The sequence below is a fragment of the Castor canadensis genome, chromosome 7 (genome assembly GCF_047511655.1).
Source record: "Castor canadensis chromosome 7, mCasCan1.hap1v2, whole genome shotgun sequence".
NCBI classification, from domain to species: Eukaryota; Metazoa; Chordata; class Mammalia; order Rodentia; family Castoridae; genus Castor; species Castor canadensis.
In genome coordinates this window covers 107,608,447-107,722,501 of record NC_133392.1, presented here as the reverse complement: position 1 = coordinate 107,722,501, position 114,055 = coordinate 107,608,447, and the positions used below count along the sequence as shown (strand labels likewise).

The window sequence follows — 114,055 nt, the reverse complement described above, 5'->3', positions numbered from 1 at the left end:
AACCACACTAAGATTCCACCTCACCCCTGTTAGAATAGCTATTATCAAAAACATCACCAACAACAGGTGTTGGTGAGGATGTGGGAAAAAAGGAACCCTAATCCACTGCTGATGGGAATGCAAATTGGTGCAACCACTCTGGAAAAAAATGTGGAGACTTCTTAAAAATCTAAACATAGACCTGCCATCTGATTCAGCCATCCCACTCCTGGGGATATACCCAAAGAAATGCAACACACATTACTCCAGAGGCACCTGCACACCCATGTTTATTGCAGCGCTATTCACAATAGCCAAGTTATGGAAACAGCCAAGATGCCCCACCACTGATGAATGGATTAAGAAAATGTGGTATTTGTACACAATGGAATCTTACTCAGCCATGAAGAAAAATGAAATCTTATCATTTGCAGGTAAATGGATGCAACTGGAGAACATCATTCTGAGCGAGGTCAGCCAGGCTTAGAAGACCAAAAATCATATGTTCTCCCTCATATGTGGACTTTAGATCTAGGGCAAATGCAGCAATGTGGTTGGACTTGCATCACATGATAAGGGGAGAGCACATACGGGAGATATAGGAATAGGTAGAAAACCCAAAACATGAAAGCATTTGATGTCCCCACTCCAGAGGAACAAATATAGAAACCTTAAAACAACAGAGGTTATCATGAGTAGGGGATCAGGAACCAACGTAAAGATCAGTTAGAGTTGAATCAACATGGGTCATAACACATGTGTACACGAAAGCAATAGTAGGAATCTCTCTATATAGCTATCCTCAACTCAACTAGCAAAAATGCTTTGTCTTCCTTATTATGCTTATGTCTTTTCTTCAACAAAATCAGTGATAAGGGCAGAACGGGACCAGCCTGGAACTGAGGGGGAGGAGGGGGGAAGGTGGGGGAGGGGGGCAGGGTGGAGAAATTACCCAAACAATGTATACACATGTGAATAAATGAACAACAACAACAAAAAGAATCCTCAACCATGGTCAACCATCACTCCAGGACAATGGTGGAGCAGGATGTTTGACAAAATGTACCTGGATATGGTGCTGTACCTGCTCTCTGGCTCCTTTATAAATTTTCCCTTTCTACCTGTCTACCCTCTTTCACTACCAGCTGAGCCCAGACTATGTTAAACTGAGTTCTAAATTCTTTTCCAGTTTGACCCCAGCAAACCTGTGGTACACAAAGTGACAACCTTCTCAAGTGATGGAGATTTTTTTCAATGTTCCTGGCTTTTCATATCTCTATATCTCTTCATGCTGTTCCCTTAGCACAGGTACTTCAAAGAACTTTTTTGAGCCCTTGGCTCCAAAGATGTAGTATGTTGTCTGTGTTAGCTCAATGATACCACAAGCCACAACCACAGAGACTGGCTCAGGGAGAGGCAGATGGCTCAGATGAGGCCAGTTATGGCTCAGTAAATTCAATTCAGCAAGTTGGATCCTTTGGGGAAGAAGACTTTTCTTCTCCTAGTCTCTGAGTTGTGATAATTTGTGCCTCCAGCTGTGGGGCCACCATGAAGAGCCTGAGAATAGAGCCAGTCCAGAGGCACACACTGAGAGTGGGTTTTGGTGGCATCTCTGTGCCCAGAGCCAAGCTACTAATGAAGCCAGAACTACTTCTAGACCTTTTCAGTTAATGGGATTGAATAGTTTGTCTTTGTGCATAAACCAGCTTGGTTTTTCCACTTTCTACAGAGAAAACCCTTGAAAACAGATACCATGTTCCATGAATATTTGTCAAATAAATGGAAACCATAAAATGGGTAGATTAACTGTCTCAGAGGGCTGGTCTGAAAACTAAGTGACTTACCAACCAGAGTGCCAACAGTGCTTAGAAGCAGATACTTGAGATATCATTGGCTCTGTGCTCCTAGACCTCTCCCTGTCCTCACATACTTCATGGAGCAGAACTCAAAAAGTGCTACCTGAGCTTGATTTAGAGTAGCTGAAAACACATATTTCAAACATTGAGTATCTTAGGTTTTTCCCCCATAAGTCCTTTGTCCCATTAAAGACCACAACTGTAATCATATTCCTTTGTATAGCATCTTAAAATGATTTACTTAAATTTGCTTACACACAAATATGCAATATTTGAAGGTTGTTATTTCTGGCTTCATTAATACTTGAAATTTCTGCATGTCAAAAAATTATAACAAGTTTTTTTGGGAAACTGCTCAACATGAGTATCTAAAAATCTTACAAATCATTAAGTAAGGGACAAACCCCATAATGGGAAAAAGAATGTATGTTGAATGTAAATGATTTATGAAATAACACCTATAAACAATCCTTAATTGTGTTTTTAATATTCAGCAAAATAAGGAAAGATGTGTGCATTACACCAACAAAATATTACTTTTCTCTTTCATTTGCAAGTAAAGGAAAAGAATGAAGAAAAATACACATCTATATTCTACTGGTAGAAGTGTAAATTGTTAGGGTAGTAATTTATAGTTTATATAGAACTTCAAGAAATATATTAGCCTTGTACTTCCACTTCCAAGAATTTATATTTAGAAATTAATCATAGAAATGCACAAAGTTAGGAACAATGATGTTAATTTAGCACTTTTCATCATGGTGAAAAATTAAAAGATATGGCATCCATCTGTTTTCTTCTTCCTCATTTATTGAATTTCTCATGTGTCAACTGATAGACTGAGCTTCACATACATTGTCTCATTGAATGTTTACTTTGTAGATTAGAAAAATGGATTCTGAGATGTCAGATGTCCTCCCCAAGATTGTAAAACCAGTAAATGCCAGATCCAGAATTCAATCCCAGTTGTATTTGCTTCTAAAAGCCATGATTTTAACTACTATTTTTAGATTTTGTTATCAAAATTTTTGTCTAGTCATGGGATTATATATACATATTTTTTTTTGCAATACTGGAACTTGAACTCAGGGCCTTCACCTTGAACCACTCCACCAGCCCGATTTTTGTGAAGGGCTTTTTTCAAGATAGGGTCTTGCTAACTATTTGCCCAGGCTGGCTTCAAACCATGACCTTCCTGATCTCTGCCTCTTCAGTAGCTAGGATTACAAGCATGAGCCACCAGCACCCAGTTTAGGATTATATTTTTTATTGAGACAGGGTCTTACTATGTCACTCAGGCTAGCCTTGAACTCACTATGTGACCAAGGCTGGCTTCAAACGCTCCATCCTCCTGCCTCTGCCTCTGAGTGCCAGGATTGTAGGTGGGCACAACCATTCCCAGCACGGGATATATTTATTTATTTATTTTGGTAGGACTGGGGTTTGAACTCAGGGCTTTGCACTTGAGAAGTAGGTGCTCTACCTCTTGAGTCACACCTTCAGTCCAGAATATTTATGATGCAGTTCTTACAAGTATAATAAAGAACTACTTAATGATGTAGGGAAATTTTTTTGACATTGTATTAATTGAAAAAAATCATGATTATAAGACTTTTGATATTGAATTTTTTTCAGACAAATAAAATATGGTTTTCTGTTCACAAGAAACAGTCTATAATAAAGCACCCTGGGAAGGATGGGTTCTCAGAAATACTTTCCTACTTGGTATTCTTTCATATTTTCAACTGCACAAGCACTGCTTCATAGTGAGGATTACTAACATATTATTTTTGCAGCCAACAAATTACTAAAATACTTCAATATGGCCCAAAGATATTTTTTCTTCTTGTGAGATTTGAAAAGTCCAGAGACTCTTCAAAAACGGTTTTGAAATTTCTTTCCATTTATCACTCAAAAAAGGTTTTATAAAACACATAAAGCTACCTTGCATTCAGGAGGCTGAGGCAAGAGGATTGTGAGTTCAAGGCCAGACTGTGCTACATAGCAATATCCTGCCTCAAAACAATTTTAAAAATTACATAAAGCTAAAGATTAAAAAAATTATTGATTTTAAATAACCATTTAGTGATTTTAAAAGTAAAGTAAACCAATAAAAAGAGTTTTTAAAGTGAGTGGACAAAAGGAAAAATTTTGAATGATTTGATAAAAATTTTTAAACCTTTTAAAAAATGCTTTTATTCTCTGTTCTGATTTTGAGACACTCACTTTCACTGGTACTGGAGCAAGAGCCTCTACATTTTTTTTTTTTTTTTTTTTGGCAATACTGGAGTTTGAACTCAGGGCCTCACACTTGGTAGGCAAGTCCTCTATCACTTGAGCCACTTCACCAGCCCTTTTTTTCTACTGGGTATTTTTAAGGTAGGGTCTTGCAAACTATTTGCCAGGGGCTGTCTTTGAACTATGATACTCCTGATCTCTGCCTCCTGAATAGCGAGGATTATAGGCGTGAGCCACCAATGCCCAGCTCCTCTGTTCTTAAGAACAAATAAATTATTTATTTACAAATAAGAGAAAATTATTCTGAAGCATTTCTTGCACCAAAGAAGGAGATGTCCAAGAGAGTTATTTTGTCTTTTTTTGGGGGAGGGTCCTATTTCAAGAACAAAGGTTAAAATTTTAAGAGATCGAGGCGGGTAGAAAGAACTGAGACACTTGTGAGGTATAGAATAGATGTTTTATCTATGTTATTTCATTAAAGAACAAGCCAGCTTAAATTGGACTGTGTGTTCAGGGCATAGCTTCACTTAGTCTCCCCCTGGGCTAAATTAGAGGGTGTAATTACGACCATTTCACAAATGTGAAGACGAACACTGTGCAGTTGCTTCATGGAAGAAATGCTATGGCTCAACACAAAGTTTGCAGTTGACTAAACTTGTTTGAAGATAGTGGAATGACTATTAAAAGTACAGAGCACGGTTGTCTTATCTGGGTTCTCCCACATGTTGAGCAAGCAAAACCAAGGATTCTTGGTTCATGTTGTTTATTTGGGAGATGATTCTAAGAGTGTGACCTCAGGAAGAAATGGAGCAAAGAAAGAGAATCGCACCTGCATGAGCAGGTACTGCTGTGGGAATCCTGGGCCCAGCTCCCCTGGGCAGCCTCTAAGAGCTGATAGGCTCCATGCAGTGCACACTGCAGAAATGTCCTGCAATGGGGAACAAGGCTAGGGTACTAACCACCTCCTCCCATCTCGCTAGGTAATTATGCCTAGGTACTTCTGATCTGCTTTACCAATATTCTGACCACACTTCTGGCAGAGAAAGTCCCCAGGTAGAGAGACACAGGTGCTTGGTGACATGCCACCTCATGTGAAAGGATTTTCTGCAAAGCTGCAGCCTTCAGTGTGGACTGAGGGGTGGAGGCAGGGCATGCAGAATTTGCCACGGGAACCAGTAGTACATAACTGCGTGTGTGTATGAGTGTGGAATAAAACGCACTTTCAGAAGAATAAAATGCAGAGGACAATATAGAGCCTCCTGCCACTTGGTGGCAGCATATCAAAGTTTAAATGTTTTCAATTTTAAGAACTGATAATGACTTGAAATGACACCAAGCATTTCATGATCATCGCTGCAAAACAACGTCTCTACAGTGTGCTGGTTTCCAGTTGGGAGTTCAGCTCCTGGTTTTATCTTGTAGGTTTTCAGAAGTATTCTTTCTTGGGCTGATGGGTGAGCTCAGGGCGGGTGCTCGCCTAGCCTGCTGCAGGGCTGTGTCCCAGCTCCCCCGCTGTCAACAAAAGCAATCTTCCTATGATCCAAACACTTTGCTTCTTCCCAACTCCTGCCTATCTTTACTCCTGTTATGAATTCATGAAATTACTACACAGCAGTGGTGATGACAGAATTAATCCTTACTATGTCTCTCTTTTTTTTTCCTTTGGTGGGCATGGAGTTTGAACTCAGAGCTCCATGCCTGCAAAGCAGGTGCTCTATCACTTGAGTCACACTTCCAGTCCATTCTGGCCTGTTTATCTTGGAGATGGGTGGTCTCATGAACTATTTGCCAAGACTGGCCTCCAACCACAGTCCTCTCAATCTCAGCCTCCCAAGTAGCTAAGATTACAGATGTGAACCACCAGTGCCCAGCATGTGTAACTGTAATTTTTCCACCTGTGAGGTCTGCTTTGCATCTTTTTACATTGGCATTTTTTACATGAATGGGAAAACTTTTCTTTTAGTAAGAGAGTTGTTTTCCTAACTCAAATGCTGACAAAAAGTGATTATAAATGCAAATAACCATAATCACTCTTCAGTGTTCACTTCTTGTAATATACTCATATTTGTTTTTAAACTACTTATAATTGTTTATTTTTAAACCCTATTAACTAAGCCTAATTAGAAGTTAATTTCAAATTCCATTATCTTTGAATTAAAAGCAAAATAAAACATTATTAATTATGAGATGATTAATAATCTCCCAAATTCCCCTTCTACTTCTGTTTTCCCTCTGCTGGTTGGGTTGTACCTATATGGACTCTCCTTTCTTCTCTCATGGTTTAAATGTTGGGATTCTCCAGGTGTCTGTCTTTAAGCTTCTGTTTTTCCTCAACCTATTCACTTCCCGTAGACAATTTCACCTGCACCCAAAGTTCAAGGTGATTCCTGGATTTAGCCTGCCAGCCCCCATCTGTCTCTAGTTCCATTTTGTGACTGCCTATAAATGTTTCCGCAGAAGGCCTCACAGACACAGCAAAGTCAAGGCTCCTGCCGGTTCATTATACTGCTTCCTAAGGGAGAGTGAAACACTGGCATCAACATAATAAGAAAAACATTTGCATAAAACAGGGGCTGGTGGAGTGACTCAAATGGTAGACCGCCTGTCTAGCAAGCATGAGGCCCTGAGTTCAAACCCCAGAACCACAAAAATAAAGTACAAAATGGGAATTGAGTGCCTACCACACCGGAGGCACTCAGTATTTTTATGCACATTAGCCTATTTATTACTCAAAAGGTAAGGACTTCTGTTAATATCATTTTACTAGCCCTACGTGGCCAGTAAGTGAGGAGCTGAGTCGAACTGGGCAGTGTGTTACAGAGTCTATATCGTTAATCTGCGTTGTCACCTAGCTATGTTTCTAGACACTTTCTCACCTCCCTTGCAATTAGGGTGGGAGTGTCCACCTAGTTCTAGACAATGAAGTGGGAGTGGGAGAGATTAACGTGTGCCTCTCCATCCTAAGTTCATAGTTGGGACAGATCCCTGCAACAAAGGACAGATCAGCAAGAGAAGAACAAGCAAGTGTGTCAACGTGTGCAGTGCCCATTACACAGGACGACCCGTGTGATAGTAACTCAAAAGCATGGCCTTACAAAGTATCTTCAAGCAGGAAAAGTAAACTTTTAGAGAAATGACAAGACAAAAGAAAGCAAATTTTAGTCCTCTCCAGGAGGAACACCATGCCCAGGTAAATTTATGGGGATAAAGTAATGAAGTGTGGTTTGCTTGCAGGTGCCACCTCTGAGCTGGTCAGAGTTGTCTCTAGTCAACTTCTGCTCCTCCTGGTAGACACAGGAGGAGGGAACAGCTTTACAAACCTATGTTCTGCTTTGAGGAAAATAGAGAGGGGGCAGAGAGCCTTTCTGCTCAAAAGTATTGTGTGAAAGAGGCACATTTTGGGGTGAATATTCTGGTTTCCTGCAGTGGCAGCCTTAGAGGCCGTGAATATCAGGTGGCACAAGCTGCAGAGCAGAGGCAACCCTGCACTAGTGAGAGCATTTCTATGAGGGTTTCTGGAGAGTTCAGGTTTTCTTGTGAGCATAGGGTAGCTTATCCTATCCTAATACAAGCTCCATGCCAAAAAGTCCTCCTCCTTCTCTGTCCACACCCAACAGATCATCAAATCTTCTCATTTCTCCTTAATTCTTTTCCCCTCTGCCATTCTCACAGTACCTTAGCCCAACCCCTCGCCATCACACTAACTGAGCCCTCTACCAAAATCACCTAAACAGCTGAACTTCTAAATCTCCACCTCCAATCCGTCACAGTGCCGCTTGAGTGGCCCTTCTAAAGCACTGTTATGTTGTTTTTGTTTATTTTTTTTTTGAGATAGTCTCATTATGTAGTTCAGGCTGGCCTTGAACTCGTGCTCCTCCTTCCTCAGTCTCTGAAGTACCACCATGCCCAGCTTAATGTTCTGTTCTTATGTAAAAGTTTTAAATGGTTTCCCATTTCCTCCCAGATAAACTCGTTCATGGGCTACAAATTCCTTGATGAGCTTGCTAACACCTACCTCAGTGGCCGCTCTCCCCAACCCTATATCCGTTCCCGTCAGGCCCCTAAGTGCATGTTCTTACACGTTCTAGTGTTCGGCTCCTTCTGTGAGTACCTCTTCTTGCTTTAGGTCCTGGTGAATACACTTACACATCTTTTGAAGCTCAAATTAGCAGTTGCCTTTTAGGAAAATTTTTCTCTGACTCTCGGTTCCATCTCCACTTTGGTGTGCTTCCATGCCCCCAATTTCTTTTCTGGCCCTGACACCACTGCATCATAGCTGTGGGTTCCTGTGTCTGTGTCCATTTCAATGGCATGTCATGTTTATTTTAACATTTCTGTTACCACGATCAGTGTCTGGCACACATTAGATAAATATTTGTTGAATGACTTAATGAATACATAAATAAGTAAATAGTATTTTCTGCTTTAATGTGTTTCCTAGATAACATATTAGGAACACAGAACCCATTAAAATAATCAAAAAACTACATTCTCTGACTGGGATAGGTGTTTTACAACGACGTCTCCCAATGAGCCATGCCTCTTAGTACTTGGGTCCTTGGATAAATGCTGAATCAGGTCTCAGGTCACTACAGAAGCTGTTGTCATGAATGCTACTGAGCTCTTGATCTTTGGGGTTCCACAGAAATCATGGAGAAGTAGCCTTTCATATGTAGTCATTTTTTTTATTGCACTGTTTTCTCTTTGGATCTCAGATGTGACCCCATGGAGGATGTGCCAATAAATAACCTGAGTGACAGAAGCAGTGCTACATCTGTACTCATCACTCCTCCTCTAGCCTGGCTTATTATCCTGAAGGCACACTTGGTGCCATGGCATGCTTTTCCCTTGAATTGAGGTCTTTAGGGAGGATCCCAGCTCCTTCATGTAAACAGATCCTAAAATCTGCAACATGCTCGAATCCTAGAAGATCTGAGTCTAGAGAGACCTGCCGTTTCTATCAGTGTAAATGCTCCCCTCTCCACCTTCACCTGCTAACAGCTATCCCCTCTCTTTGGGTCATTGTCCTCTCCCTTTCTAGATCGTTGTGGTTGGAAGGTTGCTTGTAGCATATCACCCCACCCTGGTCCACAGGGATGGGGACAGGACCTTGTTCTTCAATCATAGTACTTCATCTCTCTACAGAAAGGCCTAGAACAGTCATTCTAAAGGGTGAGAGCAGGCCACAAGACAGAGCTTTCAGAGTCCTTCTCTGAGATATTTTCGGGAAGGAGCTCATTCTTGAGGCATAGGATGAGAAGGATTGTAACCCAGGGCTTCCATGGGGAAAAAGCACTTGGAGGAGACAACAAAGACCAGAAGAGCCAAGCAGATGAGATACGAATGCGTGAGAGAGTGAGTCCTGGTCGTGTAAGTCTGAAGTTTCTCTCCTGAGATACCCCGAGATGCCTGCTCCCCACGCAATTCCCGTCAACTCCACCTGGGCCCCATTCTTTCATTGATCCCCACTTTTTACTTAGCTACTTTGAGTTGTATTTCTGTTAGATACAATTTTAAAAATCCTGACTATTACAAAAACAAGCACACCAAAATGATGAAAATATTTGTTCTTTCTTTTGCTTGTAAGCCTCAATATTCATAATGGGAAAATGATGAAATAAAAAAGATCTGAGTTGCAGTATTTATAAAGAGTTATCTAGTAAGCAATCGCCATGCTATATATAACTTGTGGTTATTGTGAACTGATGAGGTTAAGAAATTGTTCAAGAAACGGAAATTAGAATTTCAGAGTTTTTTTTAATGGGATAAATTCATGAAAAGTATATGTTTTGTTGAGGTAAAAATGATTTTTAAAAAAGTCTCAGCTTTGTTTTCTCTTCCAAGCTCAGTTTGAAATTTTTAATTTAAATAAAAAGAATCTCCCTATCATTTTACCAGCAGAAAAGAAAAGATATGAAGTAATAGGAACACTCTGAGAATTCCTTACTAGTGAATAATAGATAGCACAGGACTTCTTGTGCTCTTGATTTAATGATGTCTCTTGTTTTTCAGGGTGAAACATGAACAGAGGTTTAAATCACATTGAATCATTCTTTTATTCAGTAACTGATTTGTATGAAGGAGAAAGCTTGTCTTCTGAACAAGGCTTGAGCAGGGGCCATGCAGGAAGTGTGTTAAAATATAAAGAGGTTCAAAGGAGGAGAATGAAATTCGTCATCCAAGACTTCCTCTGTCAAATGAGAAAGTAGTCATTTGACAGCCTAATTTATGCTTAGAATTGTCTTTTCACATGTTCACAAATGAGAATGTTTTGATCCCAATAATTTGAGGGAAATGGAGCACGTGGAGTACTCTGCAAGAGAGAGTCAGCTGCTGCCTGTGAGGTTGATGTGTCTCCTGAATTAACATAACTGAGTCAGGCTTACAAACTGAGTGGTGACACATGCACTCCGCTCCTCACGGTTTAAGCTGCTGTATCCTAACAGAATTTAATGGGAATATATGTGAGCTTCTCCACTCTCTGAAACATGAGCTGGACTCTCACACCAGATAGAAGATTCTCCAGAGTTGACAGAAAAACAACTCTTTTTTTTTTCAGTAGAATTTTGGTCTCAGGTCTGAAGCTGAAGACCTCAATGTCTTGCTCCTTTTCTCTGTATAAACTTGTTCTTCACCTCACTCCAGTTTTCCCTCCCTGTTGTGGTATTGGATCTTCAGGGTAGAAGGAAGCAGAGCATTGAACTCAGTGCAGGGATTTGCCTTGTTTCGTTTTTGTGTCCACACCGAGAAATTAGCATTGGGAACTCATGTGACAGGCACTGGGATGCACATTTAATAAGCATTCTGTCATGTAATTCACTTACCTGTGTGGAATCTGCGCACCCACGGTTTACACAGAACGTTGGTGTGAAAGGACTGGTGACTTGCCTACAGTCATTCAGCGAATAAGTAGCCAAACTAGAATTGAAACTCGGGTCTTCCTGGCTACAGAATGTTTCTTTTTCTCATGGTTCAAAGTCACTGCTAATGGCTTTATTTCACAGATCAAAATATTAAAAGTTGAAGACTTGACCTACTCTGTTCTTGGATACAGTTATTTACGTTTAATATTCTCTTCAATAGTGGTTCTCTCCATATCTATCTAGACATAGATAGATATGTTCATTTTGGCTTTCTGAGACAGGGTCTCACTATGTAACCCAAGCTGGCTTTGAACTCAAGATCCTCCTGCCTTAGCCTCCTGAGTGCTGGGATTACAGGCAAGTGCTGCCATGTCTAGCAACCTACTCTAAAAGAAGCAACACATGGGGCACAGAGGATGCATGATTCTCCTGCCATAGCCTCCAGAGTGCTGGGATTACAGGTGTGTACCACTGTGCCAATGAATTTGTTTAAGCAACCTATTCTTTGGCATTTTGTTATGCCAACCCTGACAATCTAATATACACATACATCCCATAGTCCTATGAATCTTTTAAATATAGTAAATCAGATTAGAGTGTATTTGTTACCACTTGCTTAAAAATCTGCAATGACTTTGACCTCCCATCTGGTTAAAATCTAAACTTCTTACCATGACTTACCTGGTCTTATGCAATTTGGACTTTTTTTTTCAAGGCTGGGGATCAACCCTAGGGCACTCTGAACTATATCCCAAGACTTTGGAATTTTTGCAACAGGGTCTTGCTGTGTTATTCAGGTTGACCTTGAACTTTCTATGTAGCCCAGACTGCCTCAGAACTCCATCTTCCCACCTCCTAAGCACTGGGATTGCATGTTTGCCACCATACCAGCTAGGATTTGGTCTTTAAGTCAGGCATGGTGGCACATGACTGTGGTCCCAGCTACTCAGGAGGGTGAGGTGGGAGAATCACTTAACTCCAGAAAGTTAAGACTAGCCTAAGGACTAGCCTTTTTTATCCAAGATAAAAAAGAAAAAAAAAAAAGTAGCAATTGGAAAGGCCACTGGAAGCCTTTAGGAACAGTCTGTGAAATCTAACAGAGTTCGTGGGCCAAATGGTTTTGCTTGGAGTTAACAATAGCTTTTATTGCTCTTTTGAGATGAAACCTGTAACATTCCTCGTACAGTGCTTGTTGCAATGTACGAGATAACTAGTACACAGGGAGTCTCTGCCGATGACTCCCTACTTCAGCGTTCGGGGACTGATGAAGTTTACCAACTCCTTCATTTTGCCACATTTGTGTTTGTGTGGCAATGCCACTGTGGACACCTGGCATCTTGCTTCCAGAATGCTGCCATCTTTTTCCCACAAGCATGTCTCACATTTGCTCCCTGGGATATTTGAAGTGATTGTCACCATCCTTTCCCCTTCCCTGCCTCCCACTCTGACTGTAGCTGCGCTGTGGGAAGAAAGTATTTCTCCGCCCCTTGACTTATACTTAACCATGTGACTTGCTATGACCATTGGCATGTGCTCAGGAGTGACAGTGTTAGGATAGTTCTGGATGTTCCCTGGCCTGCTCCCTGGTCCCAGGAGTATGACTAACGTGTGGAATACAGCCAACTGACAGATCTTTGTCAAAACAGTGGCTTGCTGTTCTTTGTCATAGAACATTATAATTGCAGTAGCTAATTGCCCACCCAGCCCAATCACAGGGTTCTCACAGGCTTCCCACAGGGGCTGGTTCTCGTATGATCAGATCCTCTTCCTGTTGTCAGTTAGGCCAGAGCCTGCCTGGGCCACTTAAAATTCTTCTCAATATGTTGATCTTAGAGGGAGAATATCAAGCAGGCTTTCCTAGGGCAGAAAGTCTAAAGTGTGAGGCCTGGGATTTGAGTTGTGTTGGCCACTGTGGAGGAAGCCATTTGCAGCCAGAAGGACCAGTCAGGAAACAGAGGGCGACACCCAGTGGCTTCTTAGGGTTCCTACTTGCAGCTTTTCTTACCACTCCCACCACATCCTTTTCTCTTCTTCCTCTTCCTCCTTCTCCTCCTTCTTTTTACTGGGGTTTCAACTCAGGGCCTACACCTTGAGCCACTCCACCAGTCCTTTTTTGTGAAGGGCTTTTTGAGATAGAGTCTTGTGAACTATTTCCCCAGGCTGGCTTTGAATGGGGATCCTCCTGATCTCTGCCTCCTGAGTAGCTAGGATTATAGGTGTGAGCCACCAGCGCCCAGCTATGTTAAATATTTTTAAGTGCTAACTTTATGTGCATTGTTGCATAATGGATCTCTAGAACTTCTTCCATTGCAAAACTGAAATTTGCAATTGAACAACTCCCTTCCACTTCCTTTTCCTCCCTTCCATTGGCAACTGCCATCCTAAGTGTTTGATTACTTTAAATACTTCATATGAGTGCAATCAGGCAGTATTTGTCTTTTGTGACCAGCTTATTTCACTCAGCACTCAGCAGTATGTTTTTCTTTCTCTTTCTTTTTTTTTTAGCAGTATTGGGATTGGGCTCAGGTCTCATGCTTGCTAAGCAGATAAGCGGACACGCTTCCACTTGAGCCACTCCATTTAGCCCCAGCGTGATGTTTTCAAGTTGCATCTGCGTTATTCCATAGGATAGAATTTCATTTATGTATTTTTTAGCTGAGGTTGTTGGGACCCTTGCCCTGCATGTCTTGGCAGCTCCCAGGAGCACTTCAGCAACCATGGCCTGCAGTTTCTTGTCTCTGGCCTTTCACAGCCTTCTGTCGTCCTTCAGTCTTGGCTCGGCCAAGACTTCTCTACAGTTCTGCTGATCCTTACTGACTTTGTCTTATCTGCTCCCGATCATTTTGGCCGTTGGTCACCCCCTGGAACTCTACAGCTGCCCTCTTGCTGCTACTGCCACTGCTGCTACTGCCACCAGGGTAGTAGTGGTGGTTACGGCTACTGCTAGTCCACTGCCACTGTCAGTCTACTACCAATCTTCTTCAAGTTATCACCTCAGCCAGCTCTACCTGTGATAAAAATCAGAAGTGAGCTGAGCAAAGACAATTTGGTAGAAGCCTTTTATTGAACCTGATACTGCAACACCGGTGGGCAAGACAGGAGTATATCTCCTGACTGACTTGAAAAGTGAACGGCTATTTAGGTAGTCAGAAAGGAGGTGTGGCAAGTGCATTTGCACCAATCACTGCAGTCCTTCATGCAAGTAAAGAACTGTTTTTGTATCAACCACAGACCTTCTGCTGGACCACTAGGAGAACTGCTCCCCCTCTGGCCTGGGTGAAAATGGCTGCTAGAGTTCATTGCCAAACTCTAGCATTGCATTGCATTGGCCAAAAGGTCCTGTGCAAGCTGTTTGAAACCCTTGTGGCTGGGATAGTGCCTTCTGGAACCAGAGTTATGCTTTGGCAGCCAGGAGCTGTGGTGGTAGTACAGCTTCTTCAAAGAATCCGTGGAGTGTTCAAATCAGGCAGGCTGGCGTGAGCACAGTCTGGCCAGCAGCTTGGCTGATAGTCCTCTGCTGAAGGTAGCTGAGGCACCACGCAAGACTAACAGCTGTCAATCAGGGGTCCAAATTGCCCCGCCCCCAACATCTTAGTTTATTTTAAAGAAACATAAACATTAAAGGGGTGCTTACAATAGATACCAATCATTAGTGTAGCAGGGAGGAGGGCCAGAAAAGAAATAGACAGGTTGTGTTCTGATAAAGTAGTAGTGGGGGAAGGGATAGCATGACAGAGAGATAAAACTTAAAAATCTAAAACATAAAGAAGGTCATATAGCACTGGGGGTAAAATAGCTAATAGAGTTACACATATGGGTTAAGCTTTGCTTTTTGCTTCTGTAACCTGCTTGCAAGGGTATATAAGGTGAAACCCCTTTGTTCTCAGTGCTCAGCCTTTGGACACAAGTCTGCTGAGTATGTGCCAGCACAATAAAGTGTTGCTTCCTCACCTCAGAGTCACGTGTCTCTGTTTGAGCCTCCTATAACATTTCTTGGGGGCTCATTGCCGGGATTGAGGAGACTGATTTTTTTTTCCACCTCCCTTGTCACTGGGATGCATTCCCAGATTTTCTGGGAGAAGATCCCCCCAGGCACCAATGGACAATTTGATCCAGAGGAGGGATTTATCCTCCTGGCCCAGCAAGGGGTGGGGAGCACTGCTCATCAGACTGGTAAGAACCCGGGTTTGAATTCAGGCCTGCCTCAGGAGGCAGAAGGAGAGACTGATCATCTCCCAGAGACTCCCGAGTAATCCTGTCTGGGGTGAAACGGGGTCTCTCAGGTTTAGGGAGTAGGGCAAAAGTATGTGAGACTTCCAGGAGTTAGGGAGGTTGAGCTTTTCCTGGTAAATAGCCAAAACTGAGGTTAAGGCATAGATAACAAAAATTCGGTTCCAAAGAGTGAGACTCACAAAACAATGGATGCATCATCCACCATTCCACTGGATAGCCCTCTGGGTATAATTTAAGTTTTTTGTTTTTTTTGAGAGTGCACTCTAAGTGTGTGAATGTGTCAATTTGTCTAAAGCATTGGACAAAATTTAATTTGCTTCTGAAATTCCAGCTCACCTTATGCATGCTTAAGGTGACATTTTTTTCTGGCATGCTTAATTTATAAAACGTGTGTGTGTGTGTGTGTGTGTAAGCATCTTCAGAATGGTCCTTAAACTGCTGTGATAAGGTTAATGTGCTATTCAAGGTAACAAAAAAACCAGGGTGTTTATTTTAAAGATCTCTGTTATAAACTGCTTAAGCTTTTTTACACATGAATATACAAACATCTTGAGGATGGTTCTTATTATAAAGTAAATGTAAAAAATTGTTACTCTGTTCTACTGCTACTTTTAAGAAAACTAGTTTTCAAACTTATTTCAATTAGGTCTTGGTAGGATGCAAGTATTCAGGGGTTAACACTCTGGCTCAGACCAGATTGGGGGGAAAAAAGAAAAGGGAGGGGGCACAGCTTGTAGCAGAAATCTTAAAATTTGGGTAGTTAAAAATGACTTTAGCCTAATTCATTCTGTTGTAAATAAAATCTGGAATTAATTCTCTGTTATAACACATGGGTCTATTAACAAATGAGCTTTCTATAAATTGTTTTTATACAAAAAATAATTTTAAGTTGCTTTATTTCTGGTTTTTTTATACAAATATAAGGCTCTAAGTTAAAAGATTTTATGAGTTTTTTTCAACAAGTAACAAATACATATATATATATATATATAGTATTAAGGATATAGTTTTAAAAATGAAAGGTTAAAAAGTACTTTTAAATTAAAAAAAAAGGATAAAGACAAGCTCCCCCAGGGGATACAAAAATAAGTTGTCATAAAGGTACAGAGTAAGTTTTCATAAAAAGATAGAGCTTATAAGTGCTTATGTAAATGATTGAGTTGACTAAAATCCAGTTACATTAAAGGTTTGTACGGTCAAAATTTAATGTACTGATGTTAAACTAAAGCTTAATTCTCTAAGCTCATAACAACAAGGCTATCTTAAAAATATTGTATTGTTCTTGATAACATTTACAAAAAAAACTGTCTTAAAAATGGTTTTTGTTTTGTCAAGATAACTGTCAGGAATTTTTGGTGCTACGGGTTAATCCAAAAATTTATCAACACAACAAGAGTTTATTAAAACACAGAGAGGCAAGAGGCAGCTGAGCACAGGGAGTGCTGCTGCACTGATATGAGGGTTGAGAAACATTTATTAATGTAAAGAAAAAAAAAAACAAACAAAGCCAAAGTGTACTCTCTAGATAGGATAAATTGAAAATTCAAAAAGGAGCACTACACGGGAGGTCCAGTTTTTATTTGAGTCAATAGGGTGGAGATGTTAGTCCTACTCCTTCCACATGGCAGGCAGAGGGAATTTCTGGCCTGGGATGGTCAGATTGTGCTGTTATTTTAGGGGGACTCCATTGACTACAGGTTGGTGGGATCCTGCTGTATGTCATGAGCCATGTGTTAATGTCAACAATCTGGGATGTGATCCCTTATCAACATCTGAGCCATGGTTCTTGGCCATTAGGTTTCCTAACTCCACACTTAGTGCCCATAAATATTTACCAGTGTTCTCTGGTAATTTTTGTGGGGTTTTAACTATTAAGGTCCACTGAGTCATAACTAAATAAAAGTTCATTTAGGAGTTGGTTTATGTAAAATTTACTAGATGACATAATGGTTAAACAATTGTTGTCTTAAGTGATTCTAATACAGTCAGTACCCTATGTGTGTCTGTGACTGGGTTATTTGGGGTCACTGACACTGTTCTCTGCCTCCCTCAACTGATGAGAAAATCTTAAGGTTTTACTTCAAGAACAACTAAACTAATATGTATATATATCCTCTATAGAGCCCTGATGCTGTTGCTGGTTCCTGTATACTAAATATATTTATGTTTTTCAAGCATATCAAGCCTTCCAAAATATAAAATTTAGATAAACATGGTAACAAAAAGTTAATGGTACTGATATATTGTTCTGTTAGTTGCTAAATAGTCCACCAGAATTTTAACCATGGCTCTTTTAAGTTTTTGTCATTACAGTTCTGATCCTTTTAGGGCATTTCCAATCAAGTCCATAAAAAATGACTCCAGTAAGTGCTTATGTGTCAACCAGGTTAGTTCTTTAAAGATCTGCTTTTGTTGGATTTTGTTTTGTATTGTCCTTTTCTAAAAGCTCACTGCCTAAGAGCCACTCTTAAGCCTCTTTATTGCTTAAATTTGGCCAAAAGTATCTAGTTGGTACTGACTCCCACCTGATCTGCTCCTTATTCCCTGCCCCCCATGTGGGACCAAAACCAACCAAACAAAATCCAGGAAAGAACAAATCCTCAAGATAAGGGAAAAAAATGACCAATCTCGAAAGATCTTCAGTCTATGACCACACCACCCTAGATGCACCTGATCTCAACTGGTCTCAGGAACTAAACAGGGTCAGGCCCAATTAGTACGTGGATGGAGACAGATCTTCGGAGGAGACTGCTCAGAGACAAAGAGCTTGGAAACAAGGGTGGATGCCATCAAAGTCCAAATGCAGTCACTTGTGGCAGACCTCTCAAAAATAACCAAGGCTGAGAGGATTGAGAAAGGGTTTTTTATACACGTGTGGCTATCTGGCATTACAGCTCTTACAGACACAACCTCCTATTTTTTAGACAGGGTCTTCCTTCTATTTAAATAGAGACAAAATGACTATTTTTACTGGCTCTGAACATGTCCTTTGATACTTAAAGATGGTAGTTTTAACATTTTTAAAAAATGAGCTTTCTTAGGCATATATACTGGTAGTATATTGTTGCCATGGTAATTCTACTTAGTAAAAAATAAAAAAAATTTAAAAATAAAACAGGGTTTTATTTTTTTTTTTTTACCTAGACAGATACTGACAGATACTGTCTGGGTAAAAAAAAAATAAAATGTCCAACCATTAAAACCCCCATTGGAGGGGCCCTTTTGTTGTTATCTTGGCTATCCCCACTACAATTAAAGTAGCAGAAATTGCTCCCGGGATCCACCACAGCTGAGTAAAGTCAGCCCCTCCTGAATGGGAGTGTGTCCCTGACCAGCCTCACCATGCAAGATCTCCCTCCAGAACGCCTGCACCCTTCCTTGGCAGGACCCGCTTCCCAGGAGACAACAGGGGACCACGAACACCAGGAGGACAGCCCTGCTCTAGTCACTCCATGCAGCGGAAGCTTGAGCATGGGATGCACCCTGCTCTCCTCTACACACTTGGACTCCTACCTTTTGGGTTGGCCCTTGCAAGGTTTCCCCCATGTGCTGAATGTTATAAGAGCCGTTGCTGGGACCTCCGCACAGCCATACTTTGTGTCATGCACCCACTAACAGGTTGGGTGTTACATCGGCTCATATATTCCCCAGGTTTGCCAGGTTGTGGGTAAGTGATACTAAAAGTTCCAGAGTAAAGAAAACAATGCGGCTACATTTGTCATGGAAAGCGGGGCGATGGGTCTAGTCTGAGAGCGTGTTTGATGTTACCCTGCCTGGTTCCCTTGGTATTGTGGTCCATTGTAGAGGCCACTATAGAGAAAAAACAGCTGCCTCTGTAACAATGCTATAAAAATACAAACTCCTAAATCAAGATGAGGCTCTTTGACCCTACGTGGGTCTGAGCATCAAAGGGGGGAATAATGCAGCAGGGAGGAGGACCAGAAAAGAAACAGACAGGCTGTGTTCTGATAAAATAGCAGGGGGTAGGGATGGCATGACAAAGAGATAGAACTTCAAGATCTAAAATGTAAAGAAGGTCACATAGCACGGGGGTAAAAGAGCCAATAGAGTTACATGTAACCATGTATGTGTTAAACCTTGCTCTTTGCTTCTGTAACCTGCTTGCGAGGGTATAGAAGGTGAGACCCTTTGTTCTTGGGGCTCAGCCTTTGAACACGAGTCCGCTGGGTCTGTGCTGGCACAACAGTGTTGCTTCCTCACCTCAGAGTTGCACGTCTCTGTTGGAGTTTCCTACAACATTAGCGTTTGTAGCGATTTAACAATATTTATTAGTGCTCTAACAATGGTTAGGTGTTTTTACTCTTAGTCAGATGCCCTTGGGTGAGTGGTGGGTCATCTTGTCTGCCTGAAAAATCACCCTTACCATGTAAGCTGACATACATGAAGACCAAGAGTGGGAGCCTTCAGAACACAGTGATGGGTATGCACTTTGATCATGCTAAGTTCCGTTTTTATCTGAAAATTTCTAAGTATGTTGAACATTAAGAAAGACTTTATAGGGCTGGCAGTATAACTGGCTTGAGATCCTAGGTTCAAATCCAGTAACACACACACACACACAAGTCTAAGGCTGGATGTGGTAGCCATGCCTATAATCCCAGCACTTGGGAGGCTGAGGAAGGAGGATCAAGAGTTTGAGACCAGCCTGGGCTACACAGTGAGACCCTGGGGGATGGGAGAGATAAAAAACACAAGAAAAGTGATTCCCATCAGCTGTCTTCTAGACTAGAGTGGCCTGAAAAATAGTCTCCCATGTACATACTTTCCCTTAAAGTTTTCCTTGGACTTTAATGTGTTTAGTATTTTTTTAGCAGCATTGGGATTTGAACTCAAGGCCTCACACTTGCTAGGCAGGTGCTCTTACTGCTTGAGCCACACCACTGTGCTTAGTATTCTTAAAATATTTTTAAACTTAATATTTAAATATTTTATAATTTATAAAAAATAGGAAGTTATAGAAAAACAGGAAAACAATCAGAATTCCACAATTCGAAGAAAACCACTCCAGATAGTCCAGTATGCCTTTTCACAGACAGCTTCCATTTGACTTGCAGAGTTGACCTCCTCTGCTTTTCCTAGAGAGTCCTTAAAAGAATGTTTTAAAACTCACTTACATATTTAAAATTCATTATCTAAAATGAAGTCAAAGTAAACTCACTTCCTTTTAAATGCAGTAGAAATTATTGAACATGTGGTTAGATGAAGTAAGTGAGGCTTAATAGGAATCAATGTGCCATAGTACGATTTGATAAAATAGCCTTTAATTACTTTGTTGAACAAAGTACACTGAATCTGAAATAAATTACAATTTATCCAATAAAAGATTTTTATCTAATTTAGAAAGAATGCGATAGCCTATCAAAAATCCAACTTACATTTGAAAGGATGATTATCTGGGCACTGGTGGCTCACACCTGCTACTAGCTACTCAGGAGGCCAAGATCAGGAGGATCGAGGTTCGAAGCCAGTCCAGGCAAATAGTTCACTATCTGGAAAAAATCCTTCACAAAAAAAAGGTGGGGGGGGCTGGTGGAGTGGCTCAAGATGTAGGCTCTGAGTTCAAATCCGAGTTCTGCAAAATTAGAATAGAATAACTAGCCATAAGTCTCTCATATTGCTTCTGATGCTCTACATTCAGACTATTCAAAAAAGGGATCCAAATGTCCCCTGAACTGGCTAGAATTCAGAGTATGTCATCCTTGGCTGAAATATAAATGCTTTAGTAAGCTTTACTTTCCTAAGATACATCTATATAGAATTTATATATATGTATATATATATATATATATATATACATACAAACATAAATATATGAAAAACTAGAAACCTTGTGAGTTTAAAGCATCTTGATTAATTAGCTAGGAAGACCATCCAGAAACCGACAGTGCCATTTGTCCATTTGTCTGGGAACCATGCAACTAAATGCAAGGTAACGTACATGGATTTAGTATGAAAGGACACTATTTTTCATGAATTGAAAAATGACTACTGTGAATGCAGGCTCATTTCCTAAGAAATCAAATTTAGAAAGGGGACATTTGGGAGTTGAGACTCTGGAAACTGACCTCCTTTTCATGAATGCAGTCTCCAAGATCTAGAGCTGTCCAATGATAGTTTTGAATTCCCCTCCAGTTCTTAACGACTCTTAAGTCTCTAACAAGCTCTTGGGAAATAAGGTGAAGTTGACCTTTGGTGCACACCTCACAGGAAGTGGGGATGATTCAGCCTTTAGCACCTTTTCCTCCAGCAGAGCAGAATGAGCCATAGGTACTTGATTCTGAGAAGAGCTGAGCAGCTGCCTGTAGGTAGTACTGTCCTTTGTGAGTCAAAAGGGTCATGGTATTTTATTCTCTTCAAAGAATTTACATAATGATGAACAACAGGTCATCAATTCAGTGGCTGAGAAAATTAAAAAGACAGAGTGGCACCAAATTCACCTGCCATATTTGAAGAATAAGTAAAGGATCCTCAAGTTAATTAAAACTTTTAACTTTAGAGGTGGGGGCATGGTTCAAGTGGTAGCGTGTCACTCAGTATTGAGGCCCCAAGTTCAAACCCTAGTACTGCCAAAAAAACCAAAAACCCCAAAACATAACTTTAATACCAAGAAGTTAGAAAAAAATACTACAGTTTTTATGGTGCTGGGACTTGAACCCAGGCTTCATCCAAGCTAGAGCGTATACCTCCAGACCTAGTTCAATGTTTTAATAAGAAATTCTTTGAAATTAATAATTTAATTTTTTACTTTTTTAAATAAAAAGCATGGTACTTGAATTGTATTTTCATTTTTGTTTTTTTGAGACAGGATCTTGCTATGCTAGCCCAGCTGGATTTGAACTCATGATCCTCCTGCTCAGCCTCCCGAGTGCTGTAATTACACATATGCACCATCATACCTGGCTTCAAATTGTATTTTTCTTAATTACTCAGAGTTGTCAGTGTTGAAAGGTGGAGCAGGCCCAGACAGTGAGCTGTACCATTTGTGAGGCAAAGCAGATATGACAGGGACACGCAACCATTGGTGGCAGCAAAGGCAGTAGAAAGAGAGATCCGGTACCTTGAACTCCAGTTCAGAGTCACAAATGTCAGTTCACACTAGAGTACAGGCAAGAAACTAAATCTGCATCACTGACCCACAGTGACTGGCTCCATCGTACAGACATGGAGCTTGCAAAAGTGTAGACCTGAGGTCTCTCTGCATTCCTCTCTGTGCCCTTCCCTATTTCCATATCTTTCCATGAGCATTTTATTCTTTTGCATTGTAACTTTTGGGTAGAATTGTGGTAGTCACTGGAAAGCAGAAAATCCAAATTCTATATCTTACCTGGATTCATCCAAGTAAGTTATGTAGATGGAGCGAGGGTGATCACAAAAGTTTATCAAGGGTCGGGGGAAAAGTTACCAACAGCCATGGTGGGCCAGGATGAGGCAGAAGCAGAGAGAGAACTTTCTGTTATAAAAACCTGACCTGCAGGAGAGGTCTCACCTGAGCATTTCTTGATCACCAATAATCCATGAGTGGGGAGGAGTTTGGGTGGTCTTCAGGCTAGAGTGGTGGTTTCAGCTGCCCCTTGGCTGAGGCATATTTGCAATTGAAAAGAAGGCAAAGAGAGAGAGAGAGAGAGAGAGAGAGAGAGAGAGAGAGAATGTTCAATCTGAAATATTAAGTCACATATGTTTTAAGAGTCCTGATTTCTTCCGTGTCCTGGCCTGCCTCAGAATCTTCTTTGCCACTTCAAGGTCCTTGGTAGCCATTAACATGACCCTCTAGTCACAGTCCCAGTGCAGAGTGTGCTCGCACATCCAAGGCCCTCCATGAGTGAACATGTAACCCCTTTGTTAGACCTATGACAAGAGAAGGGCACGATGGTCCATTCAGTTATCAGAACAAGTCTTCACTTCTATTGCACACGCAGTCTGTGGGATATTGGAGAGAGAAAAATAGGTTCTTCACTGAGTGCCACCTGTACAGAAACTGTCTTCAGGAGGCATGAGGAGTGACTTGGGGTACCTGTCCATCCAAAGTCACAGCCGGCTTTTCATCTCTCACCCTCTATGTGTGGGGGCTTCGACATGTCCGTGTTGTTGCCTCTCTCTTGGTTCTTTAAAGAACTCTTTCTCAGTCAAACTGAGAAATTTCAGAACTAGGGGAACTAGGGGAATTTCAGAACTCATAGAAAAAAATTTTTAAATCTTAGATTAACCATGCTTTGGCTTAGGACCCACCCTCACCTGGCTGGGAAACACCCATGCTCCTCCCCAATCATGAGTTATTGGGTGGGAATCTTCTTGCTCTCCCCTTCCCATAGGTTATTGTAGGTTTTTAAAGCACCTGAAGAGCTGCATTCTGAGCTTTCAGCTTCCACCTGGGCCTCACTGTGCTCCCCTTTGTATTTCCCTTCCCTAACTTTTTTTTTTTTTTTTCGGTGCTGGGGACCGAACTCAGGGCCTTGCACTTGCCAGGCAAGCGCTCTTCCACTGAGCTAAATCCCCAACCCCCCCTTCCCTAACTTTTAATAAACTCCATTTACACCCAAGTGTCCTGCCATGGATGCTTCCCGGTGGGATACAAAGTTGTTTGGAAGTCTTCTGATACAGATTGCACCAGCGCCGTTAATAAAACATCTATGAAGTAGAGTTTTATTCTGCCAGGAATTGGGGACTTGTTTCATCATATAACACGGTATAAAGAAACTGCTTTTGCTAAAAAGCACTGAGTCTTCACTTGGATCCACAAATTAACAGCAGGAGAAAAGCATGGTATCCCTGCCTCCATTTTGTACCTGTGTTCTTTGCACCTAGTTGTTCTCTCTGTAGCTACCTTGCAGCCACCTTGGAATGCAGGAAGGACAGGACTGATAGATCACATGGAGGGATAAAGAAATGGCCCCAAGGAAAGGAACAGTAGTGTACCAGTAAGACAGACCACCCGCCAGGCTGCAATGACTTGCTTATCCTGACCAGGTTGCTCTCCTCAAGTGATGACAGCAATAATCACATCTCTTGAACCTCTACGTAATGATCAACCAGGCCACACTTTGACCAGGACTGTTTCATAATTATGTACAGCTTTTTCCCTTGCCCCAATTCTTTCTCTCTCTAAACCTAAAGCCGTGTCTGTACCCCAAAGATGGACCAAAGTGCTTCCATAGCCTCTTCTTGTGGCATGCCCTTGTCTTGTCAATAAGCCTCCTTTCTCTTCCCTCACCATTACTCATCTCTTTATTTGGGGTAATTGGCAAGAGGCCAGCTCTGACAGGTGGAACTCCTGGAACTGGGCCTGGGGCCTAAAATTCTGGTTACAACAGCAAAGCTCCTGTTACTTGATTCAGGAAAACCAAACAATGAAAAATCCCTCCCGTCCTCTCTTTGAGTTGTCTTTTTGGTTTTTGGTGGTACTGGAATTGGACTCCAGGCCTTGTGCTTGCTAGGCCAGGCATTCTGCCACTACAGTCATGCCTGCAGTGCTTTTTGGTTTAGTTGTTTTTCAGGTAGGGTCTCATATTTTTGCCTGGCTGGCTTGGATGGTGATCTTCCTACCTGTGGCCTCCCTAGTAGTTGAGATGACAGGCATGCACCACCATGCTGAGGTATTGATTGAAATGGGGTTTTGCTAACGTTTTTTGCCCAGGCCGGCCTCAAACCACAATCTTACTGATCTCTGCCTCCTGAGTAGCTGGGATTGCAGGCGTGAGCCACAATTCTTTCTAGTGACAATGCCTTCATATTGGTTTGATTTATGATTGTGCAAAAAAGAAGGAAGATATGAATCTTTTCCAAGGCAGGGAGTGAGGGGTCATTCCAGCCACATTTTTACCCACCATGTACAGGAAACCTGTTTAAATGGAGCACCTGTTTTCTACAAGTGTAGAAAGGGACTGAGAGGTTCCATGGCATTCCACCTATCAAGAATCGTGCAGCTATGTGGAAGGGGTCAATCCTGAGCATACCTGTGCATTGGGGGACTTCCCTTTGTCCTCTAGAAGTTGCTGTCACCATCTTCTCTGCTTGGAAACCAATAACTCTGAGCCCCCATCTGCCTCTCTGCCCTTCCCTCATCTGGAGTTCCCATCCATCCACAAGTTCTTATTCCCTAGGGCACTAAGTCTTCAACCTCCCCAGTAGGCTTTCCTAACGAGATGTGCCAGGTTGGGGAGCTGTGCGCACCATAGCATTTGGGCCCTCCCGCCACTGACATCACGTCAAAGAGACAGTAATCTCAGCAAAGCTAGTGTGCTGTGATGCCAGCACACATTCAGGACAAGTGTCCTAGTCCCCTTCACGACTGTGATTAGCAGCCCTACACCAGGCCTGCAAAATGCTGGAGATGCCGTGTCACCTTCTCATATAAAGCTGGTGGGTTCCCCACCTCTGTTCGGTCATGGATTCACTGAGTTACCACTTAGGGGTTCAACAGTCTACTCCTGTCTACTATCCACTCTTACCCGCTTATGGTATCTGGGTCCTGAGGCAGAATGGATGCTCCAGGCCTGCTCCCTGGAAGGGTGGAATTACTGGGCAACACATCTTGGTCTCAAACCATTCTTCTTCAACTGGGAGATCCAACTCAGTCCCCTTTGAGGAGCCCTGCCGTGGTCTGCACTTTTGTTTCCCTCCAGAACTCATTTGAAAATCTAATGCCTAATGTGTTGGTACCAAGAGGTAGGTCCTTTGGGAGGTGACTATGTAATAAGCAGGGTACCCTTGTGAATGGACTTGGTGTCCTTACAAAAGGGGGCAGGGAGGGATTGTTTGTCACTTCTGCTGTGTGAAGTCACACAGAAGACACGATTTTTTAAGAAGCGAAAGAGCCCTTAGCAGACACTGAATCTGTTGGCACCTGGATCTCAGAATTCCCAGTCTCCAACACCGTAAGCAACAAACTTCTGTTTATAAATTATCCAGCCTAAGCAATTTGCTATATAGCCCAAACAGGCTAAGACAAACCCCTTTCAGTAGCCTGTTACTATACAGCTTGATGTTTGTGGCCTCTGGATGGGGAAACTGGAAATATTTCAATCCGCAACAGACAGATAAATCTATAGAAAAACACAATTGCACAAGGACTACAGTCCTAATTTCTTCTGTGCTGGCTTCAAGATCCTCAAAGTATATTTTTTTAAAGCTGAAAAAAATCTGAAATATTACGTTATGATGTATTTTTCCTCATGTAGTGTTATACAAATAAGAACTCAAAATATACTTAAAAATTTAATATGTATTTTCAGGCTCATGCATCTTATACTTAGTCACTCTTTTCCAGGAAAATAAAATAGAGCATAATTTATAATTATATTAGAACAAATTTAACGTTGGCTCCCATGGGAACACACGGAGAGCAGCCCTGCCTTTGGGGAAGCAGTCCAGACAAAGGGTCGTGATGCTTCCTGATCAGTGGATGGGGTCAAACTAATTACATATGAAATTCTAGATCACATTAGTTATGAATTATGGATTTGCAGATTTGCTTACTAGGTGAAATTTATTTGTAAACCTGAAATCAATACTCGTGGCACTTCATTGTGGGTCATTCACAGACATGTAAAAATATTTGAATTAGCCATCAGGGAAGTTTCCAGTGGAGGTTGAACAAAGAGATCTTATTTTAGATCTCTTAACTATAAACAAAGGTCCTTTTGTTATGATGCTGGTGATAGAACCCTGGGTCTCACTTCAGGCTCAGGCCAGCCTGGAGCACAATCCTCCCATGGTGCTTCCCCACATAGCTGGGATGGCAGGTACATACCCATGTGCACAACCATTGGTTGGGATGGGGCCTCGAAAGCCTGGGCTTGCCTCGAACCATGGTCTTTCCAATCTTTGCCTCCAAGTGATACCAAACTGGATTGTTGTTCCCTGGGTTTGTATCCTGGTGCAGTTGATTGTTGTTCCCTGGGTTTGTATCCTGGTGCAGTCATGAATGAAGGTGCCAGAAAAGCAGATAAGAGTTAAAGCAAGTTCACGTCACATACCAGGAGTTAAGAGTAAAGCAAGCACAAAGTTCACTGAAAGGATAGGAAAGCACCCTGATGAGTGGGACTTAGTGAAAGAGCTAAGCCAAACTATGGCTGAATCTAGGAGACAATATAGGGCACTAACTGGCATAGGTCCAACTAGTCCACCTTGAACTATATTTTGATTGGTTGGCGCTGAGTCAGCTTCTTGCTGAACTCAGCCACCTGTCTGTCCCTCTCCTTATTGAACTGAGCATTCCAAGAAGGTCTGGTCAGCTCACCCTGACCCTGGGGCCCTGGTCTTGCAGCTGCATTTTGTTATTTTGGTGAGAGGCTTGTTACTTTTGTGAGAAACTGTTTCTCATGTCCCTTTTGCATATCTGTTTCTAAAATGCCTGTCTCATTCAAAATGGAGTCACCTCTGTCATTGCTCCCCTTACACAAGTAGCCACTGTACCCAGTTGAAGGGACTGTTCATTTTTAATCAATTCTCCACAGAGTAATTAGAATTATCTTTTGAAAGTGCCATCTGATTGCATTATTTCTCCAATCTTTACTGCATCTTCTTTGCCATCAAGCTTAAAGGTTAAGCCATTAGTAGGAACATAAGGATGATTTCAAGCTGCCGCTGAGTTCATTTTCCGTGTAAAGCCTATTCTCAACTCAGAGAAACAACTTTCCACCTTCAAGCATCTTTCTGTTCTCCATAGGTGAAATAGCTTCCCATGCGTTCTCCTTCACAGCATGGGAAACTGTCCCTAATCATTAAGTCCCAATTGACAGCCATGTCTTCTGTGTGGCCTTCCAAAAGACCCTTATTCATGTGTCTGGTTTTTCTCAGCCCAGCTCCCTGTTATAATCATCTGGGTGGGGGCTTTTAGATAATATCAATACCCAGCTTCTACCCACAGAGAGTCTGACTTTGTTATCTAGAATGAGCCAGAGCTCAGGAACATTGTCAACATTCCCCTGGAGTGTTGCAATGTGCCAGGTACTAAAGATATAAAAATTGAAAGACAGTATGGAGCTTCTGATGTCAGGAAGTTTATTGTAGAGAAATAAGCAAATGAATTGTCATTTATAATAGAAGGGGGCATACTTTGTGCAAAGGTGTGTGTGTAAAACAGAGGGGATGGGAGAGAAAGTGTGACCTGAAGGCCCATGGCCAGGGTCTATTATAAACCAGCCATTTGGTAAATTTGTATTTGCTCATAGAATCCTGTTAAGTTATGAAGAGTAATTCAAAGGAGTTGGTCTGTGAGTTAATTGCTGTAAATAAATAATACACCAGCTTCTCTATAGGTAATTGACATTATATCCTAATGTCAGAGCAACAGCCAGAGTATCCAAAGTGCTCAAAAATATCTGTTGAATAAATGAATGATCAACAGCACAGTAAAACTGTCTTTTCTTAAGAAATATATTTATATTCTATTCACAAAAATAAACTCTAAGTGGATCGAAGAAACCTTCTTGACATTTGTCTGTCAGAGATATTTTTTAGATAAGACACCAAAAGCATGAACAACAACACAAAACTAAAAAGTGTGACTCATCAAACTAAAATGCTTCTGTTTAGCAAGGGATCAGTCAGAAAAAGGGAAGAGCAAGCTGTGTAAGGAGAGAAAGAAAGAGCAAAAGAGAGAGGAAGGAAGGAAGGAAGGAAGGAAGGAAGGAAGGGAGAACACATGGTGAACAGGTATATGAAAGAGTACTCAATTTCACTAATCATCAGAACACAAATCAAAATCAATGCCATCATCTCAACCTTGTTAAGGTGGCTGTTGTTAAAAAGAACAAGTGTTGGTGAGAGTGCAGGGAAAAGGGAATCCTTATACACAGTTGGTGAGCACATAAATCCGTACCATTATCATGAAAAACAATATGGAAGTTACTAAAAATTAAAAATAGGGTTACTATATGACCCAGCATTCCCTCTTCTGGTTATATACCTAAAAGAAATGAAATCAGTGCCACACAGAGACATCTCCACTCTCATGCTCATTGGAACATTATTCATAATAGTCAAGACATGGTCCACTGATGAATGAATGGATAAAAAGTTGTGTTCTCTATATATTATGCAGTAGAATATTATTAAGCCTTGAAAAGGGGAATTTTGTCATCTGCAACATGTCTGAACCCCAAGGGCATGCTAAGTGAAATTAGTTAAACAAAGTAAGACAACCACTATGTGATCTTACCTACAGGTAAAACGTAAAAAAGTTGAATTCATAGAAACATAGGGTAGACTGGTGGCTGCTAGAGATACAGAGTGGGTAGGAAGGAGAGATATTGATCAAAGGGTACAAACTTTCAGGTTATGAGATGAACACCGTCCAGGGTGAATGTACAGAATGGTGACTACAGTTAACAATAGTGAATTGTTATACTTAAATTTAATACTTAAATTAAATTAAATTAAATTAAATTTGCTTATATTAAATTTAATTAAATTGCTTATATGGCTGGGTATAGTGATACACACCTACATTGCTAGTGCTCAGAAGGCTGAGGTGGGGAATTGAGAGTTCTAGGTCAGCCCAAGGTATACAGTGAGCTCCAGGCTAACCTGGGCTACAAGTGAGACCCTGTCTCAAAAAACAAGCAAAAATAAACAAGCTAACAATGTGAGGTGATGTGTTAACTCACTTGATTGTGGAAACCATTTCACAAAATGTATCAAGTCATTGTGCTATACACCATAAAAATATACAATCTCATTTTCCAATTATGCCTCAAAACTGGAAAACTAATAACGAAACCGAGTTATAAGCAATATCAATGCTGGTTGAACACTAAAACCAAGTATTGTACTTTGGGAGTGAAAAATGTTGTCGAGTTGAGCATGAATGTATGCTCTACTTCTTGGATGAGACAAATAATTATAAAGTAGATGAGAAAGGCAGACCTGACTAGGAAGTTCACTTTCAGTAGTTTGGGTTTTCCCAAATAGTGACACGAGAGTCAGTCATTTCGAAATGGACACTTTGAGTTCCTCTTTAAGAATCAGAAATGTAGGTCAGGGCTCTGCTGACATTTCCATCTGCCTCGCAGAGAAAATCTGAACTGCTCACTGACAGGTGGACAGTGAGGAGAGAAGACAGCCAGCCATCGCAGGCAGCAGCATCTCTGAGCTGGAATTATGCACTGTCCGCAGGCTGGAAGGTAAAGAGCACAGTGGTCCAAGGAACCACAGCTTCAGCTCCTTCTAGAAATGCTCAGGCCACAATGTTTTCTCTTAGACGTTCTCAGGGTTATTGCATGCAGTAGTTGTGTGAAAGCTGCCTGTGACATTACTTTAATAATTATTATTGCTTATGTTCTGTTAGGTGAGCAGTTAGCTTTTAAATAGGCATGTGTCTTACTATACAGAGGAGGTCCATTGCTGACAAATTAAGAAAGGGCTGTCTGCACCTCTAAGCCACAGGACCGTTTTGAAAAATGTTATCAGCTCCTGTGTGCTATTTGATAAGCCACATGTGTTTTGAAGTTGTTTTGTGTGAGAGGCTTAGGCTCTACTGAAGGATACAAAAGCAGTAACTGGATAAAGCTCTTTACTGGGCAAGTGGATTATTGCATAATGGAAGTGAATGATTAACAGAATAGCCTAACGCCATTTGCACACTGGTAACAGTGTGGTGTGGAACTCTATACCGTGTTTCATTTGGGCTCGAAGATGGAAGGGCTCTGTTTTTCTCTTTTCATTTTTCTTCAGGTTGTATCCTTTTCCTCTGGGAGTTTTGAAATTTGGGGCTTTGCCCAAGTTTTGTTCATCAACAACTGGTATTTCTAGAACATGATATGTGTGTGTAACTCTGGCCAGCAGGAGAATCATCAAAGTCAGCGCAGACAGAAGAGCTGACTGAAGAGAGATTGGACAGGAGGAATTGTATTTTAATGTGGGTCAAATGACCTCCTAAGAGAATTCATAGTGACTTTCGAAGGAAATAAAGTTCCATTCTTTTGTCCTTCTTATTGTACCTCCTCACATCCCAGGGACATTATTTGCCCTGGTCCCTCCATTCCTTTCCTTGTACCTCCCTCCCTCCTTTTCTTCCTAATCAAAGTTTCCCATTAAAGACAATAACTGGGAGAGAGGGAGAGTGAAAGAAGGAAGTTAAGCAGGTGAATATGGTTGATGTACTGCCTAAACAAGAATGAACATAGAATTTTTAAACCTGTTGAAATCACCATAAGAAGGGGATTAAGGTGGAAAGGAGAAAAACAGAGGGGATGAACCAATTTGGGTTCATATATATATAGGAATGTCACAAGGAAACTCCCTGTAGAGCTATATTAAGCAAACAAATATGGCTTCTTATCTTCTTTTCTTTTTTACAAAATCAGAGACTAGGAGAGCAGAACAGGTCCTGCCTGGGAGGTTGGTGCCAGTGGGAGGGGGAGGAGATGTGAAATGGTGTAGGAGGGTGGATATGGTACCAATATTATGTACACAAGTATGTAAATGGAAAAATGACACCTGTTGAAACTGTTCCAGGAATGAGAGGAGGGGGGAATAAAGGAGAATTGTGGAGGGGGTGAATTCAACTATGATATATTTGATACATTGTAAGAACTTTGGTAAGTGCCACAATGTACCCCCACCCAGCACAATGATAAAAAAAAAGGTTTTAAAAAAGTGCCTAAAAAGTAAACATAAAATAAATTTTGATTAAAAAAAAAAAGACAATAATTGGGGCTGGTGGAGTGGCTCAAGTGGTAGAGTCCTGCCTAGCAAGTGTGAGACCCTGAGTTCAAACCTCAACGCCACAGGAAAAAAAGACAATAGTTAAGAAAAATTGTAAAGCTTTTTATTATTTCACTCAAATATTACAACTTAAATATTTCTTTGTGTTTTTTTCCAGAGAGAAGCAAAGAGCTTTTTCCTGTGCTGGGGCATGAATCAGGTTACGATTCAATTGGATGTGGTAGTAGCTCTGTACCTGCTCTTTAGCTGGTGCAATGGAGGTACGGGATTTTGTGTATCTGTCTGTATCTTTTATTTACAAATCAGATATCGAGAGACTATTATCTTTATGGCTTCATGCTAGGATCTCTGGAGAACACAAAATTATAAGGTAGGAAAAATATGTGTACATAAAAATGATATGGAATGAAATAAAAATGGTCCAACCTCCCTCCAAATAAGGATTACTTTCTGATGGACAGCCCTCGAAGTCTCAGTGGAATGCTTCCACTGAGAAACTTGTCACTTTGAAGTGGTATGTTGTGCTTTTGGACTTCTGTAACTGTTAGATGACCTATCAGAAGGTTGAGTTTAATTCAATTCTGCAAAGAACTTACTGATGGTTACTATGTGCCATGCCCCGAGTCAGCCCCTCTGTCCTCATGGCGACCTTGTACAATACTACCATGTTATCACACCTTGCTCATCATTAACACAGACACGTGGCCCTGTTCCGAAGACCAGATTCTGGGAGGCAGACATAAGAAACCCAAGAAGGGGATCATGGGAAGTTCAGACAGGGCAGCAGTTGGCACTTGAGGGTTTCTGTTGGAGACAATGGTATCCTGGAAGGCGGCAAGAATTCAGTCACAGGCAAGGTGAAGGCAAGGTTTAGACCTTGAATGACCAGGTTATTCAGAGTAGTGACAAAAGCAAAATCCTCAGGTAAAGGTTGGGACACAATTATTCTGGAGCAGGAGTAGGACCCCTCCAGCAAGAGATCCTAGACGCTTCCTTCCTCAGCTACCCCAGAAGTTTTTGGGGAAGTAAGACACCAGCTCTTTCCATGCTTCTGGACTCAGCAACCAGCAAGGAGGACTTGTGCACATTCATTCAAGGGATCAGTCTAGAGCATAGAGAATGGGACAGGCCCAGTGACGGGGCGTTAGACAACTTCCAGGAAGCCATTTTGAATTTGTTTTCAATCAGCTGCGATTATTTTTAACATCCCCAAGTTTGGGTGGAGATGTTGTCACTCTTTTTCAATAGCTTTATAGAAACAAAACAGTTACTCTGTTATGCATTTCTCTAGCCAATCTAATAACCCCATTTCAAAGGGAAATTGATATTTTCTATGACTCACCCCTGCACAATCTATGTTGATGCCTATTGATCACTGAGTTTTTTTCTTTGTTCTGGAAAACATGGTCTTCCTACTTCACTCCTGAGGATTGTGAAGCTCAATGGTCCAGTTTTTCTGGGCTTCTTCTTTCTTTTGAAAACCAAAACATTTGACCAAATCTGAAGTCTTCTTACTCTGTTGACAAAATTTGTGTTCTCAAAATGGCTCCATGACAGTACTCACGTATTTCTTTAAGGGGTTGGAAGGGTACTTTGTCTGAACTTGAATTGATGAACTTATTTGAAGCAGCCAGATTTTTTTTCTTTTCTTTTAAGTACGGAACTCTTTAGGATTTGTGTGTCATTCTCACACAGGGCCATGCTGTATTGTTCCAATTTTAGTATCCTGCTGCAGAAGTAAGCACAAATAGCTCCTTTTTTCCTTCTTTTCTTTTTCTTCCTCCCTCCCCCCCTTCCCTCCTCTCTCTCTCAATTCCTGCCCCGTTCTTCTTTCTCAGGGAGTCATGTAACCTAGGCTTGCTTCAAACTCATGATCCTCCTACCTCAGTTTCCTGTGTATTAGGATTACAGGTGTGAATCATCATGCCAGCCAGATATTTTCTTAAAACTTCTTTTCATGTCTTTGACTTCATTCCCTATGATGATGGAATTATTTTCATCATGACTTCAGCATTTATACATTTATAATTTATACATAAATGTTCATTGCATGAATGGAAATATTCAACTATATTTATATTATATGACAGGTTAACTCTTTAAGCCTTGCATTCCAAAGACAAAGGACTTCTAACATAAAAAATTGTCCTTTGTCACCTTTTGATATGACCTTTTGATAAAATTTAAAGATACTTTAATACAAGTGTTTTCAGAAAAAGTCTATAATAAATTTCACAGAACCTCTGGTATGTTTTCCTGGTTGTGAATTTCAAATTAATATTGCATTTCATTGTCATTTGACTTTATTAAAAATGACTATTTTTAGTGCTGGGGTCCCAACCTAGAGCATGTAATCTACCTCAGAGCTACACTCCTCACCCCCATGATTTTTTTTTCTTTTTATTAATTTATTTTAGCAGTACTGGGCTCAGGAAGGTTCAACTCAGGGCCCCAAGCTTCCTATGCAGGTGCTCTACCACCTGCATACCCCAAGTCTTTTTCCTTTTTTTCAAACAAGGTCTCCTATTTTTGCCCAGGCAGCCTAAACCATGATCCTACTATTTATGCCTTCTGTGTAGCTGGGATGACAGGAATATGTCACCACACCCGGTTTATTGATTGAGATAGGGATCTCACTAACTTTGCCCAAGCTGGCCTCAAACTATGATCTTCCTGATCTCTATCCCCCAAGTACATGGGATTACAGGTATGAGTCACCACACCTGGCCTTCCAATGATTTTAAATTAGTGGTGTTTTGCTATGAAAGTAATATATCCATTATGTAATTTTTAAGTCACAGACATACAATTTAAAAATAAAAAATTTAATGCAGAGGTTGTTGTTAAGATTTTAGTATATTTCTCTTTAATTTACCTATTTATTTACTACTGTCTAACTTGGAGCCTATATTAAATATTTTGCTTTGCCAACTCATTTTCTTTTTAACTTAACAATGTATTGTGAATATTTCTCCATATTGTTAAATTAACAATGGTTATTAATGTGGTTGTTAGGCACTATATTCTTACCACTGCAAGAGTATGTTTTATTTGTTATATTCATGATCCGCTGATAAAAGTAGCTTTTGTCTAAAAAAGAATAAGAGATGGAACCAGGGACCGGTAGCTCACACCTATAATCCTAGCTACTCAGGAGGCAGAGATCAAGAGGATCAGGGTTCAGAGCCAGCCCAGGCAAATAATTTAAGAGATCCTATATCAAAATACCCAACACAAAAAAGAGCTGCTGCAGTGGCTCAAGTGGCAGAGTGCCTGCCTAGCAAGTATGAGGTCCTGAGTTCAAACCCCAGTACCACCAAAAAATAAATAACAAATGGGTTGAGTACGTAGAGAATGAGCTTTGGATTCTGCAGTGCCCAGTGTTATATCTAATTTATCTGTGAAAAACATGGCATGGCATCGATGATGCTCATTTGTCACACAAAAGTAAGAAAGCTAATTGTGTTTGCTCGCTGGATGGTGAGAGTTCAGAGGCCGGCTCTAGTCTTGTGTTGTGCTCTGAACATCAGTAGAAGCTTGGCAAAGTCCACAGCACTGAACTAACCCATAACAACATATACTCAGTCCTAACATTTTTCAATACAAGTAATTTAATTAATAGAAAAGAATAAGTTTCAAAGGCAATAGCATGTTGTTCTGAATCTCTTGTGATATTTTACATAGAATTTATTATTTTATGTCTTTGTTTTCAGGAATTACAAATATAAACTGCTCTGGCAACATCTGGGTGGAACCTGCCACCATTGTCAAGATGGGTATGGATATCTCTGTATATTGCCAGGCAGCCATTAAGAACTGCCAACCAAGGAAATTTCACTTTTATAAAAATAGCATCAAAGAAAGATTACACATCACAAGGATTAACAGAACAACAGCTCGACTTTGGTATGAAAACTTCCTGGAACCACGTGCCTCTATGTATTGCACTGCAGAATGCCCTGGGTATTTTCAAGAGACACTGATTTGTGGAAAAGACATTTCTTCTGGATGTAAGTGTTGGGGCACATGCAAAATGCACTCAAAAGCTAGTCTTCACTGATAATTCACTGATAATTGCCAGTCTTATCTAAAACTAGATACAAGGTGATGTCTTCACCTCTTAGATAGCTTTAAGACAGGAGCTGCTAACTCAAGTATCTCCAGAGTCAGACTGCTGAATTGTGAGTTAGGAGCTAGTGGGACTTCATGCTTGCTAGGTAAGTAGTCTACCACTTGAGCCACACCCTAGTCCTTTTGCTTTTAGTTCATTTTTTCAGGTAGGATTTCACACTTTTGCCTAGGCTGATGTTAGAATATGAGTCTCCTACCTCCACCTCCTAAGTAGCTGGAATTATAGACATGTACTCCAATCTTTAGCCATTAAAATGTTGCTCTTTCATCTGTTTTTCACTTATGTTTTTGCTTATTTGTCTTTCAAACTAATATCATTAATCTTGAAGCAAATTCTACTGAGAGATTTTGAGCCCACGAGTCAGGGAGACTCTAAAAGTGAGCTTCTATTTAGCTGTATGACCTTGGTCAGTTTGCTTAGCGAATCTGTACCTCAGCTGCTTGTCTGTGAAATGAAGTTAATAATACTGAGTGTGTTAAACACCAAATTTCAATAATTCATTTGAATGAACATTATAACCTTTAAAGTACAACATTAGTGTCTAAATCCTTATAAATGAATCTTTTTTGATAAAACACAAGATGCTTCTCATTCACTCCCTAATCCTAATCCCCCATCCCTATTGTAAAATACCATTTACTACTATAATTATTAAATTTTTAAAAATTTATTTTAATCTGAAAAATGTATACAAAATTGAATTTTTGTTTGCAGTCTTCTGAAGGTGGGTAAGTAGCTGTAGTAACACAAGCTGATTTGTGTAATTATATGTATTTAGCTCTTGGTTCTACTATTAGGAAGAATACATCAGTAAATTCAGGATGGTTTTAATCCAGAGATCGATCCTCTGTGATACCTTTGCCCATTTTCAGTGAAAGGTCTTTTGGTCTTTGCCATGCTGCCTTTGTCATGCTTTTGGGTAACCAAATATGATGTCTTGCTTTTTCCTCACCTCCAGACCAGACACTACTATCACCTGGCCTCCAAATTTAAAAAGCGTGGAAGCTTCCTTTCTTCATAATGAGGCCACTGTCCACTGACTCTGGGCAGCTGACCATGCATGCCCTTCAAAATAGAGAATTAGGGAAGAGGTAGAGCTGAGTTGGGGAAAGAAAGTAGTAAGTTTTGCAGTCAAAGTTATTCTTTTGATCAATGTGGATCTTATGTTAATGCCTTGAACAGCAGAATCTGCTCTAAATTGTGGAAATTAACCACAGGCAGACGTCTTATCTGATGTATGAAATCTCCTTAGCTTGTCCACATCCTCAGGAAATATAACCAACTCTCAGAACTTAAATATTTTACCATTTATCCTCTGGGGGTAGGGGTAAGAGTGGAGAGGTTATACAATTTCTTCACAGGATAAATAAGAATGTGATAAATAAGTTATGGGAAAAGGATAGTTGTCAATTTAAGCCAGAGGACAAAGCATGGAAAATATGTATTGCTTCTGCTCAAAGACAAAATTTCAAAGCTCAAGTCCCTGGAGTTGGAATCCCAGGACTGAAAAAAAAAAGACAAAACTTCAACACATTTAGTGTTTAGATCTAATTGGTTTTTATTTGCAATTCATGAATCAAGCAACATCTCATTCTATGAAACAGATAAGTGTTCCATGGTGGAAACAGAAAACAATAATAAAGGGGAAGATAGTCACTGTCGTGCTACTCCAGGTTACTTTCCTTGTAAAACTTACAGTGACAGTCATTCTTCCCACACTGATTCAGTTGACTAGGCCTTCTCAGAGTAGATGTGAGCCTGCTATTTTCAGGAAAAACTGGGGGAAGGAGGGGTTGACTTGCTTCTTTAAAAACTTCTGTGTGGTGATGTGGTACTTAGCACAAGTCACTCAATTTTGATTTGATCTTCCAGGAGCTGAGTCCAAGGCACAGCCTCATACCAATTTTACTTAACACTCCTTCTCTGTGTTGCTATCTGTGTGACTGATTACTTCCAATAGCCCTCCTGGTGTTGGCTGAGGGGACTTTGTCCCCAACCCCAACCCCTGGCCATCTCAGGACACAGAATGCTCCCCTTGCAGGACAACCTAAAAGAAACACTTTCCTTCTCTGCTGATGGCTGCCTAGAAAGAGCATCACTCTTTCCATTCATGTAACCTAGGAGTGACAATTTCTCACATAGACCTCCAGTTATGAGTATGAGACTTAACTGTCAATTAAGAATTAACTCAAGCCCTGCATTCAAGCTGAGTGTGCTCTTCTCTTTGCATTTTTAGCAAACAAAACTTCCTACTTAAGTAGGTCAAAAAACCAGGTTTTTGTGGTGTTCTAGAAATCACATTGCTTTCAATGGGCCACTTTGATCATAGGATACTTGTCCTGTGAGCTTCACTATGTCAACTTACCATTGCTCTTTAGAACAAGATGATTACAGGCATTTTTTTTAGAGTAGGGACAAAACATAAAAGGTAGAAGTTACAAATGAGTCACTGCTTTCCCTGAAAAGCTATCCAAATATTTAAAATTTCTCTCTGATTTGTAATTTGTGAAATGTGAACCATCACAGTTTCCACTGTAAGCCATAATCTTAAACACTTCTTAGATTCTTATCTGTGATTTAACACACGCATATTATGGGAAATTTGTTCTAACAGGGACCATAATCATGGGATTAAAACACTACAAATTAGCTGGACTTAGTGACTCAACCTATAATTCTAGCTACTTTGGGAGGCAGAGATTGAGAGGATCAAACTTTGAGGCCATCCCTGGCAGAAAGTTCTTGAGACCTCATCTCAAACAAAGGCTGGGCACAGTGGTATGCATCTATCATCCCAGCTATGAGGGGAAGCACAAATAGGAGGATCTTAGTCTAGGCTGGTCCGGGGACAAAGCAGGACCCTATGTCAAAAATAACCAACACAAAAAGGGCTGATGGAGTGGTTCAAGTGGTATAGTGCCTGCCTAGCAAGTGCAAGGCCCTGAGTTCAACCTCCAAGTACCACCAAAAAAAAAAAAAAAAAAAAAAAGAATAACAAAATAGACCATAGAAGAAATTTACTTAAAGTTTTAAGTATCTTCAGCTTAAATTTTAAGTATCTTTGACTTCTACATAAAGTGATGAAAGTAAACTTGTTATCCAACAAAAGAATATTCATCTTTAATATTGCTATTAATTAGGTATCATTACCACACAATTAGTGGCCTATGCCCACCTTGAGTAAGGAATTGCAGTGTGATCCATTGAGCCTCTCTTTGTTTTAATCTTCATCATCTGATTAATCAGACCACTCAGTTCACGGAGTAAACTCCACTGGATGGTGACTATGCACCACAAACATGCTAAATGCTGGAAATGCAAAGGAGGGGAAGCAATGACCCTGCTTTCTAGAAGTTCTCAGTAGGAAGCAATCTTCGGTTAGACTGAATTAACTATCATTCTGGTCTGTGATCAGTGAGTATGCCAGTAATGGAAGAGGGGTGGGATTAGTAGGAAGGAGCAAAAACTTAAGCCTCCTGGTGTACTCCAAGGCACTCTGTAGTGCCTGCTTGTACAGCAGGGTTTTATTCTTGGATATTGACTAGTCTGGCAATGGCTCTGACAGCAATCCAATGTCTCTCTCCTAATCATACTCACAGGCTGTCTTTACATTATTTCACATTAACAAGTAACTGTGCTTATTTGATTATGTGTAGAGTTGTCATTTAAAATTTTTTTTTGCAAAGTTAATTAACTACCTGAGAATTCACTTCATACAGAATGTTGTGGCCTAACAAAGCCCAAATGATTGACATTTGTCTTCTGTGGTTGGCAGATCAATGATCCTCTCTATCTGAAAAAATAACTTCAGCACAAATTATTATAATCCATGTCCAAAATGATTTATGTTTACACACCTACTTCCCTCAAGACTCAAATATGACTTAAAAACTTCTTTATCCTGCTCAGAGCTCAGTTTCTCCCCAGGGAGAGAGAAACTCAATGCTACAACACTCACCTGAATCTTTCAAAAGTACTTTAGTGTGCCCCTTACTCTTTGAAACTAGTTTTTAATAGTAAAATCAATTGCATTCAATTTAAGAGAGTTTAAAAACTTCAGACCAGCAAGAAAGTGCTACCTACCACCTCATAATTTTACCAGTAACATAATTCCTTCCTCATAATTTGGAGTATGTCTGTCAAGTTTCAGTCTTTCCTTCTCTCTCACTCTCTCAGATATAGCCCCACACCAAACTATTTGCAGTATGTTCTGTCATGTTATCATATAGCTACTCCTTAGTAAATAGATTTTCTAATGACTCTCTTCTAGATTACTTGGGATGTACTTTAGGAGTGTATTGCAGTTTATTTAACCTTGTGTTGAGGTGGTTTGCAATTTTTTTCATTACATTTCTTTAAGGGTGCATTCTTTTGTTTGGAGTTATGACTCAGGTGGTATAGACCTGCCTAGCAAGCTTGAGGCCCTGATTTCAAACTGCAGTACCACCAAAAACAAACAGAAAACACTAGAAAAACAAAACAAACAAAAAAAAAACATTAAAAAAACACAGCAAAAGTACACACAAGGGTACAATCTTTTAGCCAAATATTCAAAGATTTTTATATGCCTATAAACATTTCATTAGGTTGTATTCCTAGATGTAAAACTGCTGGGTTACAAGATATAAGATATTACTCTTACTTTTAAAGACAGTGATGTGTCACGTGCTCACAATAAAGGTTGTATCAACTTGTACTCCCACTGCAAGTGTGCTAAAGGATTTCCCTAAATCTATCTCAACACTGTGTATTACCATTTTTCAAAATCCTTGCCTATTTGATAGATCTAAGTGGGATCTATTATTATTTTGATTTGCAATGAGGCTAAAATTTTAACATTTTTTTTTTTTTACTTTACAAGTAATATTTGCAGTGAAGTGAAAGACTATATTTGAACTTAAGATAAGTCTTTGGGTGTGCCTTCAGGTGCCAAAATGTCTGTGTTTTTATACTTTATGACCCACCTTTTTTCTTCCGGTTGTCTTGTGGATTCTGAGTAGTAAAGTACTCTGAGCGGTCTTTCACATGTAGGAATAAAAAGGATATATATGATTAGCACTCAGTAGTTCCATAATTCTTTTTCAAAGATTTTGATCTTTGTTACTTATAATGGATGCTGTAACTGAGTATTCCAGATGTTATTCTATAGTTTTGGGGTTTCCTGGGTCCAAACAATGTCATCAGGACTCTTTCATCTTTTCCTGTCTCTGGATTTCGTTTTCCCTGGCGTTGGCCTTATTCTTGAATACACTGAAGATCACTAAAAGGACTGACCATTTCACTATGACAAGATGGCCATCAACCACTCACCAAACACATGCCACTCAGAGATAGCATTTGGAGGGAAGAATGTACCTCATTTACAATGGCTACCAAAAAAAGTCCCTTGGAGAATTCTGGTTGATTCATCTTGACTCCTGTGCTTATTCCCAAGGGAAATTCTCTGATTAGTCAGCCTAGGTCAAGGGCACAAGTCTGTGTAGGACCTAGTTGCTGACAGCCCTTGTGGTGGAGTGGGGTGGGGAAGGGGTGAGTTGAGGCTGAGGGACAAGGAGGGGCGGGGGGGGAGGGAGTGTCAGTTCTCAAAGGGAAAAGATGCTAGCATAAAAAGTAACCTCCTTTTTCATATTAAGGCCATGGAAGGAAGAGGCGCACAGGGTGGGAGGCAGAGAAAGAGAGGGAACCTTGAAATAGACTTCTGTGAATACCAGACTTCTCTTAAAACATCTTTTTGATGTGGTGGCGTGGTGATGTATGCATGAAATGAAATGTACATCATTTTACCGTGTTTAAGTATTCAGTCAGTGACATTAAACATACTCACACTGTTTTGCAGCCATCACCATTGTCTCTGTCTAGAAGTCTTTTGTAAACTAAAACTCGTATCCCTTTAGTAGTAACTCCCCATTCCTTCCTCCCCCAGCCCCTAGAGACCTCTATTCTGCTTTCTGTTTCTGTGAGTTGGCCTGGTCTAGAAATCTTACATAAGTGGAATCATACAGAGCTTGTTCTTTTGTGGTCTGTCTTGCTTCATTTAGTCTTTGAGTTCTGTCCATGTTGAAGCCTGGCTTGAAGTTTCCTTCCTTTTATGGTTGAATAATATTTCTTTGTATAAATGAATATCAAACTTTTCAAGGGAGTAGTGGAATGTGTTCCAGAGGAGGAGATAGTCTGGCAGAGTAATAGAAAAAAATAAGGATGAACCCTTTCACAAGAGCCTAAAAACAGAAGGTTTCAAGGAGGGAGTGAGCAAAATACCAAATGCTGCAGAAGTGAAGTTAAGTAATAATTGACAAGAGAGCTTTTGAATAGAAAGTCATTAATGACCTTGGCCATGGTGGTTTTGATGGTGGTTTTGATGGACTTGCCAGAACTGAATCCTGATTAAAAACAAGAGAAGAATAATGGACTCTTTAAAGATGTTTTCACTGTTTCTGGGCCTGGTGGCACATGTCCGTAATCCCAGGACTTGGGAGAGTTTGAAGCCAGCCTGGGCTATATAGTGAGACCCTTTCTCCAAAAAAAAAAAAAAAAAAAAAAATCAGAAAGAGAGAGAGAAAGAAGTTTTACAATTAAGAGAGGAGAAAGGTACAGTGATAACTGAGAGGAGGCAGAATTTGGAGGGAGGCTTTCCTGTTTGAATGGGAGGAACCTCACCTTGCTCGTATCTCCACAGGAGTGGAACAGAAAGTAAAGTGTAGGGAGAGGATGTGTGACGGCAATGTGGTGCGGATAGAGTAGGAGTCCACGGGGTGGTCGGTGCCAGTTGGCCTGGTTTCCTGCGTAACTGACAGTTTATCAACTAACTACTTTATCAAGAAATTTTGTTTCTTACAGCAGCTTTTAAGTGATGCATTTTGTTGCAGACCCCCCGGATGCTCCTGAGGAGGTGGCCTGTGTCATTCATGAGCAGTCGGGCAACATGACTTGCACCTGGGGCACTGGGAAGCCCACCTACATAGACACCACGTACGTGGTGCACGTGAAGAGGTATGCTTGGCTCTCCTGCAGCTTCACACACAGATCCACACCACTCAGCCGGGTTCTGCCTCTTGCAGAGAGCCGATGAATCAGCCTCAAACATTAGACATGTTCCTGGGTCATCCTTGTCGATCTAATTGCCATCGGTGAAACTAATAGCGCCTGGGGGGACCGTTAATATTTTTGCTCTGCAGGGCAAAGTGTTCTATGACTTTTCAGTCCTTTCTATTTATTGGCAGGTAACTGGTAGCAATGGTTTAAACTGTGGCTTACTCAGGTGTAGTGGCTCTCAGCTACCTGCGAGGCTGAAATTGAGAGGATTGTGGTTCAAGCTCACCACTGGCAAAAAGTTAGTGAGACCCTATCTCAACCAATAAGGCATGGTGGGTAATGCCTGTCATCCCAGCTATTCAGGAGGCAATAGTAAGTAGGAGGACTGTGATCTCAGGCTGGACCTGGGCAAAAAGGTGAGACTATCTGAAAAATAATTAGAGCATGTGGACATGGCTCAAGTGACACAATGCCTGCAAAAGCAAGCTTGGGACCCTGAGTTCAAATTCTACTACTGCCCCCCCAATAAACAAACTATGGTTTAAATCTCAGCCCTATTACCCTTCTAGGATTAGAATAATTTACTCAATCTTGCAAAATGGCCAATTCTTTATCTTTAAAATAGGCCCCCAAATGAAACCTAATGCACAGGTTTGTTCTTACTAGCTAAGTGATGTTTTTCTTTTAAAGTGTGTATCATGGTGCCAGGTCCAGTCCAGAGTGAGCCCTAAATTCATGGCAGGTATTACCGCTTCAGAATGACCCTGTCTACAGAGACCCTGTTTAGTGTCTATGGAGGGTGACTAATTTTTCTAAAGTGGTGTCCTGAACACAGGACCTTCAGTTCTAAAACTTGGAAAGCTGTGGACAGTCTGGGAGAAATTGATAACCTTATCTATGTTTCATGTTTTATTTAGTTCATTTTTTAAAATAATGCTTTCTGTAGTATATTTGAAGCATACTGTTATCTGTTAGTAATTCTCAAAAATTTCCAAAGCTACTTATTTTCTTTTTTTTTTTAATTTTGGTAGCATATTTTATTCAACCTAATATATCTAAAGCATTATCTTAACATGTAATCAAATTAAAATTATTAATCAGGTATTTTGTATTCTTATGTTTGTATAAGTCTTTAATATCCACTGTATATCTTACCCTTATGACACATTTCAACTTAGACACTAAATTTTCTTTTCTTTTTTTTTTTTTGCTTTGTTTTTGTTTTATTATTCATATGTGCATACAAGGCTTGGGTCATTTCTCCCCCCTGCCCCCACCCCCTCCTTTACCACCCACTCCACCCCCTTCCTCTCACTCCCACCCCCTCAATTCCCAGCAGAAACTATTTTGCCCTTATCTCTAATTTTGTGGAAGAGAGAGTATAAGCAATAATTGGAAGGAACCAGTGTTTTTGATGGTTGAGATAAGGATAGCCAAACAGGGAGTTGACTCATATTAATTTCCTGTGTGTGTGTGTGTTACCTTCCAGGTTAATTCTTTTTGATCTAACCTTTTCTCTAGTTCCTGGTCCCTTCTCCTATTGGCCTCAGTTGCTTTAAGGTATCTGCTTTAGTTTCTCTGTGTTAAGGGCAACAAATGCTAGCTAATTTTTTAGGTGTCTTACCTATCCTCACCCCTCCCTTGTGTGCTCTCGCTTTTATCATGTGCTCAAAGTCCAACCCCCTTGTTGTGTTTGCCCTTGATCTAATGTCCGCATATAAGGGAGAACATATGTTCTGTTAGTAATTCTCAAAATTTTCCAAAGCTACTTATTTTCTTTAAAAAGCATTTATTGGACCCTTGCTGTCTGTCAAGCACTCTACTGAGAACATCCTATCTACTACCTCATTCAATCCCCTATACAACCTTATGAAATGCATGTAATTATATTTCTCATTTTTATAGACAAGAGACTGAGGCTTAGCGGGGTCATGCAATGTGTCCAGGTGCACACAGTCACATAGAAGGACAGGTGGGATTTGAACTTGGGTTGCTAGACTACCTTCTTGTTGACTTAGTTTGTTTCTGCTAAAGTGGGGGGTGGGGAGGACCAGATCACCAGGCATAGTTAAGAGGTGCTACCAGGTCTCATCATTGTGAAAGAGAATAGTCTTCCAATCTCTCCATCTCTCTCTCTCTCTCTCTCTGTGTGTATCTGTCTCTCTCTCTGCCATTAGATTCTCAGAATAATGTCAATTAAGTGAAACATAAAAAGAAACACTTCTTCAATAAATTCAGATAAAAATTAGACCGGTTGTACAAATACATTCCTACGTTACAAGCTGCCAGTCAAGGACAAGCAGCTCGTGCCTTTCATTCTAAGCAGGGTCATATGAAGGGTGGTCAGGAATAAACAAGATGGTGGGAACACTGAGGTCAGAGGCAGGTAGCTTAACCGATAATGTATGATATGCTACATACTAGGCTCTGTGCCATGTGTTATGCCTTCAGTTCTCAACTCAAACTTATGAGGGAACTGTCACATTGTCCTCGTTTTATAGATAGCTTGGAGAGCTGGCATTTGCCTCTTCAAAGTCACTTGGTTAAGAAGAGAGTTGAGTTTCTGACAGGGGTCTGTGGTTCTACCATCTGAGGCTTAACCTCCACCTTTTGCCTTTAGAATAATCTAGTCCCACTTACATGAAAAGTGGTCACAAGGACAAGAAAGCTAGAATCCCACTGCTAAATCAACATTAGGAATGTGAAAGTGAGAGCAGAGTGGGAGCAAACCTCATAATTCAAGCTTACAGAAAAGCCAGGTGGTTCCAGATGACAGAGATAGCCTAGTGTCTTGAGGATTTTTACAGTCTCCTGGAACCTGGAAGTATCTCATGGACTTCCTAATCCTGTTGGTTGAGAAATTCCTTTCTTCCCTCCCTCTCCCTCCCTCCCTTCTTTCCTTCCCTTCTTCTCTCCCTCCCTTTCTCCTTTTCTTCTTTCCTTTCCTTTCTCCTTTCTAATGTAACAGCTTTATTGAGTATAATCCGCCTACTATGCAATTCACCCTACTTAAAGTATACTATGCAATGACAATCATTGATTGTAATCAGAATTGTGGAATGATTCCTTAGGCCAAAAAGAAACCCCATGTTCATTAACAGTCGCTTCCTATTTTGCCACAGCCCTCCCAGCCCTAGAAACCACTGTCTACTTTCTATTTCTGTGGATTTGTGGACTCTAGACACTTCATATAAAAGGAATCATACATCCTGGTGCCAGTGGCTCATGCCTATAATCTTAGCTAACAGGAGGATCTATGTTTGAAACTAGCCCAGGAAAATAGTTCACAAGACCCTATCTAGAAAAAAAAAAACCCATCACAAAAAAGGGCTGGCTCAAAGTGTAGGCCCTGAGTTCAAACCCAAGTACTGGAAAAAAAAAAAAAGGAAAGAAAAGAAATTGTACAAAAGAAAAATAGGTAAAAAAAGTAAAATAAGGAATCATACAATAGAGGGTCTTTTGTGATTGGCTTCTTTCCCTTGCACAGTGGTTAAGGCTCATCCATATTGCAGCACATGAATAGCATATTCCATTATTCATCGGATGAGTAATGTCCGTTCTATGGATCGATCACATTATTTTTATCCATTTATTAACTGATGGACATTTGGGCTATGTCTACTTTTTTGCTATTGTGAATAGTGCTTCTGTGAACATTTGTGTATAGACAATGGGTCTTCATTTCTCTCAGGCACACACTTAAGAATAAAAGTGGCAAGTCATATGCTAACTATCTCTTTGACCTTTTTAGGAACTTTTGTAATATTTTCCAAAGCAGCTGTACCACCTTACATTCCTACTAACAGTGTATGGAGGTTCCAATATCTCCATGTCTTTGCCATACTCATTATCTGTTGTTTACTGACCTCCTAGTGGGTGTGCAATAATTCTTTCAGGTCTTACTAACCTGTCTTCTGAGAATCCTGAAGATGAAGTTATTTTTATTATATATATATATATAGGCAGTACCAGGGTTTGAACTCAGGGCCTCGTGCTTACTGGTCAGGCACTCTACCAATTAGACCATGCCTCAGCCCTCTTTCTCAGGCTCCTGACAGTGAAATTGCTTTGTAAATTTAGAACCAGCATACTACAGCTTGAAACAATGTATTTGTTAGACAAAATTTCAAGCTTAACAATCACTACCTAGTTTCCTATTGAGTATTATAAAAAATATTCTCCAAAATTTATGACTACTAGCTATATATTACTTTTTAAGTCCTTTAATATGTTCGAAATCATACATGCTTAAAGTATTTACACATGGCTTTCGAAGGACACTTTTGTGTGTGTGTGCAGTGCCAGGGATCAAATCCAGGGCCTTGTGCATGCCAGGCAAGTGTTCTACAACTGAGCTAGAGCCTCAGCCCTCAGTTTTTTGAGACAGGATCTTACTACGTATCTCAGGATCCTTGGACTTGCTATGTCACCTAGGTTGCTCTTGAACTTGAGATACTCCTGCCTCAGGAGGACTGTAGACACGCACTATCACACCTAGCCTAAACATCTGCTTTGTAAAATAAGGAATGCCTGTAGTAGTTATGAGGACTAAAGTTGTTCTCTGCCCTCAAAAACTCTGGCTGGGCACTGGTGGCTCACACCTATAATCCTAGCTACCCAGGAGGCAGAGATCAGGAGGATTATGGTTTGAAGCCAGCTTGGGCAAATAGTTTGTGAGCCTTATCTTGAAATACCCGACACAAAACAGAGCTGGTGGAATGGCTCAAGTTGTGCAGTGCCTGCCCAGCAAACGTGAGGCCTTGAGTTCAAACCCCAGTGCCACTAAAAAATAAATAAATAAAAATAAACGAATATTACAGTGATTCTCAAAACCAACTCCCTAGGCTAGTGTGACTTATTCATTTTTTTAGGTTTTTTTTTTTTTGGTGGCACTAGGGTTTGAACTCTGGGCCTTGAGTTTGGTAGGCAGGTCCTCTACCACTTGAGCCACTGTGTGACTTGTTCTTGCATGGAGAGGGAAAGATTAATGTAAAGCCATAAAATTATCACCTACAAGACATTATAAACACCAATTTGTTTACATTATTTTCAGGTAATACAATAATTTTGGCCAAAGCTAGAAAGTGATTCTGAATGTGTTCTATTAAGTTGTTTACATATGTCAATAGTAAGTTAACACATTCATTCAAACTAGAATTTAAGCTCAATGTGGGCAAGAATTATTTTTGTTTTGACTGCTGTCGTATTCAGTTGAGGCCTGAAACCTAATAAGAGCTCTTATTTTATCTAATAACTAGAAATAAACATGTCTTGCATTTTTGCCCCTTCACAATCTAGTTAAATAATCGTAATACAAGTTAGGCATGGTGGCTCATGCCTGTAATCCCAGATACTTGGGAGGATCAAAAAGATAATAGTTCAAGGCCAGCCTGGGCAAATAGTTAGTGAGACCCCCACCTCAATCAATAAGCCAGGCATGGTGGTGTGTGTCTGTCATCAGCTACAGGGAAGGAATCAGTAAGAGGATCATAGTCTAGGCCATCCTGGGAAAAATGCAAGACTTACCTGGACAACAAATAAAGAAAAAGGGCTGAGGAGTAGCTCAAGAGATAGAGCCCTGAGTTCAAACTCTAGTACTGCCAAAAAAATGAAAATTTAAAACACTGAAGCTTTTTGAGTTCCAAAAAACACCATAAGTAGAAAATTCAATACCATGAAACTTTGTGTCATGCACAAAATTATTAAAACTGTGGTATAAAATTATCAGGTTGTATAGATATAGTGTTTATGAAATACAAAGAATTTTGTGTTTAGATATAGGTCCCCTATCTAAGGTCTCATTATGCATATGCAAATATTCCACAATCTGAAAAAAAAATCCAAAATTCAAATACTTCTGGTTCTAAGCTTTTTGGATAAAGGATGTTCAACCTGCAACTATAGTTAAACTCTGACAAATCCAACTGAACTTCTGAATTGATGGAGTCCAGATAATATTTGAAAAGGACATGAAGAATGTGAAAGATTATTTTTTAAAAATGTTTTTCTCTAATACAAAGCATAGCTCCCATTATGCACAGACAAATCAAAAAGCAGGCACACATCTCTTCATCTCTAATTAAGAAAAACAAATTCATACCTTGAGAAAAATTGAAGAAGAAAAAGTCTATTTTTCTAACAAACTACCAAAAAGGTCTTTACCCTTTTAGGAAAAAGTTGACTTATAATGAACGAAAGCTGTAGTTGAGGTGTACCGGTTAGAAGCCCTTAAATCCTGGGTTCTTAAGGTATTCCACTCTCCAGATAGGGAGAGATCAACCTTGGCAGGGCTTCACTTCCAACTCCCGTGGGTCTGTGTTCCAGTAAGGGCACATAGACAGAGAACTGTGTCACCTCAGCCCACCTGCGAGTTCCACCAATGACAAAGGCAGCCCACGGTTTTCTTCCTCCTGTTGGTTTGAAATTTTGTACGACTGGGGACCTGCTGGTGCTAGGTAAGTGCTCTACCACTGAGCTACATCCCCAGCCCTGAGGCTGTTAAGTAGAAGAATTCAAGAGTTTCTTCCTTCCCAGATCCTTGGTGATGACCCTACCAGACAGAGCTGTATGGCTATTGACATATCTTCCTCTGCCTCTTGTATATTGCTGTGTACCAGTGGGTCATGTCTACCATCTGTTGTCCCATTGTCCTTAGCAGCTTTGCATGAACAGGTTCTTCATCTCTGAAACCCATGCAGTGTCTGGAGCAGTGCCTTCCACTCAATCATACTTGTTGAATGAAAAAATGGACAAATGGCAGCCCTCCATTCTGTTCCATCTAAGTCCATTTAGCAAATAGTTATTTGGCATTTTATGTCCTCCTGGCACCATGATAAACTCTAGAGATTTAAAAAAGAAAAATAAACACCATCTGTGCCTGACAAACTCAAAAACCTTTCAGAATGCTATCGAGGAATTCTCAGGCACCATAGGAGACCAATAGGGCAAATATTTTTAGATTAGATATCATTTTTCACAGCTAAAACCAGCTGCCTATTCTTTCTATTTATAAGGCCTGCTTGTTTTTGCCTGCTTTCTCCACATATGTATCTCTAATAGTCAGAGGGCGTTCTTAGATATAGTTCCAGATACTTTAAAGGCCATGGTGTTAGAATTCAGTAATTCTGTTAGGACTCTGTAAGTAGTTCATACTTTAAAATCCATTTCTGCACCAATTATGTGCCTAGAGGGCTAACAATGACTGGGGACAAACATAATGATTGATATTACTTTTCATGACCTTTAACCTCCACTGGGCCAATTGCTGTGCACTGGTCTTACTGTAGTTCAATAGCCAAGTCACATCCCTACTAAGCCATACAATTATTTCATTACTTTTTCTCTCATCTTGGTCTCCAATCTTTCCATCCTTACTCTGTATTGATGGTCTGCTTCTTATTTTCTTGAGAAAACCCAGGCCATGAGAAATACCACAGCCTCTCTCACTAGTGAACACAGTGCATCTGTTACCAGACGGTACCTTCTCTTCTGTGATGAACTGCACTTGCTCTAAGGCCAGCTCTCCACTTATGTACTGGGTCTTCTACTCCTTCCAGTCTTTCCTCTGTACCATCGCCTTCTCTATCTTCCCATCAGCTTTCAAACATATTGTAGCACCTGCCCTGTTGAAAATTGCAATCCTTCTTGTGTCCTCTTACCATCATTTTTCTCTGTAATCCCTTTATGACCAACCTCCTCAAAAGAGTCCTCTATACTGTTTGTCTCTATTCTCTTCTCATTTTCTCTCTTTACCCTCACTCCACTGAAACAGCTCTTATTAAAGTTACTAGGGATTTTCCCATTACCAAATCCAGTGGCACATTCTCATCCTGTCTTATGTAGGAATCAGGAATATTTACTATCAACAGTGCTGGTGGCTTTTGCCTGTAACCCTAGCTACTTGCGAGGCAGAGATCAGAAGGACAGTGGTTCAAAGTCAGCCAGGGGAAATAGTTCGCCAGATCCTATCTTGAAAAAAACCAATCACAAAAAAAAGGCTGGTGGAGTGGCTCAAGATGTAGGCCCTGAGTTCAAGCCCCAATACCACACACACACACACACACACATACACACACAAATACACAACACAAAAAAAGGGCTAATGGAGTAGCTCAACTGGCAGAGGACGTATCTAGCAAGTGTGGGGCCCTGAATTCAAACTCCAGTACTGAAAAAAAGTAAAAGCATTCAACTTATCTTTTCATTTCTTCCTTTTGGCTTCCAAAGAACCACTACCTTCCTGGATGCTTTTGCTCAATCTGTCTTTATATGCTTTGATTAATATTTTAAAAACTATATATATAGTTATATATAACATTTATGCATATTTTTAACATTTTATTGGCATACAGTAATTGTACAGAGGGTGCTTCCTTGTGATATGTCCATGCATATAATGTACTTTGATCATATTCACTCTCTCTGTTATGCTCAGTCTCTTTTGCTGATTTCTCTTCCTTTCCAGTAAAGTAATGGAGAACCAGAACTCTACCCTAGGTGTTCTTATTGTCTTTACACCTTATTGTGGGCTCTGTCATAGATTTGGAGAGCCTTCTTCTTACCAAAAAGGAGAGTAGGAAAAAGCCAAGATTTATTAGGATGCGACTGCAAAGAGAGACAATGGCAGGTGATTAAGCAACGGAGCATAACATGGAGACAGGGTTGAGCATATACCTCAGGTTAGGCCATTTTTGATTAGCTGCCTCCATTTTTGTGTTCCTTACTGACTGGTTGTCTCTTCCTTCAATCATGGTTTAAATTTCGAATGTTCAGGAGCTCAACCTTTACTTCTGTGTTCAATCTGGGCCCCAGCAGGCCGATCCACCCCCATTCCATCTGTTTCTTGCTAACCCTTTGTCTGCCCTGTCTCCTTAAAATGGGTCCTCCTCCACATGCTCCATTTAAAATATCTCATCCAAATTTATGGTATAAAACTCTCCAATTTCTATCTCCAGTCCAAATATCATCCCTGAGCACTACTCTGTATGTTGGCATCTCATTCTGTATTTCCTCATAGGCATCCACAAAGTATCTCAAAGGACGCACTTTCTAAGCCAATCGCCATGTCCATTTCAGTCAACCACAGCTCCACCTTTGCATTATTAGCGTCAAAGTCCTTGGAGTCTTCCTGCATCACCATCACCATACCTTTCAGCCAATTTAGCAGCAAAACCTTTGAATCCATCTTCCTGAAATTTGACCTGTTCTCATCTTCTCTGCAGTCCTGGGCCAACTGATTTCACTTCTCACCTGGTCAGTGGAAAAACTTCTTGAGCAATCCCCTAGTCTCCACCTTTGCCACCTGACAGTCCCTCATTCACAGGTAGTCAGAGCAATCATTTTCTCAGGCATCTCAGGTTACCTCTTCCCTCTGCTCAGAACCTCCCATTTCACTTAGAGATCAATTCCAGAGTGCTGCAAAGATGCCACACACCTTCTAAATCATCCACTCCTGTAAAATTCTGCTCCCATCTCTTTTCCTCTCCACCTCCCTCCTCTGGAACCTTGAGTACCTCTGCTGTCTCTGAACAGGACAAGGGTTTGTTCCTTACTGTTCTCATGTCATCTTCTCAGGCCTTGTCCCATCTCCCTAGGGACCCCTCCTGAACCTTTCCAACCCCTTTATTCTGCTTCATTTTCTTCTGAACATTTGTCACCACAGGACATCTTATCTACATGTTTGTTTCCACTAGAATGTGTGCTCAGGAGAGCTGCAGCAACATCTGTTTGGTGTGTAGTCACAGTGTCTAAAGATTTGCTTGGAATACAGTTGATGTTAAATGAATACATGTCAAATAAGTGTTTAAAGAAACATATGACAGTATTCATCATTGTGGCCACAAGTCATCCATGTTTATTGAAAACCTATTAATTAGAGCTAGGCTAGGTACATGGAGAACATTAAAAAAAAAAACTCACTTCAATAAGTAATATGTTATGTATTGGTTCATACACACAGAAACAGATAATAAAATTTTAAACTCTGTAATCAACAGTTCTGAAAGCCATATAGGAAAAACCAATGTGTTTTTTCTACTTTCTATTCTTAATGCAACACTTTTGACACAAGATGTGTACCATTTCCCTCACATTCCAACTATTTCTCCTGCAGAATCAGCTAAGTATCCTCCAACTCAATTCTGACCCTATTTAGTTGGAAATAGTACCAGATCTCTTAGGTTAAGGGCTTAGTCCCATAAGACTGTCTGACCCTCCACTTCAGATGCCAGTTGAAAGCCCACGGCTGTCACCTGTACTTTTTTGGTGGAAGAGGGAGCTGTACTGGGATTTGAACTCGAGCTCAGGCATGGTAGGCAGGAGCTCTACCACTTGATCCACACTTTCAACCTTGACCTGTACTTTTGACTGGCTAAAAATCAGGGATCCCAGGATCCCCTCCACAGATTTGATTAATTTACTAGACTGACTTTCAAGGAACAGATTTACTTAAATGCACCTACTTATTATAAAAGATAAGGCTGGTGGAGTGGCTGAAGTGGTAGAGCATCTGCCTAGCAAGTGTGAGGCTTTGTAGTCAAACCCTAGTGCCACCAAAAAACCCAAAAGGTGAAAAGCATTATAAAGGGTAGTACAAAGGATACAGATGAAGAGCTAGATGGAAGGGATACATTGGGCAGAGCATATGGAAAGGTGTGTGGATGTTTCATCATTGGCTATTGGTCAGCTACTGAACCTTCAGCCCTTCTGTCTTCCCCAGTGGCATGGGGTACAGAGGGGAGGTGGGACACTGAAAGTTACAGTCCTCTCATCAGGGATACCTATTACCAGTTTCTGCCCCCTTTTCCCTCTCAGAATTGTGGAGCGCTTAACAAGATGGAGTACCAGTTGAGCATGAAGGAGATTTTTATTCTTAGCCAAAAATAGGGAAAGTGGAAGATAAACTCACAGATCAACTTCTCGAGCCTTGGGAGGTCTTGGAGAGCGTAAAAGAAATGCAGGGGAAAGACTGGTTAACAAAGGAGAGGAATATTCATACCTTTTTTTTTTTTCTGAGAATGGGTGGAGGTTTTCCTGGAATTCAATCATCACTTCTTTTCACTCATTTTATGGTTCTTTCCATGGCAATAGTCAACTATCATGGAATGTGACATGTAGCATGGAGTTAGGATTATAATGAAGTTAGCAGTTGTCTGTGATCACTCTGGCAGCCAGCTTAGATCCAACCAGTTTCAGCTAGCCTGCCTTCTGGCTTACAGACATTTTGTCCTCAAAATAAACAAGATCATAGTGGAGTATAAATTCAGCTAGGTCACCTAGACAGTCTTTAAGGTAACATCCTGTGGTGACTTCCTGAAGCAACTGGTCTCCATCTTGCGGCTATCCAGGAGCACCCCCCGTCAGCCATCTCTTTAGAATGCAGAAAGATCCTCACCACTTTGGAAAGCTCAAGGTTGTAGGAGCTGTGGACCAAGAACCAGGTAGAAACCAAATATATACTGTATTTCTCAAATCACAATTTCACAAGTCCAGTATAAAAATAGTCCTAAAGTATAATCAGTCATTGCTATTGGATTCTTCAACTAAAATAGAGCTTTACAGTGTAGGTGCTAATATCAGGTAGACTTTTTAAAAATAACCTGATAACCAGAGTTAAAGTTGGTGTGAGAATACATTTCCATTTTGACTGAAGTCTCAGTATGCGAGGTAAAAGAATTAGCCGCAAGCCAGTTCAGAACAGGTATGTGGTTTTCTCTAACTGGAAAATATCTTAAGTGCCCCACTTACCACTTACCCATAGTGCCATTTTCTTGTTTTTACACTTGAATTCCTATTTAGCAGAAGGTTAGTATACCTTTCAATGAGTTGTCTGCTCATATTTATGTTCTCTATTATTTCAGAAAGAGCTGAAAGCAATTATGTAAACACCTAAGTTTAATGACATAATTTAACTTTAAATACAAGCAATATTAAACAGATATAGCAAAAAATAAAAAAAGAAAAAGAAAGAAAGAAAGCAGCTGGGCATGCCGGCACGTGCCTGTGATTCCAGTTCCTGAGGAGGAGGAAGCAGGACCATAACTTCAGGCCAGCCTGGGCTATCCAGGTCGGTCTGGGTTTCATAGTGAGACCCTGTCTCAAACCAACAAACCAAAGGAATATGACAAACTTTAAAGTTTCATCTGTAATCATAAATGTGATAAATACCTTTAACTCATAATAATAATAGCTTGGTGAGTCTGTCCTTTATTCTATATGAAGCCATCTGTCTCTTGCTGTCTTACCTCATTTACTCATTTGCCTCCTTTACTCAGCATCTCAGCAAAGCTATCATTCCTGTTTCACAGACAAGTAAACTAAAGTGGATGGAGGTTTAGCAACTTGCACCAAGTCCCACAACTTACCAAAGGACCTAGCTGGGACTTCAACCTACATCTCTCTCTAAAACTCAAACCCTATACTTGTGGCACTCATGATATATGTGTCTTGTCCCCTGGTGGTGTTCACAGTGACCACACTGCTGGTGTGAGGAAATGGGTAGGACTGGAATGCACACCACAACTTAAAACACTGAGCGGAGCAAGAATAGCTGCTGTACCTTACGAGGGTGTAGTCTCCGTTCCCCTTCCCCAAATCCCACTGACTGGCAGATCACCTGCTGAAGCCAGGTTGCCTTGCTCTGCTAGTAACAATATTTCTGTAGTATTTTAATTCAACAACACGTTTATTGATTGGTAGCATAAGACTAGTTTCATCTGTGTTTCAGCTAGCATAGCACTTGAATTCTAGAAGCTATAAATGGCTGGCAAGTACCAATTCTGGCCGGGATATTGTGAAGCTGGAGAAATCTGGGAGTTGCTACACAGATGCATAGTAGTAACAGGACTGGGAGTAGAACTCTTGGAATGAAATGATAGTGAGTTTTAAGCTCTGTCTTCCCCACAAATCCTTTGACAGCAGTCTCCTGGGACAGAGAGTGTTAGCAATGGAACTGGGTTGGATCTGTGCCTGCCTCAGCAGCACAAATAACCATAACCGGAACAAAGGAGTTGCTCTTGACCCTTGATCAAGAATGATGTGCCAATTTGTGAAGTATTTTCATTTGTTAAAAATAAGAATTTAAGCCAGGTGTTGTAGTGCACACCTATGATCCCAGCACTTGGGAGGCGGCAGCAGCAGGAAGATCATGAGTTCGAGGACAGCCTAGGCTACAGAGCAAGACAACCTTATCTCAAAAAAAACAAAAAGGAAGAAAAGAAAGATAGACGTGGAAGGAAGGAAGGAAGGGAGGGAAGGAGACAGAAAGAAAGGAAAGAGGGAAGGAAAGGAAGGAAGGAAAGAATTTAGGGTACTTGAATTTCCACTGTTCAAATTTCAAGGTAAATTTACTAATATACGAAATTAGCACATTTATATCGTATTGTTTTGCAATGTAATGCAATTAACTTAGGAGTCTATAAGTAATAGACCGAATGGAAAATACAAAGCCTAAACCATTGTCAAAGCTATCAAAACAGGGAAGAAAGATAAAAAAGAAAATGCTAAAACATTTAAAACCTGCTTAACCTTCTTTGGTAATTGATTGCCTCTTAAGGGTAACAGAAAGAAAGTTATTACAACAATGAAGAACCTGACAAGAAATGTTGATTTGCATGGAAATATAATTTAGCTGTTAATGTGCTATAGTTCTGAGACATTCAAAAGAAGCTGCTAGCATCAGTGCAGATATGTGGTAGCTATACATACGGAGCAGAGGTTGAAGCCAGGAGGTGAGTGAGCTGAGGCAAGGGGCTTAAGGGAAAGCACCAGTGCCAGGCTGACCCTCAGTGTGACTGGGATAATGGGAAGAAAACCCAGGTGGAGGGTTGGAGAGGAATGATGTCACTAAGTAGATGTAAGAAAGAGATGGAGGACCTTGAATTCAGAAGTCAGGATCCAGATAGTTAAGGAATGTGAGATTTCTAAGAAATGAAGAGGGACAAATAGTAAAATGAGGGTTCCGAAAATTAAGCCACCATGCAGAGGATGCCACCTAAAAGAGTAGTTTCGTGGTGAAAGTAAAGGCAAAATTCACAGTAAAAGAACTAAAGATCAAGTAGAGATGGTAATGTGGATGCAGTTACCAATGATGTATAAAATCTGAGTGTGAAGCTCAAGAAAAGGAAATCTAAAGATTTGGTTGTTCAAGCAGGGTGCTGGTGCTTTTTTTCTGCCTGAAAGGGTGGCTTCTTCCACTCCGTCTCAATCTCTCACCTATCCTGACCCTCCGTCCCAGCAGAAACATCTGATTTGAAAGCCTGGCACTGGACTCCTTCCCCAAGGCAACTCATTTGTCACAAGCTCTGGGCGGGGCTGACTTAACCAGTGGGGACAGCAATCCCAGGCCTAGTACCCACAGAACTTTGAGGAATCCAGGAAATGTTTCATTTCACTTAAAGTCAGAAAAATAAACTGTTAGGTTAACATGTATTATTAACATGTCTGTCTGTATAGCAACACTGTTGTAAACTAATAAGTATACATGGAAGTATTTATACATATATGAATGTATGTACATATGTATGTGTACACACACACATATATGTATATATACTTTTTAATGATGAAAGGGGTCTCTGAAGGCAAAAACATTTAGAACTCACTAAAGACATACTGTGGCCCTAGCCAGATTTGAATTTGTTTTATTTTTTTTTTTAAGTCCCTTGTCTGATATATAGCTAGCAAAGATTTTCACCCATTCTGTGGGTGGGCTCTTCAATTTAGAGACCATTTCTTTTGTTGTCCAGAAACTTTTTAATTTCATGTAATCCCATTTGTCAATCCTTTCTCTTAGTTGCTGGGCCACTTGAGTTCTACTGAGGAAGTCCTTGCCCATACCTATTGCTTCCAGAGCATTTCCTGCTCTTTCCTGTACTAACTTCAAGGTTTGGATCTGATATTAAGGTCCTTAATCCACTGTGAATTGATACTAGTACAGGGTGATAGGCATGGATCCAGCTTCAGTTTTCTGAAGGCAGATAACCACTTTTCCCAGCAACATTTGTTGAAGAGGCTATCTTTTCTACATCATATGTTTTTGGTGACTTTGTCAAAAATAAGGTAGGCATAGCTGCGTGGATTCATATTCAGGTCCTCTATTCTGTTTCACTGGTCTTCATACCTGTTTTTGTGCCAGTACCATGCTGTTTTTATTGCTATGGCTCTGTAGTATATTTTGAAGAAGGGTATTGCAAAATCTCCAGTGTTGCTCTCTTTGCTCAGGATTGCCTTGGCTATTTGCAGTCTTTTGTGTTTCCAAATGAACTTTAGGATAGATTTTTCAATCTGGTGATGAATGTCATTGGGATTTTGATGGGAATTGCATCGAACATGTAGATTGCTTTTGGTAGTATAGCCATTTTTACTATGTTGATTCTGCCAATCCATGAACATGGGAGATCTTTCCACCTTCTGTAATCTTCTTCGATCTTTTTCTTCAGTTCTCCTTATATAGGTCCTTTATATCCTTTGTTAAGTTTATTCCTAGGTATTTGATTTTTTTTTTGAGGCTAATGTAAATGGAATTGTTTTCCTATAGTCTTTCTCAATTTGTTCATTGTTGGTGTATAGAAAGGCTGCAGTGTTTTGTAAGTCGATTTTTGTATTCTACATTGCTGAAGCTGTTTATGGTGTCTAAGAGGTTTTGGGTGGAGTTTTTTGGGGTCTTTGAGGTATAGGATTATGTCATCTGCAAATAGGGATAGTTTGACTGTTTCTTTACCTATTTGTATTCCTCTTATTTCTTCTTCTTGCCTTATCGCTCTGGCTAGGAATTCCAGGACTGTTTTGAATAAGAGTGGGGAGAGTGGGCATCCTTGTCTTATTCCTGACTGTAGGGGAAATGGTTTCAGTTTTTCTCCATTAAGTATGATGTTGGCTATAGGTTTGTCTTATATAGCCTTTTTAATGTTGAGGTACATTCCTTCTATTCCTAGTTTTCTTAGAGCTTTTATCATGAAATGGTGTTGAATCTTATTGAAGGCTTTTTCTGCCTTCAATCTATTGAGATGACCAAGTGGTTTTTGTCTTTGTTTCTATTAATGTGCTATATTACATTTGTTGGTTTGTGTATGTTGAACCATCCCTGCATCCCTGAGATGAGGCTGACTTGGTCATGGTGAATGATAGTACTGATATGTTGTTGGATTCAGTTTGCCATTATTTTATTGAGGAGTTTTGCATCGATGTTCATTAAGGAGGTTGGCCTGTAGTTCTCCTTTTTTGATGTTTCCTTATCTGGTTTGGGGATGAGTGTAATACTGGCTTCATAGAATGAGTTAGGAAGTGTTCTTTCCCTTTCTATTTCATGGAAAAGTTTAAGGAGTGTTGGTATTAGTTCTCCTTTAAAGGTCTGGTAGAATTCAGCAGAGTTTTTCAGGTCCTGGAGTTTTCTTTTTGGGGGAGACTCTTTATTGCTGCTTCAATTTAATTATGTGTTACAGATCTGTTTAGGTGGTTAATATCCTCTTGGTTCAGTTTTGGATGGTCATAAGTCTCTAGAAATTTGTCCATTTCTTCAAGATTTTCCAGTTTAGATCTCAAAGTAGTCTCTAATGAGTCCCTGGATTTCCTTGGTGTTTGTTGTTATCTCCCCTTTTTCATTTCTAATTTTACTAATGTGGGTCTTTGCCCACCTCATTTTAGTCAGATTTGCCAGGGGCTTGTCGATCTTGTTTATTTTTTCAAAGAACCAGCTTTTTGTTTCGTTGATTCTTTGTATCTTTTTTTTTTTGTCTCTATTTCATTAATTTCAGCCTGATTTTTATTATCTCTCTCCCGCTTGTTTTGTGTTATGTTTGTTCTTGTTTTCCTAGGAGTTTGAGATGTAGCATTAGGTCATTTATTTGAGATCTTTCTATCCTTTTAATGTGTACACTCATGGCTATAAACTTTCCTCTTAAGACTGCCTTTGCTGTGTCCCATTGGTACTGGAAGGTGTTGTTTTCATTTTTATTAACACCCAGGAACTGTTTGATCTCCTCTCTTATTTCTTCTATGACCCACTGATCATTGAGTGATGTGTTATTCAGCCTCCAATGATTTGAGTTTTTTCTGCTGTTGCTTTTGTTGTTGAGTTCTAGTTTTATTGCATTATGATCAGATAGAATGCAGGGGTTATTTCTATTTTCTTATATTTGCTGAGGCTTGCTTTATACCCTAAGATATGATCTGCTTTGGAGAAAGTTCCATGGGCTGCTGAGAAGAATGTATCTTATGTTGTTGCAGGATGAAATATTCTGTCGACATCAGTTAGGTTCATTTGATCTATGGTGTCATTTAGTTCTAGAATTTCATTGCTGATTTTTTGTTTGGATTGCCTATTTATTGGTGTTAGAGTGGTATTAATGTCTTCCACTACCACTGTGTCGGAGTCTATATGTGCTTTTAAGTAGTTTTATGTATGTTTGATGAAATTGGGTGCACTGACATTGGGTACATATAGGTTGATAATTGTTACTTCATTTTGATGTATTGCCCCTTTTATTAGTATTAAGTGTCCTCTTTGTCTCACTTGACCAATGTAAGTTTGAAGTCTTCTTTGTCTAATGTAAGTATTGCTACTCCTGCCTGTTTTGGGGGGCCATTTGTTTGGTAAATCTTCTTCCAGTCTTTCAGCCTAAGCCAGTGTTTATTTCTATAATAAGGTGGGTCTTTTGTAAACAACAGATTGTTGGATCTTCCTTTCTAATCCTGTTTGCCAAACAGTGTCTTTTGATGGGGGAGTTGAGTCCATTTACATTCAGTGTTAATATTAGTAGGTTTGTGGTGATTCCTGCCATTTAGTTCTTATGGTTGTTTAAGGATTTGATTGTGTGCAGCCAAATCACTGCTACTCTCTGATTACTTGTCTTTTCTCCTCCTATGGTTTAATACTTCCTGTTTTCTTGTGGTTTTGTTTGCTTTCATCTTCTGTGTGCAGAATTCTTTGTAGAATCTTCTGTAGTGGTGGCTTGGTGGTCATGTATTGTTTTAGTTTCTATTTATCATGGAAGATTTTTTTATTGCTTCATCAATTTTGAGTGATAGTTTTGCTGGGTAGAATATCCTATGGCTGAAATTATTTTCATTCAGTGCCTGAAATACCTCACTCCATGCCCTTCTTGCTTTTAAGGTTTCTGTTGAGAAATCTGCTATAATTTTTTGGAGTTTACTTTTATACATTATTTGTTTTTTTCTCTTTTACAGCCTTCAGTATTCTTTGTCTGTTCTCTGTGCTTGTTGTTTTAATGATAGTATGCCATGGAGAGGTTCTATTGGTCAAATCTGTTAGGTGTCCTGGAGGCTTCCTGTATAGGCAAAACTTTCTCAAAGATTTGGGAAATTTTCTGATATTATTTTATTGAATATATTATGTACCCCTTTGGCTTGTACCTCTTCTCCTTCTTCAATGCCCATGATTCTTAGGTTTGGTCTTTTGATGGAGTCGCTGAGTTCTTGCATGTTCCTCTTCAGTTGTTTGACTTGGCTTCTGGGTTTTGTGGCCCTTGTGTGTGTTTGAGTGTATTTCTGTTATTGTAGTGGAGGGTGCTTGTGTCAGGGATTGCAGGGTCTGGGGGTGTGTACAGTTGGTACAGTACACTAGTCAGCTGGTGGTGAGTATGTAGGAGGGAGGGGTAGTGTGGTGACAGGTTGGGGAAGGATAGGAGAGAGTGGATGAGAAGGGGCAGGAAGAGTAGTTGGGAGGGAGAACAATGAATTTTAGTACAGGAAAAGGAGGGAAAGTGAAGGAGGTAAGAATAGGGATAAGAAAATAGTGATGATAAGGTTAATAATACAGAAGAAAAAAAAAAAAACACCAGGTACTGCAACAACTAAATTTCCATCTGTTTGGTAAAAGTTCTGGAGTTACTCCTTTAGAGTCCAATCTTGGCACTGGGGGAACTCTAATGTGGTCTGACCAGGTGACTGGCTTGTGAGTAGTATTTGGTTCCTTCTGTACACAGGGCAAGTTGCAATTGGAAGCTGAGGTAACTCACTGCCAGATTTGAATTTGTTTTAAAAAAATTCAGAAAATAAGCCAGGCCTGTTGTGCTGCACACCTGTAATTCCAACACTTAGGAGGATTACAAATTTGAGGCCAGCCTGAGCTACATAGCAAGACCCTTTCTCAATGCCTGCCCCCCCAAAAACTTCAGAAAATAAAATGGAATTTATTTTTCAGTAAAAGTTTGCATTCTGAAAGCAAGCTTAAAAAATTCTGGAATAATTAATTCAAACTAAGTATAATCTGTAATTATCTCTTTTTTAAAGTATAGAGACAGAAGAAGAGCAACAATATCTCACCTCGAGCTATATTAACATCTCCACTGATTCATTGCCAGGTGGCAAAGAGTATTTGGTTTGGGTCCAAGCTACAAATGTGCTTGGCATGAAGGAGTCAAAGCGACTGCAAGTGCATCTGGATGACATAGGTAAAAAAAACACAAAATTGTCTTGTTATATAACACGGGGCAAAAAAACCCATGAACTTCTATGATTTCTTTAATCACAAACTAATCTGTGCTGATCTAGTCAAGTAAAGTCTACATGTGAAAGAAGTCCCCCTAAATTTCTGAAGATTTTGATAGATAAAACAAAAATTATCCATAATTCTTCCTGCCCAAGGCAACTCAGAACTGAGGGCTGCTATAATCTTGCTGTATATCCTTCCACTCTTATTTCCACATGGCCATATGTGTTTTTACAAATATTTACTGGGAGCTTGTTATGTTCCAAGGACCAGGGTCATAATCAGTGTGACGAGGTTTATGTTGTGAGCAGCAGGACACCCTGAGGACAACGTACGCTGTTGGGGAACTGTGTAGATAATTGCAAAGAATTTTGTAAACATCTCTATATTCACCACCCAGGGCAACAAATGTTAATATTTTTGTTCAAATATTTTTAGACTGTGTCTTTCTTACAATAGATAATGAACACCTTTATCACCTTAATCTATAATATTATTTTTAGTGCTACTAGAATATAGTAGGTTATATGCTAATTTTTTTGGAGGTTCTAGGGGTTGAACTCATGGCATCATGCTTGCTAGTCAAGCACTCTACCTCTTGAGCCACATCTCAGGTCCTGAGTGTACAATAGTTTAATCCCTTACTATTGATGGTTTAGGCTGCTGTCAATTTTCTACCATTATAAACTTTATTGTCATGAGCAATCTTGTGACTAAATCGCCACATAGTTCTTGATTGCTTTCTTAAGGTAAATTCTTAAAAAATTAATTACTTTTGAGTCTTTTACAACTACACCCATGTTCTCAAATCAGAATGTACCACAGAGCACCAAGTGTGAATCAATCTCTTTGTAGAGGTCCTAGCATGAATGACCTTTGTTAATGTTAAGGATAATTTCAGTAAGCAAATATTTATTGAGCATTTCTTTATGTGCTTTTACAAACAGTATTTTATTTAATCCTCACAACAACCCTATTTAGTAGAAGAGATTATAGTGTACATAGGAAGAAATCAAGGCTCAGGGCATTACAGAATTTGAGATTGCATTGTTAAAGAACGTCTAATTTCAATATTCTTGACTCCTCTCCTCATCTTTAGGAGAAAAATGAAAGCACATTATAATGTGTCCAACAACTTTCCTGCTGATTAATGACCCAGGGCATATAAAGTTTTCTCTTGGGGTTCAACATGGGTACCCTTTGGGGGGGTCACTGAAATCTACTATCCCAACTAGCAACTCAATTCTCAGCCAACCACAACTATCAAGTAATGGAATTGCCTCAAAATACATCCTAGCCTCTGGATATTGGATTGGAAACCCACACTGTTGACTCTGGTGCTGAACAATTGCTTCACTTCATTGTATATTCTTGGAGCTACGGTTCTCTTGACCACAAGATAATTTGTCTAAATTTACATTTTGAAGTATGATGCAGTAATAGAACTTCTCACATGTTCCCCTGGATGGAGTAATAATGTGTACAGGCTACCCTGCTCAGTATCACTTTGACAGTGTCATTTTTAGAAACTAAATTATAATTAATAGTATTTTTGCTGTTGTTATTATTAACAGTATGACCCTAACATCATCACATCCCGTTATTGAAACCTGTATTGTTCCAGACACTTGACACATATCACATTTAATTTTGGAAACAGCCATACATGGTAGTATTGTTCCCATTTCACAGATGAGGAAGATGATAAAATAATTTGCCCAAGGTCACTTAGATAATAAGGAGGAGAAGCAGATTTCATCCCAGACTTACTGACTTGCCATAGTTAATCACCACCCCACCACCCACAAAGAAAATTTCAGCTGGCCTACAACTCCAAATCTGACTTCTCACACTGTGAACTGGAAGTCTTGAGGTATTATTTCTCCTCCTTTCTTTCTTCTCCTCCCCTGCTTCCCCACCCCCTGCCTCCATCCTTGCCTTCTCATTATCCCAAAATGGACTCAGAAACTCAGGTTGAAAAACACAGGTTGAGGGTATAGGAGGCTCTAATCACCAAAGTTACCAGACTATTAACAGATGGGCTGTTTTTATTGGTAACACTTTAAGAATGAGACATTGCACGTTAATTAAATGAACTGTTCTACGAGACTGAGAACAGAACACTCCCCTGGGAATAATTTCCACATAATAGCAATAAACTTAGACTTTAATTACATTAGGGAGGCTATGATGAAATACAAGGAAGAGAAATAAATTCCAATACAGAAAGAGCAGAGCTTTCTACTTGCCACTGCAAACATCAGTTCTCCCCCATTGTATAAATATGGAGAAATACATATTGGAAAGATCCCAAACAACTGTAATCTGGTTATTAATTTCAATACAAATGGAACCTAAAAATATAGCATCTGTCATGGGTTTGATAGTCTTTATATTTAAGACGTGGTAGGAATGTTTGAAACACAAGCAATGAAAGCACAAATTCAACAGTTGAACTAAAGTTCACATTCAAGTATGTTTATAATAGATGTTTTATTTATAAAAGTATGAACTTACTCAAACCTAAATGCTAGCTGCAATAGCATCTTCTCCTGTGTTCTAAGTCTGTCACGTGCTATCTCAACAGACTAGCTTGTTTTTTTTTACTTTTTTGGTGGTTCTGGGGCTTGAACTCAGGACTTGCAAGACATACACTCTACCACTAGAGCCACACCTCCAGCCCCATTATCAACAGACTAAACATGCTTTGCCTTCCCCTCCGAACATTTATTTCTTCAAAAGTTTTTGTCAACCTTAATAATAAGAAGAAGGAGGGAGGGAAAGAGAGAGAGAGAGAGAGAGAGAAACTTCAAGGATGATTAAGTTTGTCGGGCCTAGCAGTACAATGGGAATACACAGGCCATAGTAAACTGTTTGTACATTCAAAGAGGTTTAGGCAGGGGGTAGTTTTTAAAGGCAAAATGAGAAGGGTCACATAAGTTGTTTTGAGTCAATTATCCTTGACTGCAAGGACCAGTAACAAAGGTGGTGTTGGTTCAAGCTTGAATAGTGAGTGGGACAGATGTCCTTGCGTTCGTATTTTCTATGCTAGCTTGTGCTTCTGTCAGAGTGCCTATGAGCGGTCTTATTACCAGACACGTGTGCATGGGATCCCCGCCTTTACAACCTTCCAGCTGTATTGATTGATTGATTGTTAGGACTTGACACAAGCAATTCCATTTTTTTAAAGCAACTCCATTTTGATTCTGACATTTTTTACAGCTCTCAGAATGCTTGTGCTGCTATGTAAGCCAAACTCATGTGGTAGATAGGAGGATGAGGGTAATTTATAACCTTGTTGGCACTTGAATGATTTTAAGTAGTTTCAGAGGCCTGAGGAACCACTTTCTTGGCTTCTGTATACTCATTCTTCTTTAAAAAAGCTTACACTAGCAAAAGGAAACCTGATAAGGAATTCAGATGGGAAAAGTTAAGCACAGTAAGCTCTTAAATTAGTTTTGCTACCACTTCTAAGCTTAGTATTTTATAAGACTGTGTCACTTGAAAACAAATCTTTAACTTTTATATTTCTCTGTAGATCACATAATTTTAGACAATAATAACTATTAATGATATAATAATTTCCTTAGGGAACATTTTATGGACTTAGAATAAATGAACGTAAATTAATGCATAGAGAATGCTAAGCTGTAACAATGGTGCCTTAAAGCCCACGGATGGGTTTTGAGTTGTTTGTTAATATGTCTAATAAAGACATGTGTTTTCATTGCTCCATCATGCATGTGAGAGAAAAATGTCAATGATCAGGTTGGTGGGGAGTAGCTCAAGTAGTAGAGTGCCTGCTTAGCAAGCGTGAGGCTCTGAGTTCAAACCCCAGTACCACCCCCCAAAAAAAGTGTCAATGATCTAGATAAAACACACTTACAAGTATTTGTACAGTTTAGAAGTTCAGAGATTCCAGTTACATTAGTCCTCCTAGTACAACCAAAGGACTAGTAGATGACCAATTCGGGTTTGTTCCCTCTTGAAGGTTATTATCATAGAACATGTAACAATTTGTAAACTCTTAAGAGTCTTATGAGGCCCACCTTGTTCAAATCATACTTTCAAGGATGTAGTCATCTATTTTAATGGGGAACAAAATAAGTTAGCAATAGATATAAATATTCATACATGTCCCTATTACACAAAAAAGAAGAATATTATTGTGAAAGATCTCAATTTAACATCTTTTCAAGTTAGATTATCTGAAATAAATTTCAATGTTGTGTTAGCTTCCTATGACAAAATACATGAGATAACTGACTTATAAGGAAGAAAGGTTTATTTTGGCTCATAGTTTTGAAGGCTTTAGTCCATGGTTGGCCCCATTGTTTTTGTGCCTGTGGCAAGGCAGAGCAGTGTGGCAAAGCCTGTGGCACAGGAAGGTGCTTAGCTCGTGGCGACTGGAAAGCAAAAAGAGATGAAGGACCAAGGTCCCAATATTCCCTTTTATGTTACAACCCCAATGACCTAAGACTTCCCACTTCTTACAGTTACATCATCTCCCAGTAGCACCAAAGTAGGGACTAAGCATTTAACACATGGCCCTTGGGGAACATTTAAGATTCAAACCATGACAGAGGCAAAGCATCATGTTTGCCTAAACAGGTGCAAGCAAGAGGCGATACCTCCTTTAGCTCTTTTGTTAATTAGACCAGGCTCTGGAATTCATTAGTTAAGACTGTGGGGGTAGGGGTGGGGGAAAGACAGGATTTTAGAGAAATGGAGAACGAACTACATAGAATTTTCCTCAGTGACAGAAGTTATCTACATAATTAGAAAAACAGACAAGGGTCATTAGTTGTTAATTAGATCATGAAATTGCTGGGGTTTTGTACTTTGAATGTTAACATGTTTATATATTGATGAAAAAATATCAATTTCTCCCTATGCTAGTTTTTTAACTGTTAGATTTTTGTCTCTTTTTCTAGTGATACCTTCAGCATCCGTTATTTCCAGGGCTGAGACTACAAATGCTGTTGTGGACAAGACTGTTATTTATTGGAATAGTGAAACAGCAATTGAAAAGGTCTCGTGTGAAATGAGATATAAAGCTACAACAAACCACACTTGGAATGTAAGCTAAACTTTCATTATTCTTTGGCATGTGAGTGAATGATTTAAAAGAAAGCCAACTATTGTGTTCACAGTGGACTGCTAAAGGATTCATTTTGCATGTTTTCTTTTTATTGTTGTTGTACTGGGGGTGCATTGTGGCATTTTCAAAAGCTCTTAAAATGTATCAAATATACCATACCTTGAATTCACCCCCTCCATCATTCTCCTTTATCCCCCTGCCACCATTCCTGGAATAGTTTCAGCAGGTCTCATTTTTCCATTTTCATACATGTGTACATATTATTTCCACCATATTCACCCTCCTACACCCTTTCCTTACATCCTCCCCCCTCCCACTGGTACCAACCCCCCAGACAGGACCTGTTTTGCCTTCCTGTCCTCTATTTGTGAAAAAAAGACATTTTTGTTTGTTTAAGATAGCTACGCTGGGAGTTTCATTGTGACATTTCCATGTATATATGTATTATAACCCAAATTGGCTCATCCCCTCTATTTTTGTCCTTTCTACCTTAGTACCCTTCTTATGGTGATTTCAATGAGTTTCAATGAGTACATCAGCCATATTCACCTTCTTAATTTCCTTCCTTTGCTTTCCCCCTCTCATGTGACCTCCCCTTAGTGTGATCTGTTTTTCAGAATATTGTTTTATTTGTGTAGGTCTAAATTCCACATATGAGAGAGAACATGTGGCTTTTGGCTTTCTGAACTTGGCTAACTTCAGTTAAGATGATGTTCTCCAGTTTGATCCATTTACCTGCAAACGACAAAATTTCATTCCCCTTTGTGGCTGAATAAAATTCTATAGAATATAAATACCACATTTTCTTGATCCATTCATCAGTAGTGGGGTATCTTGGCTGTTTCTGTAGCTTAGCTATTGTGACTAATGCTGCAGTAAACATGAGTGTGCAGGTGTATTTATTGTAACCTGACTCATATTCCTTTCGGTATATCCCTAGAAGTAGTATTGCTGGATCATATGACAGTTCTATTTTTAGTTTTTTGAGGAGCCTCCATACTGTTTTCCACAGTGTTTGTACTGATTTATATTCCCACCAACAGTGTATGAGGGTTCCTTTTCCCCCACATCCTCACCAACATTTGTTGTTATTTGTATTCTTGATGATAGCCATTATAACAGGAGTGAGGTGGAATCTTAACGTGGTTTTGATTTGCATTTCCTTTATGGCCAGAGATGTTGAGCATTTCTTCATGGGTTTTTTGTTTTTGTTTTTGTTTTAGCTATTTCTTCCTTTCCCATGTCTTCATTAGGTCATTGATTTTGGGAGAGTTTAGTTTTTTGAGCACCTTCTATATTCAGTTTTCCCAACAACATTTGTTGAAGAGACTGTCTTTTCTCAATCATATGCTTCAGGTGCCTTTGTCAAAAATTAGATGAGTGTAGATGCATGGATTCACATCTAGGTCTTCTGTTCTGTCCCACTGGTCTTCATGTCTGTTTTTGTGCCAGTACCATGTTGTTTTTATTGCTGTGGCTCTGTAGTATATTTTGAAGTTGGTTATAGTGGTACCTCCAGCATTGCTCTTTTTGCCCAATATTGCCCTGATTATTTTCAGCTTTTGTGCTTCCAAATGAACTTTAGGGTTGGTTTTTCAAACTTAAAGTCATTGAGCTTTTGATGGGGATTGCATTGAACATGCAGATTGCTTTTGGTAATATACCCATTTTCACAATACTGATTCTGTCAATCCTTGAACATGGGAGATCTTTCCATCTTCTGTAATCTTCTACTTCTTTTCATTTTTCATGTTTTTATCTGGATTTTTGTGGGCCACTTTAGTTTTTTTTGTTTTGTTTTTTGGGTTCTGTGTGTGTGTGTTACTGGGGTTTGAACTCAGGGCTTCGTGTTTGCTAGGCAAGCACTCTACCACTTGAGCCATTCATCTAGCCCTTTTTCTGGGTTGGATATTTTCGAGCGAGGGTCTCGTAAGATATTTGCCCATGCTGGCTTCAAATCATGATCCTCCTTATTGCTGCTTCCTGAGTAGCTAGGATACAGGTGTGAGCTGCTGGCACCTGGCCAGCTTTACCTTTAATAATAATTACCATATGTTCTGAGGGAGATGTTTCCTGAAAAGATCCTCTTGCCTTTTGTAAATTGCTAACTAGACCAAATCTCCAACTAAGAGGGAACTATCCAGTTTTAATGCCTTGTAATGGTCTCCTAGGGCAAAATTTGCATCAGCGATGGAGGATGTAAAATTTAAGTATTCTATGCTGAAATTTGACAGATATCCAGGGAAATAAAAAATTGTTCAAAGTGGAGAACTTATGAATGTCTCTTTTTAAATGAAAAATGTACAAATGTAAGATAACATAAGCCTTAGTCTTAGATGAGCTTAAAGTAAAAAGTGAATTTCTAGATTACCTACCCATAAATACCAAGGGTAAATTACCAAATGTCTTAGGAAAGGTATAGATAAGAAGGTTCATTAATAAAATCACATCACTTGACAACACCTATGAACAGTGTAATAAAAACTCACTAACTTGAACTCGTCTGACTTAGGAAAAAGTTCTAATTTTGATATACTTGAAAAAATATAGCAAAAATGTCATTCTATTGTGTTCAAGTGCAATAAACTGGCATTTAGTCCAAATAATTAAAGAATGGAGTTTCTGGCTTTGCTTAATTAAGAGTTCTTTAGGGGGTATGGATAGCCAGTTTTCAGACAGGTAAATAAAATGATACTAAAACATACACTAAACAGGATTTAATTTTTCTTTGGTGATCAACACGAGTCCAAAAGCTTTCTACTGCTTCAACCTCATCATTTTATTTTATTTTTTTTTCATTTTTCTTTTATTATTCATATGTACATACAAGGCTTGGTTCATTTCTCCCCCCTGCCCCCACCCCCTCCCTTACCACCCACTCCGCCCCTCCCTCTTCCCCCCCCTCAATACCCAGCAGAAACTATTTTGCCCTTATTTCTAATTTTGTTGTAGAGAGAGTATAAGCAATAATAGGAAGGAACATCAACCTCATCATTTTAAATATCAGTGTTGCTGGAGAGCATTACGTTTTAAAAGTGTAAGAACATGGGGGTAAAATATCCTGATTTCATGATCTGTCCTAAGAATTGTGTCTGAAAATTAAATTCTTGCCAGGTGCCAGTGGCTCATGCCTAGTAATCCTAACTGCTCGGGAGGCAGAGATCAGAAGGATCGTGGTTCGAAGCCAGCTCTGGCAGATAATTCGAGAGACCCTCTGTCGAAAAATACTCAACACAAAAAATGACTGGTGGAGTGGCTCAAGTGATAAAGTGCCTGCCTAGCAAGTTTGAGACCCTGTGTTCAAACCCCAGTACTGCAAAAAAAAAAAAAAAAATTTAATTCCTGGAGTCAATTTGTATGTTTAACTTTGCTTGCTTGATCACAAATGTTAATGTTGCTTGGTGGCTCACGTCTGTAATCCTATACTCAGGAGGCAGAGATCAGGAGGATCACAGTTCAAAGCCAGCCAGGGCAATTAGTTCACGAGACCCTATCTGGAAAAACCCATCACAAAAATAGGACTGGTGGAGTGGTTCAAGGTGAAGGTCCCAAATTCAAACCTTCCTCCCCCCAAAAAGCAACAAAAACCAAATGTGAATGTTGTAGTTGTTTGTATCATGCTCAGCTGAGAGTTCCTGTCTATATCATTTGGTCAATAACCAAGTGTAGATCCAGCTGGACTCCTTTAGCAGATATGGAATTTAGGTAAATTTGAAAGCAACCCAGATGAGTCTTAGAGTTTGAGTTCAAGAGGTTTTCCTTGAGGACATCTGGGCATCACGGTAATAGGATGACAGTAAAAATATTAAGTTCCCTTACCTAGTATAAATAGGAGGAGTAATAAATTAAAAGAACATGTAGAAAACAGAAAGAACTGTCAGTGTCTGGGAATGGTTTTCCAAAACCATCTGTTTTCTGACTAAAACGCTTGTTCTTTGCTCCCCCTGGTGGTGCTATACGTACCATCGTGAGACTTAAGTGGCCCAGGCTAGCCACCTCCTCCTCCAGATTCCTATTTTAGCTTCCCAGTGTTGGGCCACCATGCTTTGGTCTCACTTTTGAAAACCTTGTCTTTATCAGAAGTTGCAAATGAAAGAGTTGGAAGAATATTCGTTTTCCATTTAGTCCTCAGAACCTCAGAATCCTTGGTGATAGGTAGCATTAGCTCTATTATATAAGTGAAACTGAGTCCAGAAGAGGTCAAGCCAGACTTTTCCAAATTTACTCTTCACTTCAGGTACCCATAAATATTTAGAAAATCAAAGTACAGTTTTCAGTCCAAAGTCTATCTTCCATCCCCTCTACCGCAATTCTATTAAATACAACTATTAACACAGAAAAAAAAAAAAAAAAAAAGGTGAATCACCACTTCTTTCTAAGTCCAGTCAGTAACATCCTGGAGGAAGCTTTCATCTGGGTCACACATGAAGTGTTGTCTTTGCCCCCTGGTAGGGGGACAAGAAAGTCAAAAAGAGTGGGAGGAGAGAAAGGATTGCAGGTGCCCTTCCACCTCCTTCTGTGGTGACATTGTGGCCATCAGATATTGCTGGAGGGTAGCTCTTTACTTCAAAGTGACAGGCAGCTATCTCAGGAAAGCCTTGTAGCTGAGATCACAGGCTATAGAGTTCAAAGCCTGGCTCTGCTGCTTTCTAGTTGTGCAACCTTGAGCAAGCTTCTTATCTTTTCTGCGCTTCATGCCCATGGACAAAATGGGAACAAAATAAGCACCTACCTCACCCGTTGTGTGGGGGTGGGATAGGGCAGAGGGGAGAGCAAATGGTATAAGAAATCAGCTGAGAGCCAGGACTAGAATAATGTGGGCTAGCTATTACTTTTACCTTTTTTTGTCAGTACTGAGGATTGAACTCAGGGGCTCAGGCAGGCACTCTACCACTTGAGCTACACTCCCAGCATTATTTTTACCCATCTTAACCTGCAGGGAAGCTATGCTGTAGGGGTGATATAGTACAAAGGAATCCACCAAAAATAGCCAGGTATTGAAAGTGTTTTTTAGCCCCTGGAGCTAAGCTGCTTACACACTGTGATGTTTCTAGAGGAACCATTCAATCCTCCCTGTGATCCTCCAAGGCTAACACCGCAGGGCAGAATTTTGGTCTATTGAGAAATAGCTCAAAGCTTCAGAGTTTGTCCCTAGAGATTAAATTGCTCTGGGGGGAACATTAACAAACATCTCATCCATACCTCATTAGTCTGTCTACCTAAAATAATCACTCCGCTTTGAAGGAAATGAGAAAATGGTTTATTCTGAGTCAAATATGAGTGGCCATGACCTGGGGACATGGATTCAAATTATTCAGACAGTGGAAGAGGTTACACGAGCTGTTATAGTAATAGAACGGATTGAGGTCATCAATCGATATTTAACAATTACACTGGTGGGAGCATCAGGTAGGCAGGGCTATAGCAAAGCAGAGAAACCTCTTCTGTAGGCTGCAGATGTTATCTTATAGCATTCTTACCTTTAGGGTTGGTAGGAGTTAGAGATCTGCTAAACTTGATGATAGATCCTGAGAAGTTTACATTATAGTCGTGAGAGTTAGGTCAGATACAAAAGTTTAGGTAAATGTCTATTAAAGGTGTTTAGGCTCGTGTAGTCTCTCATCAGGAGATTCCCAAATTCTTTGTGTCCCACAAAGCATCCAGGCAGGGCACATGGGTGTAGTAAAGGAGGTAACAGAGTTTATTAAAGATTAAGGAAAGGGTTATAAAAGACCATGGTGGGGCCAGGTGGAAGCCAGAAGCAGTACCTTCCCTTTTCCAGGTGCTTTTCAAAACTGCACTAACCTAGAAGAAGGGAAGAACCTAGTGATTTCTAACCACCAATAATTGGGGAGGGGCATAGGTGGTCCCTGGATCAGGTGGAGGTAGTTTGAATTGTGCCCAAGCTCAGGTGTGAGTAAGTAACCTCCACGGAATTGCAGTTGAAAAGAAGACTCAGAGAAAGAGAAGAATGTTCAGCCTGAATTACAATATTAAGTCATATGTTTTAAGAATCCTATTTTCTATCTTAGCCTGCCTCAACTGATCTTAAGATAGCCCAAGATAATTTTGTCTCTCTACCTACAACATTCCCCTCTCCACAGTCATGATGTTCTAGATAGCCAAGGTCAAGCAGTCTGTAGGATCTTTCATATACAGGCAGTTTTTTCCTGGTGCTGGTGCTCAAACCCATGCTTTTATGCATGCTAGGCAGGCACTCAACCACTAAGCTAGGTCATCAGCCAGCAGAGTGTGTTTGAAAGTCACATCTTTGGCACAAGCCATCCCTAAATGGGTATTTTCATGAATTTTACATTTCCAATACATGACAAGTTTCAAAGATTGATTTTAAGATTATTTTTGGTGGGGGGGGGCAGTCCTGGGGTTTGAACTCAGGGCCTTGCACTTGCTGGGCAGATGCTCCACCGCTGGAGCCCTGCCCCCAGCCCAGGAATGAGTTTTAATAGAAGAATCCCTGAATGGGATTGATACCTTGGTCTTTTCTCTTCTGTCCTTTAAAATCTCGATAGTGTTAATTTTCTCCTTCACGAGTGTCTGGTGATTGGTTTTCTCCCAATCGCCTAATAAATGCATTTCTAGACATATTTTATGTCTATACTATGCCTTCCAATCCTGCTTCACCTTTTCAGTAAATCACTTCCTGTTCCACACGAAGATGCTGTGCTTGCTCCTTGGACTCGCTGTCAGCCAAAGCAGTTTCTTTGGGGGCATTTTTCACTATATTTTACAGAGTAGTCAGAAAAAATGTAAATTTGTTCCTCACCTATTTTCTTTCTTATTTCCATTGGATTTTCATAGCTCAACATTCTTTTTTGTGTGTGAATGTTACAATATCACTTAACATCTATTGATTTTTATTAGCATTCGTTCTGACATATCTGAAAACATTCTTAAATGTTATGTTTTATTTCTGTCTGTCTCTGTCTCTTTCTCCCTCTCTCTCACACACATGGACATATCTTAGGCCTTGTAGAATTTGTATAAATTTGCAGTAAAGGACCAATTTAACAAATTAGCTTATCAATAATTTTTCTAAAAGTAATCATGAACAAGTGAAATTATTTTATCATTCAGAGAAAACTGTTGATCTAAATATCTAACTAGAGAGAGAGAGAGAGAGAGAGAGAGAAGACTAGAACAGTCACCATCGAATTCTCCATTTCCCCACTCCCCTAAAAATCAGCTCTTCCAGAATTTATAACGTGTTACATTGTGGGCTTTCCTGAGATTTACAAGCTTGAGAGAGCTGTCACACAAAGCGATGTGAATTCCACTTTTAATGCTTGAATATATGATCATGTATGTTTTGCACAAAGTGCTCTATTGCTCTGTTTTTCAGGGTCTAGGAGAGTGCTCTGAGAATAGGAGTGCTGCATACATCTCTGCTAGGTGGAAAACTATTCTAAAAAGCATACCATAAGCCAAGTTCCAGTGGCTCACCACTGTAATCCTAGCTGCTTGGGAGACTGAGATTGGGAAGATCATGATTGGAGGCCTGCTGAGGCAAATAGTTCTCGAGACCCCCATCCCTAAATAACCAGAGCAAAAGGAACAGGAGTTGTGGTTCAAGTGGTAGAGTTCCTGCTTTGCAAGCATGAAGCCCTAAGTTCAAATCCCTGTACCACAAAAAAAGAAAGCATATATTATTTTGTTATTGTACATCTACTTCAGGTTAAAGAATTTGATGCCAATTTTACATATGTGCAACAGTCAGAATTCTACTTGGAGCCAAACATTAATTATATATTTCAAGTGAGATGTCAAGAAAGAGGCAAAAGGTACTGGCAGCCCTGGAGTTCCCCCTTTTTCCATCACACACCTGACACAGGTGAGTGTGTTTATATTTTTAATCTCTGAGGCTTTTCTTTTGACTTCTGACTCTTCTAATATATTTTCTGCTTGATTTCTATCAAGATTGGCAAAAATACCCTAGGGTAGGTGGTAATCATTTTGTTTTGATTTTGCTAAGGCTACGAGGATTTGCAAAATGGTTCTAAACATTCCTGAGCTAAAAATCAACCAGGGGTGCTTGTTTAAGGTGTGTTCACTGTCCAGCCCAGAGGGTCTGATCCCACAGCCAGTAGGAAAGGGAGGTTCTTAAGACTCGACATTTCTTTCAAACCCGCCCTGGGTGATTGTGAGGCATGCAATTTTCTTAGATCTTGTTTTGGAATCACAAACATATATTCTTCTAAAAGAGACACAAATCGAATCCTGTTAATAAGTATTGATTGTCTGCTATGTGCAAAGCAATCAGGAAGAGTTATAACACTTAAATATGGGATCAATGAGTTCTCCACAAGATTTAGCTGATATGCTGTTTATCTCTAGACCTTATCCTATTCCTTATATTACTAATTTAATTTTTCTATATGTTTACTTGTGTCATTCAATACCAATTTCATTGCTAAATAGACCTTCATGGTAAGCAAATAATAAAGTAAGTCTATTGTGATCGTCATACTACTCCATCACAGTCCATAACCCTGAAGGTGACCCACTACTCTCTGTAGTTTAAACACTGGTTTCAAGTTTTCTTTTCAGAACCGAAGGACTTGATTATAATCACAGTATTGCTAATATCATTCTTATTATGACGTCTTGGAAACTTGATTTATGTTTCTTTTTTATATTTAATTTTGAGCTTTAGTGATTTATATTTTCAAAGCACTTTGACATAAATTGTAAATACTGATGGCTGCCAAATAAGTACCAGGAGCCAGGAGCCAGATGACTGCAAAAAGTTCTTTTGGCGCCCCCTGATGCTCAAATCTTAGAAATACATTAATAAGGAGTCATTTTCAATAATGAGTGCTGTTTTTTTTTTTGAAAGTTGGCTTTAGGGTTAAGGTATCTTGTCTTAAATTGACATCATTAAGAATTCTTAAGATTTTACAAGCTGATTTATAATAGAATTTGTTTGATAGCCTAATTATTTTTAACAAAACCTAGAATTGTGTAGCAAGATTATCCAAATTAATACCTATCGTTTACCATTTATAAAGTTCTACTAAATACAAGCTTGATTTTCACATCAACCACATTTGGTAGTGTAATTAGCACCATTTTACAAAAGCAAAAACTGAGGCCTGACCTGCTAACTAGCACATTGCTAGTGGTTTTGTAGCGCCTAATTATTCAGATACATTTTCTGTGCATTTTCCCTGCCTTCCCTCAGAATGTCATCAACCTTTTTCAGCAATTACATCACTTAACCTAAACACTGTACAAGTTAGGTGTGTGACTGAAAATGTTCTTCTTTAAGGCTGAAGGTCTTTAGCCTGAGATGTAAGGGAATAAGAACACCAGAGCTGCCCCTACAACAGTCTGAACTTAGTCTTTTGTTTCCAAGGAGAAAAAGTATCCATCAAAATTAAACATCCCTGAAAATTTGCATTAGCTAAGAAGCACCACAGACTAGCCTCTTGGTTCAAATGCCTCTGACACACATTAAATAAGAAACAATTGAAGTGTGCTAGGGAAAGTGAAAATGTTAAATTTTTTTTAAAAACTTCTCTTTTTTTTTTCCTGTTTGTTTGTGAAAGCAATGCAAGTTTTTTCTATTATACAACTAGAAATACCTGCTATCCACATTTTGCTGAATTTAATACTAATTTTTCCTGTGTACCTGCTATGGTGTAATCAGTGTTTTGTATTCTGATTCTCTTACTTAATCTACCTTGTTGGGTAGATTCTAATTTATGGACATACCAGAACTTATTTGTTTTCTTTTTTAAACAATATTCTAGGCTATTTCCTTTTTTCATTAGGAATAAACTTCTTTTAATACATTTGCATTCAAACTTTCCTTGTCTCTTTAGATCTAAAGAAGAATTATTAGATCAAGAGTCAAGCGCATTTTAAGATACTGATGCATCTTTTCAAATTGCTCTTTAGCAAATCTTTAATATTGATTGCTTTTTTAAAAAAAAGGTGTTCACTTATTCATGAAATATTCATTTAGCCTCTTTTAGTGCTTAAGAACCTTAGTGAGCAAAGGAGACAAAGATCCCTGCCTTGGAGAAGTTTTATTCTAGAGGATACAGAAAATGAAACCAAGCATACTAATTATGTATCTAGCATTATAAACAAATATATAAATAAAAGCAATAAGAATCAAACTTCCCAGCTGAAGTTTAAATTGCCTTGTGATTGAGAAAGAAAGATGTATTTTCCATAATGTTAAGTTAACCAATTTTAATAATGAAATTTTTTTGACCAAACTTTTCCAATAACCAAAAGTTTATTTATGAAGAAATACAGTCCAGGCAATGATGTTCCCTTAATGAAGGAATTTCCTGTTTTATTCGCTAAAATTCTTATGTGTGTATCACTGAATTCATTCATTTCAGTACAATGTGTTTTCAATGTTATGCTCAGGATGGACAACAGGAAAAACCCTGACATAGGATGGCTTGACCTGCATCCATCCTCTTCTCTGCATTGCTTTCTTTTAGACAGTACCCTTTCTTGGCTTTTAAAAAACGTGGCCTCAGGTGCCAGGCATGGTGGTTCATGCCTATAATCCCAGCACTTGGCAGGATCTAGGGTTCAATGCCAGGCTGGTTTGCATAGTGAAACCCTGCCCTCCCCCCACAAAGAAGCAGAACAAAACAAAACCTCCAACAGCAACAAAAGACCTGGTGTCAGGCTGAGGTATAGCTAGTCACAGAGCACTTGCCTAGCATGCATGAGGCCTTGGGTTCAAGTACCAGCACTGAAAAAAAAAAAAAAGCTAAAAGAAATAGACTCCAGAAAAAAAATTCTAAAACAACTGAATAAGGGCTAAGTGACTTATAAAATAACTTATAAGACTCACTCTCTTTTTTTCTTCCTTAAAGTATTTAGGCTTTACTGGAAAGCAAAATCTTATACTAAAAATGAAACGGAAAATCAATCCCTCAGAATATAATATCAGGTTTCAGCAAGCACAGAGAGGAAGTTTCTCTGGGTTAGAGACCCTTTTTATTCTACCTTGGCAAAACAGCAAGAGGCCACTTAAATAACCGGATCTGGGTGTATTTAAGATAATAAACAAAATAGCCGAGTTTATTGGATGCTTACTACGTGTTAGGCATCATGATAAGCACTTTACATATGAATTATCGTTTATCACCGTAAAAGGGTTGTAATTATTATTCCATTGCACAGATAAAGACGATGAGTTCCAAGCAGTTTTGCAAATGGAAAGCTGATGGAGTACAGCCAGGGTATAACTCTGGCTATGGGATGCCAGCACCCACATAATTTGTAGCTCTGCTGGTCACCTTCCTAAGAGACTTAGGATGTCAGCCCCATCTCAGCCACCTAACTAAATCCTCTGCACAATTAGTCAAGAAGGAAATGATGCCAACAGAACTTTCTGGGGGTTTTTTTGGTGCTGGGAATCGAACCCAGGGCCTTGTGAATGCTAGGCATCCTCTCTAACATTGAGTTACGCTCCCAGCCTAGAGAGTCATTTGTGACATAGGGTTTGCTAGGCAAATGCAAACAGATGAGAAAAAAAACATACGATGTTATCAACTATGTCTGCTTTGCTATGAATACAAGATGTAGAAGCAGCTAGGGTTGAGGCAATGATAATGAAGCCCAGAATTCCAGAAACTTTGAGAAAGGATAGGGAAGAGAAGGTAAAGATAAAATACAGGAGAAAAGGTAATCTTGCCCACAACAGGCCCACAAAGGCAAGTTGTAATGTGTTTTTTCAGCTGGTCTTGGCCCAATAAAATATTTTGAACAGAGTGGGAGCCATGAGCCCTCTGCATTAGAAATGGTAGCACACTTGCTTAAACGGTAGTTTCCTGAACATCTGCAAGTGATACTGCTGCAGTGAAGTGTAAGAACCACTGCTTAGGAGTCAGATACCCTTCAAAAGGAAGAAGTAGCATTGGTACCAGGCTTGGCGATCTTTGATTCCAAATCTCAGACCTTAGTGTTGCCAACTCATCCTTGGGCTCTTTTGTTCAATTCGAGATGAAAATGCCAGAGACAAGCAATACCATCTGAATGAGGCTTTATTGGGGTTAAGCTCAAGCCTAAGGGAGACGGCACAGGGCCTCGTGTTCCAGGACTGACTCCCCAAGGACACCAGGAGTAAAGCTTATGCAGACAAAAAGGCAGGCTTGTGCAGGTGGACAGTCAGCCTTGCACACAATCCCAGGATTTCTACACGTCTTGGCTCTCGGGACTGGGGTTTGCCCTTCACGAGGTGATCTGCTCATACATGTTAGGCCCATCTGTGCTGGGCTTGCAAAAGATGGTGAAAGTGCTCAGGACTGCCACCACAGGAAGGTCATGCACCAGTCAAGTTCAGGGGTATTGCTTGTGGGTTGGGAGGGAAAAGTAAGGGTTTGAGGGGGAGGTGGAGAAAGGTGGGACTCAAGAAAGCTTAGTCATTGATGAAAACATATTTGAAACAGCTTGCATTAGATGAGAATCGTTGGTGGGAGAATCAGGGCCCTCTGTTGCTCTGTCTCATCATAAAGGATAACATAGGGAGTAGACAGGAAATGTGGACAGAAAAGGGGAGACCTGGCCACTTTAGTAAAAGTGGGTTTAGAGGGGTTGGAAAAGGTTGGTAATTATCTCAGGTAATTATCTCTAATACTATCTGGTCACTTCTGCTAACTCTTTCACTGGGGTCCCTGACAACCTCTGCCCTCCTCCACACACAAGATCCTCAGAAGCACATGGTGCTGGTCTGCTTCTTCAGTTAACCACCGTGTCAAGCCAACCCGCCTCTGTCTGGTCCTGTCCTGCCACTGGCCTCAAGCTTTCAGCTGAGATTCTGAGGGCTGCTGAAGTTGGAGCTTCTATCCATCAACCTGGGGTCTCTAAGTAGTGCAGAAAATACCCCAAGGGGAAAAGAGAATTTGTCACTATAGAAAACCAACACTGAAAACATGGAATTCAATTCCATAAATTTACTACTACCAATTACCAATGTAAAATAAAAGTGAAAACAATCACTTGTGCACTGTAAAACAGATCCTTTTGTAGGGGAAACAAAAAGGCACAGACTTTATAATCTTTTTAATAAGGTAGAACCCTGAGGGAAGGGCAGTCACATTTCATAATGACTAATTAACTTGCTTGATTGCAACTTGCAGTCATGTTTCCCAGAGAAATCATAGACTTTCTGGAACAACTTTCCAGAGGAAGGCAAGTATGAGCAAGCCATTAAACAGCATTTTGCTTTGTTCTTTTAAAATTACTTGTTGTTGCTTCACCACCAATGACTCCTTGAAAGCTCTTTTAATTTTTCAGGATGTTTAGTGGCTAAACTAAAAACAAATTCCTCAATGGAGCTAAATATAGGTGATATTAAACCATACAAATTTGATGGTAGCACAAGAATGTTTTTCAAAAATTCCGTTATTTATAATTACAGATTTGTTATCCATTCATATAAACATGGATTATATAACTTTGTAAAGTCTTGGTTGATAAACTGCTAAACAGATACATAGTGTCCTCGATATGCTAACAATCTTAGACTTTTCATTTTGTTTTATTTAATCTTTTGGGGGCCTTGCCTCTAATAAATCATCAAATTTCCGTAGAATAAAAATAAATAGCTCAAAGAGTTCTTCAGTCTCTTGAAGTTGGCCATCCACTAATGAGAATAAAGATGATGCTTTTCCATGAGAAAGTGATAATCTCCTGTATTAAGTTTCTTTTGCTGCTGTAACAAATTATCACAAACTTGATAGCTTAAAACAATGTAAATGTATTAGCTTATAGTCCTGGAGTTGAGAAATCCAAAATCAGTATCACTGAACTAAAATCAAGGTGTAAGCAGGACTGTGTTCCTTCTGGAAGCTCCAAAGCAGAATCATTTTCATTATCCTTCCTAGATTCTAGAGGCTGCTTGACTTTCTTGAATCATAGTCCCATCCTCTGTCTTTGAAGTAAAAAGCATAGCTTCTTCCATTCTCTTTCTCTGATGCTCATCCTTCTGCCTCTTATATGGACCCTTGTAATTTCACTGGATCCACTCATAATAACCTAGGATGATGGATCCATCAGAAGACCCCAGGGCCATATGAGATAACCCATCCACTGGTTCCAGGGATTAGGAGATGAACATCTTCAGGAGACCATTATTTGTCTTGTCCTGTCTCCTCACCAACCCATCCACCACCACCAATGGCAATTTTTACTAGACAGTATGATAAGGTGTAAGACAAGGAAATCAAATCTGATTATCTTAGAAAGGAAGTCATTGGAAACATAGCTGCAAATATGTAGGAAGGCTGGCAAATTAGGCATGAGCAGAATCTAAATGTGAGCAGGGGCAGAACCACTGTGAAATTCAAAGCTTAGGAAGAATCTGGTGAGAACCCTATAGCTGGCATTGTGGTTACCGCCACTGCCTGTCCTGTGCCCTAGACAGATCACTGGTGCCCATGACACCAGGCCCTGGATATAGCTACAGCTATATGATCCATATTGGATACTAAGCTGTTTCCTAAAGCTATGTGTCGCCTGCCCACATCCAATGTCTAGAGGTTGGGGGGGGGGGCATGTGATTGGCTAAGGTGAGGTCACATACTTATGGCTAGTTGTTAGCTGTGCAGGGGAATATCTGCCCAATTGAGACTTCTATAATGGGAAGTGCTTCTTGCCACTTACCTATTTTAGATTGCTCATAAGGAAGTACGTCCTGGTGTTGGACAGGTAAAACTTGGCAAATGTTTACTAGAGTATTGGACTCAGGAGCAGGACCATGCTATCCCTGAGAGCAAGGGTGTGCTTTTGAAGACTCTTTGACCACTGGCACAGGTGGACACTGTCATTCTTGCATATAAAGTTTTACTACACTTTGACATCAGACCCTCATCTCTGTATGGTCCTTATAATTTAGGCAATTTTCCTGGATGGCTGTTCTTTTCCTCCTCTTATTCTTTGCCTTGACACTATAACTGTTATCTGTACATTTCATACCTTCTTGTCTCTAGATGTACCAACATTGATAGCCTAGGAACTATCAATGAAACAGTCCCTTGAATATGTCTGAACACATTTTGCTGTCTTTAATAGACATGGATGACATAATTCAGTAATCCACTAAGTGATTCATTGTCTGACTTGTTTTTCAAGGCGAGGTAATGAGTTGGTTGCTGACATACCATTTTCTTTACCTTGGGCTTCTGATGCCTACCTGATAGTGTAGTTATTGTCTTCACTTGGCCAGTTAACAGGGGCTATGGTCACATCTTTGCCTTTCGCTGGTGATGTTAAATTTCCAACCATGGAACTAAACTGGTCTGACCTGGGGAGATAGCATTTAATTGCTCTGATACAACTGAATTATTAAAAGAAGGAGATTAGGAAGAGAGAAACCAAAAGGAGATGTCTATGTTTTAAGAAAAATAGGATGAGGGGGAAACTCCAATATTTTGAAAAATAAACCTTTTGTCTCTTTTTTAATATGATTTACCTTTTTTGAATATCTAGAACCTTCTAAAAGAAACATCCAGAAAGGTCCATGTATCAGCTCTGACAAAAGCCTTTATGAGGTAGGCCTTGTTTGGCATGGCTTTAAGGCGTAAATAAAACTACCTTATAGATGCCTATTCCCTTTGGCCCAGTAAGTGTACTTGTAGAAATCTAGCCTTAGAAAAAATCAGAGATGTGAGACCAAGAGATATGGAAGAGAAAGTTATATGTAATGGCTTTCATCCAAAGGCTGATTATAATAGTAAGAATTTAGAACCAATCTAAATGTCCAACAATGGCAAAAATAACGCTTACTAAGGTTTTAATTTATGTAAAACCTGTGCTAAGTGCTTGAGGTAAACCAGCTCGCCAAAACTTAAAAGTGAAGCACTGTTAATATCCAATTTTACAAATGAAGAAACTGAGACAGGGAGAGGTGAAGTAACTTGTCCAGGAATATGCAACTTCAGGTGACAGAGCCAGGATGTGACTGAGTTTCACTTGAGGCCACAGTTGGTGTTTGAAACCACTAAGCTACACAGTTTCCCAATAAGGATATAATTGAATGAATGCAGTACAAACATGATGAAATATTAAATAGCCATAGATGTAATGTCTTGAATAATTTTTAATAAAATAAGGTAATGCTCATTGCATAACACTGAATGAAAAAGAGCACAACGCATTAAAGAGGATGTTCTCCACCAGGACACAGACAGACACAAAAGACTGTTAAAAATGATTGGTTCTTGTTTGGGAACAAATATGAAATTGTACATTTCTCCATGCTCTTCTATGCCTTTCAAGTATCCCATAATTAGCATGTACTGCTTGTACAATCAAGGAAAATAATTTTAGGAAGAAAATAACTCTATACTTAAAATGCAAACAATCAGTGTTCAAAGCATAGCTCAATCATAGCCCAGTGGGATGGGGCTCAGAGCCCTGTGAGTCAGGCAGTGTTAACATACCATGAACAGAGGAGCAAGGCTAAGTCTTGTCCTGGGCCAGTTTGATGGCAGAGCCAGCCATACTGCCCAACTCTGAGCTGTCCTGAGAAGGTGACATTATTAATTAATGGAACTAAAGACCAGCACTAACTGTGTGTCACAATGAATGGGGATTTCTACTCACCAACCTCTAGCTAAGTGACATTGGGCAAGTTATTTATAGTTTCTGTCTTTATTTCCTTATTCTTGATAATGTGACAGTATTTTCTACATGATTGGGTTGCTGTAAGGATTAAATGAGAAAAAGCATGCGAAGTCTAGTATTCAACAGTTGCTTCAAAAGGATAAGAAAACATGCTGGGTGTCAGTGGCTCAAGCCTGCAATTCTAGCTACTCAGGAGGCAGAGATCAGGAGGATCATGGTTTGAAGCCAGTCCAGACAAATAGCTCAAGAGACCCTATCTCAAAAATATTCAACACAAAAAAGGACTGGTGGAGTGGCTCAAGTGGTAGAGCACCTGCTTAGCTAGTGTGAGGTCTTGAAGTTAAACCCTGGTACCACCAAAACAAAAAAAGAAAATACTATGGCATAGATAGAGAGAAGAGCTAAGGAGATTACTTGACATCATTTCTAATAAACAAATAGAATATATTATTGCTGAAACTAGGTCCTTTTGAGCAGATTTTTATTAATTTGGCTTGGTATTTGGTAGACCAAAGGATGTAGTTAATGTTATGCTTTAAATTTTGTCCAAGAATAAGAAACTGTATTTCTTGTTTGAAACCACTGTAAATTCCTTTTAAACATTATTTCTATAAGGCTAGCTCTAAATTTCAATGTTGGTGTCTACAAAACCATATAAAAAGTCTTCCCAAGTCAGAGACGATATGGGTTCTCTGAGTGTACTCAAGTATGTCCTACAGGACTGCTGAAGAATTGTCCGTGATTGGCACAATGTCACAAACAGCAAATAAATAATGAAAACATGGTGAGGTTTTGTAGCACATTCAACAAGAACCAGGTTATAAGTGCCGACATAATCAATGCTGTTCCTTTGTGAAGGAATCTGGGTACATCATTCTGTTTGTGAATGCATTTGTATGTTAAAATACCTGAAAATCCTATCAAATAGTAATGGCTGGGGAATAAGGAGGAAGAATTAGGTTCTTTTTCTCTTGATTGTTCCTGTTAAAATATTTTTCTCTATTATGATTTTTGCTTTTATAATGAAAAATGTTACGCATGACCAAAAAAAAAAAAACAAAGACCTAGCCACTTGGTGGCAGTAGGCCATGAAGAATTCAGTCTACACGGCTCCGTTTCAATCCTGCATAAAAGTTTTGTCATGGTTTGATTTCATCTTACTAAGTTGTCTTACTTCAGATATCTGATTCCTTGTGAAATTACCCTCTCATAATTAAGCACCTCCTTTAAACAACTTTAATCTAATTTAAATGAATACACCTGGTTGACTTCTAACTGCAACAGCAAATATACTTTAAAGGAAGCTTGCATTCACTCTATATTAGAGCTAATAGAGCCCGAGTCAGACACAAACATTATTTTATATGATGCAAATGAATAACCAAATGAAGTTTCATTGCCAAATAATGACCTCTAGTTTATACAACAGAATCACATTAACTTGTAGTAAAAGCTAACAGTATCATTTATTATGTTTAAATTAAAATGCTAATTTTTAAAAAAGGAAAATAAAGATAACACAGCCATAGATGGCACACACAAATTGAAAATGTGTTTCATTTTAATGTAGTATTTTTAGTCTTAACATTTCAAAATAATGTAGTTACAGATGCCTGCTTGAGCTCCGTGAGAATGAATTGCCTGTGAAATACTAGTTTAGTTGAGTAAACCTGGCAGTTGGTCATTAGGGCTTACCTTAATCCTTCAGAACTTGATGGAACTGCAATGCCAGGGAGCAAAAGGAACTCGGCGAAGCACTGTGAAGTCAAAAAGAAGTTCTCATTGTCACAAGTCACAAGCAGCCAGAGTAAAAACATGGGACAGAACTTTTGGCCTTTCCGATGTTTTCATCTTCTAAAATCCTTGAACTGTTGTTCTTAGAAAACTTCCTGTCAATCCAGTTTGTGCTTGCTCCCAATCTAGCCTTTTTCAAAAATTTCTGAAGACACCTAGAAACCTTTTCACAGTAAGTGTGTGATCCATTTCTTAAAGAGATTCTCACAGGTCACACAGCTTATTACATAAGCCTATGATGTCTTGGTGACAGGGAGGGATACCATGACCCCAGAAGAAATATTTTTTGAAAAGATGATTTTGAATATGGCCATAAGAATGACTAAATAAATAGGGCTTGAGGGGCTCTTAGGGAAACAGCCCTTAGAACCATCTTCAGAAATGCCTTCTGCCAATTTTGAGAATGGTGTCCTTGAAGTAACCTCTGGTGGCTTTTAATTATCAGAAAGGAGATGGGTGAGGATGCTCTGGGACTCTTGAGTTCAGACTGAAAGTTAGTTAGCTGCCAGGACTGCTTAGTCCACCCTGGCCAAAAACGTTCATTAGCACCCTGGTATCTTTGATGACGAGTCAGGGATGGCCAGGATCCCTTCCAGCAGGAAAGGACATTCTGTGTCGCACCCAAAGTGTCTGCTAATGAAAATGGAGGTTATCAGGGGAGCCAGAAGGGTGACAAGCACAGCAAAGATTGTGCAAAGACAAAGGAAGACTGGTGGAGTGGCTCAAGCAGTAAAAGTACCTTGCCTAGCAAGCATGAGGCCCTCAATTTAAACCCCAGTAAAGCCAAAAAAAAAAAGACAAAGAAGATGCATGTCAGAGGCCCTTAAGGAAACCAAAACCAATGTACCACCTATGGAAGGGATCAGGATGAGACCAATTGCCATGCATTTGGTCAGGGAAATAAATCTCCCTGATATTCAGGGCCTAGCAGCCCCATGAATCACAGGCACACACTTGAAGTTTTACAAACTGGAGGTAGTTTGCATTTGTCCTGTGGTATCTCCTCCTCTGAGGTGTACCTAGCAAAATATGAAGAAGAAAAGGCACACACGTGACTACCACTGCTCCTACTACACCTTACAAAGTCTATTAAAGTTCCAAACAAAAGGAGAAGGTCTCTGAGGAAACTGGGCCACCTGAATGCAAAGTATTAGTAGTTCACATTCTTTTCTCTTGGTTTAAGTTCCCCAGGTTACCCCAAAATTATTCCAACGAGACGTGTGGAATTCTGGGATGCTAACTGCTTCCATCTATAAAGGACACCATACTTTTGGTAAGAAGGTATCACTGGAAGGGATGAGTGCCTGTTTCAGTGACTTGGAAGAGGAGATTGGGAGGATCTTGGTTGGAGGCCAGCTGGAGTGGGGGGCAGTTAGTGACACCCAATCCAACAAAATAAGCCAGGTGTGGTGGCACACAACTGTCATCCCAGGTCCTAGGAAGGTATAAGTAGGAGTATCTCAGTCCAGGCCAGCCTGGGCAACTTGTGAGACTCTACCTGAAAAATAACTAAAGTAAATAAGGCTGGAGGGCGTGGCTCAAGTGGTAGAGCACCTGTCTAGCAATCATGAAGCCTGAGTTCAAACTCCAGTACTGCAAATAAATAAATAAATAAATACCACTGGGACCACCTGAGTAGTCTTTAGCAACCCCACACTGAGAAATCACACCAGGCAAAAGCGTTTGGGTAGTAAGTTGTGTCATGTGCTGTCCATAGAAAAATACTCAACAAAGTGCAAACATCTGGCCAGGCAATAGTGACTCACACCTGTAATCTAGCTACTTGGAAGGCAGAGATCAGGAGGACTGCAGTTCAAACCCAGCCCAGGGAAATAGTTGAAGAGACCCTATCTCAAAAAATACTCAACACAAAACATGTCTGGTGGAGTGACTCAAACGGTAAAGTCCCTGCTAAACAATCGTGAGGCCCTGAGTTCAAGCCCTAGCACTGCCCCCCCCCACAAAAATCTGCTTAAAATTGAACTTAAGGACTGGTTTAAGCAGATCTTGTCAGCTTTTGCAGTGAGTTGGATACATTTTCAACTCAGGAGGTATGTTCCAAAAACTTCTTTCTAAAAATATACACCATGTCTTAGGAGTTTGATGGACACTTTCTCTGTCCATCTTCAAAACAACCTGCTGAGATAAGGGTTATACATCTACCTTGTGCATGTGGTACTGGGGATTGAACCCAGGGTCTCACACTTGCTGGACAAGAGCTCTACCATTTGAGCTGCATCCGTAACTCTGCATCTACTTTACAGACTAGAAAACTGAAACTCAGAGAGGTCAAGGAATGTGTCCAAGGTCACTCAGCTGCGAAGTGACAAACTGAAATTCAAATCCTTTAAAGTCCTGGCATCCATGCTCTTCATCTTATAACAAACCATATTTGTTATATTTGACTGGGTCTTTTTCTACTGATGATCATGCCTAAATATTTTAGGCATGCAAAAATATTACATAGGTTGGGCAAATAAAATTCTAGGTAGAAATTTCACATTGAAAAACTTTAGGAAAGACCATTTCACTACTGGTAGGCCACTTGTCCCCTTGAATAAAAACCTAGGCTATCAGGCATGATAGTGCATGCCTGTAATCCCAACTATTTGGGAGGCAAGGATAGGAGGATTGTTGTCTGAGGATAGCCCCAGGCAAAAGCACAAGATCCTTTATGAAAAAAATCCACTAAAAGCGAAGGACTGGGGGCATGTCTCAAACATTTGTGAGACCCAGAGTTCAGGTCCCAGCACATACACAAAAAAAATCTGGCAGGACTAGTATAAGAATTTTTGTAGGTTGCATGATATTCTTTGTACATTTATTATTCACTTAACAAATATTCATTAAGTAACTATGTACCAGGCACTGATATATGGGTAATAAGGATTAGCATTGAACAAAATGAGCAAAACAGCTGGGCACTGGTGGCTAACACCTGTAATCCTAGCTACTTGGGAGGCTGAGATTGGAAGAATTGTGGTTTAAAGAGGCCAGCCTGAGCAAAAAGTTAGCAAGACCCCCCTCCTCAACCAATAGCTGGGTATGGTGGCCTCACCTATCTTCCAGCAACTGTGGGAAGCTTAAAATAAGAGTAGTGCATCCAGGCCAGCTTGGGTAAAAAGCAAGACCCTATCTCCAAAATAACTAGAACAAAAAGGAAGGACTGGAGGCGTGACTCAAGTAGTGGAATACCTGCCTAGCATGCACAAAGCCCTGAATTCAAACCTCAGTACAAAAAAGCAAAAACCCAAAGCCCCAAATCTTCATGGAACTTCTATTCTAGATAGACAAGGGAGAAAAACTACCAACTAAAAGTCAGTCAGGTGGTTAGGTGTTACAAAGAAATATCAAGCAAGGTATAGGTATTCTGTGTTTGTAGACACACGTCAACTATGAGCCAAGAGCTTAGGTTCAATACAGCGTCCTAATTACAGCTGCCTATGTAGACATGCATCTTGTATTTCTGTGGGACTTGTAGAAGCCAGAAACTTAAGACAGCTTTATTAATTCTGCAACACAAAAAAGGAAACTTGAGCCCCAACAAGTTCGTAATAATGTGCCAGGGTCACAGAGCTGAGAAGTGGCAGAGTTAATTTGGCCCTTGGTCACACTACTCCTTAGGAGTCTTCTCCCAGCACCATGTTAACTTGAGAGCTCGCTATCCAGTTGTAGCAGCCAGTAACCCCATCTGCTGCTTAAAATATTCTTTAGCCCTAGGAAAACACCAATTCCCCATCCCATTGAGATTTGGAGTAAACTAAAGCTACATAGGCCCCTGCCCACCAATTGTACTTAGAAGAGGTGCTGGACAGCCTGGAGACCTCCAAAGGGATGGTAGACTCATCTGTCAATTAGCTAAAATGGGGCCAATGCAGTGGAAAGGGAGAGAGGTGGGCAGGAAGCAGGAATAAAGACGAAGGGAGGCTAATACCCAGCATGGCTCGAGAACAAATTCCAATTTGGTAACTCATGTTGTAACTATCTTCTGTATTTGAAAATAGGCTTTTTCATGTTCTAGGGAGAAAATGTGATGAACCTGGTGGGTAATGCATGTTGAATAAATTATATTAATTATTTAAAGATTTCCAGAGATTAGTTCAACTTCAAAATGTAAGAAAGACATCGTTTTGAAAATAAGTGCAAGACAGATGTCAATTTTGACTTCTTTCTTATGACATACATTGTTCTAAATAGAGTGTCCTTTCTCAGCAGAAAAAATTTCATGAACAACAAATTCTGAAGAATGTTGAGAAGCTGTCACATAAATTTGTCTCACAGAAAAGTATTTAAAAAAAAATAAAACCTTAATTGTGATTGTAGCCCACGTTAGACCTTGTCACGAGCATTTGGGAAGTCTCACCTGTGTCAGACAAGTCAAATGGGATTCATTACTAAACGTATTCGTACAAAATCTGCATGTGCAAGTTCACCACACTTGCTGGAGATGCACTTCTACAAACCCACTGACCTCAAGAGACACGCAGTACAATTTTCTCAGACAAAATTTTTCTTGGGTAAGGTTTGGAAGAGCAGCCATTTTTCAGCCTGAGGTGAAGGCTGACTTTGCCTTCCCCTTCAGCCTATCCTTTGAGATCAGTGACCTTTACTTTGAGCAGAGTAAAGAGACCAATGAGGCTGGCATCGCATGAACACTAATGTTCAGTTAAAATTATTGTTCTTTCCTTTTTTAGGCAACAGACAAAACATTGGACTTTTATCAGGAATGATCGCCTTTGCGGCCATGCTGTCAATTTTTTCTCTGATTGGGATATTTAACAGATCGCTCCGAACTGGGTAGGTTTTTGTAGAGTTTCAATTTTTCTGATTTGGAATAATGTATATATATATATATATATATATATATATATATATATATACTCCTATCGAAATGTAGTCAATTAAATTGTTTACTGAATACGCCTACTAACAGATGTGAGTATGAAAGTGTAAAGGGGGAGGGGCTAGCGGGAAGGGGAGGGGAGAAAGGAGAGGGTGGGGGAGTGAAGAAGATTAAGTACATTACTTTATATATATGAAAATAGCATAATGAAACCCACCAAATGCTGTTTGAAAAAGGCATGAAAAGGAATGAAGGAGAGGGTAGGTTAAGGGAATGTAACAGAAGGGGTGAACTTCTTCAGAGTACACTATATGCATCTGTGGAAATGTCACAATGAAATCCCCTCATACTCTTAATGTATACTAATTTAAAAATCACAGGAAAAAGAAAAATCCATTAACATTTTTGTTCTGAAAGAGGAAAATTAAAGGACCAATGCATAATGAGTATCTACCCAAGTCAAGCTCTTTACAACTGTCATTCATCTAATCCTCAAAATGAGTCTACCAGAAAAGCTCTGTGACCTGTTTTACAGATGACTAAACAGGGCTTAGGGAGGCTAAGTCCTCATCCCAAGGCTAAGTCAGCTCAGCTTGCCAGAGCACAAGCCAGGAGTCCAGAAAGAGCTGATGTCAGGGCCCGTGCTCTGTGCTCCCCACAGTGTCCTTCCCTTCAGCCTTTTCATTGGCTTGAAGGTTCCCACGGTGCTGGGATTCTTTACAGTGGCCACAACCTGCCTGAGCTTCTGCTCAAACAAATCCACTGAATCAATCTGAAATGAAGCATGGTAACGTCTGAATTTGTCACTTCACTGCCAGTTGTGCTGGTGATTAGGAATCCTGTCCCAAAGCCCGTTCTTTATTCCTTCAACATTTTTCTCCCACTATAGGATTAGTAAAGACCTATGCCTAATTATTTAAAATGAGACGTTGAGGAAGGCAAGGCCTTTGATTTTCTAAATTTCACCACATAAATCGGTATTTTCAATATGTTAACCTACTAGACTTGTTTAATGTTTTGATTTCCCAGTGACTCTGATTGTATCCAGATTCTGACATATGAACATTCCTTGCCAAATTGGAACCGAGTGTCTCTTCTTGTCATCACTTGCTTCATGAGATAACCCTTCCTTATTTTAAATTTATAATCAAAATACAAAAGGGTTTTAAGCAATCTTTTCTAAGTAAATTATACTAGGAATTTCTTATCTACAAAGACATTTCCCTCGAATATTACTTAAGTAATATTTCAAAATTAAAATTACATGTTAATAATCATACCTCTAAGACCCTTGTGAGGGAGGCGAACTAATACACAATTTTATTTTAGGTTGTCTTAAAAGTGCTTCACTATTAAATTCCATGAACTCTCTTAATGTTAATACAAGTATCCCATAAAAATATTGGTATCTGTGTTATTACTCTAAGGTACCCTAGTTAGTTTGAAATTTTAAATAACACTAACTTTGTTACTAAAAATAACCTAAAATCTAAATTTTGGTTGGTACTGACACATAAGGAAATAGAACAATTCTTGACTAACTTAATTATTTAAATAAGTACTCTTTTAAAAAAGATAAACAAAGCAATTCCATTCTGGCTGTTTTACATATAAGCAGATATTGTTATTTAATATACACTATAAAAATTATATATAAGAAATAGAACTTAACTACAGAGGCAAAACATTTGAAATATAATAAAACTTAGTGTAGATAAATATATCTAAATATGTTCTCACCATATCAGATGGTGTGTGAAAACTTCATCACAGCATAAACTTACTATTTGGTCTAATTTTAAATATACAAAGATAATATGAATCCAGGCACCGGTGACTCATATCTATAATCCTAGCTACTCGGGAGGCGGAGATCAGGAGAATTTCAGTTCAAAATCAGCCCCAAGCAAAAGTTCCAGAGACCATATTTTGAAAAAACCCGTCATAAAAAGGGCTGGTGGAGGGGCTCAGGTGATAGAGTGCCTTTCCACCTGAGTTCAACTCTGGGTGCCGCCAAAAAAAAAAAAAGAGAGAGAGAGCGAGAGAGAATATGAATTAGTAAAAAGATGAATCGTAAAATATTGTATACATATATGTAAAGCAATCATTTTTACCTTAAAGTCCAAGGTCAAATGGGGCTTGAGAAGTTCATTCGACCATTTTTGGCTGTTACTTAAAGTTCTGAGTTCTTAAATAGATAAGTCTTATCTGTTGTTCAGGACTCCTTAACGTATAAAAATGTGCTTGAGATCTGTTTAGTTTCTTCTAGGGTCTTGGTACAACCTTTTCTCCCAAATCAATTTTCACTGTCAATTTGGAAAGTGCTTTTAAACACAATGACAGCACCATGAGGGGCCGGGAGGAGAGAAGGTGGAAGAACACAGCTCTCTTTTCTTTCTACGGCCTCACCCCAGTGATCCTTCATAAGAACACAGTCTAAGTGGAAACGAGTTCTCACTGCGTTATACAACAGCAGCCCATATCCATCCAAATCGAGTTTGGAGGTATCACTACCATCACAACCCTATTTGGAATAATTACAAACTTCAAAATTAAAGGAGCTCAAATTGTTATTTGAGTCTCTTCTTTAATGTTCAGTAGTTATGGTTGCCTTGGAAAGTTCCACAAAATATTCCTTAAATTTTTCAAACTTTCTCTCACTAACATCATCTGCTCCTGTGCCATATTGCACATGTGTGAGTCTCTTCCATTCTTCTTGACTCTGTTTAGGGTGTTTTGACATTTTCCTGTTCACTAGAAAGTAGCAGAGCAATAGAGACAAGAGGTAATTATGAGAAAACACTAAATCAGCTTTTCACTTAACTTTAAGTAAGGGATGGAGACCTTAGCCCTTGTTGCAGGAAGTGTGATTTTTATAATGCATCCCATTCTAGTTGACTTCCTCATCCATGATTGCCTGCACCAGGCCTACAGATATATGCTTTTACTAATGTGTCATTTTGTTTTTTAGAATTAAAAGAAAAATCTTATTGCTAATACCGAAGTGGCTCCATGAAGATATTCCTAATATGGAAAATAGCAATGTTGTGAAAATGCTACAGGTAACCAAACACTATCAAACAAAAACTGAGTGGTACCAGGGTTGATGGCTATGCCTGTAATCCCAGCACCCAGGGGGTTGAGCCAGGCAGATCACGAGTTCAAGGTCAGCCCAGGCTACATAGTGAGACCCTAATCTCAAAAAACGACAACAAGGCCAGGCACTGGTAGCTCATGCCTGTCATCCCAAAGTATGCTGAATGTTGACATTGGGAGGATCAAGGTTCCAAGCCAGCCTAGGTGAAAGACTTTGAGAGATTCTATACCAATGGGGTCAGGAGCATGTCAGTCATCCCAGTGACAGCAGGAAGTTTAAATAGAAAAACTGTGGTCCTGGGCAAAAGCAAAACCCTAGCTTCAAACAATAAGAGCAAAAAGGGCTGGAGTAGAAAATAGGCCTCACATGTGCGAAGTCCTGAGTTTAAACCCCATTACCACCAAACAAACAAAAAACAAAACTCCGAGTGTCATTGGTACCAAAAGTACAGCAGTTTAATAATTAGAGTAAAAACATAATTATTTATTATAATTATATATTATAATACAAATATGTAGAAGAATAAATATACATGTTTCAAATCCTATTTAAAAGAAATGAAAGTATGGAGCAAGGGTAAGAAAAGAAAAGAAATAAACCATGCTACCTAAAAGAGAAAAGGGGAAGATTGTGGGTTGGGTACAAGGGACACTTGAAGAGCAAGCAATTCTTGGATGTCTTCAGGGGCAAAGGACAGATGGAAGAAAAGTGCACTGGAATGAGTGTCCAAGACTCAGAGGCTCCTGGTTTACAAGAGAGAGAGAGACAAGGTGGAGCCCAAGGAGGGCCCCACTGTATTCTTTAAACCAAGTGGAATATGAGAAAATTAAGGCAAGGGAACTGTGGAAGAGGCGTCACCAGGGATGTGCCAGGTTCCCATGTTAGAAAAGAAGAGAAGGATGTGCACCATCCTTCATCTGAGGCAGCTCTGCTGGCTGTGGAGGAGGGGAGGGGTCAGCTGCATGTGTTTCCAGCACTGTGCTAAGCCATCAAGGAGCTCAAAATCCAGGCCATAGGATAGCCATGTCATCTAAGTCATCTAACCGTCACAATGCAATAATGTAGGTGCACTGACAGAGGTGAGGCACACATGTGACGGGAGTTGAGAGGAAGCACGCAAAGATAAGGAGTTGCTCAGGAGAAAGAGAACATTCTAGGCAGAAGGGACACAGGGGCAAAGATACAGAGGGGTGTAAGTGGGAGAGCAGATGTGGTTGTAAAACAAACCCAGGGGGCTCTAATTAGAACTCTGGTGAGCCCATTAATCAACTCTTTGCCCAGCCTCACATCATTTCAACAAAGGATTCTTAGGCTAAAACTATAATACATTTTTTAATGTTTTAAAAACTATTGGGCTGATCTCATGCACTATTCCAGCCTTATCCCAGCCACTCCTCACACCAAGCCTTTGATACAGCAATATCCAGAGTGCTGTTCATCCCCAACTCTGGCAAGTGCCCTGAGGAGGCAAGACCAAAGACTGGGATACCACTTCCTGTGGCTTTATCTGAGACCTTTGTCTTTGTCATATTCCTTTTGTTTCTGGGTTTTGGGTACTGGAGGTGAACCTTAGGGTTTCCTTCAGATGACGTTTGGTTTCCTGCTCAAGAGATTAAGCAGTGGGCTGTCGTGATAGAACACCATAGACTAGGTAGCTTAAACATCAAACATTTATTTCTCAGTCTGGAGAACTGAGTCAGGGCTCTCCTGCAAGTGGACGGCTGCCTACTTACAAGGCAGAGAGAGACCATGTCTCCTGTGTCTCTTCACTAGTCCTATTTATAAGGCCTCAACTCTCATGACCTCATTACTTCGCAAAGGCCCAAACCTCCAAACAACATCCCAATTGGCTTCAACCTATGACTGAGGGGAGGGGGTTACAAACAGCCTCTCTATAACAGGTGGCTATAATTTTGTAATTGTGTGGACTGGGAAGTATCTGCCCTAGGAAGTAAGCCATCAGCTGGAAGTTCTCAAATCCATTTTTTATTCACAAAAGTCAACAGGCTAAAACCTTTGCCCACCCTCATGACCGTGACAGGCATGTCTGAATTGTGAGCAGCTGTACACTTCTAGAACCTTAGCACAAAACCCGTGTCATAACCTCACTCTCAATGTGTAAGCAAAGTAGAAATCGCTCCCCTTTTATTTAAGCCACAAGGTATTTTCTTGTAGTAAGACTCCATAATATTAAACAATATTCCAACATATTCCTAATGTCCTAACATCTTAAGGATCCTAAAATGCTATGCAAGTTATATCTGCAAGATCCTTCTTCCTCTTTATAACTTTTAAACCAAGAAATGTGCTTAAGATATGAATTGGCTGGGCACCAGTGGCTCATGCCTATAATCCCAGCTACTCAGGAGGCAGAGATCAGGAGGATCGAGGTTCGAAGCCAGCCTGGGGAACTAGTTTATGAGACTCTACCTTGAAAAAACTCTTCACAGAAAAAAGGACTGGTGGAGTAGTTCAAGGTGTAGGCCCTGAGTTCAAGCCCTAGTACTGGAAAAAAAAATGCATTCTTTTTATTATTCTTTTCCTTCAGTCTCTTCTTGGGAGAATTTAATAAAGTAAGACAACAAAAGACAAAAGGAGGAAACCATAAGGGAAGATAAACAATATGAGAAAGGAGGGAGGGAAGGAAAGTTGGGGAAAAGAAAATTCAAACCCTTATTCAGTTATTCAGTTGAATAATTAAATAAATGCAGAGAGAGAGAGAGAGAGAGAGATGATTTATTTGGTGATAAGGACCCCTTTAGCAGATATTGTAATGGCACCAAAATGTTACTGGTTGTTTGGGATGTTCCAGATGTTCCTCAGTTCTTAGGTAAAACATCCAAAATGAGGACACTGCTTCAGATGCAGCAAAAAACAAAAACACAAAAAAAACCATAAAGAGTAGGAAGAGCATAAAAATTATTTATTAGGAAAACAAATTACTCCTCAAAGGGTGAGTGGTTGGATAAGGCCAAACACTTAAGCAGCTTTTGTAAAATGAAACAATGTCTTTTTTCCCCCCTAGGAAGAAAGTGAATTTATGAATAATAATCCCAGGGAACCAGTCCTTTATGTTGATCCCATGATTACAGAGATAAGAGAAATCTTTCTTGCAGAACGAAAACCCACAGATTACAAGAAGGAAAAGAAGATAGGAGCCCTGGACTTCCTGCAAACGTCACCATTCACCAACACTAACGTTGTGTATATTCCTGATCTCAACACAGGGTACAAACCTCAGATTTCAAATTTTGCCCCTCAGGGAAACCATTTCAGTAACCATGATGAAGTAGATTTCTCAATCCCTGAACTGCCAGCTGACTCCTTAGACATGGGAAAGAACGTCAGGTTAAAGGAATGCCCTAACTTTGCCTTTCCTTTCCCAACTATGACTTCGCTAAGCAACACACTAATTCTTGAAGAATTAAGCCTCATTTTAAATCAAGGCGAATGCCATCTTCCTGACACACAAAACTCGATGGAGGGAGAAACCACCAGGTTTTTGGAAAGCGACTCACCCAGTGAATCTACTCTAGAACAGACCCTGCTGCCTGATGAGTTTGTCTCCTCTTTGGGGACCATGAACGATGACTTACCATCTGTCAGTTCTTATTTTCCTCAAAATATTCTGGAAAGCCACTTCAATAGCATTTCACTGTTGGAAAAGTAGAGCTGTGTGGTCAAAACCAATGTGGGAAATATGTCTTGTGGAGAAAGTTGGGTCATTCTCTCAACAGAAATTTAATTTGGCCTCAAAGATTCAAAGGTAGAAAGTGCTTCGTGGTCACAAAAATGCAACATTGTTGCCGGGCCCCGTGGCTCACGCCTGTAATCCTGGCTACTCAGGTGGCAGAAATTAGGAGGATCTTGGTTCAAAGCCAGTCCGGGCAAATGGTTTGTGAGACCCTAGCTTGAAAAACGATATCACACACACAAAAAAAATTAGGCTGGTAGAGTGGCTCAAGGTGAAGGCCCTAAGTTCAAGTCCCAGTCCTGTAAAAAAAAAAAAAGCAACATTATTAAGGATTTCAAAGTATGTTTTTTTAAGATCAACTATTTTCTCTTTGTATTTTCCTTCACTGAAAGTTGCAGAACAGCTTTCTGTATAAAGGACCAATAATACAAAATATGTGGTAGGGAAATAAATGTTAAAAACAGTTCTTTAAAATCAAAACATTAATATTTACTTATAAAGGGAGAAGCAAGATTAATTTTCATTTTATCCCTTAAAATTCTCTTGAGTACATGAAAATATAACCCCAAACAAAAAAATAAGTAAAAGACAGACACAGTGGGGCAATTAATTAGCATATTTGCTGCATACTTTTTTCCCACTACTTTTTATTCAGATACGAGAGGCTTGATCTTTCCTTAGTGAGTTTTGAACTTAACAGGTTTGTAAAACAATGATGCATGGGAACCGTGAGGTTACTTTGTCCATTCAAGTTAAGAGTGTGACATAGTTGGTATATTATTTGCCAACAAAATGTAATTCATTTGTGTTATCGATTATGTGTTAGGAACACCAGAAAATTATTGTTACAGCAGATATATGCTGAATCCAGGAAGAGAGTCACTTGCCCCATATCCCAGGTCTCCTGCAGACATCACTAGGTAGTCACCACATGCCTTATTTTACTTTTAAAGTCATTCTCTACAGCCATTCTCCTCCAAATAGAATATTATTGTTCACATTGTAAAAAAGCTCATCCCCTGCTCTGAAAGTCTATTGTTTATCCGAAAACATACATGCATCTGTTATACTTTGTATATTCTAAATGGAATATATTTTGTGTTACTAGTGAAATGCTAATGTTAAATATTTTGACTTGTAAATTATTCTGTATGTTTGCTTTATTCTTCTCCAAAGAGAGAATCATAGTGACAAAGAGGCAGGTAGGACTTGAGACAAATAACACTGAGATTCATCTTTAATGTTTGCCAACCTGATGAAGACATCTGGTAACATGTGAGGAGTATTTTCATAGTGCATTTCACCATAATTGTAATCTATCACACATCTAAAAAGCTTTTGTCCAGCTTAAAGGAAGATAACTTTATTTGAACTTCTGCAAATGCTTTCACTACGGTGAGTGCCTCCTTAAGAACTTTTGCCTATGCAGTGAGAAGGGAGCTGCTTTCTCATTTCTAGGGTGTCTCCCCACACCCACGTCACTATTCAGCACAGAGGAAAAATTTTCCATCCCATCTTTGCCATTGGCTTTTTTGGTCTCAATGGACTGGAAGCTGACAGTGTACTTGTCATTACCCCAATTCTTGGGGAAAATTTCAACTGCTTTATCACAATGTAACCTTGACAAAGAGACAAGAGTTTCCTTCCTGTGATTCTTTTGTTTCACAAGGATACATTGAACTATCGAACGCCCTACTATGTACAAGATACTTTGAAGGGGTTACGGATGTTAACAAAGCCAGCCAAATCCTTATAGCCTTGAAGATAATATTCCAGGGGCAAAAGGCAAGCCATAGGGAAAGCAGATCATTGCCTTCATGGAGATTGCTGTTTAGTGGGGAGGAGGCTAGTGGTAGGTGAGAGAGAGAGACAAGAAAAAAAATAAGGATGGAAATGCCAGGTAACAAGTGCAGTGTAGGGAAGTAAGACGGGACGACATGGCGGAGAGCAAGTAGGCAGCCACTGTACAATGGGTGTTCAGGAAGGATCTCTCCCTGGACGTGACATTGATGTTGCCATTTGAATCTCAGGTAGGAGTCAGCATGTGAAAATCAGCATGCTACTGACAAGTCTCTTCCACAGAGTAATTCTCGGGTGGTTAACGCCTTCTTTCTTTCTGTACAAGTTGCTCTTCGCTGCTTGCCCACTTCACCTCCCATCTTTGCTTTCTTCAACCAGAATTTTCTGAAGATTTGGGGACCAAAGGTATATCTTTTTGTCTCTCCATTTTGCTCTTGGGCCTAGTGCTGATTTTGTTTCTCTGAGTCTCACAATATTTGTACATTGCTCTTTCCTAAATGGGCACATCTTCCTCTTTGGTGTGGTTGAGGAGAAGGAGCAGAGACAAAGAAAAAAGCCTTTCAAGATAGCGTTGAGAAAGAGGAAGGGGAGAAACACAGAGGCACGTCAATACTTCAGAGTGCTGAAACAAATGGAGTGCAATTGTTCCAGATAATACCAAAGTCAATGTAAGGATCAACCAGTCTCCTTCTGTTCCAATGCCTTTCTCAGCCTTTACTCGCCTTTCTTAAGTGGAAGCAGTAGTGCAGGCACAGTGAAATACAGTTTGGAGGTGTTTTCTTTTTCTTGGAGCATGGATGTGTGCATGTGTTCTATCTTTGTTTAAATTAGGATTTTTTTTTTAAACCAGAGATAGAAATAATATGGAAGATAAGAGAAGGCTGTGGCTCTCAGGTAAGTAACATATGTGCTGTTTTGCTCTCCTGGTGCCTCACCAGGTTCTTCTTGTTACATGTTTTAGTCATCTTCTTTTTGAGATGACACATGAGTGACTGTCATCTACCTATGATAGATGATTTCCAAAAAATAAATTTTAGAAATCGATCCCCTTTCCCCAAACACAATCGGTTGCAGAATCCCCAAATGTAGATGAAGGCAAATCTCCCATTGAAACAGAAGCTGGAGGTCACGCCTGGGACTCTCTCTGCCATCGTGGGCTGTCTGCATCCTGGAAAGCCTGATTTAGCTTGTGCAGCAGGATTGAACCTCACTCTTCACCTAGCCACAAGGCTGCCAACTCAGGCACTGGAGACCAGAACTCCCCCCAATCCTCCCTGCACCCTGAATGACTTGGCAAAAGGAACTTCCTTTCAGACTGTTACAGAGGCAACAGGATACACAATGGTTTGCTTGCTTCTTTCTGATTACTGTATCATAAATGTCTGGGCTTCGTACAAGTCTATGTTCTTTCTGAGATCAGTAAGAATAAAACACTTTGTTGTGAACACAATTAGATTTTATAAACCCAGAGGCTGCCCAATCCTGCTGTGGTTTATCTCTTTATGAAGTAATTATACCAATTATGGAAGGTTATGTTTTAATGGAGATGTTACTCACTTAGCAGACACTATTGATTTAAAATAAAAGAAGTGATTAAAAACAATTTATGGATCTCTCTTGGGGAAAAGCATGAAACCAACATAAAATAATTGGATTCTGATTCATGAAATGAACTGTGTACAACTTTTGTTAAGACAAAATTAATAGGAACTCTAACAAAGGATTTATAGACCGTTATTATGACTCCCACTGCTAAGATAATACTTTTAAATCTCAATGTTTTGGGTTAGGGCTAGGGCTCGCTTAGCCGTTTTGCTAATTTCATTTTTCAACTTAGTTTAAGATAACTACATACTTTATATTCAGATTTTCCATCAACCTTCTGAAGATGCATTCTTTTCATGATTATGTTTGGGAACACAAGTTATTATCTAATTTTCATAATTAGCTTTTAGCAATGAAGTAAGACTTTAATCTTAAATGGACCAATTTTTCTTGGGAGTAAGAGCATTCTAGCCTAGTTTTATGCAAGGAAAATTTGTTCAACATACTAAGCTAAGCAGGGTGTTGTAGACACAGTTTTTTCCTGATATCATTGTTTCAAAAATTCAAAATGCTGTCTTTAACCATGAAGTCAAACCTAAAATTAGTGACTTCAACAGAACACAGGAAGGAAATAGTAAAGAGTTAAACACTGGAAGCCAAATGTGAGATACGGAAGTCAATAAACCTGACTGCATTCAGTCTGTTCATATCCTGCCTGCGAATTTTATTAGAAAAGGGCAAGAGAGAATACAATGTAAATGAAAGAGAAAGCCTTGTTTAGTTTCAAACTACACAGCAATTCATGAAAATACATTTTAAAAATCAGAGTAACACAAATGAAAAGTGATGATGCCTGTTGGCACCTTTCCTTCCCACGCCCCACCTCTCATCAGAGGCAGTGTCTCTCAACAAGCTGGTGTGTTTGCTCCAGTTCTTAAAATTCAAATGACAAAATAGGGTATTTGCTAACTACTATATTATACTATAAAATATTGCTATTTTTCTCCTAACACTATAAGTTAAAATATTCAATGCCATTCTATGTGGCTTTGCCTTACTCTGTTGCATAATATTCCATAGAATAAATGTGTCATAATGTACCTACCTGTTCTGTTAATGGATGCTGAGGTCGTTTCTAATTTTTCACTATTATACCCATCTCTGTAATAAATCCTCACATACACAGGCATATATTATTACAAACGTGTCGGGGGTTTGTAAGGGAGGAAGGACAGATAACCAGATGTGGAATTGCCTGACCGAGAAATAAAATCACTTATGTTTTGGTACATACAATCAATTCTTTCTTCAAAAAGATTGTGCCAAAATTATCAGTGTTTAAAATTTTGGCCATCTGGTGGGTAAATATTTGCATTTTTAAAAATGGAGCTGCACATTTTCTCATTTATTACCCTTTTGTATTATTTTTTATTTGCCTGTGTTAAATTCTTGGGCCATTTATGTATTGAGTTGTGGGTTATTTGCTTAGATATCGGAAGGAATGCTTGATAGATGAACTTTATAGTTACACATACTCCACTTTTTCCAGCCTGTTTGTTGTTGTTTTGTCTTTATGTCTTCTTTTGCCACACAAAAGCTTTAATGTTGCATGTAGTTAGTCTGTTGCTTTTTTACTTTTTTGTGTGAGGGAAGTTTATTAATGGAAGGAATGAAAACTCCCTTGAGAAGGGGGAAGGGGTCTGAGAGGATTGCCCTGTGGCTTTTTTCTTTATGACTTCTGGACTAGGTATCACATTTAGTTTTCTCTCTCTCTCTCTCTCTCTCTCTCTCTCTCTCTCTCTCTCTATCTTTCTCTCCCTCCCTCCTTCCCTCCATGTGATAATGGTTACTAATAATTGTTCCAATTACCTAGATTTAATCAAATTTCAGCACTGATTTTACTTGGGGATTTAATGTAGGAGATTTATTTTGTCTTAGTTAGTTGCTAAACTTGGATGGAAATCATTTGTATTTCATTAAATCAAGAGATGGGAATTTTAAGACACTGCCAGCTGCCAAGTATGGACTGATCTATTTTCTTTCTTCCCTATTCCTTGCACTTTCTGTTCAACTTGCTACTTTGGAGATCCCATTTGATTGGCTAGAGGCAACATGCACAACCCTACAGGGGGTGGAGAGGGGCTTCTGAAGCACAGAGCAGTGTGAAAAAGCAGTTCTAGACAAACAACAAACAAAACCCAGAAATGTTCTGCTAACACAATAGACGACAGATTGATGCATCCTCGTTGCTTTAACGAAATGGTGACTTTTTAAAAACCCTTGTGTTGTCTTTTCCATTTTTGTTTTTTTGTTTTATTAAAAAGTAAAAACCACTTAGCAAAAAAAAAAAAAAAGAAAAAGAAACCTAAGAGCATATAGAAAAAATACAATTACATTACAAACAGGTAGACTTGTTTTTGTTTTGGGTTTCCTCTGCAGAGCTTGTATGAAGGCCATCAGGGCTTTTGAATGTCATAATTACCATGTGCCCATGGTGTGACACTGAGCAATCACTGGAGCTCCTCCCCCTCCTTGCTCTTCTTCCCAGGACAGATTCAGGCCAAGGTGGGCCTTGATGGAGAAGTTCAAGATCTTATCTCCTTGAAACACTTTCTTCAAGGACACTGCATACTGTGACCACTTGCCTTGAAATACTTTCTTCACTTTCAACTGTCTACTTGACATCTCCATTTTTATATCATGCATCCAGGCATATAAGACCCAAACCCTGTGTCCTCACAGATGTCCCTGTAGGGGAGCAAAAGGTGGGCCCCCTCCATAAGTGCTCTTGTCTGGGCTATGAATTAGACTTCTTAAAGAGAGAGTAAGAGAATAAAAAAATCATACTTAAGTGTATGTATACATATGGAAGTTCCACAAATTGTGAGACTCAAAGAAGGGTCCGAAGATTGAAACTTTATCTCATCTGGAGATGCAGAACGCAATAGGAGCTTAGAATTTCTGAGTGATGGTGGCAACCCACATTATAGAAGGAGAGGGAAGGGATTATATAGTAAATAAAGTTGTCTTGTCATGCAGATAAAAAGCCACTTAAGTCATGAAAGTTGTCTGGCTGATGCAGCCCTGAAAAGAAAAAGAAGAGGCGACAGCCTGTGATAAAGTCAGTCTAGGCGTGGTGTCAACCTCTGGTCTGGTCTCCTCTGTCCTGAGGGAGATAGGGGAGCTGGAGAAACCTCTGCCCCCAATCCCCCTCCATTCAGTCACCAAACACACCGACACACCAAAGGCACATATTTGAAACAGCATCTCCCAAACCTCTTCATCTCTGTATGTCTCAGGAAATAGTATTGTTATTTTCTCTGTTGCTCAAAAATTTTAGCATCTTTTTTGACTTTTTCTTTTTCTCTCACTCCTCACATCTATTCTACCAGGAAATGCTATCCATTCTACCTTCAAAATACACCCAGAAATTGGATCACTTCTGTCTATCTGACCTCATCCATCCTAGCTCAAACACCATCTTCTCTTTGCCTGAGTTATAGCAAAAACCTCCAGAGGTCAGTCTCCATTGGATTGATGAAGCCAGGCTTCAGAGCACAGGCCTGTAATCCCAGCTACTTGGAAGGCTGAGGCAGGAAGATTGTAAGTTTGAGGCCAACCCAGGCAAAGTTAGACCCTATTTCAAAATCAAACTGCAAACAAAAGGACTGGGAGCATGGTTCAACTCATTAAGCTCAGCATGCTCAAGACCTTAGGTTCAGTCCCCAGCACCACACACACACACACACACACACACACACACACACATACACACACACACAGATTGGCCAATAGATACATTAATAAATGATTCTGTTCAAAATCTGCCAATGGCTTCCATCCCAAACAAAATAAGAGTTCGAGACACTTCTGTGACCTATGAGCCCTACAGATTTACCTCTCTCTGTCCCAGTATCCTCCCTTGTAATCACTCAGCTCCAGCTACACCTCATATGTACCTCAGGATCTTTGCCTGTGCTGTCCCCTCCTGAGATGCTCTTTCCCCAGGCATTGGCTTTGTTCCCTAGCACTACCTCCAGTAGTGACTGTTGTCTCCCCATTCAGCCCTCCCTGGCCACTCTCTCTAAAATTATAGACTTCCTCCACCCTGTCCTTCTGATTCCCCCTTAGCATTCGCCACCATCTAAGATAGAACCTACTACATATCTTACTCATTAACCGTGTTCTTGTTGACTCCCAACATGAGACTTGGGAGAGGAAGGACATTGTCTGCTTTATTCTGTCAAAAAAAATACAACAAATTTATTTGTACATCTAATAGGCTTTTATTTGTGATTCATCAATCAGGGCAGCCTCCATCCTGCAAAATAGCATGAGCACATCCACTGGGCAGTGGCAGATTGGTGAGCTTTGTAAGGTAGCAACAAGGAAACAATACAATAGGGGGAAAATCCTGATTGATTAGCATCAGGTCATTTCAGATAACTTTTTTTTTAAGTAGACTCAGATAGCAGACTTTAAGACTTCCTTAAAGTTTCAGTTTAATTGTGTAGCATTTAGCATGAGTCACTCCATTTTGGTCTGGTCTAGTCTGGTCTGGATCAGATAACGGCCTCCCAAGATTTGCAGATGACAGTCTCCTGAAAATCTTTAATGCTTAAAACAGTGCCTGGCTATAAGTATGTGCTCATTCAATTTTTGTTGAAAGAACAAATGAATAGTAGACAGTGGTCCTGTCTGTTAATTCCAGCTGCTTCTTGTGAAAAGGAAAATAATATTACATATAGGCATCAAGGAGCTACCAGACCTCAGTGTGTTTTGGGGGCTCATTATTTTACCATCATCACTGTGTTTTCCCTACACGGTGTTGTATAATTGATGGAAAAGCTATGATATAATGTGAAATTATGCATTTTTCTTTTTCATCTATTCAGTTTTAATTTCTTGAATCATTCCAACACAAGTCATTTTCAACTATCTTTTTTGCTGTTGACTAAAACCCTTTCTTCCAATAGATTCATATGACAGAGTTATTACTTTGGTGAGCAAACAATATTTCATGTTTCTTTGCAAAGAAATCTTTTTAGCTGCCACACTAATTAGACAGCTGTCTAGCCAATAATCAGGAGCAGACAAATGGTGCAGCATGGCAAAGAAAATGAGCAAACAAAACAGGTGTAATCACCTTCCAGAACATTAATTAAACATCTTACTAATAAAAAACAGCAGTTAAATTCTAAAAGATCAGGTATTCTTGTAGCTGATAGGCAGTTTGGGGGGGCTTTAAGAAATATGTTGCTTCAATTATAAATTACAGATGATTTTCAGGGGCAGGTGGGGATTGAATTCTGCTCTCATGCGTACTAAGCATGTACCGTACCACTGAGCTGCATCCTCAACCCCTGAATTATAAAGGATTTTACTTGCAATAATCAAAAAGGGACAGTCCATAGACAGTAGTTTTATTTATTTCCTATTATTGTTTTAAACACCACCTATTTTGTTTGTATCAAGCCTGTCTGTTGTGTGAATAAAGGTCTGGGTGACCTGGTGTCTATTCAGGCTGTGCTGGGGACAGACCATCCCCCTGGCTCCCATTCCAGAGTTGCTACAACCCACACCAAGCTAACTGCTTAGAAATGGATTTGTGGCTCTCACCCTGCCTGAATGCTCAAATCACTCAGATATCTTTAAAAAAAAAAAACTGCTAAAACAGAAGTACTGAAGCTGAGCACCCCCATAAGCCATGTCAACACTTTTTAAAAGATCTTCAGGGGTATTTGTGCATTGCCAGGGTTGACAGCCACCAACCTAATTGTTCCTACTTGTGAAAAAGAACTTTTTGCTTTTATCCTTTTTGTGTGCGTGTGACAGTACTGGGGTTTGAACTTAGGGCGTCACACTTGCTAAGCAGGTGCTCTACCACTTGAGCCACACCACCAGCCCGTTTTTTGTGTTGGGTATTTTCCAGATAGGGTCTCTCAAACTATTTGCCCAGGCCGGCTTCGAACTGTGCTCCTCCTGATCTCTGCCTCCTGAGTGGCTAGAATTACAGAAGTGAGCCAGTGACTCCTGGCTATCCATCATTACTTATCACCCCCAATCCTTTCATTAACTCTTCTTCTCAGGTACAATAGATACCAGTCCATGAGAACCTTCTTACCTCACCACCAGCCCACCTACAAACTTACCTTCAACCGTCCTCTCTCCTCACATCCATAAAACATAAGATGGTACCTCTCCCCTGCCAGGCTACTCTTTCCAGCTGACCCTGGAACTCTCTTCCCCATCTGGTGCTCTGCAAGGGCTAGATAGCTCTCTGTTCATTTGCATGGCACCCTCATCTTGTTCCATGCATGTACCACAGTATCTGGCTCCTGCTAACTGTGGCAGTTACTACTGATTGTTCCATGTCTCTTCTCACATTACTACTTGCCAACATAGCCCCTGTGTTACTGATGGCAGCAATGACCCAGCTAAAAGATTCATTTCCCTGGCTCCCTTGCAGCCAGGTATGACCTTGTGACTGGGTTCTGTCCAATGCAATACTCACAGAAGCTATTAGAGGGAATCCCAGGAAGTCTTTTTAAGGAGGGGACAAAGGAAAACATCATTCCTTCCTTCCTCCTCCTTGCTGACAGGGCGTGATAGCTAGAGCTCCAGCAGTCATCTGTGACCCTAACGTGACCTGGAAGATAGAAGTCATGCACTGAAGATGGTGGGGCAGAAAGACAGAAGGAGTTCATGTCCTTAATGATTTGAGGAGCTGCCTTGAATCACTTTCCTTAACTTCTTTTACCTAAAACTAATGCTTGGGGTTCTCTTACTTTTTGTTTGTGGGGTTTTGTTTGTTTTCTTTACTTTTGTTCTGAGATAGGGTTTCATCGTGTTGCCCACATTGACCTCAAACCCGTGGGCTCAGGAGATCCTCCTCCCTCAGTCTCCTGAGCAGCTGGGGCTAGGGTTACTACGTGGGTGCAAGCCGCCATGCCCAGCTGAGAGCAATGTTTTCAAAGTCCTCTTGTTGGAGATCTTGCTATTTGTATTCGATCTGATTGTAATGGATGCAATAGGTAACCAGAAAGTATATTTTCAGAGAATGGATGGAGTTTACATACCTCTGCCTGGTTGTAGTGGTCAGCTCAGGCTATCAAAACAAGATACCATAGACTGGGTGTGGCTTGAACAAAAAATTAATTTTCCTACGCTTCTGAGGGCTGGAAGTCCAAGATTAATATGCCAGCGGAGTTGTTTTAGGTGAGGCCTGTCTTCCTGACTTGTGGATTACCATCTTCTTGCTATGTCTTCACATAACCTGCCGTGTGTGTGTGTGTGTGTGTGTGTGTGTGTGTGTGTGTGTGTGTGAGACAGAGAGAGAGAGAGAGAGAGAGAGAGAGAGATCTAGCATCTTGTCTTTTTCTTATAAGGCCATCAGTCCTGTTAGATTATAGCCTTACCCTTATAACCTCACTTAATGTTAACTCCCTCCCTGAAGGTCCTCTCTCCAACTAGCTCACATTGGAGGGGAGGGCGTCAACAACTGGGTTTGGGGGACATAATTCCACCCATAACACTGACCATCTATTGGATCCCCAGCTCCCCTCTCCTTTGCTCTGACCGAATGTTCCTTCGGTGTTGCTCAGTCAGCTTGATGTGGTTGAGTGGCCTGAGGCATACACCTGCTCCAAGCTAGGCCAATCAGACACATGCCCTAGGACCTGTTCTGAAAATTGAGCTGGGTTCATACCTGTAAGGAGGCAGAGATCAGGAGGATTTCAGCTTGAAGCCAGCCTGAGCAAATAGTTCAAGAGACCCTATTTGGAATAAACACAAAAAAGGGCTGATGGAGTGACTCATGTGGAAAGAGTACCCGCCTAGCAAGTGAGAGGCCCTGAGTTCAAACCCCAGCACCACCAAAAAAATGAAAGAAAAAAGGAATTTTGGAATTAGATCTGAGAAAGTGAAAAGACTCTTTCCAGTGACAGAATACTAGAGACCTAGTTCAGAAGCTGTTGTCAGTCTTGTTTTTATCCACGGGGCCAGAAAAAAAGAGGGATGTTCTATCGTCAGACAGCAAGAATAGTAAGTAGACAAACAGAAAAGGGCAAAAAGAAAAGTGAGATTCCTAAATGCATTTGAGTCCCTGGTTTTGTTGGTAAGATTCAATCTCACTCATGTCTGATGTTTCATAAGAAACCTTTGTCATACAGTATTTTCTCTTGCTACTTAGAGTTGGTCTTGTTATTTATAACTGAGAATTTCAACTAATACTACACCTTAGAATTTTTTTAAAAAGTCTATTTTTGGTGTCCCCAGAACCCAATAATGATTAGCAATAACTTACAATATTGGTTTCATCTTGTACTGTGGTTTGCCTGATATCGAACAGAGACCACTGTCTGAAGAAATATCTGATGTTTGTGGCAGAGCATTCAGGGGTTAAACCCCAAGCCACCCTGACAATTCCTCCCTTCATCAACCTCTTTGCAAGTGCAAATGAAAAAATTGGCCAAAGAAAAAATGCAATTCAACTTGAAGAAAGTACATAAATTTTAAAAGCCTGTGAGGAACCACTGGATTGCATTATCAACTCATTGTGCGTCCTATTTGGAAGTCTAAAATAGAGCTGAAGTTCTAATAGTTTGACTTTTATAAATGATTATAATTGCCATCTTATAATCTCAACAGTTTTCCTGGATAAAGACATTACACATTATCTAAGAGGGAAAAAGCTCTAAAATACATGACTGTGTTTCAGAATGTGAACGAAGTATGGCTAACCAAAATGTTCAAGCAAGCAGATGCAAATTTCCTTTCCTCTGACTACATAAGCAAAAATGTTTTGCACAGTAACAAGTTTGATGTGGTATAGCAGGTGAAAAAGAAAGCATTCTGTTTGCACAGAAACAAGACAAGTTTTTGTATAAATTAGGGAAGAAATGACGTGAGTGTGAACTCCCACTTCTGCCGTGACTAGGCTTAAGCGGTACAAGGTGTCATAGCCTTTAACACACAAACTTGACAGAAACTAAATCTCAGTGCACAAATGAAGAAAACGTGTCTGCTATAAATGGTCTCTAGGAGTCCATACAGTGTTCTTTGCATCCATTATTTAATTTCATCATTTAAGAACATCTGAGGTACATGTCCACCATTTTACAACTGAGGAAACTGAATCAGAGAGACACTATGTCTTTGTCCTCTAAGTGGTAGAGCTGACTTTTGAACTGGGTCCCCTCACATTCACCCCATGAGCCTAATTCAGCATTGTGCTGTGAATTCCTCAAGAGATGGGGGCAGTTGTTTAAACTGTTTCTTTAAATTGCCATGCAAATCTGGAGGCTTCTTCTTGGTAGTGATAACATGTAGAGCACCAAGAATATAGAGGTACACCAAAAAACACATGCAAGTCTGCAAGTGTGTGTACTAGAGGTATTAGAAAAATCACACCTGTGATGCACGTTCAGATTCAGCCGTGATAACTCATTTAAAAACCAGACTCAACTTCCCAATGCAGACATGATCCTGGACTGAATCCTATGCCAAAGGTGAGTATGATGGGAGATTTCTCCCAAGAGTACCATTGAAGTTTTCAGCAGAAGTTTAATATTGTAGATGATAAAAAGAAATGTGTCAATGTTAATTTTCCTGCAGTTTACACCTATAGTATGAATAGTTAAAAGCATACCTTTTTTAATCTGAAGACACACTGAAGTATTGCAGCTAAAAGCCATAATATATACAAAAAGCAACCTTTCTTGGAGGATTTAAGGAAAAATTGTATTGGAAGAAAGGGGAAGGGGAAAACAAGAGAGAGAATAAAATAAATATGATAAAATGTTAAAATCAGGTACATATATACATATATGGAAATTTTTCATGTTTTTTAATGTGTTCTGAAAATTTGAATTATTTAAAATATAACAATACTTTTTAAAAGAGCAGACCCAGGAGTTCTAGTTTCAGACTCAGATTTCCTGCTATCTGTCTGAGTGGTTCTAACCTTTTTGGAACACGCTCCTTTTCCGTCATAATATACAGATGTTATCTGTTTTAACTGTGGATTGGCATTTCGTTATACAAATAAACCTGACACCATCCATTCTTCCACATTAGGTGGTTTCAAGTGTGAACAGAGGGTCTCTGAAGAAGCTGCGTCTGCATTACAGATGCTGCCAAATGCTTGACCTTGGCTGAGTGGATCGTTGTGACTGTGGAGAGACAGAATGCTGTTGGGCTATCTGAAGCCGTTTAGCAGTCATTTACCTTAGCTTTTGTATCTTGTGACTATTATGTAATCTTCTTGGAATGGATCTTAGCAGACCTCTAGCCTTTCTCAACCCTAAAGCTAGCAATGCTGTAACGTCTGAAACTTAGAGAAAAGTCTTCTCTAGTTGACAGTGGCCCATTCATCTGATGCCTACACCAATGGATTAGGTAGGTATATTGATTTGTGACTTTCTTTTTGTTCTATACGTTCACGTAACCTCTTCCATGAGGAGCATGTCATTCAGGGGAACTTGAACCCATGCCCCTAGACCATGATCAATCATATTTGGCTCAGAATAACTATTTTCTTATTTTGTTTAAAGCAGAGTTGTTATTTTAATCCACATGAATTCTTCCCTGTAACAAACAGTACTGCAGGAAACAGCTATTTTCATGTTCTTTTGTGCCATGTGGAAGCTATCACATTCATCAATGTGGATGAGTTCAAAAATAGAACACCAAGTGAAAAAGCACACTACAAAAGAATATAATAGAACTCCATCTAAGTAAATTTTCAGACACTAAAATACATCACAAATGTATAAAGTTTTATATCGGATTGATATATAGCAACTTTATCACAGAGCGTTCTTCTGGGAGGGGAAGAAGAAAAGAAGAGTTTGGATGGGTGTTAAGATTTGAATATGAAGCGTCATCATTAGCTCATGTGCTGAAGACTTAGACTCCAGATGGTGGCACTATTTTGTGAGGTGAGGCTTGGCTGAGGGAAGTAGATTACTGGGAGCATGCCCTAGAAAGATATACTTTGTCCCCAGTCCCATCCTCTCTCTCTCTCTCTCTCTCTTTGCTTCCTGAACACCATGAGGTGAGCAACTTTGCTCTACTATGCCCTTCTTCCATGATACTCTGCCTGACCATGGCCTAGAAACAACAGAGCCAACCGATCATGGACTGAAACCTCTGAACACATGAGTCTAAATAAATTCTTCCTCCTTTAAATTGTTTCCCTCAGGTATTTGCTACAGCAATGAAAAACTGACGAACACACTTTGCTTTGTTTGAATCTACAGCATTCAGCTGAAAAATCTCTCTGTTTCCTTCCAGCTCAAATGTTTAACATTCAATTTTAGATTTGTTTACCTGCTATGAGTGTGTGGAGACTTGACTGGACAGAATTCAACAAGCACATATTGAAATTGTGAAAGGCATTGAGCCACCTCCAGTGTGGTCGAGAAAAATGAAACATTGGGATGCTTAGAAGGAAAAAGTACTCTATTTCTGAGATAATCATACTTAAGCTACCATTCAAACAGACAATGAGCATGGAGGGACTTTGGTTGGAGAGATGGTTTAGCCACATATTCCTGATGGGAAGACAGAAGTTCTTCATTCTTCACATTGTTGACTCAGTGAACAGCCTAAGGAAACATGTTATCACATAGTGGAATTGACTGGTCCATTAATAGCTATAATTGAATTGCATGTGCTGACATAGCAGAAAAACACACCCAAACAGAAAATATTTTAAATTAAGTCCTTGTCTCATTTAAAGACATACAAAGTGTAGCCAGGCGCCAGTCGCTAACACCTGTAATCCTAGCTACTCAGAAGGCAGAGATCAGGAGGATCTCAGCTCGAAGCCAGCCTGAACAAGCCAGCTTGTGAGACCCTATCTTGAAAAAACCCATCACAAAAAAGGGCTGGTGGAGTGGCTCGAGGTGTAGGCCCTGAGTTCAAGGATCAGTACTGCAAAAAAAAAGAAACCAAGTGGAGCTTTGGTGATTATCCAGGTGAATTTCTGCAATTTGATAACCAGACTGGAAAATTCAAGCAAAGAGTTTGAGTGGTGCATATATACCATTGCAGCAAAACATACCTACTGCTGAGTCACCTCATGTAAATGTCAATGGAAAAGGGATTTATCCATCAGCGCTCTTTTGGTTCCAAAGAACAGAAATTCTGACTCAAACGAACTTAGATGATTATAAAAAGTCCAAGGATAGGTTTAACCCCAAGGTTCACTTTGATCCAGGGATCAGGCAATGGTATCAAGACTGAGTCTGTCTCGTGACTTCTCCTTCTGTAATGTTAGCATCATTTTCAGGTTTCATATAGTGACCATGTTACCAGAGTCCTAGGACAGAATGGGGCTGACTTCAAGGAGTCCCAACACAGACTGGGTCCAGCCTCTGTCCCCAAAAACCAAATGGGAAAAGTAATGGTGAAGTAGAAAAGGAACTGATTCAGTATAGCCATACCGGAAAGCAGCCAGACTAGGGTCCTCAGCCCTGTTTTGAGGACAGAGTGGTAATAAGGTCTCCAAGATTATACAGGGAAAGGGGGACAAGAAGTGTGCATAGTCCAGCAGTCTTGGTCAAACTGCGGTCTGATTGATCGTTATCTCAGGATGACCACGTGCACCTTGTCAAGGTAGATGGGAAAGTTGCTGCTCCCTGGGGTGGACGTAGTTTCAACTCATCATGACATGTTTATTGGTCAGATCTATGTCCCTGGAATCAAGGTAACTGCAGGAGAGGATGACTTGGAAAAGGACAAGTCAGAAAGGCAAGATGGAGTTAGTTCCTTCAGTGTAGGGCAATGACTAGAGATGTCTAAGTTCCACTTTGGTGGTCTGGAACAGAATGCTTTAAAAGCTGGTCGTTGACAATCTGTTAGTTATGACATCCCTGCACAAGTGGAAAATGCATTACTTACTCTTATCTTGGTGCCATCAGCTTTAGAGAGGAGAATTACTAGTTGTAGGTGAGCATTCCTTAAATGACAAGCTTGTCTATGTGTAGAGTTGAGCAGGAATTTGACCAAAGTTTAAGATCGTGAAGGAGACAGATGCAAAATGAAAGCAGAGATGCCAAGATTTCATTCTGTGTTTAGTTACCTACCAGACAT

The 114,055-nt window shown here is 39.9% G+C and overlaps 1 protein-coding gene across 1 annotated transcript; it reads left to right on the top strand.

Moving 5' to 3' along the window:
- Positions 1–30,132: 30,132 nt before the first annotated feature.
- On the top strand, positions 30,133–97,927 carry Il23r (interleukin 23 receptor). The gene is made up of 11 exons (XM_020182445.2): positions 30,133–30,312; positions 32,013–32,115; positions 35,569–35,865; positions 42,854–42,977; positions 62,268–62,428; positions 67,401–67,546; positions 75,260–75,416; positions 87,162–87,251; positions 90,673–90,775; positions 93,793–93,883; positions 96,944–97,927. Exons 2-11 carry the CDS (start codon positions 32,046–32,048, stop codon positions 97,586–97,588), a joined length of 1,884 nt encoding a protein of 627 aa, XP_020038034.2. The 5' UTR covers positions 30,133–30,312; positions 32,013–32,045; the 3' UTR covers positions 97,589–97,927.
- The last annotated feature ends 16,128 nt before the right edge of the window (positions 97,928–114,055 follow it).

What these genes read in the sequence shown, in the direction of transcription:
- Il23r (XM_020182445.2), top strand. Translation starts at nt 32,046, where the DNA reads ATGAATCAGGTTACGATTCAATTGGATGTGGTAGTAGCTCTGTACCTG. An exon ending in AAAAGACATTTCTTCTGGAT is followed by an intron (nt 35,866 to 42,853) that starts GTAAGTGTTGGG and finishes ATTTTGTTGCAG; the next exon opens with ACCCCCCGGATGCTCCTGAG. An exon ending in TACGTGGTGCACGTGAAGAG is followed by an intron (nt 42,978 to 62,267) that starts GTATGCTTGGCT and finishes TCTTTTTTAAAG; the next exon opens with TATAGAGACAGAAGAAGAGC.